We start from the raw sequence: 126,150 nt of genomic DNA, 5'->3' as shown, positions 1-126,150 counted from the left end.
TGAATTCAAACCTTTTCTCCCATGGATGTTTCTTTTTGTGAATTATTGGGAAAACCCATTCCCTTTAGGGATATTTTAGTGCCTGTCCATTCTCTTGTCTGAGATATAACCCTTTAGCTGACTACTTATCACTCTCCTCTCTTGTTATGTTTCTAGCAGTGAAGAATTATCCTATTTTTTCAGGAGATTGTACTTTCTCCTGGCAGGAATATCTCTATTCTTCTGCAAAAGTACAAGCAGGGCTTTTCTGTTACTTATCTCTTTAATAAAGAGGATGGTATCAATAAGAAAGTGAGGTGTTGGCCTCACATTCTAACCTATAGTATAATGATTCTGAGCGTGTGTGTGTCTGCATGTGTAGGAGCATGCATCAAAGTTGATAGTGAACTTCAAATTACACATTCTCTCTGGAATACTTGATATGTCCACCTCTACCCCTTGTTTGCAAATCACTGCTGTGGTGAGCCACACATTTTGAGAAGATGTGACATAGTCTTGACTGGGTACAGAAAGGAAGATTTTGGTTTATGTGTGGATACACTCAGACCTCTCTTATTCTGAGAAGGGAAGAGATTGAAAGCTCTCGTTTTCCCTTGTGTCTTCTGTTTTGAACGTCTTCTTTTCCATTCTCTCTTTTCCTCTTTCCTTCTCTCACATACAGCTGGGATAGTAATACACTTTTACAACTGTGTACCAATCTTGGATATGTTTGCTTTCAGATTTATTCCTCAATATTTGCTTGGTTTTCTGTCTTTGCAGAGGGGTTGACTCCTCTAGGATGTGTTTTTCAGGCTCTTGTGTCAGCTGACTTCCTGGACATGTCTTTTTTATTTTATTTTTCTTTTTGACTTTAGAAAGAGAAAGGGAGGGAGATGGAGAGGGAGAGAAGTATCGATGTGCAAGAGAAACATCAACTGGTTGTCTCCCACATGTGCTGAGCCTGCAGCCTAGGCACAGGCACGTGCTCTGACTGGAACAAACCCGTGACATGTCAGTTTGTGGAATGACACCCACCCAACTGAGCTACACCAGCCATGGCTGAACACATATTATTGTAAAAGTGACGGGATTTTGGAGAGAGAGAAGAAAGGAGAAACCAGAGTATTTCTCTCCCACTTATCTTCTTTGGTGGTATCTCTGGCAGCAGCTGTTCATGTCTCTAGCTCCCACTACACATGCCAGCTAATTTCCACCCAGTTTCCACCAGGTGACTGGCCATTGAGTTAAATCTCCATTTCCTTTCTTTGTCCCTTCAGCCTGGCGGGTAGTAGCAGCTCCTTGTTGTTGCTAATCTTTCTAATCTCTCAACTTTACTGGCATGTATCTACTGGCATGTCTTTTTCAGTTTGTCATCATCACCCAATGGGGCTCCTTGTCTGTATTGATGCCACTCATTTAAGATGTGATCACATTTAATTTTTTTATTCCTGAAATTTTCTATGATCTTTCTCTGGTTGTTTACGTCTCTACTTTGCTTTGCCAATGCAACTCATTCTCGTTTTTTAGACTATCTCCAAACTTTTCTACCTCTGGGTTTCAGCTCAGATTTTTTTCTGGGAAGTTTCCTCTGATTTCTTTCTTCTCTCAATCTGGGTTAAGTACCTTGATTCTGTATTTCCTTAACCACTAATCACACTACATTAAGGTTGGATTTTTAAATTTGTGTCTCCCATTATTCTGTATCAAAATGGCTAAATCAATATTGGAAAAATCTAGCATTATTTGCCCAATGGCTAGCACGAAATGCAATTCAATAGATAACTGTTGGCTATATACTTATTGTTAAACTAACCTCACTTATTATATTCTATTGATTGTACTTGTTTGTGTTCCTGTTTTTCCCACTCAAACACAATCTTCTTGATTGCAGGGAATCTGTTACTTCTCAGGTCTACGGCAACTAGTTCTCTACCTGCATATCGAAACAGGTGCATTTGCACTGCATAATAAACTCTTAAATGATTTTGAACTTAACACCAAACCTTGTTTTTGAAGAGGAGGAAATACAAGTTCATAAAGGTTAAGTAAACTGCCCAATATCATAGAATTAGCATCTAATGGGGGGGTCTAAACTCTAGGTCTCCAGATTCATAGTATATTGCTTCTCTATATTTACCAAGTCCCTTTGATTTCAGTCTTTTATTTTCTACTATAAATATAGTTCAAAATTATGCTCTTTGTAGATCTAAATTATATAAGCCTATATAACAATGGGTTATAAAACTAAATACTTTGTCCTATATTTTTTAAAGGAGGTAAATACCTAGCAATAATTACACTTACAGATAATAACACAAAAGAAATAAAAACATGCATCCATACAAAACCTTTCTTCACTTTAGCTTAAACTAGCAACAACCCAAATGTTCATCAATATAACAATGGATAATCAAATTGTGGCATATTTATAACATGGGACACCGCTTAGCAATGAAAAGGAGTGAACTACTGATACATATAAAAACATGGATCATTGTTTGGTGATTGAAAGAAGCCAGACAGAAAAGAGTACCGTATTTTGCTGTGCATAATTCTCACATTTTTGCCCTAATTTTTGAGGGAAAAATAAGGATGTGCATTGCACATGGATACTAGTAATTCTATATCTCCATAAATGTTTTTAATTCTTTTATATATGCTTATGCTTTTAAAAGGGTAACTAAAAAGCAATAATGATATCTGTATGTTCAAAAATAAATGCTAAAATCTTTTTATAATACAAAAAAAAACTATCCAAATATAAATAAATAAATAATTGAATTTAAAAATTAAAACAAAAGATTTTTTTCCTGAAAGTTTGGTCCAAAAACGTGGGTGTGCTTTATACATGGGAGCACGTTATACAAGGCGAAACACGGTATATACTGTATAATTCAATTTATATGAAGTTCAAGAACAGGCAAAAACTAATCTTAATTGAAATAAAATCAATATGGTGGTTGTCTGTGAGTTAGGGTAGGTATAGACTAAAAAAACAAAAAAGCAAGACAAAGGTTCTATAACTTCTTTTGGATGGTAGAAACAAAGGTGTATATAAATTGCCAAAACTCATCAAGTTGAATGCTTAAGAACTGTGCATTTTATCATCTATAAATTATATATCAATAAAAAGAAGAAGAAATTAAAAGATATTTTTCCATGGGTGACCTTCCATAAATCCTAAAATCATATTATATGTTTCTTACATAACAGGTTAGACCGAGATAATGAGGTACAGAAATGTTGAATATTCCATGCCTAATATGATTACTTCAGAATTTGATCTAATGGAAACCTGGAAAATAATTATTGAAAATAATAGTGGTTAGTGTCAAATTAGCAGTCTCTGATCTAAAAGTAAAGTGAATAGCTAAATGTTAAGTACAGGATGATAAATGAAATCGCAAATGGAAAGGTTTACAGGGAAATTCAATTTTAAGTTGTCAGGTTTTTCAGTTTTAAAATTAGATCTATATTCAGAAATTCTTGTTGGCACATCAAAAGGATATGCATTGGTGAGTGTATGTCCAAATTATTCTTTTTGTTGAAAAATAAGTCATTGATTTATCATTAGTTGTCAGGTTGGATGTTCTTTAGGCAGCGAAGAAAAAAATGGATCATTGATTTATCTAATAGCCTAGAGCTCTCATGTTTTAATCACTCATGTTCTCTGAAAATAGTCAAACATGTTAACACTCAATGCATCCTGTTTTGTGAAATGCTTATTTACTCATATTGACCTTCCTTCCTCCCTTCCTTTCTCCCTTCCTTCCTTCCTCCTTCCCCACCTCCCTCCCCCCTTACCTCTACCTCTCTGTGTATATTGTTTATGTCATCTATCAGAAAGGTAATAATGTTATAATTAATAACAAGAAATTCCAGGAAAACATTTTCCCACTTTTACTGTGTAATTTTACCATATTCTGAGTACACACACAAAAAAAAACCACAAAGAATAATTTTCCTTGGAATCACAAATATTTATATTTCCCATAATGTTCAAAGTGTACATTACTTTAAAGTACACTCACCACCATCTCCCACATAATATTTCGTTGAGTGCCTGTTGCAAGCATTGCTATAGTTAACATCTTTACCATGAGAAAATGGTGATCTATTATGGTCTATAATTAGAAGCAGAAAATATGAAATATTTATAGGGCAGAGATAATACTAATAGATTTTATAATAATAAAGAACAATGCAAAGATATAGTTTTAAAATGCAAAAATAGAAAATTCACCATCTTTTTCAACATGCCATGGGATGCATTTATACACACACACACACACACACACACACACACGTATATATATATATATATATAAAAATCTGTTAACCTGTTACCTATATGGACAGTGTAATGTACATGCTTATCATTGAAAATTCAGGGCAAGGAATCACATGGAGATTACATAAAGCCTCGTTTTTTAGATGATTGGCTTCATTCTCTCTTTGAAGCTAATAATAGAATACATCCTACTTTAATTGCATTTTTCCCTGATTGCCATAGACAAAATAAATAGTTAAGTATTAAATGTTTGATGCTATTGAGTTTGGTAATCTATGTACCAAGATGTGCTCTAAAGATCTGATAAAGGAAAACAACAGAAAAGAAGACACCAGGCTTTGAATTCATGCCTTATTTTAGGATAATAAGAGAAAAGGGTATGACGACAGAGAAGGATGTGTAACCACCCTGGAGTTCAGCTTCTCTGGTGGAATCTTACTGAGTTCATTAGCAATGAATACATATTAATCATGACGAAACCTGAATAATTTGATTAACAAATAGAATAGGCATAATTTGCATGGGGTGTAAGTGGGAGTAGAAGTTCTACTAAAAATAGTACTAGTACCCTGCTCTTAACTACTAGGCCATTTAGAAGAAAGAAAAGGATTGTCCCCTGGAGTTTTCAGTGTTAGCTCATTTAGGTTTGTCAACCACTCCCCTCTCTCTGTGAAAACCAGGAACTCAATGTTTAGAGTTTCCGCCGAAAGCCAGTTTGAAACTGTCATTTTAGTTAGGATTCTTATATGCAGAGACCTTGATAGTCTGTGGAGGTTTAGGAATCCTTAGTGAATAGTTTTCCACATCCACCGGGAATGGGAGTGGTCTTGTAGTAAGAAAATAGATTGCTAGGCGGCCAGAATTCAGTTCCCAGTGTTTTTTCTCTATTGAGAGTTGGGATTGGGGATAAAATCCTTTTCCATGTGAATCAATGAATTTGTCCCAGCTTCCTCCCTTTTGCTGGCTCTAGGCTCTAATCTCATTCTAGGGAATAACAGCTCATCATTTCTCTTCGAGGACTCCAGGGAGCTTTTGGAGTTCCCACTGATACGTTAAGTACTGGCCAACAGATCTAAGGGGTCAGGGACAGTAAACTGCGTTCGTGAGGAGCTGCACGCGGGGGAGGAGGTCAAGTACTTCAGCAAGCACTGCGAGCAGAGCTGGCGATGGCCCCTGGGCTGTGGCTTCTGTTTCCTCTGCTGGTTGGGCCCCTCTGCTCCCAACTTCTAGGAATCTCTGGGGATAGCATGTGGCACTACCGAGACCTTAAGGCAGACAGTGGCAGCTGGGGACTCAAAGGAACGCTGAATATTGGCTCAATGGTGTTTGCTGAGTCACTCCTCTTCTCTCTGGATTACCGGCATGTGGAGGTCCCCTTCGAGTTCACACTGTGGATTATATTACCCTCTATGGCAAAGATAGGTAAGTGAAGAGTTTCTCAAGGGTCTCTTAGGGAGTTACCTAAAAGTAGGGACTGGCAAGGGCTTTTTCAAAGTGTTAAAACAGGCGCTTAATAAAATAAACCAGAGAAGGCAAGCTGGAATTTATTTGCCTCCTTCCGTGTGCTGAAAGTTTTGTTGTTGTTGTTGTTTTTTATAGCTTAAGCCTCCTTGCAGTGATTATGTTCAAATGTTCGTGGTCTACCAGCAAATGGAGGCAGGAATAGATTGAGCACAAGAACTTAGACTACAAAGGGTCACCATTGTTCAAGGATTGAGAAGACAAGGCTTTAAAACTTTAAAAGGGAGAACAAAGAAATCTTACAAGATTGATTATAGATACTAACAGACCTGTGTCTTTAATTGTCAAGTACTGAGAAAGGGGGACAAGTTTATTTTTATTTTTGACAAGATATGCCTTTTTGCTACCACTCAGAATTTAAGGGAAAAAACAAACTAAGAATAAATCCAGCCAAAAAAAAAAAAAGAAGAAGAAGATGATCTGTTGTATTTTCACTATTTTGCCTTTACAGACATGCTGAATTGCTAGTTTTATGGCTCTCCTAAGGAGACTTATTCTGTTATTCATTATATGTTCTTGAATAATTTATTTGCCTTTTGCCTTAATATTATTAAAATTATGAGGATCCTTTAACAGTTCAAAGTGCTTATCATTGAATGACCATTCCTTTGTAGATTCAGAACCATAAACAATGCTCCGAAAACATGGAAGAATTTGTAGAATCTTATCTTAAAATTAATTTATTCTAAAATAAATTATTTTTAGTATTCCAAATTTTAAGTGACTTTATAAAGTTTTACCATTCCTGATATAATATTTAGCAATGACACACATGAAATCCATAAATGTATAGCATGATAGATTGTCAGAGCTGGAAAATCTCTTAGAGACAATTCTCATCCAATCTTCTCACTTTATGAATAAGAAATCTGAGGCCTAGGAAAAGAAGATGCTTTGTAAAGTTCATAAACCAAAACTAGAATGTGGGTCTCATGCCTCTTTGAGGAGAAGTACCTGCTGTTCTGTGTGATTGTCATTAGAACTTGTAGATGGTTGTCTCTTTTAAATTATTTTTGCAGTATTAGAGGGTGTGAATTGGAATAAATAGTCTAATTAAATGTTAACGTCAAGATCATAGGATAGAAAGGGACTTTCCAATAGGCCATCCGTCCCCATTTGTTTAACTTGGGCTTTATTGGGACATCAATGAAAAGTAATTTTTTGCCATAACCTTGGTAAGCAAATGTAAATTTAAAAACAAACAAACAAAACTCCTTTCATGTTAGCATTCATTCAGCAAATATTTTTAAATACATTTTATGGATGGGGTATTATATTGGGCCCATGGGTTTCACAGATGAGTAGGACCCCATCTCTTCTATGAGGAGTTTTTAAATTATTTCTATTAATAGAGGAAAGACATGATCCTGCAGAAGATAAAGAAGGCAGCAGCACGGTGAAGTGGAAAGGGAAGATTATTTTGAGCTATTTAATATTTGTGCAAGTTTAGGAGCTAGTGCCTGGCACACAGGCAATCAATAAGTATGTATTAGATGAATAAAATACTTCTTTGTGTTTCATTTTTATAATTTCTAGAAAGGGAATAACAATGTGCACATTGCTATGTTGGTGTGAAAAGAGACTCTAATAGGAGAGTATTTGAAATTATTGAGAAATAAAGTCTAGCTTAGGAGCCAATTGAATTTCTATTCTGAAAACCTATTTATTATTTATTTGATAAATATCTGTCGAGCTATTCCTCTGTTCCAGCAGTGTGCTAGAGGATAGATGTAATAACTAGCCTTAAAGCTTTGAGAAATTTGTAGTCAAACTAATGAACATGCATATTAGAAAAGATGTCAGCAGTGTATTGGTGAGGACTCAGGTAGAGATGACTTTACGTCCTTTGCGTAGCACAAACAGTTGATGGTAATTACAGTCATGACCTTTAGGCTTCATGGAAGCTGGAGCATGATGATGTGGCATATAATGTCCGGCAGGGGTAAAAGAATACAGGTTAAAACATAGAAGCGCTGCCCATGTGCGCTGCTAGAGGTGGCTGCATTTCCCTTGGGGGCTTAAGAGCTCAGATCATTCTATGAGAAGAAAACAAACTTTATCATTGGGATTGTATTTTGATAATGCAGGGGTATGAATTAATGGAAGCCCAGGTCTGTCAATCAGATCAAGTGGCATTTTGGGGTAATTATAGCAACATAGGCCTGGGTTGTCATCCCATTTCTGTCACATATTTACTGTGTAACCATGGAAAGTCACCTTGCTTCTTAGACTCCAATTGCCTTATAAAGAATTAATTATGATTACTTATCAATGAAGAATTAGTTATGATGACGAAAGCCCCTTTTAGCTCTTATTATTCAAAAGAGACATTTAAATTACAGCTCTCATTTCTATACCTTTTAAAGCTCCTGGTGTCTATCAGTATCTTACTGATCTTGGGAAGAACAGAAGAATATTGCCAACTGATAAATGCATTGTTTGCATTTTAAAATATATGCCGACATTTGAAAATTATTCAGTAGACACATGAATAATCTTATTGTTAACTGCATTTTATTCTAGTATGCTTTTATTCTGGTAGTAAATATTTTCCATTATAAAGAATAATGTCTCCATTATGACACTGCATCTTTATTAAGTCATTATTAGAATGGAAAATGTGAAATGAATGAGAAGCTATTTTCCTGAAATCATGAGGCTTGACAAGAAGATTGACATATAGAGATGATTGATAATGAAGGTGTTATAATACTCTATTTTTTCTCTTTTCCAGGATTTCACCTCTCTAATAAGATGCCCACAGTTGTACCTGAAAGCTGCCTCTTTGTATTTGTAGGTCTCAACATGAGAGGACTAATTTACGGTTTAAATGACAAATCCCCACCAGTCATGGACAGTGATATATTTTTTCTGTATTTACTTTCACCGATAGTCCTTGATGCATAATAATTTATGCCCAGTAAGCCATTTTTCAAAAGCACGGGGACCATTCTGCTGTATGCTGTAGTTGGAACTATTGTGGAATGCATTTGGAATAGGTCTTTCCCTCTACAGCAAATATCAGGTGAAGTACTTCAAGATGTGTCATTGCTCCATAAACTTTGGTTTGGTAGTTTGATTGCTGCCGTAGATCCTGCGGCCATACTCTCTGTACTTGAAGAAATTTATGTGAATGAAAACTTCACATTTTGGTATTTGGAGAATCCTATTTAAGGATGCTGTTACTGTTGTAAGTATCCCAAGTGTGAGCTTTCCAGGCATTGCTTCAAGTTTCCTTATGCTCACCCCTGAAATTTAAATAATAATTGGATTTTGGTTTAAGCCATAAGTGAGCACTTTAGTCCTAGGAGTAAGTTTATGAATTGAGAGAATATGATTTACTGAACATTAATATGCTTTAGAAAATGTCAGTGCTTTCTTGACACTATATTAATCTCATATCGAGTTTATTAAACAAAAACTGAGATAAGCCTTCTGGAGGCCGCATTCCCAGTCATCTGAGATACAAATACCTTAGCCATGAAGGATATCTTCACAGTCAGTTTTCAGACAGAATCATGCGTAGTTTGACATAGATCTGTAGAAATATCTGTTGATATGAGGCAGCTTTCTGGCAACCCATACTGGGAAGAAAATGAGGAGTTGGACTTGAAAGCTGAGAAACCTCAGATTAGAAGAATGCACAGGGCATAATTTGAGGCTTTTTAAAAATTTTTGTTCAGTTACAGTTGTCCCACCGTTTTCCCCATTGCTCTCCCCTGCTCTGTCCCCACCCCCAGCTCCCACAGTCAATCCCTACCATTGTCTGTGCCCATAAGACTTTTCTGATTGATATATTCACTCTAATCTTTTTTTTTTGTATGCAAGTGCTCTATAAGCTGTTTAAGTCTTTCTGTGAAAGGCCAACTATCAAACCAGTGGATACTTTGGCTGGGATAGGACTTTTTTGCTTTGGAGAAGCAGGCATGGTTGTTGCCCTTATCACTTGCTTTGCCAAGACCACCTGGGTCATCGAATTCTCTTTGTATTCTTATATAGTTACCTTTCCTACCTGTCAGCTGTAATGTTCCATCTCCCAGGGATTGTGAGGTCAGTATCTGGACAAGTATTTGGTTTAGAGAGTTTGTTTCAGGAATGAAGTTTTATTTTCCACTAGAAATCCAGGAAATTTTATCCTCTCGATATGGTAGGAGGACCCTTCCTTTATGCTCTTATAGAATTTCTTACTTCTAATAAGAGACATGTAGTCATAGCTCTGCAAGTGTTATTGTGGCCAAGTGTCTGCACTCCCTGTAGAGATTAGATGGCTACATCGCAACTACCTTGCCTATGCTGGGTTTGGGGGTCAATTTGAGCATCTTAATTGCATAACAAAAATGCTGAGAATTAGGCTTGGGGCCACCTAGGGCAGTTCTCTATCTTTGGTGTCCCTGTGGTAATTAATTACATGACACACCATATAAATAAGCTTGGCATTAGCTCTTCATGTATAGATAAAATTTCTGCCATAGCAATAGAATATTTTTATGATTTTTTTCATAAACTACATGGCATATGCTATGCTTTTCTATTATCCATCACTGACATTTAACCAGTGATGACAATGTCTCATGTTTAATGATAAACATATAAGGCAGCTAAATAGTACTAAATCTAGATGCTTTTGTATTGTGAAACATCAAATCACCCAGGTGACTCAGCCCTCTACGGCCCAGATTTGGCACCTTGCAACTTCTGGCTTTTTCCAAAACTAAAATCACCTTTGTAAAAGGAAGAAATTTCAGACTGTGGAAGAGATTCAGGAAAATACAATGGAGCAGCTGATGGTGGTTAGGAGAACTGTGTGAGGTCCCAAGGTACTGACTTGGACGGGGACGGAGGCATCATTGTCCTATGGACAATGTTTCTTGTATCTTGTGTCTTCTTTAATAAATGTCTCTATTTTTCATAGTACATGGCTGGATACTTTCTGAACAGACCTCATATGTTTATATTTTTTTGTATCTCCATAATAGGTTTTTCGTTTGTGGTTACTATGACATTCAAATATAACAACCTATGTCTTTAGCAGTCTATTAAGTTCGTGATTGCTTAAGTTCAAGTGTATTCTACATTTTTAAATTACCTCATATTTATGTTTTTGACATCACATTTTACATCATTTGTGCACATTTATTAACTCATTATTGTATATACACATGATTTCCACACTTTTGCCTTTTAACCTATATACTAGCTTCAAAATTGGCCGATCTATAACTTTTACTAATTTTTTTTTATTATTAAGAGTTTCCCCCTATATTTCTTATTTTTATTTTTGGCTTTTCCTTCTCTGCTTAAAGAAGTTCCTTTATCATTTCTTAACTCCACCATCTTTATCCCACCCCTCAAATTTGATTTTTAAGTTAAGTTCCACAAAACTGATGCCATTTGAGTTTAGGTAACTCTAAATTTTAAAAGAATATACTCTGAATGATAAATGTGACACTACAATAGTCAAAAATAGTCTGTTTTAAATAAAGCGTTCTGGGTTGAAAACAAAAATTTTACCTAGGGTCTGGGTGGTTGTATTTTAATTTGTGCAGAGATTTAGTTTGTGTTTTTTAAAAAAAGATATTATTTATTCTATTTTTAGAGACAGGGAGAGGGAGGGAGGGAGAAAGAGAGGGAGAGAAACATCAATGCGTGAGAGATGTTGCCTCTTACACACCCCCAACTGGGAACCTGGCCCCTACTGAGGCCTGTGCCCTGACTGGGACTCAACCAGCGACCTGTTAGTTCACAGGTTGGCGCTCAACCCACTGAGCCACACCAGCCAGGGCAGTTTCTGCCTTTAATTGTCTTTCACCTTTATTGTCTGTGTTACCTATTATTAAAGACATGTAAAAAAGAAAAAGAAAAACCCAACATTTTTTTCTTTTTTTTCTAAAGCCAACATTTAATTATTCTACCATAAGACATTTTCCAGAGCTTTTAATATAGTATCTTTAAGCGGCTTCCTTCTTTTGAGCACTTTGGACTTATAAATAACTTGTGACGTGGAGATTGTCACCAAGTCTGGGTTCAGCCTTGAAAGAACAAACCATCGAGAAAATAATCTTCTCAAAACTACTTGCATTCTGTAAAAAAAAAATCTCTGGAAGCTTACCTTTCTTGTAAATTAAAGATCTTTTACTTGGGGTTGGAATTACATGTGGTTTTCTTAGAAATGTATTTGATAATCTTGTTTCTCTTGACTTTCAAAGGTAAAAAAAAATTCATTATTCTTGTAAACACCATATTAGGCTAGGGTTTTAGGGGCATCATTTTTAATTAAAAGCCATTTGTGTAAATATCCCTTAAAAACATATGTACCTGCATAAAACTTGTGTTTTGGTGTAGAACTCTGCCTTACCTAAAGTGCAATTATTTTGAATATATTTGAAAAAGAAGAGCACAAGCATTATTTAAAATTTTTGAGAGAATCTTTTAAAAGATGTTTTACTAATTGGAAAATTAATTTGGCTGAAAACATTGAATTAAGAAATGTACATTAATATTTGGGTCACCTAAATGACCAAATTAGATATTCAAAATTTGGAACCTGTAATTAAAATGGATAAAATAATAATTCAACTAATAGTCAATGCATAGATTTTAAATATTAAAAATATTTGAATAATTGAAATTGTATCTTTTGGTGATGGAAATAGAGGACTTCCTACAAAACCTTCTGAGCTTCAGTTTCTTATCTGTTAAATGTACATAATAACACCTACTTCACATAATGATTTTGAGTAATAAAGTAAAATAATGTATTAATGAAACGCCATTTAAATATGAAAAGTGAATTTTAGTCATTATGTAGTTATTCAGTGAATCACTGTGTTAAATAAGCATGAAGCAAAATGATAATCAAAGCCACAATGTTACCTTGGGAAAATTTACTCTTCCTTTCATTTTGCTCCATTGTTCGATATTTGGAAAAATATAGCGCAAAACATGTGCACTCAGTCAAGCATTGATCAAATTTTCAGAAATGTATGAATCAGGTCCTACCAGAAGGATTCCTGGTTCTTAGAATGGTCAATATCATTATTGATTTTTTTGGAGGACAAAATGGGGAAGCAACTTTCTTGTATTAAAAGTCATTAAAACTCTATTAGGAGAATTGTGAGACTGAACACTATTTTTAGCCTAAAAGCATAAGTGATCCAGCCTTAATGATGGGTGCTTTTAACAGTGGTGTATTGCATCCATTATAGAACTCATTTCTGTTCCTTTTCAATAATTCATTATTTCTGAAGTAAATAAGTACACATTTACTGATATTTTAAAGATAGTTATTTTATTATATTGTCTCCTGCTTTAGACAGCTGTTAAAAAAGAGTCCACCCATCAATAGCACCAATTGCTATAATACAAAATATTACATTGATTTTATTATAATGCAAAATAAATTATATGCATATATGCTTTATGATAAGTTAACAAGTCATTAGTGATTCTTTGAGATAAAAGATTCTTTGATTCCACTTCCAAGAATTTATCTGAAAAAACCTGAAACACTAATTTGAAAGAACATAGGCACCCCTACATTCATTATAGTTTTATTTACAATCACCAACATACGGATGCAGCCCAAGTGTCCATCAGTAGATGAGTGGATTAAAGTGTGGTACATTTACTTGGCCATAAAAAAGAAGGAAATCTTACCCTCTGTGACAGCATGGATAGACCTGGAGAACATTATGCTAAGTGAAATAAGTCAATCAGAGAAAGACAAATACCATATCATTTCACTCGTATGTGGAATCTAATAAACAAACTGAACTAACAAGGAAAAGCTCATAGAGAGCAAGCTGATAGCTATGGTGGGAGTTAGGGTGTGGAAGGATGGAGCAAAAAGCAAAAGGACTCATGGACATGGAAAACAGTGCGGTGATTGTGGGGGAAGGGGATATAAGGGAGACCAAATGGTAATAAGAAATTCAATAAAAATAAATGTAAAAGTATGCTTTTTAGTCACCATTGTATTTTGTTACCTTTAAAAAAAAATTGATGTGATGCGATCAGGCTACTACAAAGTTCTGGGGAAGTGAAAGCTCCCGAAGCAACCTGTCATTGTGAAAGCCAAGTTCTTCAGCACCAGGGCTGAGGAGAAGATTTAAGAGTGTTGGTGGGGCCTGTGTGCTGGGAGCTTGAAGACACACAGAGGGGAATCCATTAAATTCTCACAAGTGCTTTTAAAAAAATAAATAAAATAAAATAATTGACATATGAAGTTGCCTCTCTAGTTTCTAATTAGTTTGTATTTTATTCAGAAAACCGTTTGCTATTGTTGCCTACCATAATACATGGGAGAACAATGTTTGTTAATAACTCTGGTTGGGTCAGAGAGCTATGACCGTCTAATATTGCTTTTGAGATTTTCAGAAAATAGTAGGCATTGTTATTAAATTTGAAATTGACAACACATCTTGGCAGAATAAACAGATGAGCAGCCGTTCTTGTCTGGTATTATTTATATATAATATTAATGCAGTGCAGCATTTGCTGGCTCTGCAAATACAATTATGTCAATGTTACAGTGCAGAAAGCAGCAAACCAATTTATTTCTCATCTTCCACCCACATATTATACACATTTTTAGATACAGGGTTGTATTTTCTACAGAAAATTATTTATGCAACTAACATGTTAGTGATTCATATTCAAGAGTTTGAAGAAAATAATTTTACATTCTAATGAAAAGTGAATTTCTAATTATAGTTAAAATACCCAATACTATTTTTACATACCATTTCCCTCCATCATAAAATAACTATGCATTTTGTAAAAAGAAAACAAAATGAGGCATTTATAGAGCATGAGGTTTTGGAAAGGTGTTTTGTATAATGACAAATAGTTTTTTGTAATATCATAAATATATTATAAAGTTACTATTGTGCTTTTAAAGTGACTTACAAAGCTAAGGCATTAGAATTTAAGAACACTCTAGCCTAAGCCTCCAGTTTTATGAGTTTCAACTTTACCAGTTGGTGAATTTCATAATTCATCTATCTTACTATGCAATAATGTTTTATCCAAGAAGGTGATATCAGCAAAAAAATATCCTGTTTTATAAAATTTTTAAAAATATTTTTAAGTGGGGTGGGTGGGGCCAGGGGAAAGTAGTGGTGGGTAGAGGGAGAGAAATGTATTTGAAAAATGATAAAAAAGCAATAAATTTAAAAAATAAAAAATATTTTAAAATATATTTTATTGTATTTTTTATTGCCATTTTTCCCCTTTTTAATTACCTCCCCCCACAAAAATATATATAGTGTTTTATAAATTCCCTTAGCTTTCAAATCTGTTGGTCTCTAGTAGAAGACTCCCCTTTGTTAGCTAAAATGGTAGAACACTATGTGCCTGTAGAATATAGAGCTCATTAACTTCTTGGAAGGAGTTTGTCCTCTATCCCACTGACACGCAGATGACTTTGGCTGGCAACTGTGATTTTCATTATTTGCAGAGTCCAGATAAGGACATTCTATTTACTTTTTATCCTGGTTGACATTTTAAATACTAAATTTAAATTTAAAGTGAAACCCTAACTCACAATATGTACAGATATAAAATCAGAAATTATAGCTATAGTTCATTTAAAAAAAGATTTTAGTTATTCATTTTTTAGAGAGAGGATAAGGGAGGGAAGAAGTGGGGGAGAGAAACATCAATGTGTGGTTGACTCCCAAGCGCCCCCTACTGGGGACCTGGACTGCAACCCAGACACGAGCCCTGACTGGGACTCGAACTGGTGACTTTTTGGTTTGCAGGCCGGCACTTAATCCACTGAGCCACACCATCCAGGGCTCATTTTTTATTTTAATGGTAAACACTCTTCAAGAACATTTCTTAGAGATACCAAGTAAAATTACAGAGTTTCTTTAAAATGTTATTTTCTTTTTATTTCTTTCAAAATTTTTTATCAAGCTTATATATTCTTAGTCATTTGGAATAACTAAAGGAATGTTTGTGTAATTAATCACTGATATTAGAGCAAACACTTAAACAGAACGTAATAAAGATGGCCCCATTGATAAACAACTCTTCTGTTTTAACTCAGATTTTCCTAGAACAGAATAAAATAGGTTCTCACGGATGTGACTTCAGCAAAACTTATCTGGATCACTCAGCTTGCTCAACTTTGAGACTGCTATGCCAATGATGTTCTCAGGAAAAAAAACCCAGTAATTTTTACTGGGAATAATAAGAAAAAAGATCTGTAGTGAGACTTGCATACATGGGGCCTCAGTTTTTAATTTTTGAAAGAATATTCCAAGGAGTGCATGAATGAATGGGAGAATTTTAGATAAGATATCACAAGACCACTTCTGTAAAAAAAAAAGAAGCACTGGTATTTATCATGTTTCTATGACTCACACGCAATTTTCCCTATAGAGAAATGAATTCAGGAAGTGAGTAAATAATTCTTACATATCCTGTGTTTAAAACAATTACTTGAGTATAATTACTTATACTTGAGCATAAGATTACTCAAGAACCTTAGGAGAATGGATAATCTCAGTGAGAACTTAAATGAAGAGATAGTAAGCGTTTGAAAGAACATGGAAACCATAAGAAAGAACCAGCCAGAAATAAAGAATACATATCTGAAATGAAGAATACACAAGAAAAAAACAACAGTAGTTTAGATGAAGCAGAGGATCAAATCAGTGAATTGCAGGACCAAATGAAAGACTCTTCATGAAAGCAACAACAAAAGAATAAAAAAAAGAAAAGAAAAGTCTAAGGGACCTCTGGGACAATATCAAGTGTAACAACATCTGCATCATAGAAGTATCAGAAAGAGGAGAGAGAGAGCAAGGAATCAAGAACCTGTTTGAAGAAATAATGGCTAAAAAGTTCCCTAATCTGAAGAAAGAAACAGACACACAAGTCCAGGAAACACAGAGTCCCAAACAAAATAAATCCAAAGAGGTTCACATCAAGACACATCATAATTAAAATGGCAAAGGTTAAAAATAAAGAGAGAATCTTAAGAGCAGAAAGAGAAAGACAGTTACCTACAAGGGTGCTCCCATAAGGTTGTCTGCTGATTTCTCAACAGAATCACCCAAGCTAGAAGGGACTGGCACAAAATATACAAAGTGATGAAAAGCAAGGACATACTACCAACACTACACTATCCAGCAGGAGCATCATTTAAAATTGAAGGAATCCCTGGCTGGTGTGGCTCAGTGGATTGAGTGCCAGCCTGCAAACCAAGGGGTTGCTGGTTCGATTCCCAGTCAGGGCACATGCCTGGGTTGCAGGCCAGGCCCCCAGCAGGGGACGCATGAGAGGCAACCATACATGGATGTTTCTCTCCCTCTCTTTCTTCTTCCCTTCCCCTCTCTCTAAAATAAATAAATAAAAATATTTTAAAAATTGAAGGGAAAATACAATGAAAATAAACCATTTTTAAAAAATAGAAAAATGAAATTGAAGAAGAAATAAAGAGCTTCCCAGACAAGAAAAAAACTAAAGGAGTTAGTTACCACCAAACACTGTTGTGAGACATGTTAAAAAGGCCTTCTTTAAAAAGAAGGAAAAAAGAAATAGAGAGGAACATAAAGCATAAAATGGAAATAAATAGGTAACATAACAGTGGTCATTTGCCAGTGTAGAGTGGCTTCACTATGCAAAGACTTATAAAGGCCAATACTGTCTCAACCATGGTAGTTTTCATTTCTCTATACACTGAAAAAACATTGGATTTATTATAACTTGTTCTGTTTAGTCAAGTCTTATACTTGACTAAAACATTGTGTGTTTTTTTCTGTGGTTGATTGAATTGTTCATGAATTATCTAAGAATTTTAACTGAAGATGACCACTGACATTTTTTAGGGGGGAGGACATTTGTGTTAATGTTTTGTGGTGATCTCTTTTTCTCCCTCTCAGCTTATGATGTAATATCAAGCTGGTTAAAATTAGGTCTGACTAGTACAAAATAATATATATTTTACACTGACCCAAAAATGAAATCCATTTGTAAAGTAAAACTTCACTGGTGTAACAGCACAAAAATTCCCATTTCCTCATTCTTCTCAGACTTGTGAAATGATTTACACGTAAAGCATTGATTGCTGCATCCATTGTTTTAATGTGTTAAAATAGCAACTATACATTCAGAGCATTATTTAAATTTAGTTATCTATACATAATGACCTGGTACTTGTCCCGTTCCCTTTTCAGAGTGAAATGCACTTCCTATTTTCTCTTCCTTAAAACTAAAAAGCAGAAGCATGGAATTAAAACAAACCTTATAGTTGTACAGAAACTTAAAGATGATTTAATCCAACTCCTTCATTTTTCAGATGAGAAAACTGATGCCAGAAAGATAAAAAGTTGCATGGATAAATAATTACACAGTTCAACAGGAGCATAACAAAGTCATCTCAACAGATCAGAATCTCTTCTACTTTCAGAAAATCCCTGAAGAGAACAATTCTACATGAAGCTCAGCCATTTAGAATTATAAATTGTGGTTAAAGGACACATAACACAAAATTTACTATCTTTACTCTTTTTGTGTACATTTCTATAGTGTTAAATATATTCATATACAGCTATTCTTTCTTGCTTAAATCTATTTTGTTGTCACCTTTTTTTGAGACTAAAAGTCATATTATTTTATAAAAAGGCTCAGTTGTTTTTGTACTCTCGGAGTGACAGCTCTAAGATGTGAAACAATACATAATGGATGATGTCTGGAGATTTTGTAACTGTTAACTAAATATCAAATCCTATTATGTACAAATATGCTACTATACCTATAAGGCAAAAAAGAGACTGTTGGAAGAGTTATAGCCGTATCAGTGAATAAAGTCACCATCTTTGTTTTTATATACTGAAATACGACTAAAGAGAAGCATTCTTTGCACAAGCCACATAAATTATTTTATTTTACTATAAAATACAATTTTTGCATTTATTTCATGCAAAGGAAGATTTAATTTCAGGCTTATAAATTTTAACATTGTGATGAAACCACTATAAAGACATTTTTCCATGATTTTTTATTATAGAAGTCTATGGGGAAAATAATGTTTGGTTTTGGCTGGTTGTTAATATATAGAGAGGTTCTTAGGTATAGCTGATTCAATTAGTATCTGAACTACATACTCACTAGCTTCATTTCTGATTTTAGCCATTCGAAACCTATTGGGGCTGGAGTCTACACATTCTCATTGGGTGGGAGTCTCTGGGGTTAGGATGGATTACAGTTAATCTTTTTTCAATCCTGAATGAGATACACTTTAATTCAAACAAGTATTTATGAGCTCCTACTTCATGCTTAGTGCTGTTCTCATTGTTATGGGAAATAAGAGATAATTTTAAAGCAAAGTCCTTGCTTTCAGAGATTTTGTAATTGACTTAAATGAGGCAAAACATACACATGAAATAATAGGTTGACTACAAGGAAGATAAGAAACACTCAGATGTATGCTTTCAACTGAAAGCCATTCTCTTCTGTCCTGCACAGGCCTTGAGCAGAGTGCCTTGTGGAGGGGGCACAAGGACTGAGAACTAAAAAAAAAAAAAAAAAAAAAAAAAAAAGGCAGAAAGGTGGGGTATGTAGAAAAAGGAGAAGAGTAGTCTGGCTTCATGGCTCTATCAACACTGAGGACCTAGAGGCTGTAAGCATTTTCTGCTTGCTTCATCCTTTTGCCTTTCATAATAACTTCTTGTAATCTTCATTCAATATTGCACAGCTTCTGATTCATATTAACTACTTTAGATGATGAGGGCAATGCGTAACTAGCTTCTCGTTAAATCTTCCAGAAAGTAGCCATAAGACAACTAATTTTTTTATGTTATGCATAGTTGAGCACATTTTATCCATTTCATTCCCCCAGAATTGTGAGTTCCTATAACACAATAACAATTGTGTATTTTTCTGCTTTACTCATTAACTAGGATGACATAGATGCTTTTCAATGAAAAGAACCTGAATCTTTGAAAATTTTAGAAAGATTTTTTATTTAGGGCCTTGCTTGAGCATTTTAGCTATAGAACAGAGCTTTAAGAAGCCTTGAAATAATGCTCTAACTTCAGAAAAGTAGGAGCACTTAGATTGGCAGAGGATTGAGTGAAAAATACATCTGGTACATTAGAAGTTTCAATTATGGGTGTTACTGAACAGCAAGAGAGGTCCTGCTGCCCACCACCACCTTCTAGACAAAATTCTGGAGGCAGAGATGTAGTGATAAAGGAAAGGAGTCTTTATACAAAAGCTACACAATTTTGGAATAACAGCTTGGAATAACAAAATATGCATTTGTCCCTCAAGGTTATCAATTAAGGCTACAATCTTTAACTCTTTGGTTACAGCTTTAATCATGGAAGTTTATCAGTTAAGGCTACACTTGTTACCTCTTTAGCTACAGCTATAATCATTAAGCTCACCAATTAAGGCTAAACTCTTTAACTCCTGAGTCCCCCAATCATTCTCCCTGTTAGTTTTTAATTATCTCATTTCTATAGCTTTAGTTTACAAACTAAAACAATACAAGATACAAAAGCTACACAATTTTGAAAAAATGGCAGACTTCTGCCTCAGAGCCCATCCCCTCCAGAACACCTAAAGAAGAGTAGTCCTGCCAGCCTCTGCCAGGCCAGCCCAATCCTAGGCTGGGCCCAGAGTTTTTTCTGCAATTCAAATATCATCCTTTGGGAAATGCAGGCAGCTGCAGCATGATCATCCAGGCATCCTTGAGGAAGAGAGCCAGAGAGCCAGTCTCTGCTGTCCTTTTACTTTAAATCTTTTGGCCCATAATTTCACGTGCTCTGAAGGTGTTCATCCTTTCAGCCAATCCTGTCTTAGACTGTTTACCATTGTCTTGGGCAACATCCTCCTGTGGCTCCTCCCTTCTCCTCCCCAGTAAGCTGATCAGATCTCTCTGTATTAATTCCCCTCTTTAACACTTCTGGACCTTTGTAATTTCACAAGACAAAAGGGCAAAGGTCTCATTCATTCTTCTGCTGCATTCTACTTCCTGCTGGCCATGGGCATAGTCCTACTTATCCCCTGGTCCAGAGATCCCTACTAGAAAGGGGGTCTGGAATGGAGGGAGTCCTTCACACAAGGGAGAAGGCTCTTGCAAAGTCCAGATCAGTTGGCTGTTCCTTGGCATGCACAATGTCTAAAGGATAGCATTGTTGAACAAGTTGGCATCCTTGTTGTACTCTGGAGGTGACAAATTTTGCAAGAGAATCAGGAGGCACATTCAGAACCATAACAACTAAATGACAAAGGTAAGGACCAATTCTGTGATGTCTCTGATTAAGACAGAGTGGCTTCCTTGGAGGAAGGTGTGCAAAGCATGTCACACCTGTCCAAAGCCCTTTTGCCCACTATATTTAGAGTGAGGGGAAATATCCTAGGATTCCCCTCTTCAACACTTGTGTGCCCCTTCTGAATAAACTATTAGAGCATAAAAGAAAAACAGTTTTAAGCAAAGCTGACAGACTGCCCCATATTTCACCAACTCAACCACACAGTCCAGTTAAACTATTGAGTCTCAGGAAGTGACAATGCAGATAGGCTTCTCAAATGAAGCTTACAGAGTGTAAACAATCTCCTAGGTAAATGATTTCTTAGGGATATGCCCTATGAAAATAGAATGAAGAATATACGGGTTATTTCACACAACAACGCACAAACCATTCTCTTAGTCCACGAAACTGCCTTGTGAGAAGACATTCAGTTTCCAGGCTTTTGCTGGAATGATATTAGACAGCGACAACCTGAAAAATTCTTTTTTGTCTGTAAATCGAACATTTCTGGTGATAACATCAGGTACTGAATTGACATCTGTACACAGACACCAGTTCAACTTCCAAGTGAGAACAAGACTTCAAAGAGAGTTAATTGCATTAGAATGTAATGTGCGCCACTGAGCATTGTGATTTTCCTTTAAACACGATTTTTTCTTCTTAAGATCACCCTCATTTTCACTAAAGGGTCTGCATTAAGTCCAGTTTTATTTTTTTCCATTCATTTGCATAAACACAAGAACATGCAATCTTGCCTGATCACATAGCATATTTAAGTCTGCTTTGGTGGAACTCACCCAAAGAACCTTTAGACTGAGCTTTAGTCAGCCCTTCAGGGTGCAGAAGCCAAGCCACACAACTGCCATCCAGCTTTGCTTGCAGTACCTACATATCTCCTCAAATCCTTGAGTTTCCCATTATGTCTTAAGGTTCCTCCTTGCTATCTTTCAGCAAAGCAACCTGTGTTCCTTCCCTGAAAAGACTGCCATGAACTGCATGACCAGACAAGGTACCAGGCCATTTTTCCAGTGGGATTTTGTTAGCTTTGAAATTCAATCTCAGTTCCTCAAGGCATTCTGGTAACAACCAGAATCCAGGTATGCCTCCTTCAGGCATGGCATTCCAGTCAGTCTTGGTTAACAAAACCACCAACTGCAACTGGTTTTATTCAAGGAAACTTCATGCCATCATTCACTTATTATGAATGCCAAATTCTAGAGGGATCAGATAGGGGGAAAAATACAAAGTGTGAAGGAAAATCATTGTCCTTCCAATAACTACCAAGATGACATTTCCATGCCTTATACCTTCCCATTGTTTTCTTTCCCACTTGATGTGGTTTTAACTCTTCCTGAGAAACTTCACTTTTCATCCAGAATAGAAACAAAGCAAAATTCAAAGCAAAGACAGAGCTCCAAAAGAAGAAGGGGGACTGGAACTAGCCTTAGAGTCTTGTTTCATAGCGACCGGTCACACAGATGACTTTTCTCAGGTCTCAAATGGCCCAAAGCCTCACTGGTAGAGGCACTCTCTCACCTACCAATTTCTCCACTGGTCTCTTGTCAGAGACATGACCTCTCACCCCAGCTGGTACACCAACCAGCATTCCATGGCACAAAGCTCCAATGGTAACGGTACTCTCTTGCCTACCAGTGCGCCCACTGGCTTCCGGGCAGAGACATGACCTTTCACCAACTGGTCTAATGGCAGAGACATTCTCCCCTGCCCTCAGCCTGGCTCTACCTGACACCAGGTGATTTTCCTAGCTCCCAAATGGCAGAGGCATTTTCTCCAACTGGTCTCACAGATGAACTCTACTAGGTCCCAATGGCCAAACAGTAGAGACAGAGGATTCCCGATTAATACGAAACAACAGAGTTCAAACCAGGTCCTCACAGGATCAGAAAGAAAGCAAAGAACAAAGCAAGCAAAGTATAACCACACGCAAATGTTGCGGTTTCCTTTCTTTCGGGTTTGAAACTTTCACAACCTCCTTTAGCCTTTACAACTTTCTACACACCTTCTGCAACTTTCACAAACCTTCTACATATCTTTACTCGTTTAGAAATAACTATAACTCACTTTCAAACCTTGTTATTTTCTCACAACAGGAAGGACGATATTCTAACTCAGTATCTGGCAGCCAAGAGTCCCTAGCTTTGCAAACACAAAGAAAAGTAAAAGGAACATTGTCACTTTGCATTGGGGGTTGCCATGTTTTTCCAAAAGAAATTTCAAATCTTCTTCCAGTGTTCCCTTTCAGTATCAACCACAGCAGCAGGATTATAGTCCAATAATTAACAGTTTTATGTCAAATGGAAGGAATGTATATAAAAGATAAGATTGAGCTGCCATGACCTTGGCTTCAGGAAGTTTTAATTGGGGTCTGGAAATAATTATATTACTTTGAAACTCTTTGAGGTAATTTTTTTATCAGGATGTAGAATTAATAATAACTGTTATTTATCTTTAGTGTTGAAACTGTGTAGGTCATGTATGTGATTATTCCCCATGGTTTGTGCCTTAGTAAGATATTTTAGGAAAGCTCATTTCTCTCTTTGGTTTTCTGATTAAGTCAGAGAAGCTGAAGAACCTTTTCCTTTTTTATGCTCAATATCTATTTATTGAATATATTTTTAAATTAATTATTAATATGACTTCACTTTGTGTGCTCCCTAAATAAAAGAGTGGTAAAATGTTTGGGGGACTGGCAAAATATTGTTATTTATAGGCTTATTGAATGTCTAGTATCTACATACAAAATTTGTATATAGAGATACAACTCTTTTTTAAATATTAGAGCTTGCTGACACTTCAACAATATAGTAATGGTGAGAGTGAATAAATGGTTTAAATTGATAGTCTAATAAATGACCTAAGAAGAAAGCTATTCTCACTTCCTTTAAAATCCTTGTTATGTTATCTTAAAAAAACTGTCTGTTGTTAGAATATGGTTCTTCAGTGGCTTTACTTTATAGAAAAATAATCTTTTTCTACCTTTTTCCCCCCTCTTTTCAGTTTTGTTGAAATAACACTTTGGAATTACATAGTGAAGAGAAAAAGGAATAAAATAGAAAAATGACAACAAAAATTCAGTGTTTCATGATTATATATAGCAAGTGTTAGACAACACCTGATAATGGAGGGGAAAGGAATAAAAGAGGTAGGAACATGAAACCTTAACATGTGAGTGAAAATTATTGCTGAATTACCACATGGGGAGTGCCAAGGTGCAGGAAGACAAATTTAACTTAGGTAGACAGGTTTTATTTGTTTTACATGAAGAGCTACAGGAACCTTATCTGATTATTACTGGTGAAGATTCAATATGGATCTGTATATATATGTGTTCTACATTGTAGATTCTAGTGCTAGCTGTTACCCAGAAAGATGAATAGTTATAACTTAATTTCATAGCAATTTACTATTGTACCATATACAGTTTGCTATGTAAGGTATGAAGAGTATATAAAGTAAAATATATCTGAAATATTTTTAGTATATTATTTCACCATAGGTTTTGTTGTTTTAGATCTTTGGCTTTTACTTAGGAAGTACACACTTGGGATGCTTATAGTAATTTTTTTTTGTATGAGGAAGATATTAAGAATTTTTTTAAATTTAATTTTAATTTATTTTTTCTTTTTTTTAATTAATTTTTTTTAATATGAAAAATAAGTATATCTACAAAGGGTAATTTTTGTCTACTTTAACATGAAGTGGCATAGGGTAATAGGTAGGCTGTAAGTTCCCAAGGTAGTTAGAAGTGGGCTCAAATCTTTACTCTGCAACTTTCTAGTTATTTAATCTTGGGTCCTTTACTTATTTACACTTTGGGTGTTTTAATATTATGAGGATTAAATGGAATCATATGTGATACATAAACACTCAGTATTAATAATTCTAAGTATTTTATTAGAAATGTGCTGTATTCATTAGTTAACACATCAACATTGTAATCCTGATTTATCTCTAAATTTTACACGAGTAACTTTAATTAAACCTGACTCTTACACCTTCATTAACTGTTCTTTCCTTGGCTAAAAGAAATGACCAAATCATATTTCTGATTTTGCATAATTGATATTTCATCTCTATATACCTTACAACTTTTTTTTTGTGCCAGATCTACAAAAGAAATGGAAATGATCTAAGTGTGTACGTGGAGGGGTACCTTAAAACCATAGCTACTATATGCATATTTATCTGGCAATTTTATTTATGAGATGTATGATTGTGCGTCTGCACTTAAAAAACAGAATAGAAAGAAAAGTTACAATAAATCTTTGAAAATAATCACTGGACATGTACACTGTATTTTTGATTGATATTTGTACTGTCAGAGCAATCTCATGTCACCTAAGATTATGAATGAGAATGGGAACCATTTATGGAGGAGTGGCATACAATGCACAGTAGAGTTCAATAAACATTAAACAATGGTTATTGGAAATGGCCTTAGAACAGACATGAGTGTGTGTTCACTGGGTACCAAAAAAAAGGCAGGTTGTATGGAAAGTAACCCCACAGGGTGATCTGACCATGAGTTCCTAACTGGGCAGGGCATGGTGGGTAGTCATGCCTCCCGCATATAATTTTTGAGTAAAATGTTTATGCTTGTCTTAAGCAAGTTCTGTTCATTGTTTCTGTCCATCTAGTTTAACACACCTTTGAAACTGATTCTTTTGACACCCCTCTTTCTAAGACATCACCATTCTTGAGAGAGCAAATAATCTTAAGTATCTTGTTATCCAGTCTCCACCTTGCTTTCTCCCACCTTCATGCAATCTTACTTACATCCTGCCCTTAATTTCAAATGCATAGAAGAAACTGCAAAACTGTTGTTCTTCAGAGCATTTGAGATCTTGTTCCCCAGCATATGGCATCTGTTTGGCTCAAATAAACTCTTCTAGAAATTCTCTACAGGTTTGGACATTTCATCTGTGGACATTATAGTGCGTTCATGATGGTAATAATACATTGTGGGTAATATTTTAATTACCTCCTCTAAAGTTTTAAAAGATGCAAACAAAACACTCTTGACACTGAAAGACACCAGACAACATGGAGTATTTCAGGAATTTCAGCAGATGCTCAATGTGAATCCCACTTCCTGAAGAGTTCATTATTCCATTTCTCCAACAATCACAAAAATAATGTCCAAGAGAATGGACATTTGTGCCTACTAAATTGCTTTAATTTCCTTTTTTTTTTTTTACAAAATAGAAAATGAAAATAAAACTTGCATGTAACAGGTGGGAAAACAAGAAATTTATGATAATTACAGGTCACCAAATGCTATTTATTAGAAGAAATTATTAAACATAGTAAAGATAACAAGGAAGTGAATTCACTTGAGATTAATTAGCACTTAACAATTCACATAAGGCTTTTGATGTCCACATTATTTTTAGATATTTTTAATATGGTTCAGGAACTGACTTAAATAATAAAACAATCCCAGTAGCCAAATAAAACTTACTATTTATGAGACACCCAGACTTATAGTAAGAGTTCAGTTTTCGCTTTCAAAATTTGCGCACAAAACTACAACTGAAAGCAAAGAATCTGTAACAGATGATTGACTATGACATTTTTGAAAGGCTGGTCACTTACTAGTTGATGAAGCCTATCTAGTTAATGTAGCTGAGGCTAAAGTGAAAATGGAGCAATTAAAATCATTTTTAAATTTTTGTCCTGGTGTTACCAGACAGGGACAAGGACCGGAACAGGTCTGCCTTGGGCCAACATGTAGAGTGTGGGTTCTTGAATTCGTGCAGGACAGGTTTCTCAAAATGAGTCCAGGCAACTATGAGAATGAGTACGTTTATTAAACCTGGGGATAGTGAAAAAAGGGGGGTTAGGGCAGAAGAAGCAATAGGGGAAAGGCTAGGCGGGGCTGCTTTTGGTCTCTAGAAACATTATGGCAAAGAGGTGAGCCCAGGTGGGGCTGCTGTTAGCTCCCTGGGGAGTCAGAGGAAAGGGAGCCTCAGGGACAAGTTCAAGGGGTTAGCCTGGGACAAACTGCCACTGCCCTTTGTTCACCTGATTGTAAGTTCCGTGGTGTCCCTTGGAGTTTACCGGGAAGGGAAATGCGCAGGCATGTTCCCAGGCCTTTGTTTTGAAGGTTTTAAAGGCTGAAAGTGTAAGGGTGGTCTTTAGGGTGTATCTCAATAGAATGTTCATCAGCTTTTCCAGGTGTAAACTTTTAGGGTCATGGTCTTTGCTGATTGGCCAGCATCAAGGCAGGGGGTCCTTAGTCATTGTAGCTGGTCCTGGCATCAGCTGCCTGGTTTTGCAGCTTGTTTCGGCCTGGAACTGAAACACAACTGAGACCTAGATTTTATCTCTAGGAAGGAAATGCAGGGGGAGGATCCGAACCACATGACCAGTGATATGAAAGGTCCGAGGATCTAAACAGCATGATCAATCCTATGCTAAGGGAGGAGAGGTCACCCTGGGGGCGAGGTCCTAGTTTTTCCAATGTTGCCCATTCTTACGCACCCATGTCTTTCTGCCCTGGTGCCCTTCTGTACCTGGCCTATCATCCTTGCTCTGCTTATGTCTGTCTAACTGCCTACCACACTTCTAGTTAGAAAGTTTTAATTTCAGACCCTCCTATGTGGTTATTTTAGGTTTCTGAGTTTCTTAGGCCCACGCAATCTTCCCCTGAGCTTGTCAGCTTTAGTATGTGGTGATTTTTTCATTCACCTTTCCAAGAAATGGAAAAGCAAAACATCATGTTGATTGGACATGTTACACTGGAAAAGCATCAGTCATCATTGACACAAGTGAAATACCTTGTGTAGAGGAGAAATATAGATCGACGTTCTTAAGAGCATGGGCTCTGGAGGTAGAGTCGTTAGCTTCAATCCCAGCTCTGCTACTTCCCAGCAAAGTGACCTTGAGAAAGTTATTCAGTGTCTCCAGGCCTCACCTGTAGCATGGAGACAGTAACTGTGTCTGTCTCATCAAAGTCAATCTGAGAACTAACTGAGCTGCAATATAGATAAAACACTTAGAAGATATACGCGTAACAAATTAAGCACTTAAGAAATTCAGTGATATTTATATATAAATGTGTATATGTATGTTTTAGCCTCATCAGCCTGTCAAAAAAGAACAAGGGTTAACCTTGACAAATGGCATTCTAAATCATTAACTATTTTAAATTGGTATGCATTTAACTGATTTCCATGGTTTTAATTGGAATGAGGTAATCCCAGAGGGCCTGCAGGAACTTTAAAGAAAACTGTCAATCAGTTATTATTGATATTAAAGGAAATGAAGGTGAATCAGTTTTTTCAAGGCTTTCTTTGTGATTCTGGGTTTCACCAGGGCTGAACTTTGAATATAGTTCCTTGCTGATCACTGCTTTCCGTACTACGGTTTGGTTTCACGTATGTTAATCCTCTGGTCATTATCAGGGTGGATTTCCAAGGATATTAGTTTAAACTAAGGATTCAAAACCTATGGCTTTTAAACCTGCAGTATCACATTACAAGATTTAGAATTGTTTGTTTAGTCTGGGTTGGTCTTAGGCAAAAGTGAGGATTTAACAAAACTGATCCATATCCTCAGTCTGCAAGTTTCTTACTTTGGCATTCTTACCCTCAGGGCTTTTAATGTGAATCATTTTCTGGGAATTTAGCATTTTTTAAAGGTTATACTAGAAGTGGAAGAACATCTGTTTTTTCTGAAATGAGAGCAGCTAAGTGGGTGGCTAACACCCCTCCCCACTTCTTTAGTAGAGAACAATTTAAAAATCATTTAGCATAGGGGTGTCAACAGATTGTTGCTCATCCTATAGAAACTGTTCTCTGCTTCCCTCACTCCCCCATTTCAACTGTTAGAAAAATATCTAAATATCTGAACTTGAAGTGAATGAGAGTAAGAAAAACATCTCGCAGGCCAGAAATCATTTTGGTGTGTTGAAATGTGCAATGAAATACTCTTGAGGAAAGGTTGGAAAAATTATTAAATAGTAGTATAAAAACACAATTTTGAAAGCATAGTGAATAGAATAAAATGGCAAAAAAACTTCCCTGAGCGTCAAAACTTGTTTTATTAATAACATTATATTGCTTTAGAGGCTATAAGGATGTATTTCTCATTCTTAGCCCCTTTGTCTTCGTGATTTGCTGCCAACTAATGATGAGACTCTGTCAGTGCATCTCTATTTAAGGAGGACACATTAGACAGTATTAAAGATGATAAAGTAAGAAGGTGGTCCTCCGCACACAAAAGGACATGGAAACTGCCATTTGTTTGAAAAACTACGCAATTGATAGCCTAATCCATGTCACTGTAAAGTTTATGAGGAACTGACATGTTTTCCGTACTCTGGAACAGAATAAGGCAACTGAAGTAACAGAAATCTGGATACAGTCTTTAAGAACATTCATGCAATCCCTTTCCATTCAAGTGAAATGCAAATATTCCTCTTAAACATTTCCCTCCTTCTTCAGGATCCCCGCCTGTGCTATGAGTATGAAGCCCTATGTGGGAGCAAACATTTCTCCAAAGTCCCATTCCACTGTCAAGTACTTAGTGAAGATATGACGCTCTCATCTTCATCTTCCTTGGTGTTTCTACCATTGGAGGTTACCATGAGTACAACTGGCCTTACATTTGTTTCACTGTCATTTTTTGGTCATATTGGGTGAGCATCAGGTATGGCAAACGTTTGTTTATCTAAAAGACGTCCACTGAACTTGAGGTGCATTAGAAGCAAGAAATTTAAAAGGACAATAAACCCTACTTGCTTTCCTTCTTATAAGCAGACTGTTTCATAACTCCGTTTACGTAGGGGTGAGTAATAGCTAATAGCGAGGTTAAAAAACACTGACATCAGACGAACTGAATTGAAATCCTAGCTTCGCTACTGGCTTTGAGAAACTTACATAATGTTTAGATTCCTCGGCTGTAAATGGCAGTGGTAATACTATAGAATGCTGCCACTACTGGTGAGAATTATATGACATACTGCAGCCCAAAAGCCCAGCATAGAGCCTGGAGTATCATAAGTTCCCCGTAAGTGTGAGCTTTTACTATTGCTACTAATAATATTCCTGCTGCTACTACTATATGTACTAGTGCCATTATAATATAGTGTAAGATAATAAATATATAGCTGCTCCTAAAAATTACTTAGAGTTCTTAGTAGGATCTACAACAGAGAAATAATACTTAGTACTTTTTGCAATTGCTAGGATGAGAGCTGAGGGTGTTCTCTCTTTGTCTTTCTGAATGTTTCCATCTCCCTACTTTACCCATTATACAAAGAAGGAGAAAAAGTCACCACTGCCTTGTCCTCAAACACTGGCAGAGGCTGAGTGACATCTGGTGCCCCCAAACCACACCTGCCATATGACTTGACTGTTGGCTGCAGCTAAACCATCTTTTCAGTCCAACGTTTACATATATATTTAATTGGTACTAAAGCAAAATACACACGTATAGCATATTTTTTATTCTAAGGGCTTCACAGCTTCATTGAGAGTTAAACTGGTCTGTCTCTTTAATCTTACATTTTATTGTCTGCATAAGAATTCAGTTTAGAGTTTATTATATTTTCTTGACATTTATATCTCTACTTCCCTCCTCCTCCACAAATGAACAGAATCATTGTAGAAATTTCTTTCCAGACTATGCAACTCATTCCAGCAATACTGAGGGGTACATTAGGGGAAATTGCTTAGGGTTTTAAGGATGAATAATAAGCTTGACCAGGGTGTATTTTTTATTCATTAAAATGTGTTTAGCTTGACCAGTTACAGCGAAAACCACCAGCTGAATGTCGTTTAAGTTCATAGAAAACAATTTCTAGTTCATGTTGAGCCCGCTGGAAACTCTCACTAGGCTTGTAAAATGTTCTTTTTAAAATCTAAACATATTTTTAAATAAAATTGGGGAAAAGTCTGCTTTGTGCCCATGTGCTGTGAAAAACAGCTGACAGAAAAGGAAAAAATGCCAAGGATAATTGAGTTTTTTTCTACAAAATACTGAGACCCAGCAAAACTGTATATTAGAGAAGAAGGCCAGGGTTTCTATAGGTTTGTATGTATAGTTTTGTATGGAAATTCAAGAGATGAAACAATCTTGTTTCCAATACTATCTTATTTCCAAAGTACAATGTCTACAAATCACTACCTTTTGTATGAGGAAAGAAGAGGAAGAAATTCTTATCATAGTATAGTCAATGTATACCATCATAAACCTTGCATAACAATTTAGCCTGAGATTGTGCCTCGGTATATAGAGGAGAGATGAGCTGAATACAGGCCATAGGAGGTCATGGTATTTTATTCCCTTTGGACTTTAGCCATATTAAACAATACTTTTCTTTTTGCAATTTTGTTAAATTAAAACATATATAAAAGATACAAGGACAAAGCTCAATGGGGGTAGGATCGAGGGTGGGGGGTAGGGACGGGTGGAAGGCGAATGGTAGGGGGGAAAGTAGAAACAAATGTACTTGAATGACAATTAAAAAAAGAGAAAAAAGAAGGCTTCAGTAGTTGATGCATCAGAATATCTTCATTGTTTTTTTGTTTGGGGACCCACACAGAGTCTATAATAAACAAAACGGAAAAGTCAGCATCCTGGCAATATGTCAATATTGCTGAAGCAGTACTTCAAAGTTGACCAAATGCCGTTTGACTGAAAGTAAGCTGGATGACTTTTGCATTGAGTCAAAATGGTAATTTGGCCCCAAATGAGTATATTGTCATTAGCTTTGAGTCCTGGTCATTTTAATATAGCACAAGCATGATTAGAAATTAGAAATGCTATTATATATGTATAAGCATGCTTGGAACAACTTCTATGTTCAACAGTGGCAAAGTACAATAGTTAAACTATTAGAAAAATAATAATATAAACATAACTATATGTGCCTTTGGAAGGTTTTATTCCAAAGTGATAGCAATAACTTTTTCTGTATGGGTGGAATTATGGATGTTACGTACTTCTTTTGCATATTTGTATTTTTTTCACTAATAGCGTCCTCTGCTTTTGTTAATAGTAAACAGAGAATTAAAAGAGCTAAAGACATGTAAAGAGTTTTGACAAAAATTAAAAATTTCAGTGAACTTAGACTTTCTTTATGTTAAGTTAATTATGCCTCCTCTAATACTTTGACTCTGTTCTTATTTTCTGGAACTATGTAAAATATTGAAATTGAATTAAAATCTTTTCAAAAATAATAAAATAGACCAAAATTTTTAATTGTGTACAGAGATCGCAACACTAGGGCCTTCCAAATGACTATACTACAGTGAATAGGATCTGGGATATTTTTCCAAACAAATCAATTTTGGCTAAATTGTTTGTTGGCCAACTTATTTCAGCTCAAATTTTGGGTAAACATCCCTACTTTCAGCCCACCTGTCAAGAACCCTTGCATTCTCTTTCTTATCTTGAAATAAACTATCTGATAAACTTATTCACAATAAGATGCTCAAAGAATAATCACTATGAGTCAGATCTGTGGGATAAAGGTTTAACCTGAGCCCTTCAAATAGCACTGGCACATAACCAAGCACTTACTTCTCTTATGCTTAAGGCTAGTTTTTGAGACTATAGACGAGTATGATTAATAAATGCCTTGGCTGAGACTGGAGTCTCAGAACTCTAGACCCTGGGTGGCAGGAGAAAAATCACTTTTATTCCAAGCTTTAAACTATCTGGAAGGCTGACTCACTAAAGATTAAAACCTGTACAGGTCACATTACTTAGCTTTTAAGTTCACTGGCTTGGGATAACTCAGTAGTAAGACTCAAGAGAAATGTTATATTCTCTTTCTAGAGACTGCTTTCACAGAATACCCCAGATAATCCATATGCGCCTGAAGATTGGAATTTCACTGCCTTCATCCCAAAAAGACTGATAACAATCAAAAGGAAAATTCAAAACACAGTAGAAACAAAGCTATTTAAAGAAAGCTCTCTCACAGTAATTTTAGGAAATAACCCTTTCACAGTTTAATTAGTTTAGGGTTTTAAATTATTCATCACAAATCTTTAGTATTCCAATCTAGTCTAACACTAATTTATTATAATACATTTGCAATATTTTTCTTTCTATTACTTAATTCCTCAACTACTCTTCTTATTGGAAAATTTAGGAGTTCTTGTGCTGACTTTCTCCGTGAACAAATGTCACGTGAATCCAGTCGCTAGGAAGGACCAATTTAGCATCGTCTACGAGTCCTGAGAGGAGCAATCTGCTTCTCTTTTGTTTTCTGCTCCCAGAGTTTTCCAGAAAGAAGGTCTTCATTGCAGCAACCACAGTTGTGATTTCCTTCACCGTTATGGTACAGGCCAATAAACAATTAAAGTGATGCAATTTGAAATCTTCCACTTAGATGAAAATGAATGGATCAATATCTTCTTTCAGGACCTTGAACTGAAGTAGTTTATTTTCAGGAGAGCTTGAAATAGTTTCTTCCATAACTCAAACAGGACATTTACAAAAGGTGAGGTGGAATTTCTTTTCCAATCAATAGGGGGATGGGAGAATGTATCATTTGTTCAAGCTGCAGTGGCCAACAGCTTTACAACAAATGTTGCATTTTAGCTAATTAAAAAGGTAAGGTTGGGGTTGAGATCAGAAGAGACAATAAATAAAATGCTTTAGGAATTTCATTATAAGGCAACTTTCCTCTTGAATTATCTCTTTGGCTTGTCCCTATCACCATTTCTCTCTAATTGCCAATTCACTGCACTTCAGTTCTACAGAAGAACCTTGGAAAAATGTTTAAAAACCTATTCAGTAACAGAATGAGATAGTATTTCAAATTCTGGCTTACATTTTTAAACTAGGATAACGATGTAACCAGACAGTGTGTGGAAGGTAGGAGTCTGGCAGGCTTTCTCTTAAATCAAATCATTATTTCTCTAAAAGGGGAGAGATGATTTCTTAACTTTTGAATTTTTCTGATCCTGTTTTGTTTTGTAAATGGCTGATTAAGATTCAACCCTTATTTCCTTCTTATTTAAAAATTAACTCTAGTAAATGTACCCAAAGTCAAATTGTGTTTTCATCTAAGCATTAATTCACCTACACTTTAATATGTGTCAGGTAGCAAAATGTTACTACAAAATGCAAAGCCACTTTAAAGAATGAACTTCAAATTCCTCTGTCTTTCAGAATTATTACTTAATGTCTCTGATAATTTATCAGTAACACTCATATTCTTTAATTTTACATTTCCAAATATCAAATGCATCTTACTCCAAGAGACTTCATCATTCGACATTTAAATTTTCCCATTGTTTCAAATAATGTTATAATCCATGTAAGATTTAAAAAAATTGTTTTTCCTATTATTTTTATTGTTCAGATACATTTGTCCCCATTTTCCTGCCACCACTTTCCCCTGCCCCCCACCCCACCTCCCACCCTCAATCCTTCCCCACTTTAGCTTTGTCCGTGAGTCCTTTATATATATTCCTTGACCTGACCTTTCCCCTTCTTTTCCCTGTTTCCCCCCTTCCTCCTCCCCTCTGATCACTGTCTGTTTTTTTTTCAATGTTGGTGGTTCTGTTTTTCTTGCTTGTTTGTTTTGTTGAATAGGTTACACTCTTAGGTGAGATCATATGGTATTTGTGTTTCACCCCCTGACTTATCTCACTTAATATAATGCTCTCCAGTTCCCCCCATGCTGTTGCGAAGGGTAGTAGCTCTTCCTTTCTTTCTGCTGTGTAGTATTCCATTGTGTAAATGGACCACAGTTTTTTAATCCACTCATTTACTGATGGGCACTTAAGTTGCTTCCAGAACTTGGCTACTGAAAATTGTGCTGCTATGAACATTGGGGTGCATAGGTTCTTTTGAATTGGTGCTTTGGGATTCTTAGGGTATAATCTTAAGAACTGCATAGGAATCGCTGGGTCAAAAAGCAGTTCTATTTTTAGCTTTTTGAGGAAATTCCAAACTGTTTTCCACAGTGGCTGCACCAGTCTGCATTCTCACCCACAGTGCACGAGGGTTCCCTCTTCTCCACATCCTCACCAGCATGTGTTGTTTGTTGATCTGTTTACGATGGCCATTCTCATGGGTGTGAAGTGGTATCTCACCATGCTTTTAATCTGCATCTCTCTGATGGCTACTGATGCTGAGCATCCTTTCCTGTGTCTCTGGGCCCTCTCTATGTCCTCCTTGGAGAAGTGTCTGTTCAGGTCCTTTGCCCATTTTTTAATTGGATTGTTTGTCTTCCTGGAGTGGAGTTGTGTGACTTCTTTATATATTTTGGAGATCAAACCCTTGTCCAAGGTATCATTGGCAAAGATATTTTCCCATGTGGTTGGTTCCCTTTTCATTTTGCTGATGTTTTCTTTAGCTGTGCAGAAGCTTCTTGTTTTGATGAAGTCCCATTTGTTTATTCATTCCTTTATTTCCCTTATTATAGGGGACATATTGTTGAAAAAACTGCTGTGTGGGATATCTGAGAGTTTCCTGCCTGTGTTCTCCACTAGGACTTTTACAGTGTCACAACTTATATTTAAGTCTTTTATCCATCTTGAGTTTATTTTTGTGTATGATATAAGTTGGTGGTCAATTTTCTTTTTCTTTTCTTTTTCTTTCTTTCTTTCTTTCTTTTTTCTTTTTTCTTTTTTTTTGCATGTAGCTGTCCAGCTCTCCCAATGTTGGAAAGTTTGAGTGAGGTTTATGTGTTGGAGAGGTGTTGTTGGATGACTGCAATTAAAGAGAGATTGTACAATAGAGACATTTTTAATGTCATTCCACCACCATCTAGTGGTTAAAATATTTGCAGACATTTTCATTTTGTTTAAGGGGGTATAAGGTGACTAAATGGTAGTAGAAAAAATAAAATAAAGATTAAATTTAAAAAACCCATTGGGGGAAAAAACAAATGTACAATGTTATCTTCCATTTATTTGATATTGATAAAGTTGCCATGACGTGCACGAGGTAGATAAGTACCTGGTCTACCATGAGTAGAACATGCCTTATACATTTTTTTCTGTGATATATTAGAGATGCTCTGTATTAATCCAGCTCTTTTTTCCCCTTGGTTCTTCTTGAGGAGGAAGGAGGACTGGAGTTGAAATCAGAAGACCTTGGTACTGATGACAATTTCATGGCTAATGACCTTTTCAATCTCAGACATATTACAGATGTTACCGTTCTCTCTCTCTCTCTCTCTCTATTTATTTATTTATTTATTTAATTTTGAGAAAGAGGATACAGGACTTATCTTTCAGGATTGGTTTGTTATAAATATGAGATAGTAATATAAGCTTAAAAGCACTTTATGTTTATAAGGTATTATTATTCCATATTACTATTATGACTGAGGGCACACAAAAATCTTACCTTCACATGCTGTGTCCATTTGTCAACTTAACTACAACTTGGATTCCGCCCTCACTTCCACCACAACAGTCTCTGTTGGCCTCCATGTTGCAAAGTTAAGACACATTTTTTTGGCCCTAATATTATGAAACTTTTCATCTTTCTTGAAATACTTTCTTATTTGCTTTTTGTGACATCATGCCTTCCTACTGTTTCTGTCTTTCTTGGCATTTCATAATCTTCTTTGCAGGCTGATACTCCTCTGTTGGGCCTTTAAATTTTAGAGTTCTCCAGCATTAGGTCCTTAACTTTCTGTCCTCATAGCCCTTTTTCATTCAGTGGTTATATTCATTCTCATGGCTTCCAATGCATATTAATTCTGATGACTTCCAAATGTTTATTTCTAGTCCAGATATCTACTCTAAAGTCCAGATGTATATTCAACTAGTACTTCTTACTTCCTCACAAGCTAATCACAGCCAATGTGTCCACAAAGGACAATTATGATCCTCTCCTGTTTCTTGTTCTTCCATCTTAGTAAATGTCACTTGTCATCCACCGTTACTAAAGCCAGAAATGCAGGCTGCATCTTTGATTATTTTTTTTCTCCCTTATATCAAACCCTGTAGTTTCTAACTCCAACATATATCTTCGATTCATATATTTGATTTTAAAAATAGTATTTCTAGATACACAGAATTGTATTAATATTATGATTCATGATGCATGAAAATCATTGGCCCATACATGTATGTATATATGTATGTATGCATTTAATACTTTTAACAACTGTGAACCCAAGCTCTCAACCTAAGGAATAGAAAGTTAACAATAACCTATCCAGTGCACTCCTATTCTGCTTCCTTGCTTCTCCCTCTCACAGGTAACTGAGATCCTGAATGTATCATTTACCATTCTCTTGCCTTAAAAAAATAGTTTTGCACTCACAGACGCAAACACATATATAATATATTGATTAGTTTAAACTATTCTTAACTTTATAAAAGTGGGTGTCTGTATATTCGTATGCTTTGAATTTTTTGTCTGTTAACATATTACTAATATTTATTTACATACATATTCAGTTTTTACAGCTCTACAATATTGCATTTTATGATTATATACCAATTTATCCACTGACCTTCCAACTGATATATGCTTTTCCTCTTTTAATTTTATAAATGGTGTTGGCATAAACGTTTCTGCATGTGCCTTCTTGTGAAATCTCTATGCTATTCTCCATTCACGTTGCTATCATTTTAATCGAAGCTACTATCATCTGTATTCTGAGCTTCCTTAAAATTTCCTTGTTTCCCTTTCCTCCTTCAACCCATTATCTCCACAGGACCAGAAGTAATCTTTCCAAAAAAATTATTTTTTTTTAATTTTAGTTGGTATACAATATTAGTTTCAGGTGTACAATATAATTATTCAACAATTATATACCTTACAATGTGATCACTAAACTAAGTCTAGTAATTATCTATCATTGTGCAGGCTTATCACAATATTGACTCTATTCTCCCCTCACCTTTTATATTCATCTCTTTATCCCCCTTTCCTCTGGCAACCATCAGTTTGATCACTGTTTATATGAATGTTTTTGTTTTCTTTTGTTTGTTCATTTGTTTTGTTTTGTTTTAGATTCCACAAGAAAGTGAAAAAAAGCAAATGTCAAAAAGAACCTTTTTAAAACACATTTTATTACTTACCCTCTAAAAATACAGCTGTTACTTTTTTGGGACTTCTAATAGAATCTAGAAAACTTAGTAAGGCTATAAGCTGTGGCAAATATGGCTCATGTCTGTTTGAACAGAATGAGTTCATCTACCTGGCGCTAGCAGAGTCAAACACTAAACACTGAAAATTGCAGTGGAGAAATACTGGCTATTTCATAGAGCCCCAAACCCTGTGAGCATTAGTCAGATCCAGACTACTGCCTTCTTGCTGTCTCACGGCTGCTGGTAACCTGGGGGAAAAGCTAGGTCTCTGAGAGGGAGGGAGATAGAGAATTTCTAGAGGATGTAAAGCTAAATTTAATCAAGTCATAAGGACCCTTAGCTTTATGTCTACCTTTGAAACTTCATGTTTTGGGGCCGTTCTCCAACTTGTTCACTGTGTTGTAACAGCTTCTTTAACTTCTTCAACCATGACAAAATTTTTCTATTCTTGGGACTTGCAAATGTGTTATTTCCTTTCCGTAAAACACCATCTCCTCGTTCTTTGCATGTCTGGCTTCCTACCCTTAAATTCCCATCAAATATAAAATCTCCCCAGAGAAGCCCTTTCAGACCACTGTATGCAAGTCAATTTCTACCCCTTTGATCTCTATCATTTCACCTTGGGATTTTTTCCTTTGTTAAGAAAAAATAAAAATGAATTAATTTTAAAGATCTTATTGGCTTTATTCAATGATTCATGAATTGAGCAGCATCCAATCCAGCAGACATAAAGCAGATGAAATACTTTTATAAGCTGAAGGGAGCAGGAACAAGAAAGTCATACTAAGCAAAAAAGCAGATTAGTTATTGCAAGGATACTTTCCTTTAGGGAATGGCAGGGATCTACCTGGCAGATAACCTAACTAGTGTTGATTAGACCAGGGGTCCCCAACCTGTGGGCTGTGGACAGGTATGGTCCAGGTCTGTTAGGAACTGGGCCGCATAGCAGAAGGTGAGCTTGAATGTAATGTGTTTAAATCATCCCGAAACCATCGCCCCCAACCCGTTTGTGGAAAAATTGTCTTCCATGAAACCGGTCCCTGGTACCAAAAAGATTGGGGACTGCTGGATTAGACTATTCCTGATTGACTAGTTTAAGATTCCATTTCTGGGAGAGCCAAATTATAATTAAGTCAAGTCTCATTTTTGGTGATTTGAGGCTTAACATAAGTGTCTCCATTTTGGGCATATGAGGTCTGTGCAGAAGAAGTCCAGCCATTCTTAATACAGTGAGAATGGGTTGCATGACTTCGAGGTAACCTGGGAACCAAGGAGCTTGGACTGGACTGCATATGTGTGAACAATGACGACTTCACTCTACTACTCAGTGGGGGTGGTAGACACCATTGAGTGAGCATGTGTACTGTGTGGCCATCACATTCAAAATGAGCAAGTAGAGTAATGAATCTGCATCAAATTTTGTGTTAAGCTTGACCATTCCTCCGCAGAAGCTATTTGGATGATTCGGAAGGCTTTCGGGGATGATGCATGGCTGCAGCACAAAAAGTGTGGCACAAATGCTTCAATGATGATCATGAATCTTTTGAAAGTGATCCACATTCTGGAAGGCCTGCTACAAGTAGAACACTTGAGATTGTTGAACTTGCCTGAGTTGCAATCAACAAAGATCGGTGACTGACAGTGTGAGAACTAGAAGCTGATCTGGGGATTCCATAAACTACTGTGTCTAAGATTTTGATGCAGGATCAAGGCATGAAACATGTCATGGCAAAATTCATTCCATGGCTTCTGCTACCAGAGCAGAAGGAACATTGTGCTTCAGTAGCTAATGACTTGATTCTAACTTCTACCAATGAACCAGATCGCCTCAAGAAAGTCATAACCAGAGATGAATTGTGGGTCTATGACCATGATCCAGAAATGAAGGCCCTGTTGTTCTAATGGAAGTTGCCTGGGTCTCCACGCATGGCAAAGTTGCAGCAAGATCAAAACTATGTTAACTGTGTTTTTGGATTGGGAAGATGTTGTCCATCATGAGTATGCCTCTCCAGGTCAAACAATTAATAAGAAGCACTACTTCATTGTTATTCATTGGTTGAAAGACGCAGTACGATGAAAATGGCTGCAGCTGTGGGCAACTGGTAATTGGCAGCTTCATCATGACAATGGACCCACTCCTGCATCACCTCTCATGCAGAGTTTTTTGGCGAAACAAAATCATCCAGGTGAATCAACTTCCCTACAGCTCAGATTTGGTGCCCTGCAACTTCTGGCTTTTCCAAAAACTAAAATCACCTTTGACAGGAAACAGATTTCATCGTCGATGAGTCAGGAAAATATGAAGGAGCAGCAAATGACGAGTCCAACAAAGGATTTTGCAGTGTGTTTTCAACAGTGGAAGAGACCCTGCGAGAACTGTGTGAGGTCCCAAGGTGCCTACTTTGAATGGGACTGAAGTGTCATTGTCCTATTGTATGATGTTTCTTGTATCTTCTTCACTAAATGCCTCTATGTTTCATAGTACGTGGCTGGGTACTTTATGGACAAACTTGTCATTCCTTTTTCTATCATTGCATCTATCATTTGTTTTTTTTCCCCCACTTGTGTGATGTCTGTCTTGTCTGCAGGCTATGGATTCCATGAATACAGGAAATATAGATGGTTATTTCACCACTATATGCTCAGAGTCTAGTACAATGTTGGCTCCAATGAAATGTGCAATAACATTTTTTGAAATAAATGAATATAGATAAATGTTAATTTGCAGTATGGGCATAAGTTAAGAACATGTTTGGTAGATCTTTGAAATAAAAGTCATGTTTTTTTTAAAAAAAAACATTGCCTTTATTTTACTCAACTATTCATTTAAACAGGTATGCTAGTTACTACAGAGAATTGATCATATGGAATACAAATTTGTCTCTCAACTATATTTTACATCTGCAAATGAACAGGATACAATCTACAACACACAAAATGTGCTACATGAAGATATGTCACTGAGTCTGGTTGGAGTGACTTTTCATTTTAGAAGCATTAATTTTGATCTATCTCTGGGAGACTGGGCAAAATTAATTAAGCTAAGTGAAGATCACGAATAGTGTGGATGGGTTTAAAAATGCAAATATGGAGTCAGCCTTTTAAAGCACCAGGTTGTTAGGCAGACCTACTCACACTGGGGAGCTTTTTGCCTGGCATAAGCACTGTTAACAAAGATGTAGCTCTATTCCATGAAAGCACTGTATAATAATTTTTCAAATGTCAGAATGAATTTAGCAGAACCTCACAACTTAAATGTCACCTAAAAAGCGAGAATTACACAAAATTACTTATGGAAACCATGTGAATAGGATGATCCTCTGACTTTGGGCAATTCAAATGCATTTACAAAAATTGCATAGTTCCAAATTGGAAAGAAAGCTCTTCTGGTGACATGCTCTTTTAGTATGTTAAAGAAACCAGGGCCACAGAAAGGTACTTCTGTCATTTGAAAGTGCTGAAGAGGTGATGAAGAGCTAGGGCACCCCCGAGTTTCTAACCTTATCATTAATGGAAATTATTACTTGTTTCTTTCCACATTTCTGAAATAAGTTGAAAATAACAACTTTATGGGGATGAATTTTTAAAGTGCTTTAAAAAATAACTAAGTAGTTTGGAAGCTCATTTATATGCAGCAGATTTTATTGTTTATTTGCAGCCACTTTTTTCCTCACATCCCACCTCATGTTTTTGACTTAGGTTGATAGTTTTCTTTCTTATAACCCCCGATTCACAGGTAAACCCTAGGGCAGATCTCAGCTCCTCTTACTTTTCATTCAACCATACTTTGGTTAAAAAAACAAAAAATAATACTTAATATCTTGGAAAGTTTCTAACTCCGTTTTCTTTCCCCCTCTTACTTTTACTGTCTTAGTCTCACACTTCCTTTTTCCTCTCTGACTATAAAGGTGAACAAAAAAGCATCACTCTATTTTGCTGGTAGATCATTTAATGGTATTGTTAAGTATGCATGCACTCAAAATCTACAAAATTCGTATTCCACTTGCTATATTTCCATGATAAGGCACTGATATGTTAGGCCCAGACAGGTAATATTGTGTATCAAGTGAATTTGGGCTATTTGGTCTGTTACTGTGTTTAATTAAGAATTTAAGTCTAAGTATAAATTAGGACTCTGAAAATGACCTACAAAGGAACATATAATAGCAAATTATATGGTATGTAGAATTCATCACCCCTATCCTTCCTTCTGCTCAAGCCTGAATGAAATCTTAGTGTCATCCTTTCTACATCCATGTCTCTTTGGTCACACAGTCTATTTGTCTGTATTTCCTCTGCCATCATCTTTGAGTCGTAACCATATCTTACTTGGAATTCTAAAATGGTCTTCTAAATGCTCTCCTCATGTTCATTACATCTTATTTTCCACAATCATCTTTACATTTACCTAGAGTGATCTTTTTAAAGCATAAATTGGTCAAGCCATTTCAATCATCAAGTAGTCTTAGGGGAAACAATTATTAAAAAAAAACAACATTTAACATAGCCTAAAAAGCTTTGCACTGTTTAAACCCAGCATGCCCAGCTGATGTGGCTCAGTGGATTGAGTGCCAACCTATAAGCCAAAGGGTTATCAGTTGGATTAAGGCCTGTGCATGTACACACACAAAGCCACACACACAACCAGGGAAATATTCAAGCACTCATTTCATATGAAAGGGATACAGCTTTTTTTCCTAATTTTTGAGGGGATGACCATCTGTCCTCTTGCTGACTTATTGGATATGACAAGAAGAGAGACTTCTCCAACTGTGAGCAAACAAAATCTCATTCAGGTAAGATGCCTGTATATCAACGAAGTGATCTCGTTAACTGAAACTAACCCTTATGTGTTAGGCCCTTACATGCTAAGTCTTTTTATGTTTGAATTGCTCCCTTAATAAAAGGGGATATCATTTTCTGACTTCTGAATAGGTTTTGTTGTACCCATCTGCAACTGGAAAATCAAGAAATCAGTTATTCTGGTAAGGGTTTCTAGCTTTTGTGCTGTTACTACCCAACTTTCCACATTATCTCACAAAAGTATTTTGAGTTCTTTGTGTACTTGGTTTCCTAACCAATAAATTAAAATGGCTGTTTACATCATCCCTGAGGGCTTATTCAGGTTCAATAATCTACAGACTATAAATGATTTTACTTCAAATTATTATTATGTATACTTTTGGTTTCTTTATCATAGCCATTCTTAAAACTAGACTGAATTATCCAGTAACTTAGTTTATTTTTTATTTGATAATGCAATTGCTTATAAGCTGCTGATCTGTATAGCCCATATTCAATTGGAAAACTTTTCTTGGGTTATTTTAGTTTTTGGTAGAGATTTTTTTATGCCACTTACTATTGAGAAAATTAAAGATTATAATTTTTATACCATTCAGTATTGAGAAAGTTAAAGACTGTAATAATCAAATTTGAAAATATACTATAAAATAGGGTTACAAAATTATTCAGAGTTAAGAGAAAAATACTTTATTTCAACATCAGAAGGAGAGAGTCAGAGAAATTTAAAAAAGCCAATTCTGTATCACTTGGTTTTATCTTCTTATAGAAATAGAGTTTGTATTGTGTACCACCCAAAGTCAAGTCTCCTTCCATCACTATACAGATGATGTATTAAATAATTGTATACCTGAAATTTGTATAATTTTATTTAACCAATGTTACCTCAATAAACTTAATAAAAATTGAAAAAAGAAATACAATTTGAATTGTTGCTTATCCCAGGTGAAATGTTATAGAATATAACAATGAAAATATTGAAATACAGAGGATATTAAGAGTGATTTCAAGATACTCTTAGATTTATTAATATTGGGAAAAAACTTGGGAATTTTAATCAAAGAACATTCAGTATCTACCTTGTGTCTAAGAATGTGTACACATAATCAAGACTGATTCAACTCTTTACGTTTTTTTGTTCAAATTTTAATTGATTGCTCAAGCTGTAAAATAATATATTGGAATTTTTATTATAATTGAATGAAATTTTTAGGTTCTTTTTGGGGAAATTCATTTTTCCTACTTTTTTCCTACCATATGAATCCCTTTTAAAGACTGTATAATATAGGGTCTGGCACAAATAATACCTCTTTTTATTTATTACAAGATCTTTTATTACAAAATCATAAGCATGTACTTCTGTAACATAACAATATCACAGTCAAGCACACCATAAGACATTTTAGGTGAAATGTTCAAATTAAAACTATAAAGTATTACACCCATATTATTACCTTACCAACCACACTCAAGCAGGCCTTACTTCTGCTGGACCCTGTATATATTATATTTATAAGAAATGATTTATTTAGCCAATTCATGAGACCAGATCAAACTTTATTTTTTTCATCTTTTTAATTTTAGAAACGTCAACCATACACAATGTCAAAGGTAGTTCAATGATTACATACATACCCCTTACCTGGATTCATTGTTACCTTTGCCACCTACCCCTTTCCCACCATTGACCCAGATATATCCAAACTTCTTTTCCATAAATCTCTTAATAAAAGGCCCTTACTTCCTCCCATACATTTTATTCATGATGTTTCTGTTACATGGAATGATCATTTTTCCCGTATGTACTCTCTTTTCTTCGAGGCTAGCTCACAACACACATTTTGATATAAACCTTCTCTAACTCCATCTTTTCCTACTTCTTTTCTAATTTTGCCTTTCCTTGTTGCATTTATACATAAACATATGCCAAGTTTGAATTATATTATAAAGTACATGCTTTGATCTCTATCCACTTATTAAAGTCTTTCCTCTCCAATATGGTTCTAAGTCCTTCAAGGGCAGGGGTTATACCTTTTACATTTTTTTGTTTTCCTCACTGTATCAAGCTCAGCTCTTTGCTAGATAAATGAACCTGTCATATGATATCAACTGATATGTGCATTTTTTGTTTTAAATAAAGTGTCTCTCATGCTTACACTACAGATACTACAAGGATTCTCACATATAAATAAGAGATGCTCTTTTTTATTTTACTCTGAAAACAGTTCAGAGTTAAGAAATAAGCAAGTCATAAAATCAACAATTTTGAAGATGCCTTTAATGGATCCTTTTACTTGGTAGTAAGTTGACCAGATTCCTTGTATAATGTATATTTGGAAGTATGTTTTGCTTTTTTTCGGTCCTTTGATCATTTGCTGGCTGGCATAGAAGACATATCAGGACACTGGGGACAATATTACTGGAAAGAGAAGTGAGGATTTGCCAAAAGTACATGTGTAGAAAAAAAGAAAATGAGCCCGTTTCTCATTCTGTATGTTTCTTTTGGGAATAGTGGAGCTTTATTCATCTACATGTCATAAAAAAGATGACAGCTAAAAAACAAAGGCAGAAATCTTTTCTTTGCTTTTCCTTACCATGAGAGACATGATTGACATGAAGTCCAGACCCCAAAACTAAACATGATGTCATAAAGTTTTCAGACCAATTTCTTTCTTTTGGGAATATTATGCACAGTTCCAGACAAAGGGATTTTTATCTTAGATCACATTATATCCTAGTTAAAGCTTCTAATATGTTGGCACTTAAAGATATCCAAACATTTATTATTATTATTGTTTTTTTAATCTTCACCTGAGGATATGTTTTTTTAAATTGATTTTAGAGGGAAAGAAAGGGAGAGGGAGAAACAGCAATCGGTTGCCTCCTCTACATGCTCCGGATGGGTACTGAACCTGCAATCTAGGATACTGAACCCACAACATTTTGGTAAAAGGGACAACACTGTAACCAACCAAGCCACTTGGCCCAGGCAAAAATACCCAAATTTATAATCTTGGATTATAAATCTCGCTACTAGTAGCTTTCCTACCTCATCTCATATTATTCTCCCTCCATATACTACACTGTAGCAATACTGTCCTTCTCTATTCAACCCTTTAAGTTCAGCACTTTTCTACCTTGAAGCCTTTGCATAATGTATCTTCTGCCTGGAATGCTTTTCTATCTGATGTTTGCACGCCTAGTACCCTCTTTTCATTTGTCTTAGCTTACATTTCCTTCCCCTGAAAGAGTTCTTCCCTCACTACTCAATCATTCCTTATTATATTAAAGTACTGCAAGTATCTAAAGAACATTAATTTCTGATATTTTAATGTTTTATTTTGCCTATTGTTTGTTATTTTTATTTTAAAATATAACATAGAATATATATCATCATTTTATTCTACGTTTCTCTTCAACTAAAATGTAAGTGGCACGAGGGCAGAGACCTCTGACTTTATTGTTAAATTCTCCAACTGCAGAACTTAGAAGGATTCCTTTATAGGTGCCTAATAAATATTTTTAAATAAATAAATGGATGGCTGAATGAATATAAAAGGGACTTTTAAAATGCTAATATTAAATCTACTTCTAAATTTCAAATCCAACTGTTTGAATTATTTTAAATTAAAATTTACTCCTAAGTGCCCTGGTAGCAATACATATGAAAGTCTGCTACTTCGGCCTGGACGCTTTGCATGAACTGTGATGAAAACCAGATCCAGTTCTAGCAGCAAACACCCGGCACGTGTGCTAGGGTTTATAGTTCATAGACATCGCGCCAGGAGAGGCGTCTTCTAAGGTGAAGTTAAAGTCAGTGGACCAAGAGGAACTATTACGGTGGTCTCCCCCAAAGCAAGTTCATTTTAAACTCTGATAAAGAATAGACTCTTTTCTCCTTATAAATACAAGGGTATAACACAAACAGGTCTTTTCCACATTTTTTTTCCTGTTTTACACTCACATAACATACATTTATTTGTTTGTTTGTTATTTTTTAGCATTGACACTATTACACATGTACCCCGATCTCCCCCCTTGCCCCACTCCACCCAGTTCCCGCCCCCTACCCCAGCCTTTGGATGCTACTATCTTTTAATCATAGAGAAAGAATACATACTATTAATGGGACTATATATTTACACTTACTGCTTTGACTTTTCTGATAAGTCCAAGAGCCAAACGAGTAAATATTTTTATAATAACATGTTTGAACTAATTACCCAGCTTTCGGTTTAGGTATGTTTCATGTGGTTTTATGCACTGACTGTCTATGGAGGACCTACGCAGACTTTGAAAACCTCATGGTTGCACACATTTGGGTCATCTATTTTCCTGCTTCCCCTTGACCTTACATTTTCTATGAAAAACAAACAAACAAACAAAAAACCAAAACACCAAAACCCTTCTCCCCTTCTCCTCTAAAATAACATCTCTACAAGCCCCATAAATTTCTGGATGTTTTCATAGATAATAATTGCTATTAAATATTCTACAGGTTTTTTTGTTGTTGTTTTGGTTTTTTTCTGAGCCTAATACTACCCCCTCTTTTTCTTCCTGAGCAAATTTCAGGTTTACAACTTGGGCTTGGAGTCAAGGCGGCCTTAGACTATTGGAGTATCACAGTCTGCCCTATATTATGCAAACATTTTTTCAGAAGAATAAACCTCAATAAAGTCTTTCAGATTATGGTGCAGATTTTTTAAAATGTGGACTTACTGACCATAAATCTGTATTTTGATGAACCCTTTTTCCTCAGGTGTTGTGAAACAGTAGTTTAACATGATTTGTTTTTCATTTTGTGAGTTTATTATGAAAATTTAAATTTCACTTCTCTAAGAAAATATTTAACAAAGGTGTTGCATTCTTTTTCCCATCCATTGAAATCAACTCCATAAAAAACCCTCTTTTTTCATGGATTTATCTGAAATATAGACCCTGCATGGCCAGTATTTCTGTCTTTAGTGCAAGCTTTTTTTTTTTAAGCAGTCTGTTTCCCTTGGTTTGGTTGATGCTAATGGAATAAAACTAGTTTAATTTCCTCATAAGCACATACTTGAAATTAAATAAGAATCTATACCCTGAATTAATTATTCCACTTAAACAAAGTGCATTTGGAATAGACAGTAGTAAACCAGTTCTGGGACCTTTTGACTAGAATGTAAAAGTACTAAAAATGTCAGTAATTTCTTAGAATTTTTGTTTTATTTGCTTCTTGAACAGATTGGAGTATTTCAGTGGCAGGTATCTGCAGAAGATTTTGCTCAGAGAATATGATCACTCCGAATCAAGTATTGTGCTTCTTTATGAAAAGCTTGAAAGAAAACATACCATTGAGCTGGCAGAAGCAGGCTAGTTAATACACACACCATCTAGTGCATCTTTGCTGTAATGCATGTGTGTATATTATAATACGTTCAGTGAGATGTCACAGAACAATACAGAATTACTCTAAGTTCCTTCTCTTTAAAGCAGAGATTTTTTTTTGTGTGTGTCTCCTCCTAGAAAAAATACTAACATAAAATTAAGAACTTTTTTTTTTTTAGTGCGACAGGCTGTATTGTTTAGTAGTGAACAGAACTTAACGGGATAAATACTGTGGATGAAAGTCTAGCTTCTAAAAGTTTTAAAAGGTCACTTATCTCTCAATAAGTACATTAGTATTTACTTTTCATTTTGAAACTCAGGTAAAATAATTCACCATTAATTTTTGTTGATTAAGGATTGAATTCAATGTTAAAAGGAGTTCTGTTTATACTTGCTGGGGAGAATCAATAGAGAAAAAATATATATAAGTTGGCGTTTTTCTTGCTTTAGGCCTTTAGGAAATTGTAAGGGGAGAGTAGAGAAATCTTTAAAAGGGGGTGTTCTTTTAATTAAATTTTTGTAGGACTTCTTTAATCCTGTAAGAATAATTCATTTTAATTGGTGTGAAGTAATTATAGTTGCATATTTAGTACAGGACAGAAGGTTTAACTAACGTATCATTGGACCTATCTTTCTCAACCTGCCAGTGCCTGTTTTGACAGAAGTACATTTAACCAAAGGATAGGTGTTGGGAAGCGCCCTGTCTGGTTTCAGGAACTGTAACCCTGCCGACAGGCGGGAGGACCCCAAGGCTGGAAATAATCCGGAGGCCTTGGAGAAACAGGCCACTGAGGAGACATAACCTGTCCTCGCTGGCAGAGGCGTAGCTCCTGCCTCTCTGCTTTGCCATGGATGACCCGTTATCAAAGACGGGTAAGTTACCTCGAGCTGAAGTATACAACCTAAGACAGATGCCAATCGAATATTGGCAGCAGACAAAAAATCGGCGGACACGGAGAAAGTGTTACCGAACAAATGGACCTATGGTGGGTATACCCAGATGCTATTACTGAAACAACGACCCCCCGCTTCCCCGGGGTCCCTTGGTTGTACGTCCTTTTACCTGCCACCCTTGGAATTATGGTTCTGAATGACAGAGTTTGGTGAAAAGGAGCTATTTATTCAAAAGTTACACAGGTTTGATGAATGGCTAAATGTCACCCTTAAACCTCAAAGTCCCTTTAAAACAACCACCAGCACACACACTGCCCTGCCTCCCCCCTTTGCCCAGTCAGGCCAGTCAGGGGCACCGTCCTTCAGAAGGAAAAGACCAGACGTCCGGGGCTCGGCTCGGCAGGCCTCTCGCGGGTCTCAGCACCGTCCGCTGCGCAGCCGCGATCTCCAGCTCTTCATCCATAACCATGTGGCCCCTTCTCGGGGCCCACGAGCAAGAGTCCTTTCTCCCCTGTTTCTTCCTACGTGGCCTTCCCACTGTACCCCAGAGTCTGTGTCTCTTTGTCTCTCCTGCAGGCCCCTGTCTCTCCTCTTCCCTCTCTCAGTTAGCATCTGTATTAAGTCTTTTAAACCTTCCCAATTAGCTTTCGTGATATGCAAAATAACCCTTTTTCCATATGAGGAATGAAGTTATCCTGTTATTGACGCGCAAAATGACTCTCAGTGGCCCTGCCCAAGGCTCCCATCCCCCATGGCGGCCCGCCCTGGGGTGGGGAGAATTTATTTTTTCTTGGACATCCCATTTTCTGGACCTGTTACAAATACCCTTTGTTGGGGGCCCTGGCTGCGCCCCGTTACAAAAGGGCAAAAATGCCCACACCCCTCAGCTTGGCTTGGACATGGCCAGAGTCCTCAATCTAGCCAAAAGCAGCCTCCTTGTCTCTCGGTGACTCCTCCCCACCCCCCACCCCCGCCCCCCGCCCCCCGCCCCCCGCCTGGTTCCGGCTTGAAACAATCCAGGAATCAGCCCTAAACCAGATCTGGCGGTTCCCAGGGAAATCAGGCCTAAAAGTAAATTCTTTAAAGTGTGCTTTGTTCTTCCCTGAAAAGCTCTAGCCAGCTCCTGCTGGGAAGGACATTGACATTATTCCCAGACCCTAACCCTATAGCCTTAGGCGCTCTTGTGTTTACTGTGCTCTCGCGTTCAGTTTACTCTCTTGTTTACTCATCTCCTCTCGGACCCATGTAAATCGGGGTGTTCCTGCCATTTGTTTTCTTCTAAACATCACCCATTCTCTGTGAACATTAACATATGGATGTAATGAGATAACCTGGGCATTCCTGTTACCCAGCCCCACTGATAACCTTTTCAATAAAAGCCTTTGAACAAAGGGACTCGGGGCCTTCCCCACTAGGGGGATGTGTCACATCCCCTCTCCTGGCAAACAGGGTACTGTTTGCGACAATTCCTGTTTATTCCCCTCATCCGTGGCAACCCCCGGATGGGCTCTCCAGAGTGCAGAGCCCTGCTCCCACCTCAGCTGGCTGCGAACGGTAACCCTCAGACCCCAGGAGCGCCGCGCTGCTTGCGGGGTGCCCCGTCCCCGGCTACGCTGCAGTTGCTGCCCTACCTGAGGGTAGCGGAGATCCGAGCGGTGCTCCCTCTTGGCAGCGCATCCTGTCCCGCCCCCGCGCAGCGCAACAGATAGATCTTTTCTCTTTTCTACATTCAGAAATCAAGGCCTAAAATACAGCCCTTGTTTAATAGTTAGTAATTGGTTAGAACACTATGCAGCCCTTAAAGTGATACAAATATACACAGTATGTATTGAAGTGGAACTATAACCAGGGCACAATGTTGAGTGGAATAAGAAGCTTGAAAAACAAAGTATAGCATGATCATTTTTTGGTAGAAAATGTAATTTATATACATTTAGACATATATAATTTATATGTATACGTGCATAAAAATTCTGGAAATGCAGACAACAGTTAAATGTAGTTTTCTCTAAATGAGAGATTGATTTTTGTATTACTTTTTATATTTTGATGTATTTTGGTGCATACATATATTAACTTTATAACCAGAAAAACTGTAAAGGCATTTAGAAACAGAAATAGTCATAAGCTAAAGCAAAACAGAATTTAAAGTAAGAATAAAGAAAAAGCATTCCAAAGTCAACAATATCAGATTGGATATCCTTTGGATTCCAAACAATTTACTGAAGTTCAGGGATGCCTTTTCAAGAATAGGTCGGCAAATAAACATTGGAATAACATATCAAACTATATTACAAAATATTTTTAGTTTTAAGACATTATTAATTAAAATAGAATATAATGTTTTCATTGTTGAGTTTTTGACTTGCCTTTTTAAAGTGAACAGTAAGAACTCCTGAGTTCTTTTCTGATATAATTTATCTCAAATGAGCCCTCTGCATTTGGGGTTGGCTACCTAGGGAGAAAGAAACATAGGTGGGTAACAATTTTATACTGTAAGTCTGAATAAATTTGACTTTGGATAGATTTAGGGAGAATATTGTCATTGGTGTTTTTTATCAAACCATATCTATATAATTAAAACACAATGGAGGGCTCAATATGAATTCGCTGTATTTGAGATATATATATAAATATATATATAAACAATTCTGATTAATTCAGGACTGTAAATATGAATTCCATTTTATGTAAATTAGATCAGCTCTAATCACTGTGTAATGATCATAGAAATATTTAAATTTCCCATTGATTTAACAATATAAATATGCCATTAATTTAGGATAAGAAATATACTAAATAATTAGAATTTTATACGCTTTTATCAATGATAATATCTTTCAGAATATGGAGAGTAAATCTTTAATTGCATGATTATCATAAAATATTTTAAGTTTTTATATATAGGAAAAGTCAATTCAATTACCATTAGATGGTAGCATGCTTAAAAAAATATCTCAAAGCCACTTCATACCCATTAGCACAGCTATTATTAAAACCAACAAAGAAAAAAAATGCAAAATAACAAGTGTTGGTCAGAACGTGCTAAAATTGGAATCTTTGTACATAATATTGCTGGGGATGAAAAATGGTGCAACCACTGTCAAAGATGAAGATGATATGGTTATTCCTCAATAATGTTAAACATAAAATTTTACCCTATGATTCAGCAATTTCACTTCTGTGTATATACCAAAAGAAGTGAAAGCAGAGACTCAAAGCAGTATCTGTACACCGTTGTTCATAGCAGTATTATTTGCAGTAGACAAAATGTAGAAGTGACCTATGTGGCCACTGACAGGTGACTGGATAAACAAAATGTGATGTATACACCCAATGGAATATTATTCAGCATTTAAAAAGAAAGAAATTTTAACACATACTACAGTATTATAGAACCTTGAAGATATTGTGCTAAGTGAAATAAGCCAGTCACGAAAAGGCAAATACTGTATGACTCCACTTATATGAAGTACCTAAAATAGGCAAATTCATAGAGACAAAAAATAGAACGGTGATATCCAGGGGCTCAAGGAAGCTCAGAATTGGGAGTATTGTTTAATGTGTACAGTTTCACCTGGACAATATTAAAAAGTTCTGGAGGCAAATGGTGGTAACAATTGCAGAAACTTTAATGTATTTAATACCATAGAACTGTACAGTTTAAAAGGGTTAAAACAGAATAAAATCTCAAATGCCATTTAAAATGCCACTATGAGACAGCATAATTCTGAGGCCTGGTCTCAGTCATCATAGTCGGCTTGATTTGCTGCTGTCCTTAAATAATAAGTAATTTAAGTTAAATTTCAACAGGCTTTTAAAAATTTATATCTTATTAAAGTCATTTTGGGGCACTGTGTATACACTTATTTGTCTATATATAGAATATACAGTGGTATGGATTTGCTATAAATTTTTAGCACTCACAAAGAGAACTTTTAAAAAATATTTTTGCATATATGTCTATTAATCTAGATATACAAGTATATTTTTAAATATTGAGATAAATGGGTTTAAAAGTAGAAATTCTCTGAATGCCTGAATTCGCTGCCCTTAAAGCTCAGATACCTACTTTCCAGTGAGCCTTTTTACATTCTTTACCCTGAATCCCGACCTCAATTAGCCTTTCAGAGTATTTTGTAATGCATCTATTTACTGATATTTTAGCTCCAATGAACGTGTTTACATGCTGAATGACTATTGCAAAATTCATTTACTTTTTTTTTTTGCGACCATAGCCATGAAATAACCAAGTTAACCCCATCCCTGGCACCTCTGGATCAAGACTTCATGCATAATATTCAAGAAATATTGACCACTAACCTTTATAAAATTCAAAGAGTGGTAAGTTTGTTCAGTACATTTTACTATATTAGTCACACAAATGAAATGAATCTATTTACTTTGCTTTATATTGTTCCAAATGAACCTTCCCATCTACATATATCATGTAAATATTGGCGATTTAGATGCAATGACAAGTCAGTCTTTAAGTCACACTCAGACTTGTTACTCATAGGAAAGTGCTTTAACATTTTCTATATAACTGCCAGTACAGTGTATTACATGATGCCCAAGGGCATGAAAGGTGATGACATTGTCTTAAGTATACATTTTTTACAGTAACTCCTGTTCTATTTAGCATATTATAAAACTTGGTTATTTTACATATTAATTTATTTTTGGTTACTAGTGAGTTGCCAAGTTTCAAGTTTTAAAAATTTATACTATGATAAAATATACCTAATACATCTAGATCAAAGACTATACAATATTTCTTTAATAATTCTTAATTCTGGCTCTGGCCAGTGTGGCTCAATTGGTTGGAGTGTCGTCCCATAAATCAAAAAGTCACAGCTCATGCCTAGGTTGCAAGTTTGGTCTCTGGCTGGGGCATTTACAAGAGGCAACTAATCAATGTTTCTCTCTCACATTAATGTTTCTCTCCTGTCTCTCCCTTCCCCTCTCTCAAAAATCAATAAGCATGTCCTTGGGTGAGAATTAAAAAAAAATAATTCTTAATTCTGGAAATTCCTATGAACATTAGAATCCTATTAGAATCTTAATCTTCCCTCATTGAAAAAAAAAAATCTTGTCTTCAAATGAGTAGATGCAAATCTCATTTTGAAATTTAAAAGTTTATTTTTATGTTAGAAACAGCTGAACTACTTGTAGATTTATAAGTCATTGTTGTTAAAACAATTTTTGCCTGTGTGCATTTTATAACCATGTATAAATAAATGCAATGAAAATGACAGTTACCATAAATGTCAAAAACATCCTGTTTGGTAGTGTGCTGAACAGTTACTGTGTGATGGAGAGACTTTGAGAGTAGAAATCAATAGATATAAAAATCACTGTAAGTTCTCGAGAGAAAATCTTGAAAATAATTATAGTAATAAGCATCTAATAATAAATGAATATTACTTTTCTATGCAAATTTACACGATCCAAATTATTTTCTCAAATTGGTACAACAATGTAATATCTTTGTTTCCTAGTTTCTCATTTATAAATACTATTTCTTTCATTAGTGTATGAAGTAATTATAACAATTCAAAGTATTTTGAACACATGTCTACCTTCCCCATTGTCTGGCTCTCTTTTTTAAAGAATTAAGTGTAGTTTTCTGAATTTAAATGATAGTGTAACCAGGCAGCATGGGGTCTGCCCACTGGTTGCCATGTATATGCATAACATGAAGATTTGTGGGGAAGAAAATAAGTTTTTATTAACAGGGTTCCCAATTTAAGGTGGCTTGGGGCATTCCTGTTTTGAGCCCTTCCTTTCCGAAAGACACAAAACCTTCCTTGCTCCCAAAAAGATTGCAACCAAAAGCCACACCCAGAAGTTTCTCATTATTGCTTATCTGTTTTTTGGGAGCTTAAGCCAGCCATGTGAACAGATCTCCTTCCTCTCTGGGTCTGGGGTGCACTGCCAGATCATTCCAGATAATTGTGGAGGGGAAGCTCCATCTGCAAGGAACTTTTCAAGCTCATGCCTCCATGTGCTGCTGGTCCCAGAGCGAGAGCAAGGAAGCAGTCCAGGACGTGTGTGCTGTGCTGCACGGGGTGGTAGCATCCCAAGGGCTGGAGCCAGCGAGGCATGCATCCCAGGGTCGGACCCTGCATCCGGAAGCTGGCTTTTAACAGTGTAGGGCCTAAGCCCCTGCTAGGCCTGGCGTCTGCCGCTCCCACCCACGTGGGGCAAAAGCAACAGCCCAAGAAGTCAAGAAGCCAAGAGAGCAAGAGCATGAGCTTCTTCCCACCTGCTGTTTAAAAGTCCTCTCCTAGAATTCCATGTACTCCAGAAGCCAGTGGGAACGTGCAGCTTTTCAACCAATGAGGGCCAGCGTCATCCATATTTGCCTTTGCCCCTTGTCCAGCCGCCATGTTTAGCAAAGGGTAAAGTGTCCAGTCACACACGCTCTGTACAAGCTCCCTTCTGCTGAGTCACGAGCTGCTCAGCTGCCTTGGGGAGCAATGCAATGCACACTGGCTTGTTTACAGTGATAGTTGCCTTTGTTTACAGTTTGTCTTGAGCAATCTTTCTGCTTGGGGGCCCCTCCCTTTGGAGAAGGCGGGCTGTTTCAATTTGCCACCTCAGCAGGTCTCCCCACTCCCTTCCTTCTCCTGCTGGGAGGGAGAGCAGCCTCTTGTGCTGGATTGGGGTCCTCTGGACTGGGGTCTCCCCCGTTCTCCTTCGATCTCTGGTCCAACCTACCCTATTACAATATCACGCAAAAATAAAAGGCAGAGCCTGGTTGGGAGAGATTTAAAAAACAACAAGAAATTATCTAAGTGAGATAAGCTTTTGGAGCAAGAAAAAGTTTATTGATAGGAGAACTAATTTTCACATCTATCTTTAGAGAGCTTATATATCAAGTGAAGGAAGGATAGGTGAGGTGAGGAAGTGGGTGGGGACTGTAGACAGCCAGGTGCTGAGGAGTCCCACTAAAAGCCCAAAATTTCTAATCCCTTTGTCCCTGGTTGATCCCCACGGATCTGAGTCTGGCTGTGGAGTGAGCACTTTGTATGTATTTTCCCACCCCTTCACTGACAAAGGGGCTGCTCAAGTCACCCGCAGAATTCCTCTGGTTAATTAGCATATCTATAGCAGGAGCTATAAGCCAGCCTGAAGGCCATCAGAAAGAGCAAGATTTCACTCTTATAGGAGTAATAGAGAAAGTGAGCCTTTATTGGACATTTATTATATGTCATGTACTGTGCTAATGCATCTAGAAACTTGTCTATTTCACTTAGGATACCCAATTTAATGAGGTACAATTATTAACAGTATTTTCTCTTAATCTTTTTAAATTCTGTGAAGTTGGTAGTAGCATCAGCAATTCTTTTCTGCTATTAGTTCTCTGCATCTTCTTTTTTCTATGTCAGTCTAGCTAATAACTTGTCAATTTTTTTCATTAAAATTTTGTTTCATTATTTCTATTATTTTTCATTCTCTCATTTATCTCCATTCTAATCTTTATCATTTCTCTTCTCCCAAACCTTTCTATTTAGTTTGCTCCTCTGCTAATTATTCAATGTGTGAAGTTAGGTCTTATGGCATCTTTATAGCCTCTATTTCAGATGAGTAAGTATTTTATGCTGGACGCTCACAGAAAGGCCAAAGGAGGCCTGAAGCTAGTGGCAGTATCCAGGGTCTTGTCTCTGTGCAAGAAAGAATTTGAGATCAAAACAGAAAGATTCAGTAAAAGGCAGAGGTTTTATTAAAGTGAAAGTTCACTCCGGTAAGGAAGTGCAGGCAAACTTGAGAAGTGAAATGCCCTAAAAGGTTTTGGGGGTAGGCTTATGTTTTGGGTTACTGGGGAGGCACCCACAAAGAGATGAATCTGGGCAGAGTGGAGGTGGAGCAGGCCAGGCACCTGTTCCCAATGGGAGGGGCAGTTTTTCTCTTTACTTGGTCCTTTCCAGAGCTGTCATCGCATTTTGGCAAAAGGGATTCTGCTCTATCTGCAATGCTAATGATATTATAATGGAATTAAAGCTGGCTGTAGGTCACCTTTTGGTCAGGGTGCCTGGCCTAGCCAGACAGAACTAGTCCTGGTTTGTCCCTGTGGCTCCCTTGTGATATAGTAGTCAGTTAGACAGACATAAGCAGAATAGGAAAGATAGGCCAAGTCCAGAATGTCTCCAGGACAGAAAGCCCCAGGTGCCTAGCAGTAGGCAAAACTGAGAAAACAGGATTGTATGTAGGGTGGGACCTCGTCCCCAGGGTGACCTTTGGTCAGGTGGTTAAGACCCTCTCCTGACCGTCCCACCCCTGGTGTGTTGCTAGTCATATGGTAGAGCCCCTTAGAGAAGGAACGAGGGGCCAGAGACAAGCCTCGTGTGACTCCCATACAAGGACAGGAGATGATGGGACAGGCCCCGATAGGTCAGCTTAAAGAAGGAAGTAATTGGCTTCTTCACACTAGAAAAAACACCTTTGCCAGCACCCTGAGGCAGCTCTGTCAGCTGCCCCCTTGATTCTTTCTTGTCGAGTGTACTTTGCCTTTGCTTGCTGAATAAACTTTCTCTTATAATTTGAGTGCTTTGGCTCTAGATTCTTTTCTTAGCCAAACTCAAGGAGTGAGGTTTAAATTTGCCAGTAACACTTGTAAGCTTGTTTCTTGTTACAAGACTATTTTCTTACGGAGGGAAGGAATCAGCAAGGAGGGAAGGAATCAGCAAGCGCCGGTACCCATGCTGTACCTCCTCATTGACTAGGAGTGGCTTTAGGTAAGTGTGGTCTTAGAGTTCACGGGGTCAGGAGTGAAACTATGATCTTTGCTTCAGGGTCTTTTGAAAAGATAGGAGTGGCACATCTCCACTCCATGTAACCTCTGATGTTGTGCATTTGTTTGTACACATATGTTCGTGAAGCATCTCCTTCATGGTTCCTGTGGATCTTAATTCCTGTGGCGAAACCTAGAGGAACAAATTAGTAGAACAAACTACTTTTCCCATCACAGTATTTGGTGTCAGTCCACCGCTGGTACTTGTCTCTCACTTAAACTCTTAATTTTAGTTTCTTGGTTATATCAGTAGATCTTGATAGCTTGCTCGGTCATGTGACCCAAAACATTATTCTTAAGGTGGCTGAGCCCTTAATTCCCTTTTAAGCTGGAGTTGCTGAAGGTGGCAAAATATGCATACAAGTACCAACAGGTGATCAAATGCATCACCTAAGTGCCACACGTTTTTCTTTTTGCCACCATTGTGTAAAAGGAGCACAATTCCTTCCTTATTATCAGGGTTAGTAACACTTGCCATCGTATTGAGTCCTTACCAACTGGTGCCTGGACCCAAGGAGCCCAAATGTCCCAGTTGGCAGTTGTATCTTTGGGTTCAGCAGGACCATTTCTACAGTCCATTAAAGACAAGAACATCTAATCATAGATTCCAGAGCTGCAAGGACAGAAATACAAAGGCCACTAGGGGCCACTTTTGACTTGACTCCTTGGTTCAGATCCGTGCTGCATTCCTACTGAGGGCATTCTAACATACAAAGTTCTCTGAGTTAATGCATGCACTTCATCCTAAACTATGAAATCCTATCCGTGTAGATCATTGCCTTCCAACTGTCACTTCACCTGTACCTTAAGTTGGTCATTTCAACATTCTGCAGTACTGGCTGATTCTAGGTTGTGTAGTATGTGTCATCACCAGCATCTCCCATGGTTGCGGTTCCGCTCCCACACCTCACATCAGATAGTCATTAAGCTTCCAAACAGTGTTGCTGTTTGAGGCCCTGTGGGCAGGAAGGGGTAAGGAGATAATTGGCATCTTTCCTTGTGAGGATGAACCGCTGACCCTTCCAGGACAGAAGGGGCCCAAGCGGCTGACTGGTCTCTTGAATAGTGTATTATTAGGGACTCAGCATTGGTTTTGTTGTCAGCTGGTTGACTGTTGAGAGACAGCAGTCACTAGAAGTATCTCAGTAAGACAGAGTCCATGTGGTTCGCGTGTATAGCCTCCATCTCTGACACTTTGCTATTCTATTCATGTGCCCATAGTGTTAGTTCTGGGTAACGCCAACTGACCAGATCAGTTCATCTACACGTTAGGTGCCTCTTCTCTGTGGATACTTTGTGCTGGACATTAACATATGATGCGTGAATCTCTTCAAATTGTGCCTACCCCCATACGACTAGCCACATGCCTCTACTTCAGACTTCCTTGTCTTCAGCCTTTCAGTCCGTTTCATTTCAGGCTCCTGATTAGCTGAGCGGGCCATTGTCCATTGCTTAGAAATATGTATGTTTTCACTGTGGGCTACTTCTACTGTCACATAAATTAGAAGTACCACTTATTTGCATTAAGGTTTTCTGTTGTCTGGTGATGAGTTCGCTCAGTTTTTCTGTCTGAAAATATCGGCATAGTCTAACAAGCAGAAAATGTATACTTTTTTTGAAGATACATGCAATATTTATGCCATCTGTGTGACTTCTTAGGTCATGCTACCTTTAGGCCACCTGTAGTCAACGGTGGAGAATGGCGAGGTACTGACAACAATTCATTCTTGATCAACACAGTGTTCATCTATCAGGCAAATTTAAATTAAGAACTAACTTGATCTGGCTGAAACTTGATTGGACTATTCTGGAGTTTGAGGCTCTTCCAATCCAACCCTTCTATTGAATCTAGGTTGTTATTTTTCACATTCAAATCTTTTATATCTTAGTTAATTTTGGGGTCCACTTTACCTGTTGATTTTATGCAGAGGTATTTGAAAATCTTCCATTGTGGTGATAGATGTGTCAATTTCAGATTTTCATTCTATTGGTTTTATCTTTTCTTTTTATATTTTAAGGATCTATTATTAATTATAAAAATATTGGCTGATTAATTTTTTTTAGATTTTTCTTCAATTTTATAGATTATCTTTCTTCTTACCATTGCTATTTTATCTTAAGTTTGACTTTGTTCTGTTAGCTTTGAAGATTATTTCCTCAACTCTTATGTACTGGATACATCTGCATGTAGGTTTGTCTCTATGTTGCTTAGTATATAAAGTCTATTTTAAGTCCAAGAATTTATATGCAAATAATTTTAACTCTTACCTCTTCAAATATCACTTCATTTATTATTCCTTTATTGTATTCTTCTGGAACTACTATTAAATATATTCTGGCACCCTTCAGTCTTTCCTCTTTTTAAATATCTTAGGATTTTCATATATCTTAGGACTTTTTTTCTCTGTGCTGTACTATGTACTATGGGTGGATTACTTAATACTATCTTCTAATTATTCTCATTCTCTCTTCAAGGCCTAATCAATAGTTTAACCTGCCCATTAATACTTTTATTTTAATTACTAAAATTTTCCTTTTTAAATTTTCTAATAGGTTGGTGTTCATATCCATCTTTATTGGCTCCTGCCTGTTTTTGTTTTGTTATTCTTATAAATTTATTCATGCATTTATGTCTATGAGTATCCTAAACATATGTATTTCAAAGTCTTTTAAGACTTCAATTAGCCCTGGCTGGTGTGGCTCAGTGGATTGAGTACCAGACTGCAAAGGAAAGGGTCGCCGGTTCGATTCCCAGTCAGGGCACATGGTGGGTTGTGGGCGAGGTCCCCTGTAGGGGGCACACAAGAGGCAACCACACATTGATGTTTCTCTCCTCTATTTCTCTCTCTGTAAAAATAAATAAAATCTTTTAAAAAATCCTTCAATTAATATTGTTACTATTGGCCTTTTGAATTAGAGATGCTATCTCTCTCAATTTTTGTCAGCCTTTCCCTTTCTAGCAGTTTTGTACTTACCTCTACACAACCACCTTGTATCTTTAGTCCAAAACCAGTATGTCTTCATTTGCGATACACCAGGATCAGAACCCGAAACAATAACTTTAGTTGAACAGTTTATTTTAGAGTTGATCTAAGGACTCACTCTAAAGGTAATGAAAAAGTGAGGTAGTAAAAGGAAGGTAGCCAAAAGGTGTTTTTTACTAAGAAAAGTATCGCTGTGGATAAATAAAGTCTTAGGGAATTATAGGATCTAGTATAAAATACCCACCTCAGATTTATCCTCCTAAAAGAAAGAGGGAGCTGGAGAATTCACCCACCAACTTTCACTAGACATTGGTTGAGGGCTACTTTGATTCCTGTGCACTTCTGGTGTTACATGAGCTCATTAAATGCCAGAGATAATCTGCAGGCAAGGAAATAAAGTTTTTTGCCATTTGAAAGTCAGATTAGCGTGGGGCACTCACTGCTTCTAGCATATAAGATATATTCATGGTTCAAGATTGCTCACAGTCATGTTGGACATATTTCAGATTCAGTCACTCATCCTACAGGAGCATGACTCAGTTTCTGCTGATTATTCTGTGGTCTCTGTTCTTGAGATGCCCAAGGTATGCCGCTTCACATCTGCTGCCTTAAGCAGAGATTGCTAACATCTTTTCTCAACCTTCTCTCATGAGTGGGAGGGCTTGATCCTCGATCTTGGCTTTAATCGGTAAGCCTGTTCCTAGTTTCCAAAATTATACAAAGCACTTTCATCTCCCAAGACTCTTTGGGAGACTCATTCCTAGATCTCTTGACTGATTTTGAGCTCAGAGAGCAGCAGGTCATGACTTAACTCACTCATTGCTGTATCTTTTTAAAATTGGATTCACAGAGTTTCTTTTTCTGGCTTCCTTGTGCCATTAACTTTCCTCTATTGATATTTTAGCTAACATTATTATGTGTTTGGTGAAGAGGGTGCCTCAAAGGATGAACTTAAAATTTCACGTCGGTTGGAAGCCTAAACCTTTTGCTCTGACTTCACATTCTCCTAATATCAGCTCCTTATTATCTTGAGAAAACGTGTACACCATTTCATTTTTGCCTATCTCTACCTATTGCTCCTCTCTAATACCACCTTTGGATGTCTGATTCCTGTTAGCTCTCAGTTTTGATTCCTGGTGTTTGTCTCAGTCTCCTTTCTCTGGCTTCAGTTTTCAGGCATTGTTATTCTGTATTTTTTAAAAAATCTGATATTACGCTTCTCTTCTCATTCAACCATAGTTTAGCACTGTAACCCAAACCCTGAAAGATCAAACAAACAGGGCCATTTTCTACCTGATCTTTCCAAGAGGTGAAGAGGATCAGACACCACCTTTCTCCTACTACTGACCCATGTGCACATCACTTGATTAGTGTGAACTACACAATACTGAAATATTTGCCTATGAGGCTTCCTTTCTTACTAGACAATGAACTTCTTGAGGGTAGGAAAAATCTATTCAAACATTTATTCTTAAAATTTGATTTTTTTATACTGAGTTTTACTTTTATGGGAAAAACAAAACAAAACACAACTACATAGAACCTATTCTGATTTTCACCACAAGATGGAACCATCAGTATTCAAATAATAAAAAAAGACAACAACAAAAATTACTTAGAGCCCAAACTGTGAGAATTGATACAGTTTTCAATTCTACTTAAACAAATATTGAATAAGAACTTAGGTTTTGCTTGGAACAGAAAATACAACTGAAACGTTCTATATTTTAGACTTATGTTCCCTATCCTAAACTAAGAGCTGAAGTATTTTTTCAGGGAATTTATTTTTAGACAAGATTGAACTGATTTTATATAAAGTTGTTAAAGTAACTATTCATTATGTTTCAAAAACTAGAGCACACTTATTTCCAGTCTCATGAAAGAGATCTTTGTAGTGTCTTTGTTTTTAATTTTACATTTGATTATTCTGACATCTAAAAGAAAAAAGCCGTAAAACTGTCTCACAAAGTAGAATCTTATGAGTTATCACCAAGTTTTTTAGCTTAGGCAAATTCAGAAGACCTAGAAGAGCTGCCTCTTCCAAACATTTGGGAAGTGAAAAACCCTTTTATGACTTTAATAAAGTCAATATTAAGTTGAATGCTCCAAAAGGATTATATTAATTAGTATTTTCTCTTTTTCAACCTCAATAATTGAACAAATATTTGTTGTCTACTTTAACTTATTAAATAAGCTTAATTAGTTCCAAAACTCCTCTTTTATAAAAGAGGGAGAATACTTAAGGTATTCCAGGGGCGCACTGTAATAACCAAAGTCTTTTCTCAATTAAAAAGTCTCTTGAACTTTGGGAAGGCTGTTAAACTTAACTAAAGGTTATAACATAAACTTTTTGTAAAACAACACATCTTTATGGTAATAACTTTAAAAGACATTAATTAAACCAAAAACCAGTTTCCACATCAAATAACTTGTCCAGACCACATGATCCTGTTTAATTTATGTAAGTGTTTACTTTTCTTGGGCCAATAAAATACTGTACCCTAGTTTTTCCATCCAGAGGCAGAAAACATACCACTTGTAATACACAAATGAACACATAAAGACCATACACATAATTTGACCTACTAATTTGGGTAGAGAACGCACAAGATGCTCTCATTTGCTTGTTCTTTTGCTCATGCCTCTCTACACAATCCTCCTGAGACTTTTTAAATCTCTTTTAGTTTGCCCTTTTAACTCATTCAGAAATCAGACAGTCTACTTTTTAACGCTATTCTCCTTCAAAATATAGTGCCATAGTCTACACCTTTTGTTACCAAAAACCATATATTCTTCCTAACTTAAGCATAAGTAATTAGCATTCTTTAGATTGACAAATTCATGAATACATTTCATAAATCTTACCCCGTTTCCTAGACCTTTGGCAAAAATAATTCTAAATAGTTAAAAATGTGACCTAATCGGCTCCTTTGCAAAAAAGAAACAAAAACAAAATCTAAAGCAAAGGCAAAATTTCAAGAAGGGACTAAGGCTAGTCTCGGAATCTCATCTCCTTATTTTCCTTTCTAACTTAAACTCACCCTCCAACTGCCGTACTTTTGCTTTGGCTGCTTCTTCCCTTTCCCCCTTCCAGGCGCCCCCAATACTGGTGCATCACCCCAAGACCCTCCAACTATTCCCAGGACTCCCCCTCGGCCTCTCCCACCTGCCATGTTATCACGTGCCGTCTACTCGACAGGGGTATTTTCCGGCACATCCTGTTTGTGACGCCAGATGTAACGCAGGAGCTCCAAACCGGGGGAGCTGCTTCATTGTCCCTGATATGCCACAAAAAGCCAGCGGGCGCACTAGCAGATGTGGGCATGCCATTTATTGCTCACATTACAGGGGAGCGCACCCACGGTGGCGGGTTGGTGTGAGAGAAACCGCTCGTCCTCCAGTCTGAACCTCGTGGCAAGGGGTCCCAGACAAAGGGGGCATGTGTCCGACATGTGACTCTAAACTACATTACCTCAGTGTACATGTGCAGAAAGAAAAGGTGGAGAAGCAGCCACCGGACAAGAGGTAGCTCCTTAAAGGAGATAAGGAGAGAGTTGCAATCCATTCCCAAAACGACAGACATTTCTTCTGGCCGCTGGCCATCGGACCTGCCCTCGTCATGGGTGATGGAATAGCGAAGTCAGCATCGACTGCACAGTACCTATTTTAAGAAAACAATCCCCAGTAACTTGTCCGACCATTGGCTTTACGGTTCAAGTCAATAAAATGTTGCATTTCCCCTTAACGTAGACTAAGTTGCAGTTTGTTATATTAGTCAGTAAATTGTCTGGTGGAGATTGATTTGATTCTCCAAAACACTCAATTTCTTTTCCTGACAAAAAAACATTTAAATCATTTGCAGAATCCACATTTTAGTGAGAGAGGTAGACACCGTACTTACATATAAATATAAAACATAAATAATAAATACAATTCTGAGTTCACTGAGAGGAGAGTGTTCAGCTACTCCCGGAAAGGCGTGGTAGGAGGAATATGTGGAGGGTATTTGAGCAACAGTGGGCTTGAATAGAAGAATCAGAAGGAAGGAAAGCAGAAGGAGTAGGGGAAGTGGAAATTTATTTAAAAAATGATGTAGAAATGATAGTTTGGAGATGGTTAAAAAATACTAAAATGTAAAGGTGCTTTAAGATTCCAATTTAGCATAGTATTCTTTATTCTTTTCATAGTACTCTCATTAAAAACCTTCAGTAAGATGCCAGAATGAATATTTCATAGGCTTTATCAAGCTTATATGTATGAGTGACCATTCTTAGTTGATGTACAGTTACCTCATCAGAAGGAAGTTAAGCCTCATTTTGGCTTTTAGCCTTATAAAATATGCCAGACTGATAAAATGTGCCTGAGTGTTATTCATATTTATTTGTCACAGAGGGCAATTTGTAGTTAAGGAAGATTTCCAAGGAATACATTTAAATCATTTATGGTCCTTCAAGTTTTAGAAAAAAATAATCACACTATAGCCACTAAATCCTGAATCTGTATCTGTATGACTTCACATTTATAGAGGAAAAGGATAAAGTTTAATTTCCTTTGAACTCATCTTATTAAATTTACATGGGAAGAACAAAGAGACAAGCTGGATCAAAGTTTTACTTCTCACGACGAAATAATTTGATGGTAGGATGACTCAAATTATCACCAAAGGCACTTATTTTGATTTATTTTCCTTTGCCAGTGGTGAGAATTAAGGTGTGTAACAATACCATTACTTGTTAATTCATTTGACTCAGTCAAGCTTGAAGATGCAGTGAAGAATGTGGGAACTGGTATGGGAATAGAATTATCATTTTATTGCTTTGATAATCTTATTTTAAGAACTAGAGAAGTCACTTTTGATTTAGCTTTAAATCCTAGCTGTAGAACTTCTCTTTCGCAGGCCTCCCCCGCCCCCAGCCCTGGGTAGAGACCTGGTCTCGCGCCCCCCCACCCCACCCCGCCACCGCGCCCATCAGCAATCCCTGAGGCAGAAGACTAGCTCCCACATGACCAATCACAGAGTCCAGATTGCTGGCAGGCTACAGATAACATCTTGACCTAAATTGTATTTCAGTTCCTGCGCCCCAGCGTGGAACAATCCCCTGGCTACTTTCCCATGAGACGGGACCACCGAGGGACACCAGAAAAGACCGCAGGGCAGTCCTCAAAACTGGATGAAATGACTCACGACCCGTTCCTCACCTCGGCCCAACCAGCTCCCAGCACGAACTCAAACTCTTAATCCACAGGGTCTTGTGATTTTGCCCTATGTAATTTGTAAACTATATGCCATTGGAGAGTTCGAGCTTTTGAGCATTAGCTTTTCATTCTCCTGGATGGTGCCGTTCATCGATAAAATAGCCAATATTTCTCCACTGCGGTTCTCAGTGTTCAGCGTTCAGCTCTGCTAGTGCTGGGTAGACTAACATTTTTAGTTCTATAACACAGACAAAAAAATTACTACCTGCAATTTGTACCTCAAACCTCACAAAGGATACTAATTTAATTTAGACAATCTTGAAAACTAATTTGATGTGGAACACAGAGACAAAGGGAGAGAAAATCTGAGTTTGAACACAGATTCCAGTCATGACTATTTAAGGGTTTCAACAATGCCAGTGAGAAACATATGACGTTATACACCAGAAGTCCACTCTAGTTATAGTTGTAGATTAGTGGTAATTTTCTGTTTGGCAAATCATCTAGAATTAAATAGTATGGTGTATTTATTGTTCAAAAATTTTTATTGTTGTTCAATGACAGTTGTTCCTATTTTTCCTCCATTACTCTCTCCTGTCCTACCCGCCCCCCCCCCCATTGGCTTTGTCCATGGGTCCTTTATACACGTTCCTTGACTTGACCCCTCCCCTTCTTTCCCACGTTATCTCCTTCCCCCCTCCCCTCTGGTCACTGTCAGTTTGTTCTTTATTTCCCGTCTCTGGTTCTATTTTGCTCGCTTGTTTTTTTGTTGTTGTTGTTGTTGTTGTTGTTGATTATCAAATAACCTTTTGGATGTTTTTATAAATTTAACATTAAATTTGAAAACAAAAATATTGTCTTTGAAATCTTAAATTTTTTCATTATAAGAGAGATTACACAGCAGTTTCTATCAGTAATGATATGAGGGCTTTATTCCTGACATTCAAGATATTCCACACTATCCACTTTATTTTTTCCTATTGAATCTACCTACAGTGATTTCTTGTCTTAATTATATTTTGTTGTTCCTGCTATTACTGTTGGCCCAAATTTTCCCCCTTTGCCCTCCTCCACCTGGCGCCCCCTACCCCCTCAGGCAATCCCCGCACCATTGTCCATGTCCATGGGTCCTGCATGTATGTTCTTTGGCTACTCCATTTCTTATGCTGTACTTTACATCCCCATAACTATTCTGTAACTACCAATTTCTACTTCTTAATCCCTTCACCTTTCTCACCCACTCCCCCAACTGCACTCACATCGGGCAACTGACAAAACGTTCTCTGTATCTATCATTCTGTTTCTGTCCTGCTTGTTTATTTTGTTTTTTAGATTTAATTGTTGAGATATATGTATTCATTGTCATTTTATAATTCACATTTTGATCTTCTTATTCTTAAAGAAGACTTTTTAATATTTCATATGATACTGGTTTGGTGATGATGAACTCCTTCATCTTTCTTGTCTGGAAAGCTCTTCATCTGTCCCTTGATTCTAAATGATAGCTTTGCTGGGTAGAGTCATCTTGGTTGTATATCCTTGCTTTTCATCCCTTTGAATATTTCTTGCCAATCCCTCCTAGCCTGCAAAGTTTCCTTTGAGAAATCAGCGGACAGTCTTATGGGGGATCTCTTGTAGTTAATTAACTGCTTTTCTCTTGCTGCTCTTAAGGTTCTCTTTGTATTTAACTTTTGGCATTTTAATTATATGTCTTGCAGTAGGCCTCTTTGGGTCCATCTTGTTTGGGACTCTCTGTGTTTCCTGCACTTGTATGTCTATTTCCTTCACCAAGTTAAGGAATTTTTCTTCCATTATTTTTTCAAATAGGTTTCCAGTTAATGGCTCTTTCTTTTCTCCTTCTGGAACTGCCATGATGCAAATATTGGAGCGCTTGAAGTTGTCCCAGAGGCTCCTTGTACTATAGTCATTTTTTGGATTCTTTTTTCTTCTTTCTGTTCTAATTGTTGTTGTTTTTTTTTCCTTAAGTTCCAAGTCGCTGATTTGATTCTTGGCTTTATCCATTCTACTGCTGATTCCCTGGAAATTGTTCTTTATTTCAATTAATGTATCCTTCGTTCCTGACTGGAACTTTTGTACGAGATGTTGAGGTCCTCACTAAGTTTTTTAAGCATCCTTATAACCAGTGTTTTGAAATCTGCATCTGAGAGATTGCTTTTCTCCATTTTGTTAAGTTCTTTTTCTGGAGTTTTGTTCTGGTCTTTCACTTGGGCTATGTTTGTCTCCTCATTTCGTCAGCTTGCCTGTGTTTGTTTTTATGTATTAGGTAGAACTACAATGTCTCTCAGGCTTGAAAGTGGTATCATGTAGTAGATACCCTGTAGGGCCCAGTTGCACAGCCTCCCCTATCAGCCAAGCTGGGTATTCGAGGTGCACCTTTCCTGTGGGCTGAGTACACCCTCTTCTCATAGTTGAACCTTGATTGCTGTTGGCACATCCAAGGTCAGCATCTGCCTGTGTTCTGTCCAGGGTCACACAGCATTAGCTACAAAGCAATCTGCAGATGGCTCCTACTTGTGCTGGGCTTGGAGGGGCTCAAGAGAGGCCAAGCTGTGAACAAAGGCTGGCTGCTGCTAGTGCTGGGTCTGGGGCAACATAAGGAAATATACGGGGGCTCACTGAAGACAGGTGCTGCTTGTTTGAGAGAATTTTGGAAAACCTGAAACGTGGGCCATGACAAGTCATTTGTATGAAAAAGCTGCTGGAAACAGGTTGGGTGAGTGAAAGTTGGGTGGGGAAGGACCTCAGGGGATCACCAGGGTGGGGAAAACACTGTGACCCAGGTTGATGGAGATTCACATATGCTCTCTGCCTCCCAGCTCTGTGGGGAGAAGGCTCAGAAAAGAAATGATGTCCTCTGCCAGCACTTCTGCCTGGAAGGAAGCTGCCCCCCAAACTTTTGAGCCAATGCCAGACAATCCAGTTCATCTCCACATGTCTCTGGTGCCTTTCAAGCTGCTGCCCCAGTGCTGGAACTCAGAGCGAGGGAGTCCGAGTAAATCTTTGTGTGGGCCTTTTAATAGGAACTGCCTGGGATTCTAGCAGTTTCTATTTTCCACAGCCTCAATCCCTGCTGGCTTTTATAGCCAGAGATTGTGGGGACTCATCTTTCTGGAACTGGGACCATGGCCTGGGAGGCCTGGTGTGGGGATGGGACTCCTCACTCCCAAGATATCCCTCTAGAATTTTTATCTACCACAGGTCAGTGTGGGCCCAGCCTGTTTCACATCTCTGCCCCTCCAACAAGTCTTGATGCAGTTTCTTCTTTAATTCCGTAATGTTAGGACTTCTTCAGCTCAATTTCTGACAGTTCTGAATAATGGTTGCTCTGTAGTTTAGTTGTAATATCGATGTGGTTGTGTGAGAAGGCAAGCTGTGTTTACCTATGCTACCATCTTGACTAGAAGTTCCTTGTAGTGATTTCAATTAGCTTCCTTCTTTTACTGAAAATTCATTTACTTATTCTTTCACTCATTCCTTTACTTATTCAACTCATGCATAATGAGTGAATACCACATGATAGACACTCTATTGACAAAGAAAATAAACACATTTTATATCATAAAAACATGTAAAAAATGTCTGAAAAAAGGAAGAACCTTGGGTACTTCATATGTATGAAAACAGAAAGACTAGTGTGACTGGAGCATAATGAATGAAGAGTGGAATGAAGGAGTGTTTCACAAAATAGATGTGTGTGTAACTGTCATTCAGTTGAAAACTTAAAATTATTTTCTAGGTTATATTGTGGTTCATGTTTCTCTAAATTGTCTGCGAAAAAATGGCAGTGACTTTTTTTTTGGCAGAGGCAGGGAATGAGGGTGGGCAAAATGGATGAAGGGAATAATAAGTTATAATCATCCAGTTATAAAATATCTAAGTCTTAGAACTACAATGTACAGCATAGTGACTATAGTTAATAGCAAACAACATTGCATATTTTACACTTGCTAATGGATCTTAAAAGTCCTCATCACAATGGAAAAAAACCTTTGTATCTATAAGAAAAACGTAGTGAGGTTGATGATTGTTTTTTTCTTCAGCAGAGTAAACCTGAATCCATCCATTTTTATGTCTGCCATTCACTACCTATGAATTGCTACTTCTGGAACTTACTTATTTTGTACATTGTGTATGCTTCTTTAAAATATGTCCTCACAACACATTTTCTGTATTCTTTAACTTTTTGAATCCTTGATGTTTGGATTACCAAAGGAAAGATCAAGCTACAGGTAATTTTAGAGAATATCATAGCAAAATCTTGTTCAACTAAAAATCTTTCACTTTTATGACTAAAGTATTTTTCAAAGTAAGGTTTTATTGAGTCAAAAATGCTTGCCTAAAAAGAAGACTGTTCTTGGGGAATGGAATTTACACCAGGAACATGGCAAAAGACAGTACGTCCATTGTCCCACAGTTTTGCAAGCTTATTTTTCACATGAGGTAGGGGGGAGGGCGAAGAAGTAACCTGAAAAAATTTACATTAGCTTTATGCAAGGGGTGGGAGAAGGTGAATGGAGCCAGCTCTGGGATAGATGTAGAGCCCGCATAAAGAAATGTCCACTTCCATAGAGTGGTTCTGGGCAGCTGTCCAGAAAACCCACGTAGTAAACAGCAGGGGCTCTCGGGGTTAGATGGTGCTTGGCTATAATCATCTGCGGAAAGAGCCACCTGGAAATTAATCCAAAATTTCAACAAGCCAAACAAGAATGTGAAAAACCTTTTGTTAGCTGCTCAGCAGCCATTAGCAGATTAATAATTCAGTCTCCTTTTCTCATTCACCAGCCCCTGTAATTTTCTTAATTGATTAATTCATTATTAAATTTATTCAGGTGACATTTATTAATAAGATTGTATAGGTTTCCAGTGTACAATTCTATGATACATGATGTGTATATCGCATTGTGTGCTCACCACCCAAGGTCAAATCATCTTCCATCGCCATATATTTGTCCCCCTTTACCATTAGTTGTCAAAAAAAAAAAAAAGAAGAAGAAGGGAATTATGAGACTCTCTGGCCTTATCGTTCCAGTGAGATTAATTTGGGAAATTACTGAGTAATGTTTTGGTTCCTTTATGTTATGTCAATTACAGAGGTATTCAAATATTCCAAGTGATCTATAAGAAGTCGAATAAGCCCAGTGTTATTGGAATAATATTATTACAGTTCTAAAATGGACTCTTCTCACTGAATTCGTATCATTTCTGCTTAGAGTCTGTTTAGACTTTCTCATCATTTCCCTGCCCACAATGTCTGTGTCGATGATGCTTATTAGCATTGAGAGGTTTTTCAAATATGCAGATGACTATAGGATAGCAATGTACAGGTTGGATACTGCAGGCTTAGAATTTTTTGTATGAGAAATGTTCTTTTTCTTTTTCTGCTTTTAGCCTAATCTCTACTCCAAACTCTTCTGATCTTATACTTCTTGCTTCTCTTCTAACTCTTGTGTAACCAATCACCCTGTTTCTCCCAGACCAAAGAGGTTTCAAATGAAATGGGACTTTCAGTGCTAAAACTAGGACAGTCCCAGGCAAACCTACACCTACATTACTGTTATTCTCACCTTATCACTTTATTTGAGTGAATGCTTCTTGCGTAATTTGAAGATTTGGCAGTAAAATTCTTCTATTACTATCCTTAATCTCTTTAGCGTGGCTATCGCTTCATGGGATTTAATCTGCGATGTGAATTTGAAGGACTTCTCCTCTAGGATAGTTTCTGAATCCAGTGAAAAGAAGATGCAGCCTTTAAGGATCAGAGAAAATGATGACTTCATTCAGTCAAAATTCCGTGAAATGCCTCTTCTGTATAAAGGACAGTGCTAGTGGAAACTTACCGAAATTCATGAGTACAGTAAGCTAACAGGCACAGCAAAATCCAAATTTATAATTTAACATATAAATGGAATCAAAAGCCTTGGTGGAGTGATATTAACAGATATTTAATGATAAAAGGACTCATTTGGGATAGGTTAGAATCAGTGATGGCCATACTGAATTATTTGAAAATCTGTACTTCCTATTTGGAAAAAAAGAGCATACACTTGTTTTATGTACTTAAGTTTATGTTCAAATGTATAGGAAGTTAACCTGAATATTAACTGACCTAAAGGCACTCTGCAATGTAGCAAAATGGAACTTGGTCTAAATTTCTGCTGTCAATGTTCACTTATCATCTTCTAAAAACAATTTCTTCTAAGAAATCATTTAACTTGCACAATTCAGGTTTATTAAGAGATCTAGTCCAATGTGGTAATGTAGATAATTACCGAGATCCTAAGCTATTGATAATATGTGTTTATTTTATTTGGTTTTGTTTTCTCTACAAAGACAAATGCAGGTGAAGGTGCTTTGAATAGCAAGTCCCACAGAAATACAAAGTGTTATTTTCCTAGAAAGTACTAAAAGAATCTAGATGACATTAAGTATAAGTTTATTGGCATTGTTTGCGTAATAGTAGAGAAACTCAAGAATACTCTTCTTCCTGTAACATTCCTTCATCCAGTCACTTTATAAAGTTTATAATCCACAAATTCACGTGCCCTTGAAATTCTATATCCCAGGCCTTGGCAAAAACGATCATTTCTCACTTGGTTTGGCCATGTTGTCACTTCTTACCATGCAAATAACAACTGCCAACTCAGATGACTTTAGGTGAAGGCAACGTAAAACAGTTATGTATTATGTGTTTTTGCTCTGTTACAATGATTAGATCAAAAGTATAGCTTTTATATACAGCTATTACCACTTTCAGAGCACAGGCTATGTGTAAAGACTTTGATTATAGTCAGAAGCTATAAAAAAGAGGCAGCGTGACAAAAGTCAATATATATTGGTTCTAGTCTAGAGCACATTTCATTTCTTTCCCCCTAGAAACCACTGGAGGCAAACTTGTTTTTGTAAAAAATTGAGATATAATTAACATATAAAACTATGTGAGTTTAAGGAGTACAATGTGTTGATTTGATATATTAATAATTGCAATACTATTACCACCATAGCAGTAGCTAACACCTCCATATCATAATTATCATTTCTTTATTGTGGTGAAAAAAATTTAAGATATAGTCTTGTAGCAACTTCAAAATGTATCATACCATACATATTGTTAACTACAATCATAATGCTGTGTATGTATCATATCTCCAAAATTTATTTATTTTTTGGTTACAAGTTTTTATCCTTTGACCAACATCTCCCCAACTTATCACTCACCAGTCCCTGGCAACTGCAATTCTATCCTTCACCTCTAGGAGTTCATTTTTGTAGAGTCCACGTAAAATGTTTTCTCTGTGACTTTTCTCAGCATATTGCCTTCAAGGCCCGTCCATGTTTTTCACATGACAAGCTTTACTTCTCTCTCACAGCTAAATAATATTCCCTTCCATTGTGTGTGAATTTCCTTTATTCGTTCGTCCATCGACAGATATTTAGGTGCTTTCCGTATCTTGGCTATTGTGAATAATGCTTCAAAGAACATGGAGGTGCAGATATCTTTTCAATATCTAGATTATTTCCTTTGGATATATACCTAAAATTAAGATTGCTAAATCATATTGTGGTTCTATTCTTCTCCATATCTTTACTAGCATTTGCCATCTCTCTCTTATCTTTTGATAGCCATTCTAACATGCGTGAAATAATGCTATATCGAGGTTTTAACATACATGTTCCTGATGATGCTGGCCACCTTTTCATGTACCTTTTGGCCACCTATATGTCTCGTTTAGGAAGTTTTTCTGTACAATTACTCTGCCTATTTTCATAATCTGTGTGCTTTTTTTGTTATTGAGCTATTTGAATTGTCTATCTACCTACCTACCTACCTATCTATCTAAACATCTTATGCAATATGAGGTTTGCAAGTACTTTTTCCATTCTCTGGGTCGTCTTTTCATTTTGGATTGTTTCTTTCACCATGCTGAAGCTTTTAAGATAGATGTAGTCTCATGTGCTGATTTTTGCTTTTGTTGCTTAAACATTTGATGTCACATCCAAAAAATCATTGCCAAGACCACTGCTGATGAGCTTACTCCCTATGCTTTTTCTAGTTTTAAATTTTGGATTATATGCTTAAGTATTCCATCTATTTTGAGCTAATGTTTGTGAGTGATTTAAGGTTAGTGTCCAAATTTATTTATTTTTCTATATGAGGAAGTCTGTATCTAGGAAGTCACAAACTGTTTCGCAAACATTTTTCAGTGGATGCAGATGAAACGGAGTCCTTATGGCTTTGATTAAATTTAGCTTTGAATTCTAGGTCTAAAAATCACCTGTCTCTTTCAGTCTCTTTCCTTCTCTTCATTTGTGGTCTCACTCTCACAGCATTGTTAATTCTATCATGGATTTAAAAAATTTCTGTGTCTTCACTATTCTCTCACTTACTATTGAACGTTCTTATATTGTACAGTCTAAATTCAGGAATCTGATGCATTTTATATATAAAATTGCCTTAGTTAAGTATCATTTGGTCAATCTTCTTTGGTCAAGTCACATTATGAGCTTCTAGACAGTTTGTTCCCTTGGGTCATGTGACCAATCCTGGTTTTATCTGTTGTCATTTTTGTATAACCAAACACCATACAAGAACACCAGCATAGCATTGCTTCCTTTAACAGAAAATGTGGGTAGGGCAATTTCAGGTAGATGGAATTTGGGGGTATGTCAAATGCTATAACTGACACGTCTTGTACATCATTCCTCTTCAAGCCACTGGTGAGCTTTGCTGCTCTGCCTTTATTAACTTCAGTTACCTCACCTGTAAAGCTCTAAATGAGGTGGGGTTGATAATTATTCCTTTCTACTCAAATATTTTAAGAAGTCCAAATGTACTATTAAAATGGTGGGGAGGTCGGGAAATGAAGACTCTCAAATACTACTCCATTAGGCAGGTACCTGCACATGTAGCTGACCTTACTATTAAAACTTACCCTAAGTTGTAATTCTTTTGTTTCATTTCTTAGAGACATTTGGTATATCCTTAGAGATGATGACACTTGAGGAAACAAGGGAAGAGAAATAAAATTAGCCCTGGCTGCTGTGGCTCAGTGGATTGAGTGCCCACCTGCAAACCAAAGGGTCGCTGGTTCGATTCCCAGTCAGGGCACATGCCTGGGTTGCAGGCCAGGCCACCGGTAGGGAATGCATGAAATGCAACCACACATCAGTATTTCTCTCCCTTTCTTTCTGCCTCCCTTCCCCTCTCTCTAAAAATAAAGAAATAAAATCTTTAAAAAATTATATAAAAAATAAATCTTTTTTTTTGGTGACAATATCCTGTTCTGGCAGAGAAAATTGAAAAAATGTAATTGTTTTCAATGGAAGATAGCCATTTGCATATAGTGGTTACCTCTTAGACTGACCAGTGCCAAAGAGTTCAATCTGATGAATATTCTGTTTATGCAAAATATAAATTTAAATAAATTGATATTGAGAATCAAACATTTTTGTTAAACAAGTGTACCCTCCATATAGAAGTGAGGAATGGTGTTTGGCAATCCGTGTGGACAGGGTCCAATAGGAGAGACTCTGGGGCAATCTCAAGTTTGGGGTTCTATATGTAAGGCTTGCCATTAAATCATTTTGCTCAAGAGACATACAGAACCAGAAGACAGAGTTAAGGATGGAAATAGGGAGGGAATGAACGTGCTAATGAAAGGGAGGGCTAGGCAGGGGCAGACGTAAGAAAATTCTGGAGAGAGGTAACTGATGACTGTCACCATTCATTCAAACAAAATTCATTGTAGAAATATTATCGCTTTGTGATTAAGAAATGGACCTCAACAATGAAGCAGACCTAAAATCTAAACTCTAATTTTGTATTTAGAAGGTGTATTCTTGAACAAGTTAATGAGCTTTTCTGAGTCTCTGTCCTCAACTGTAAGTTTGGGAGGATAATAAGCATCTCAAAGTGTTGACGTATTTATGTTTAATAACACTCACTATAGTGTAATAATATTATACCTGTTTTATATTCATACTATTGGTACTGCTTATTAAACTCTTTTTGTATACAAAAAAATTGCCAAGCTTTAGTGCCGTTAAGAGACCAGAGCAAGTATGAAATGAATGAAGCCGGGGTTGTGGATAAGTCAGATTTGCAGAGACATCCCTTTTAGCGTGCCCTGGGAAATCTTTATAGGCCAGGAAAGAATTTGTAAAGAAGACAAACTGGAGTGAACACCAAAGAGGTCCCCCAAAACCTTTACGGTTTAACCATGGGAGGCACGGTTTGATTATATTATATAGGATCCCGGTAAGTTCCACATTCACAGTGTAATCAAACTCATCATATGTTGCGTAAATTAAATCGGAAGTCTCTAATACTTATGTCATGCTGGAAAATTGAAGGAAAATATTATTGTTTAATGTGACAGCCTGATCATCAAAATATTGTTTTTAAGCAGCATTTTGGCCACCTTTTCTTAGTGGTCGCTGGTGGAAACTAACATGCGGGGCCCATGATAAGAAGCCGCTCTGTAACAGGCCATCGCTGTCACCTAAAAGCAAACCAAAATGGCATAAATAATTGTGCTGCAGAAAGCCTTTCTGTTGCACCTTACCGATCACTGACAATTTACATATCTTAGGAAAACCTTTGTTGGCTTCTGTATTTCTGCACTATTATGTGCTTTTCTGGATAATTACCAGTTAATGTGAAAAAGCAGATGGAAAAAAACCTTGAAATTTCTGATAGAGAATCCTCAAACCTCTCCTCTTATCTGTGCATAGCAGCTTCCTGATTTCAAAAGAAGTTTCAAAACCTTTGTTAAAAATGTCTCTGATTCCCAGTTTGAATGAACCAAATGACATTCAGCTAAAATTATTCTGCTTTTTCCACAATTAAATTCCATTATCATGAACTGTCAAAGTAAAATGGAAGGCCTCTTAACTAATGTGTCATTTGTTTGCTTGGTATGTTTTGCGGTGTGAACTGTATAAAGCTGTGTGAAGTGTTTGTGTGTGTGCGGAGGGGAAACAATAACTGTAATTTTGCAACAATGTGTGGGCTGTATCCATCAGTCTCCTCCCCATTTTTCTCCAATTATCCCTTTACAGAAAGGCTGACTGACCATTTAACTAGACTTCAGAGGTGGCAGACAGCTTCAATACGTAGGACCTCTAAGTGACTTGTTTCCCTGACTTTGTCTATCATTTGTGTTAGACACTAAGCAAACTCTAATATCATACCTCATATTAATAAATCTATGATTACGGCCTAATTTCCTGGAAATGATTACAAGATTATATTCCAAATTCTGTCACAGGCAGAATGTCAGAATGTGTTCATGCCTGAGTTAAGAAACAAATAAATTACTATACACTGGGAGTGATGAAATTCATCTCCTGACATCATTTGCTGTGAACTTGTATTTTGTTCAAATAGCTACACCTCTCCCATGAGCACGTCTTTGAGTATGTGGTATATTTAGTCATTTGAAAGAGGTACAACCCTTTTTTCTTACCTTTTTAAAGGAAATTTGATGTTAATGCTAGAGTAAAGTCGTGAATTCTCTGTTAAATAATCATTAACTTTATGGAACGTCCGTGGATATATTTAGGATCTCATTCCAGCTTTCACTCTCGTTCTCCTTGTACTTTTCCCAGCCTTCTGGGTATTCAAGAATATAAATAGGAAAAAAAATTAAAGAATGCTTTCATTTAAATATTGCCTATACTAGATTTGTGTTCTTTACATATGGATGGCTTCCACAAATCCTGAGACGCCATGGTAAAAGCGTGATTAATAATAACAGTAACAGCCTTGGCTGGTGTGGCTCAGTGGATAGAGTGCCGGCCTGCAAACCAAAGGGTTGCCATATTGAAGCGGTCTGCCGGTTTGATTCCCAGTCAGGGCACAGGTCTGGGTTGTGGGCCAGGTCCCCAGTTGGGGGCATGAGAGGCAACTAACCGATGTCTCTCTCCCTCCTCCTCTCCCTAAACATAAATAAAAACTTAACAACAGTAACCACCACCGCCATCATCATATCATTATTATCATAATTGCTAACACTTGAGAGTTTACTCTGTACCAGGTTCTAAATTATTTACGTTCACTATTTCATTTAATTATCACAACAATCCAGTGTCTTAAGTACTATTATTTTTCAGGTTATAGAGATGAGAAAAATTGGGATTTGAAGTAACTAAATTTCCCCAAGGTTGTTCAACTAAAAAGTGACAAACCAAAAATCCAAATGTAGCCTGTATTATTCCAAAGCACTTGTACTTAAATACTATATTGTCATCCAGGAACTCTCATTCTCTTTTTGTTTTCAGAATTTGTTTTTTAAAATACAAAACTGATATATTGATTGTAGAAAATATTTCAAAAGGTAAAAATTGAAAGAACCCATAATTTCACCTTTCAGAGATGACCACAGTTAACATTCTCATGTATTTCCTTCCGATCTTTTTTTCCATGAACATTAAATACATAGAGTTGTGGGAATTTAAAACTGGCAACAGTAGAGTTTTGTATCTTAATAAAATGTTTTCTATTTGTTGCATTTACAGAATAAATGAAACTGTGACTTACGTTACACAATCTGCTAAGCTGATCTCAGGCATTTTTAAGTTTTATCATTTTTTTTTAGGATTAAAAAGTTTTCACTGGAAAGTTGAGAGGAAGTTAGAGGCACCCATTCTCACTTAATGTTATACTTACTGTTAAATATTGTATCCTAAGGTTTTATTTTTTAACTTATAAATCATGTTTATTCTATTACAGTTGTCTCAATTTTTCCCCCTTTGCCCTCCACCATCCATCCCTCCTCTCCCCCCTACCCCGCCATTCAATTCCCACTCTGTTGTCCATGTCCATGGGTCATTCGTACATGTTCTTTGTCTAGTCCCTTCCCCTCCTTTCCACCATTGTCCTCCTTCCCCATCCCCTCTGGTCACTTTCAGGCTGCTCCATGTTTCCATGTCTGTGGTTTCTTTTGTTGAATAGAGTCCACTTATAGGTGAGATCATATGGTATTTTTCTTTCATCAACTGGCTCATTCCACTTAGTTTGGAAGTGTACTCTAGTCCTCGTTCCCTCTTTTTACTTTGTGGTCTGAACCTGCAACCCTATAATCCACCCCTAAACCTTGGGCATGTTTTCCTATGGCAGGGGAACTCCTGGGAATTAAACCTGAAATACTCTCTTCTCATTTTCTAACATTGTTATTAGCTTATTTTATACTAATGCAAGCCTCTCTGCCCCATACATTTACTGTATGTGTCTACTTGAAGAATCCTTATTTTTACCTCTCAGCTTATGCCGCTACTCCTTGGTATAAAATGCCAAGAATGAATAACTACGTATGAATATAGATTTTGTTTTGGAAATGTAGATTAACCATGCTTAATTCATGGAGTAGAATGAGGATGCATCTTTCTACTCTAAGAAACATAGGTTAAACCTAGATTCTGCCACAAGTAAATTCTCCGCGATCAGCAAAATTTCTACATTGCTTTGGTAATCACTTCCCTTTCCTGTCAAATAAAGTTAATGGCATCTCTCTTTTAAAAATTGTCATGTTTATTAAATGAAACTATGGGTGCAAAGTGCCTAGGAATATGGTGATGCATGGTAGTCGCTCCATAAGTAGTAGTTGTTATTATTCTTATTTTTTTTTTACAGATTATATATTAAAAAGGAGAGGGAGTGGAAAAAGGAGTGTGCTCTTTCCCAAGTACAAGTTGTGAGAGCAAAACAAGTATTATGAAGCAGGGACAGACAATTGCCTGGTATCGCTGAGTGGACCTCTTCAGACAATTGAACATAAAATATAAACATAAAACATAAAACTCAATGCACTTAATTTAGTAAATGTGTAACATATGCGTTGGATGTATCTATACAGTATAAGTATATGTAAATTCATATAAGTATTCTTGAGTAAATAAAAGGTAAATTAACATTTATTAATAATCTACAATGCACTATAGGAATTGTACTGAGAATATTCACTAAAGGATATTATTTAATCTATATATTATTCCTACTCCTTAGTGTAAGAAAACCAAGGTGAAGAAGGGTGGAAGAACTTGAAGAACTTGCTAGCTATCACTCAAAAAGTTCTACGACTTAAATTCAAGGCCAGCTTCATCTGATTACAAAAATTACTGAACAATGGTACCTTTGAGCTAAGCAAGTAAAAGACTCCTACAGATTCTACTAGGCAATTCAACAAATACTGAGTGGCTTTCATGCTGTACAGCATTGTTATAAGTGCAATCAAAAAGTAGGATATGATAAAGCATGATTTCTGCTTTCAGATGTAATCATATTTATAATACAAGACAAGACATTGCTAAATACCATATAACTGGCGTAAATAAAAATATTTTGAGATTTGCCTTAAAGATAAAGGTGTGGTGGTTAAATTTTCAAGTGCTTTAATTCCACCACATGTGCGTAAAAAGAAGCGTCTGTGGGTTAGCTTAGGGAATGGAATGCCGTCATACAGTGTGTATAGTACGATGTATTGTGAGTCCTAGTACAATGAGCCTACAAATGAAGGGTTGAAATAGAATTACCTGTCAACATAGAAGGGGCTGGGGCTGGAGGGGAGATGTCTGTCTGGTTCTGTCGCTCTTAGGTGCATGGCCTTCAGTGAGTGAATCACCTAAACTTTCTGAGCTGCAGTTTCCACAGCGGAACAGCGCGGTGATCACATTTGGCCGTTGAATGGACAGAAAGTGTGGTGGAGGACGAGGAGGGTCATACGATGTAAGGAATATGAAAATACTTTGTAAAGAACATAAATGTGGCACATATGCCACGCAATAGTCATTCATTTTACCGGAGACATATATAGTTTTTGCATGCTTTCAAATGCATTAATATTTATTCAGTGTTAGGCAGGCAGCCAGTTCTTTCATGCTATTAACCGGGGCAAACCACTTCAAGGAGGCTTTTCTCTCCTACTTGGCTAAATACAACAATTATCTTTATTGAGTGGCCTCAAGAAATAAAGGATAGTGATTGAGATACATCCTTCTAGTCGGTGCCAGCATTACCACTTCTCTAGTTTTGGGGGCAGGATAAAAAAGAGAAATGATTTCTCAGGATAATGTTTTTATTCTTCTTTACAGATGCCTTAATTTCACTTGTTCTTGAAGCGACCCAACATTGTGCAACGTGCCTACTTTGTCCCACTTTACAGCAATAATTTTGGTTACTGAAATAAACGTTTATCACTTTTCAAAATGATAAACCTCTGGAGAGTCTATGTAGTACATGTTGTTTTCCAAGACAATATTTCCAAAGCTGGATCATGATGTATAAAAAAAAAACCCTAAAACTTGGGAATGTAATGACACAATATCAGAGTACAAAGAGGCATCTAGAAAAAGTTTAATCTTTGATTTTTTCAGAGAAGGATATTTTGGCACAAAAACAGGAAATGATTTGCCCGCATGAATCACCTATGGAATATGCTGACTATGCTCATATGGAATATAAGAATAGTTGTTCAGGTTGCCACCTGTGGAATCAAGGAGAGCATGCATTTGAGGTCCAGCTCTGCAATGTTCTATGTGTGTGGCCTTGAACAACTTAATTTTTCAAGGTTTTTTATCTATAAAATTGGCTCTATGAGGACAGTACTTACTTCATTAGGGAAGTCTGAAAATTAAATGATTTAATACATGGAGAGCACCAAGCACAGTGCCTCGTAGATAAAAAGTGCTTGATGATTGTTTCCAAGACAAGGAAGGAAGAGGAGGAGGAAGGAAGAAAGGAGGATGAGGAGGAGGAGGAGGAAGTAGAAGGGGGAGGGGGAGGGCGGAGGAGGAGGAAGAGGAAGATGAAGGAGGGGGAGGAGGAGGAGGACAGTTCTGACAGTGAACACAAGGAAGGCCACAGCTCCAGAACCGAAGTTTTCTGATTATCAGTTTAGTTTTTATGCGCTCAATTCATACACTGGGGTCACTGATAAATAATAGGGTAGAATTTCACACCATATATTTACTACTTTGCTCCAGTCTCATTTAGATCTATATTCTTTGTTTAGAGTGTATATTTTTATTTTTTAAATTTTTTGAAAAAGATTTTATTTATTTATTTTTCGAGAGGGGGAGGGAAGGAGAGAGGGAGGGAAATATCAATATGTGGTTGCCTCTCATACCACCCCTACTGGGGACCTGGCCCGCAACCCAGGCATGTGCACTGACTGGGAATCGAACCAGCGACCCTTTGGTTCACAGGCCTGCGCTCAATCCATTGAGCCACACCAGCCAGGGCTATAGTGTATATTTTTAAAAGTTTTTTATTAAATTGTTCTTTACAGTACCTTTTGTTTCAAATTCCAGGGATACAGTGAAAAATAAGATTGCAATCTAGGCTCTACTCAATAGAACAAAGATACGGGCCTTAGACAATCAGCAGACAGCCTTTAGACAGACTTGTCAGATGACGAGCTAGTACAGTGCTACAAGAAATGTGCTAAATGATTTACCAGAGTGTCCACAAACTGTTTATTACTGCCTGCAACTGAGTAAGAATCTTTTGCCAGCATGTAGCTCAACTATACCATAAGTACATTATTTAGTTGGGCTGACATTTTATTTTTTTGCAAGACTCTCTCAAAGAGTACCTGAGTTTGCAATCTGGTATAAGCTCCATATTTTATCACAGACCTTCACTTCGAGCATCACTGATCAAGTATTACATTGAAAGAACATACACTTCTTTTGTTCAGTTTATTTCAAACTTTGTGTGTAACTTTTCTGAACTGGAGAAATCGTATCCTAGTCCATTTCTTCAGATTTACATCTAAATTCTGGAATTGGATGACAGGCAGGGATTACATAAAGCAACCCATTACTGGCTGTGGCTCTCCTTTCAGCCTCTGCAACAGCCGACAGCTGAGTGTTGTGCCATCCTGATATTGTTGTGCTGGGCAATAGCTAAATGTCTGAATCTTGTCTAAGACCCTTTTTGCCTAGAGATAACATAGAGCCTAGACATGTTGCCTAGATATAACATAAGGATCTGAAAACTGCATGGGGCTCCACATTGGTCCTTCTCTCCTTTTAGATTTCCTAAACCTATCCAATCCATCTGCTATTACACCACCAGCACCATCTCTAACAGGGTTTGTCTGGGGCATGTCGTGGGGCATCACTCAGGAAGCCCCTTTCATGGACTTTCAATATCTACACACTTTTCTTTCTTTCTTTTGACTCTTTCCTTCAATAGAAACCTTTTAACTAGCTTGGAAATAGAAATCTGGGGTGTTATTCATCAATATGCAGTCTCAAATTTTAGCATTTATGGATTCAAAGTCTGAATTCTTTTGGTTTTCCCATTGAGGATAAAAATAAAAAGCCAAAAAACTGTGTGTGTGTATGTGTGTGTGTGTGTGTGTATGTATTGTGTTCTTTGGCAATTAAAACAGATTCAAGCTAAATGAAGAAAGAAGCAAAGTGTACAAGATTACGTGACGGGGAAAATAGTTTCCATTTCAAACTATTCTGCTAGATTTCTAATTATTAATATGCACACACTGCCATTAACATGATTCTTAAATTTTTTGGTCAGGTTTCAATAAAATAATTCTTACTCTATGATCTGCTTCATATTATGTTATGCAATGAGATAATATCAACAGTGTTAATAGAAAAAAATGCACTTAAATGGGGTCAATAGTTGATGACTGTTGTTATTTACATTTATCAACATGAGTTTAAACTGCATGGATCCTCTTATACATGGATTTGTTTTTTACAATTGACCCATGCAGTTCAAACCTGCATTGTTCAAGACTCAACTAGCAGTTAGGAATCTACATCTGCAAACGAATGACTTAATTTATACATACATTTTCATATATATGGAGTACATATACACTTTTAATTGATTCATTCATGGATGAATACTTAAGCTTGTTTCCATGTCTTGTCTATGTGAATAAATGTAGGAATATAGATGCCAATTTGAGATAGTTATTTTACTTTCTTCTATGCACACTGCAGTGGGATTGCTAGATTATATAATTCTTTTCTAAATTTTTTGATAAATTTTCATATTGTTTTTCATAATAACAGCAGCATCATTCGACATTCCCTCCAAAAATGAACAATTTTTCCAAGTTATCGTCACCTTTATCAACATTTGTTATTATTCATTTTTTAAATCATAGCCATCCCAATGGTTGTGAAGTGATATCTCATCATGGTTTTGATATGCAATTCTCTGATTACTGATGTTGAACATATTTTCATGTAACTGTTGACCATTTGTATGTCTTCTCTGGAAAAATTATCTGTTCAAGTCTTCTGCCCATTTTTTAAATTGATTTGGATTTTTTGTTATTGAGCTGTATGAGTTCCTTATATACCTTGAATATTGACTCCTTATCAGATACACAGTCTAGAAATATTTTCTCTCATGCCCTAGGTTGCCTTTTCATTTTGTTGATAAATTAATTTTAGTGCAAAAGGGTTTTACTTTGATTTCACATTTATTTATCTTTGTTTTTGTTGCCTGGACTACTGGTATCATATAAAAAATGTTGCCAATACCAATGTCAAGGAATGTTTTTTCTTTTTTTCTCTAGGAGTTATATAGTTTTGGGTCTTAGACTTAAGTCATCAATTTTTAATGAGTAATGTCTGTCTGCGGTTATTCAGTTTTCCCAATATCATTTACTAAAGAGACTACCTTTCCACATTAAATATTCTTGGCCCCTTTGTCAAATACGATGACCATCTATGCTTATGTAACTTCTAAACTCTATTTTGTTGCCTTGTTCTATGACTCTATTTTGATGGCATTACCATACTTTTTTGATTATTATAGTTTTGTATTGTACTTTGATATTAGGTAATGTGATACACCTCCAGTTTTATTCATATTTCTCAAGGTTAGTCGGAATTTTTTTCCCTATATCTGTGAAAATGCCATTATAATTTTCATTGAGATTGCAGTGAATCTATAGACGGCTTTGGGTAGTATGAGCATTTTAACAATATTAATTTATACAATCCAGAAGCATTAGATAGTTTCCATTTATTACAGTTACTTTTAATTACTTTAATCAAAGTCTTGCAGTTTTTTACATTGTATGGATCACCCACTTCCTTGGTTAAATTTACTATGAAGGGTTATATCATTTTTGACGGTATTATAGATTGTTTCCTTTTCGCTTTTACATATGGTTTGCTATCTGATTATAGAAATGCAACTGATTTTTGTTTATTGACTTTGTATTCTGCACCTTTTTTCTGTCTGCATTATTTTCTTTGTTTAATCCGTTTAACTTTTTCATCCAGCCCTGCACCACTCCTCCCCTCTGACAGCCGTCTGCATCTATGAGTCTGTTTCTAATTTGTTTGTATATTTTGTTCATTTGATTATATATATATATATATATATATGTGTGTGTGTGTGTGTGTGTGTGTGTGTGTGAAATCATACGGTACTTTTCTTTCTTTATCTGGCTTATTTCATTTAACATAATACTCTCCAGGTCCATCTATGCTATAAAAAAGATTTCCTTCTTTTTTACTTCTGAGTAATATTCCATCGTGTAAATGTACTACTGATTTTTTTTTTATCCCCTCATCTACTGATGGGCACTTAGATTGTTCCAGATCTTGACTACTATATATAATGCTGCAATGAACATAGGGGTGCATGTATTCTTTCAAATTAGTGTTTTGGGTTTCTGTGGATATAGTCCCAGAAGTGGAATCACTAGGTCATGTAGTAATTCTATTCTTAATTTTTGAGGAAACTCCACACTGCTTTCCACAGTGGCTGCGCCAGTCGGCATTCCCACCAGCAGTGCACAAGGGTTCCCCTTTCTCTGCATCCTCGCCAGCACTTGCTGTTTGTTGATTTATTGATGACAATCATTTTGATAGGTGTGAGGTGATATCTCATTGTGGTTTTAATTTGCATCTCTCTGATGGCTAGCGATGTTGAGCATCTTTTCATATATCTATTGGCTGCCTGTATGTCCTCTTTGGAGAAGTGTCTATTCGGGTCTTTTGCCCATTTTTTAATTGGGTTGTTTTTCTGGTGTTGAGTTTTGTAAGTTCTTTATAAATTTTGGATATTAAACCCTTATCAGATGAATTGGTGAGTATGTTTTCCTATTCAGTGGCTTGTCTTTTCATTTTGTTGATGGTTTCTTTTGCTGTGCAACAGCTTTTTAGTTTGATGTAGTTCTATTTATTTTTTACTATTTATTATTATATTATTTTTATTTTTAAATTATTTTTCCTTTATCTGAGAAGATATATCAAAAAATATTGCTATGAGAAATGTTTGAGATTTTACTATGTATGTTTTTTTTCTAAGATTTTTATGGTTTCAAGTCTTACATTTAAGTTTTTAAACCATTTTGAGTTTAGTTTTGTGCATCGTGTAATAAGGTGGTCTAGTTTAGTTTTTTTGCACATATCTGTCCAATTTCCCCAACACCATTCATTTACCCCAGTTGCACGCTGCGGCTAATCTATAACAGAGGTGGTAACACAGAGGTGAGGCAGCTGAGGCCTGGCAGTCGCTGTCACTGGAAGGAGAACAAAGCCACAAGCGCAACAGCCAACCACTCCCGGCTCACCGCGCACTCACCATCGCAGCTGAACTCGGCAAGGGCACGTGGGACAGACCCTGCAATGCAGCACTGGCAGCAGGGTCTAGGTGCAGGCGACCTAGTCACAGAGGAGACGCACACCTCTCCCGAGAATCCTGGGCATTTCTTTATGGCTTCGCAGAGACCCTAGAAGCCAGAACAGTTGCAACAGAAACTAAAAACTTGCACTTCAGCACCACCTACTGGAAATGAAAGGAGACTTCTTATCTACTTACTAAATAGAGAAGCATCACTCTTAAAAGAAAGGGGAGGTTTTATTCTCATAGATGCCTAGGTACAGAAATGATCCACCCCATACCGTGAAAAACCAAGGTAAAAAGGCATCTCAGGAAAACGATGTAAAAATCTCCAAATGATAAATTTAAATACATGGGAATACGAGATTTAAATGACACAGAATGCACGATGGCAGTAAACTTACAAGTAAAATCAATGAACAAAAAGTGTATTTTATAAATGCAATTATAACTTTAAAAAAGAGCCAAAGAGAAACTCTGGAAACAGAGAACCCAATAAAAGAGATGAAAAGTGAACTAGAAAATAGGAAATAGAACTGAACAACAGATGGAGGAAACAATTGGTGATATCAAAGATAAAAATCTGGAAAAGATGCAGGGCAGAGAAAAAACAGATTTGAGAGTAAAAAATATAGAAAAGAACTCAATGAGAACTATCTGACTTCATCAGAAAGAGCAATATAAGAATAATGTGAATGGAGAGCCTATTCAAACAAATAGCTGATGAGATCTTCCCAAACCTATGAAGAGAGTTGAATCCTCAAATCCAAGAAGCAAACAGAACACCTAATTATTTTACTACAAAAAAAAACCTTCTCCAAGGCACATTATATTAAAACTATTAAACATTAATGACAAAGAAATCTCAAGTCAGCCAAGGAAAAGGAGACAGTAACCTTTAGGAAATCTGATTATATTATTATTGGATTTTTCAGCAGAAACTCTATAATCTAGGAGTGCAGAATCAAATATTCAACTATTGAAAGAGAAATAACCAGCCAAGATTAGTATATCCAGCAAAGTTATTCCTTAGATATTAAAAAATAAAGGCTTTTCTGGACATACAGATGCTGAGGGAATTACTCACAGCAAGACTGCCATTACAGAAAATACTAGGGGAAGTTATTCTCCCTGAAACAGAAAAGCAGAAGGATTCAAAACTGAGTAGGATGACTAGCAGATGGACAGAAGCAGGAAATTGCAACCCTTTTTTCAGAATATAAAATTATACACTAAAATATAACACAAAGGTTAAAGGAGGTAAAAACATTAAAAAGAAAGAAAAACTACAATAGCCACTGCAATTCAGAAATGAACCCATAACATAGAGAAAATTAGTGACAACAAAAACATGAAAAAAAAGAGGGATAAAAATCTGAATTTGCAAAGGTAAATGAGGATACTATTAACGCAGAAGAAAAAAGGCTAATGTATATATAAAAGTTTATTTTCCATCAACTGAATGGTCACCACACACACACAAAATATTCAGAACTGAGGCACATAGCAGGAAAAAACGTTAACAGACGGAGACAATCAGAGGCTACCACTAAACTGAAACACAAAGGAAAAGAACCAAAGGAGGCACGAAGCCACGAGAAAAGAAAAGATAAAATGGTTCTAGGAAATCTCCTGCATCAATAATCCCCCTAATGGACCGAACTCACCAACAGAAAGTCAAAGCGTTGCAGACCGAATCCCAAAACAAACCCAACCATATGCTGCCTTCAGAAGTCACATCTCAGCTGTAAGCACAAACACAGACTCCAAGAGATTTAGATTTGGGATGTGGTTTTAATGTGGGAAATTGTTGTGGTCATCATTTGAAGTTCAAGCCAACCGTTATGTAATAACTAGGGCGCTTAGAGACATAAAATACTCTCAGATACAGTAGAGCAGTAATTCTTTATAGAAATAGTAAATCTCTAAGATGGGTAAAATTCTGACAGATAAAAAAGAAAAATACCTTTAATTTCCCATGGTATGGATATGGTGGCCACTGTATATTAACAATAGGTATCCATTAGTTATACTATAAATTATGGTACTTGTTTATTTATCGTTTACCAAGCCTCTTTTTCTCCAGCACCTTCTACATTACAGTCTACTACCAGAAGTAACAATACATTTGCATAAGCAATGGAAACCATCAATCATATTTAAACTTCAAATGCTTGTTTTCCAGGCTACAATTGCACACTGACTTTAATAATTGAAAATAAGCACCAGCTATTTAAGCGTTTGCCTTAGGGACTGTGGAACTGGGTTAGCGTATCAGAGGTCACCTTTACAAGCTGTCTTCCCGTCAGCGCTACATCTCCCAAAAATGCCTTCAAACTTACAGAGTTGGGCTGTTGAAGTAAAAAGGTAGTGTAGTCCACTGCCACAGAAAACCTTGGGAATGGGAAGTGTCAGTGAACTGCAGCTGACAAGTTTGAAGATTTTATCAGGGAGAAGCTGTGTGGGATAGTAAGAAGCAAAATATTGAACAGATTAAGATTCAAGATTAAGATTCAAGAACCTTGGTTCTATCTTGGGCTCTGCTGATTATTAGTTGTGTGACTTGGGATACTTTCCTCTCCTTCTGACTCAGTTTACTCACCGGTAAAAGGGAGTGTTGGACTAAATGGTTTCTGAATTATATTCCAGCTCAGAATATAAAACATTTAAAAATATTTTCTCATTTTCTACAAAAGACTTGAAGCAGCAATAAATTATGATTCTCGGTGCCACTTCCAAAAGAATCAGAGAGGAAATTGGGGAAGAAAAATATTGTCTTGCCTTCCTTCAAACACTATGATATGCCTGATGCCTATCAAAATGTTGAAATTTCAAGGAGTATACTGACATCCCCATTTTCTTCCCTCTCTCTGTCCCTGTCTCATTTTTTAAGCTGTAGGTACTCTTGAACTTCTGAAAATGAGCAAGACCTGCCTGTGGGGAAAATTGTAATTGAGATAAAATATTTATCTTTGCTCCCTACATCTCCCCCTTGTGGGCCTATTTTATTGTATCTAACGGTCTTTTTATTTTCTAGTGCTTCAACCCTTCCCAAAACTGCTCCCAGGATAGGCTCTAAGTTTAGTTTCCCATCAATGTTTAAGTCACTGTTCTTGACATTCTACGCCTGTATTTTCATCATGAAATGGAAGGCCCTAATGCAAGCAAGAGTCACAAATGATATTCAACTCATACACTTTAGTACAGATATATTTATTGTTAAAGCAATTTAAAATACTTTTCTACTAGTTGATAAATACCCAGTTCCATGAGTCACCCAGTTGCTGTCCAGATAGACTGAGACCTTCACCTGGGTCGCTGGAACTTCCCAACATACAGCAACAAGAGGAAGAATGCAGGACAGGCTGGCATTATTCCACAATCTAGTCCCAGCTCTATAGTGTATGTCAGAATCTTCCTTTTTGGTAAATTTCCTCTTCTTACTTATGATAAACATTTTTAATATCACTGTAGCCTTGGCTGGTGTTGCTCAGTGGATGGAGCACTGGCCTGTGGACCAAAGGGTCACCGGTTCGACTCCCAGTCAGGACACATGCCTGGGTTGTGGGCCAGGCCGCCAGCAGGGGGCATGCAAGAGGCAACCAGTTCTCTCTTGCACATGGATGTTTCTCTCCCTCTCTTTCTCCCTCCCTTCTCCTCTCTCTAAAAATAAATAAATGAAATTTAAAAAATATATATTTTTAATATCACTCTGGGAATAGACATAGGACGTGATACAGGAGGTAGAATTTCTTAGCAATTAATTTTCAAATCTCTAAATTACACTATGTATAATGATTACACCTCACCCAGTGTATATGTTAGGCCTTATGTAAAAGGCAGACTAAGGATATATTGCTGCTGATTCTCATTTATATAGGAACAAGAGAAAAGCCTGCTTAATCTCATCTTCTCTGAGTACATTAGTAACTGATATCTAGGTCACATTCAACAATATAAAAACTGATGGATGTTTATTGACTACAGTAACTCCAGGAACTTTTTCGGTACATCCATCCTCCTATCCTTCCATCCATCCATCTATTTACCCACCCATCTATTGATCGATTAAGACTGCTAAATCTGTAATAAGAAAAAAATTGAATCCTCTATTTTGCAGGCTCTTAGGTAAGTTATTTAATATCTACACTTCTAATTTTCTTCTCTATTTAGCTGGGATAAAATAGTATCTGCCTCATTTGGATTTTGTAAGAATTAAATGACTTGCATAGCATTTAGGACATAGAAGCCTCAATAAGTGGTTAATAATAATAAGTTATTATTATTATTATTCATAGTAGTATTTACAGGGCTTTACAATTTATTTAAAAAGTCACATAAGTCTTTTCTCATCTTAAGTGATACCACTGTCAAATTATTCAAAAACATGGTTTTTCAGAAGAGATAAAACAATCAACAGAGCATTTTCTGAGCCTGTAACTAAACCAAGACAACAAACATGTTCCTATTTTTAGAAGTAAAGGTCCTAGATTAAAACAATTTCAACATGCTGAGCAGGTATTATTGTTTTGAAATAGCTTCTGACAGCATGTCAAGGTTCCAACACCAAGAGAAAATTTGATCTTGAGAAAGCCATTCAACCTTTTTAGGTCTTCTTTTTTAATCTGGAAAATAAATGCTAAGTAACATGATGCATTAGGTCTATTCCAGCACTGAAATCACTTTAAGCACATAATAGGGTGGCATCTGCCTATTACAGAGTGAAAACTGAAAGTCCTGTTTTCTCCTGAATGTATGCTGTACCAAACACAGAATTATCTGCATAGTGTTCTGGAGCATAGGTCAGATTTTTGATGCTATGAGGTGCTAGATGCTTTGGATCTGATGTAATATCCTCATTCCCATTCTTTTAGGTTTATAGATAATATTTCATAACTGGAATTTTGGTAATGGAACTAGTCACTCCCAGAGCTGGTTTCTGAGTGTCAAGAAAAATTAAATTGCCTCTTTGGAGGATATGCTTAAAAAATGAATAAAAAAGTAGAAACAGGTTAATGACAATAACTTGATCACACAGTAGTATTTGTTTACAAAAATAGTTTTATATACAGGGTTTGGTACAAACAGCGCTTTTTTATTGTACAATCATAAGCATGTAATTCTGCAACATAACAGTATCACATGCAAGCATACCATATGACATTTTAGGTGAAACATTCAAATTAAAACTAGAAATTATTACACCCGTATTATTACCCTACCGACCACACGCAAGCAGGCGTTAACTTCTGCCGGATGTTGTATATTATTTCATTTTTACAAGAATTCAACAAGGGTAATCTTTTAAAAACACTTCTATCGAATTTCTTGAGGTGACTTAATCTTATGATTACCATTACACAGGAGAAAATTAATTTTCATGTGGTAAAAGAAACATGCCAAAGATTACCCAGCTGTGAGGCAGTGAAACAGATTAAAAATAAATTTTTTACTTTCTTTTAATTTTGTTTGTGTTTGTGTTTAGTGATTATGATGGGACTTTGAGGCAATCAAGAAAGGCTTCCTGAGGCCAGGCAATCCTGACACATGACATTTCTTACATTTTGTGACCGGAGCTTCTATACTTTGAAGTTCCTTGCAGTTTTCTTTAAAAATGTTGTTTTTTGGAGAATAGCAGCTGGTGAATGAATTATGTTATTTCTAAGCACTGTGTAGAATCTAAAAGAAGGCCCATTTGAAGGCTCCATTTTCCAATGCAAAGAAGATTAGAGTAAAGGCATTGAGTAAGACCTTAACTGAGCTCAATTTTTCTCCCTTTTTATGTCCTCAATTAGTTTTGTAGGATTAATAACACCTTTAAAATAAGATACAAGTGGGCAATTTTACCCACAAAGCCCCTAGCAGATGCTGTTAACCACTTTTGAGCGCAATTAGTCCTATACACCAATAATTACAGCCATAGACATGACATGCTTAAAAAAAATTTCCCTGGTCAAAATTTTAAAGTGAAATGGACTTCTTTATGACTAAATTAGAGCAAACTGTAGATTGACAAGAATAATAAGTGGCATTTACACAGAACTTACCACTTTACAGAATGCTTTTAAAGACATTGAATTTATTTCATTTTTATAAAAATTTGTGAGGTAGGTTGGTTTATCGCCACCATGTTTAAAATGAGGAAACAGAAGATTATTGATTTGATACAATTTTCTCAACTAACACAGATAGAAATTAATATGAAATGCAAAACCTTAGTGTCTTGTTCCAAATCTGACTTTTTACTATCAAATGTTGCTTCTCTAAGTTTTCTTTTAAAACATCTGTTAAGCATTTGAAATTATATTCATTCATTTGTTCATTTCTTTACTTACTCAAGACATTTATTAAATTTAAAACCTAGATAAAGTTTTAAAGTGAAAATAGAGACTTTGGGATTCATCAGCATATAAATGGTATTTGAAATCATTATATTGAAGGATATTGCCCAAGGAGAACATGAATGGTAAGAGCTAGTAAAGAGAGGCAACATTGGAGAATAATTCCTCTTTATTCATTTTTTTTTACATCTTATACAGCTATGATACATTTATCAAAACTAAGAAATCAACATTGGTTCAATACTAGTAACAAAACTACAAACTTGATTTGAATTTCACTTATTTATTTATTTTTTTTTGTTTCAGGGGTACGATATTAGATATTTCTCGCGTTGATTTTACTTTTATATCTACTTAGTCTTCTTTAATCTGTGATAGTTTCTGTCCTTCCTTTATCATAACTTTGACAATTCTGAAAATGATTTTATAGAATATTCCTCAGTTTCCCTTTGCTTATTGTTTTCTCGTGATTATATTTGGGTTATGGAATTCATGTAGTATCATGAATTACATGATATTAACTTGAGTTATAACCATTGGTGTCAACATTGATCATTATAAAGTGATGATGTCTGTCAACTTTTCCCACTGTAAAATTACTATTTTCCCTTCATATATTTTATTCTTCGGAAACAAGTTAACTAAGTTCTTCCTGCACACAAGGGGAAGTGAATTAATCTCTACCTCCTAGATGGAAGAGAAGTGAATAATTTTCAGACATACATCAAAACCTTCCGGTAATTAGTAAGTATTTTGAGCTAGATACTGTGAGGCTATGAAATTATCCTGTTTCTTCTTAAAGTTTTACCTTCACGTTTTAACATCCATCAACGAATCTTGCCTACAGTAACAATTATTGCGGTATGTTAATGGAATTTTTTGAATTCATCAATTTTACATTTATTATTTAGAATTTTTCTGTAAGAAATATTTACTCCATTTATTTATTTAATCACTTATTTACACTTTACATTTGAAAATATTTATTGTATTCATTGGATAAAGTCCAATAGTGTTGCTATTTGTTTTGTAGCTCAAATTGTTCCATCTTTGGCCACTGGGAGCTGGTTTGACTTTTGTGTCCCTTTGAGAAACAATTTTATTTAAAGTATAGTATTTTTGAAGTCTTGCCTTTGAAAGTGTCTGAGAAGGAGTTTTCAGAAATAATTGGAGATGCTGGAGAATGTGATGTCATGAAATAAAAGAGAGTTTCAACAGTCAGTGCTTGACTGACAGAGCCAAATGCAGAAAAACATACAGAAAGATAACGTGTAAAAACTAATTATTTGGTGTGACAAGGACTCACTGGTGACTTTGGTGAATGCAGTGATGGGAATGGAAACAAATTAGAATTAATTATGATGATGGGGATGTAGAAACAACAATAATAGAGCAGGTTAAGATGAGAAAAAAAGAGTAGCTAAACATGGTCTTTAGAAGTACTTACCAGATTTTGCACAGCAAAAGAAACCATCAACAAAATGAAAAGGGAAGCCACCGAATGGGAGAACATATTTGCCAAAGATACATCTGACAGGGGGTTAATTTCCAAAATGTATAAAGAGCACACACAACTCACCTTTAACCAGGCTCATCAAGAAAGAAAAGACACAGGACCCAAATAAATAAAATCAGAAATGAAAGAGGATAAATAACAATCGATGCTAAAGAAATCCAAATGACTGTAAGAAAATATTATGAACAAATATATGCCAACGAACTGGACAATCTGGAGAAATGGAACGATTCCTAGAAACATACAATCTTCCAAAACTAAATAAGGAAAAATCAGAGAATCTGAATAGACAGATTACACATACTGAAAATGAAGAAGAAATGAAAAAACTCCCAACAAACAAAAGCCCTGGACCAGGTGGCTTCACAGGCGAATTTTACCAAACATTCTGAGAACTAACATCTCTCCTTCTCACACTATTTCAAAAAATTCAAGAGGAGAAAAGGCTCCCAAACTCACTTTATGAGGCGAGCATTACCCTAATTCTAAAACCAGATAAAGACACTTAAAAAAAAAAAAGAATTATAGGCCAATATCCCTGATGAACATAGATGCTAAAACCTTCAACAAAATACAAGGAAACTGAATACAGCAATGAATCAAAAAGGTAATATACTATGATCAAGAAGGATTTGTTTTTTTTCTGGGGATACAAGGTTGGTCCAATATCTGCAAAATAATAAATATGATATGGCATTTATTTATTATTTATTTATTTCATGTAAAAAAACTACATGATCTTATCAGTAGACACAGAAAAAGCATTTCATAAAATTGGGCACTCATTTATGATAAAAACTCTCAGCAATGTGAGAATAAAGGAAGAACTGTATACCTCTACATAATAAAGGCCATATATGACATACCCACAGCCAGCATCATACTCAATGGGCAAAAACTGCAAGCATTCCCCTTGATACTGGGAACAAGACAGAGATGTCCGCTTTCATCTCTCTTATTCAACACAGTACTGGAAGTCCTAGCCACAATGATCAGACAAGAAGAAGAAATAAAAAGCATCCAAATAGGAAAGAAAGAAATAAAACTGTCTTTATTTACAGATGACATGGTCCTGTGCATAGACAACCCCAAGGATTCCATTAAGAAACTATAAGAACCGGTAAATGAATCCAGCAAAGTAGCAGGATACAAAATTAATATCCAGAAGTCAGTTGCATTTTTATATGCCTAATGAACTAACAGAAATGGAAATTAAGAAAACAGTCCTGTTCACAATTGCTTCAAAAAGAATAAAATACCTAGGAATAAACCGAACCAAGGATGTAAAACACCTGTACTCAGAAAATTATAAGATACTTGTAGAAGGGTGAGTGGAGGCAGTCTGGCTTCCTCAGCCAGATGCGTGGGTAACTAGGGGGAGCGGCTCCTCACAACCTGGAAGGAGTCTGATGAAGCAGTGTTCTCAGGGCCTTGAGCCCCGGTGCGATAAACTGCCCTGTAGCCTTGAGTAGGCCCGCAAGCGCAGCTCATGCTAGTGCTTCACTTTCTGGCCTGCAGCCGGCTTTGTTTGTGCTGGTACTTAAGGGGTAGGAGCTTTCGATGAGAGAGAGGAGAGAGAGGAGAGAGAGGAGAGAGGGGGGAGAGGGGGGAGAGGGGGAGAGGGGGAGAGAGGGAGAGAGAGAGAGAGAGAGAGAGAGAGAGAGAGAGAGAAGAGGGAGAGTGAGAGTTGCAGCGCCGACATAGAAATGGGCTTGTGGCCTGTGTGACTCCTGAATAAAGGCACGTCAAGCATCCCCACGGCTCCACACATCTTCTTCCATCTACCTGAGTCTCGAGTGGACCTGCCCAGCCTGGGGAGGCTGCAACACAACAATGAAGGAAGAAATTGAAGAAACAAGTAAGTGGAAGCACATACTATGTTCATGGATAGGAAGAATTAACATCATGAAAATGTCCATACTATCCCAAAGCAATCTATAGATTCAACCCAATTCCTATCAAGATTCCAATATCATATTTCACAGAACTAGGACAAATATTTCAACAATTTATATGGAACCACAACAGGCCCCGTATAGCAACAGCTATCCTGAGAAAGAACAAAGTTGGAGGAAACACACCACTTAATATCAAACTGTACTACAAGGCCAAAGTAATCAAAATAGCATGGTTCTGACATAAGAAAAGACTCATAGATACATGGAACAGAATAGAGAGCCCAGAAATAAACCTACAACTTCATAGTCAATAATATTCAACAGAGGAAGCAAGCACATACAATGGGCTAAAGACAGTTTATTCAAAAAATGGTGTTGGGAAAATTGGACAGGTACATGCAGAAAAATTAAACTAGACCACCTTCTTACACCACGCACAAGAATAAATTGAAAATAGATTAAAGACTTAAATGTTAGACCTGACGCCAAAAATATTCTAGAAGAAAACATAGGCAACAAAATCTTGGATATTGTTCACAGCAATATTTTATCAGATATATCTTCCCAGACAAGGGAAACCAAATAAAAAATAAACAAATGGGGCTACATTAAACTAAAAATTTTGGCACAGCAAAGAAAAATAACAACAAAATAAAAAGACAACCCACTGAGTGGGAGAACATCTGATAAGGGGTTAATATCCAAAATTTAGACAGAACTTACAAAACTCAACACCAAAAGAATGAACAACCCGATTAAAAAATGGGCAAAGGACCTGAACAGACACTTCTCCAGGGAGGACATACACAGGGCCCAGAGACATATGAAAGGATGCTCATCATCACTAGCCATCAGAGAGATGCAAATTAAAACCACGATGAGATACCATTTCACACCAGTCAGAATGGCCGTCATAAACAAATCAACAAACAATGGGTGCTGGTGAGGTTGTGGAGAAAAGGGAACCTTAGTGCACTGGTGGTGGGAATGCAGGCTGGTACAGCCACTGTGGAAAGCAGTATAGCAATAAATGCATATCTATCAATAATTACTTTAAATATCAATAGAATAAATTTTCCAATTAAGATATAAAGTCACTGAATGGATAAAAAATGACCCATTTATATGCTACCCACAAGAAACTCACTTCAGATGCAAGAACACACAACAAGACTGAAGGCGGATGGATGGACAAAAGAAGGATTCCGTGCAAATGAAAACCAAAGGAAAGGTTGGGTAGCTACATTTATATCAGACAAATCTACTTTAAAACAAGGACTGTAAAAAATACAAAAAAATGGCATTACATAGTGATAAAAGTGTCAATTCAACAAGAGGACATAACATTTGTAAATATTTATGCACCCAACATTGAATCACTTAAATATATGAAGAAAATAACAATAGGCAATAGATCTAAAATAAGAAATACGGAGCGGTGCAATAATGGTAGGAACTTCAATACTTTCATTTCATCAATGTATAGAGTATTCATACAGAAAATCAATGTAAAAACATGAGCCGGAAACATGTGAGACCAGATAAACTTAACACATAAATACAGAGCATTTCATCCAAAAGAAAGAATACACATTTTCCACAAAGGCAACTGGAAAATTCCCCAGGACAGATTTTATATAACACAACATAACGAGTCATTAACTTTAAGAAGAATGCAATTACATCAACCATCTTTTCTAACCACAGTTGCATCAAACTAGAAATCAGTTACAAGAATAGAGCTGAAAAATTCACAAATATTTTGAGGTACAACAACATGCTACTCTACCAACAAGTGGGTAAATGAAGAGATCAAGAGAGAAATCAAAGAACACCTTGAGACAAAAAAAAAAAAAACACATAAGAATAGAGTATATGGAAAGTTAGGGGGTGCAGGAAAAGCAGTTCTAAGAAGAGTGTTCATTGTGCAAATGCCTACATATCAAGTAATGTTCAAAATGGCAAATACAAAAGCTAAATGTACACCATAAGGAGCTAGGGAAAAAAGAAAAGCCAAAGTTAGCAAAGAAAAAAAGAGAGAGAGAGAGAGAGAGAGAGAGAGAGAAAACCAAAGGAAAAAACAAAGAGCAGAAATAAATGATATAGAGAATACACACATGACAGAAGATTAATTAAATTGAGCTGAGTCTTTTTTAAAGGTTTTATTTATTTATTTGTAGAGAGGGGGAACGGAGGGAGAGAGGAAGAGAAACATCAATGTGTGGTTGCCTCTTGCCTGCCCCCTGCTGGGGACCTGGCCTGCAACCCAGGCATGTGCGCTGGGTAGGAATCGAACCAGTAACCCCCTGCTTTGCAGTCCAGCGCTCAATCCACTGAGTCACACCAGCCAGGGCTGAAAAGACTTTTTCTCTATTACATATTCTTGTCTCTCTTGTCGAAAATTAGTTGCCCATATATGTATGGGTTTATATCTGTGCTCTCGATTTTGTTCTTTTGTTCTTTGCATTTTTCTGACACTATCATACTGTCTTTGTTTTTTTGGCTTTGTGATATATATAGTTTGAATTTGGGGCATGTAATACTGCCAGCTTTGTACTTTTTGTTCAGGATTGCTTTGGCTATTTGGTGTCTTTTCCAGTTCCATGCAAATGCTAGTACTTTTTGTTCTATTTCCATGAAAAATGTCAGATATTTTGATAGGAATTGCATTGACTCAGTAGATCTCTTTAGGTAACATGGGCATTTTAACAATGTTAACTCTTCCATTCCATGAACACAGAATATCTATTTCCTTGTGTCTTCAATTTCTTCCAAAATTGCCTTGTAGTTTTCAGTATACAGGTACTTTACCTCCTGTTAAGTTAATTATTTGATTTTTTAATTATTTGTGTTCCTAGTGTAAGCGGTATTGTATTTTTTCCTGGTATTTTGTTGTTAATATATAGAAATTTGACCTATTTTTGTACATTGATTTTATAACTTTACTGTAATCACTTATTGTCTCTAATAGGATTTTGCTTGAGTGTTTAGGGTTATCATTACAAAAAAATTCTGCCATCTGCAAGTAGTGGCAGTTTTAATTCTTCCTTTCTAGTTTAAATGCCTTTTATTTATTTTCCTTACCTAATTGCTCTGACTAGCATTCCAGTACTTTGCATAAGGATGCAAAAGTAGGCATCCTTGTCCTGTTTCTGATCTTAAAGAAAAATCTTTCAGTTTTTCACTGCTGAGTATGGTGTTAGCATAGAATTTGTCATATATGACATTTATTATGTTAAGGTGCATTTCTTCTACACTCATTTTATTGTTTTTTTAATCATAAATGGATATATCGTGTCAAATTATTTTCTTGCTACTACTGAGGCCAGATTTTTATTTTTTATTTGTTGAGGTGGCATATCATCTGGATTGACTTATGGTTGTTGAACCATCCCTAAAATTAATCTCACTTGATTATGGTGTATGATATTTGTAATGCATTGCTGTATTCAGTTTACTAGTATTTTTGTTTAGAATCTTTGAATCTATGTTCATTGGAACTATTGGTCTCTAATTTTATTTTTCCACGAAGTATTGCTTGGTTTTGATTTCTAGTTTCATACCATTGTTGTCAGAAAATATGTTTGTTATGATTTCAGTCTTTTAAAATGTATTGAGTCTAGTTTTGTGTCCTAAGACATGGTCTGTCCTGGAGAATGTTTCATGTATACTTGAGAACAATACGTGTTCTGTAATTTGGGAGAAAGTTCTAGAAATATCAAGTAAGTCGATTTGCTCCAATATGTCATTTAAGGCTAAAAATTCCTTATTGATATTCTGTCAGGATAATCTGTCAATTGCTGTTATTTAAGTCCCCTACTATAATTGTATTTTGGTCAGTTTCTCCTTTTAGGTCTCTTAGTAATTGTTTTATATTTTTTGGTGTTCCCAGGTTGCATGCATATATACTAATAAATGTTTTATGTTCTTGACGAATTGTTCCCTTTATCATTATTAAACACACATCTTTATCTCTGGTTATCCTTTTTGTCTGGTATAAGAAAAACTACACCTAGTTTTCTCTGGATGCCATTTTCTTGGAGTATCATCTTCCATACCTTCACTTTGAAGCAACGTTTGACTTTGGAGCTGAGATGGGTCTCCTAAACGCAACCTGTAGTTGGGTCTTGTTTTTTATTCCATCTTGCTACTGTGCACCTTGTGATTCGTGAGTTGCCTCCAATTAAATTCGTGGTGATTAACGCTCTGGCTGATGTGGCTCAGTGGACTGAGAGCCAGCCAGCGAATGGAAGGGTCATTGGTTAGACTCCCAGTCAGGGCACAGGCCTGGGTTCCTAATAGGGGGCGCAAGAGAGGTAACCACACATTGATGTTTCCCTCTCTCCCTTCACTTCTCTAAACATAAATAAATAAAATCTTTTTTTAAAAGTTTTTATTTATTTATTTCCAGAGAGAGGGGGAGAGCAAAAGTGAGGGAAAGAAACATCCACGTGCAAGAGATACAGCGATTGATCTGTTGCCTCTTGCACATCTCCAGCTGGGGACCTGGCACACGACCCAGGCATGTGCCCCGACTGGGAGCCGAACCAGCGACCCTTTGGTTCACAGGCCAGCACCCAATCCACTGAAGCCATACCAGCCAAGCCTAAATAAAATCTTTTTTAAAAATAAGTACATTCCTGGTGATTACTAATATATGAGGACTTATGGCAGCCACTTGATCTGTTTTCTGGTTGCTCCCTATCTCTATTGTTCATTTTCCCTTGTTTCTATCTGCTCTTTTAGTTTGGTAGTTTTTTTTTCTTTTAAATTTTTTTTCTTCTTGCCGACACCATTACAGAGGTCCCCATTTCCCACTTTTTACTCCTTCCACCGAGCTCTGCCTCTGCAGCCTTCACCAAATTGTTGTCTGTGTCCATATTTTCCTGTGTCCTCTTTGGCTGGAGTACTTTGAGGACTGCCAACAAATTTGTTAAGCCATCTTTCTCCCGATTCTTTGGCTGGGAGAAATAAAGAGGTTTTTCTTGGAACTCTTTTGGTTTGTGTCTGATTGCTGGTGCTTCCGGGCTGGCGGCTTCTGCAGCACGTTGATTGTGATACGTGAGAGTCAATAAGAAATCTCAGGAATCTCACAACCGTGCCATATTTCAACTTCTCTAATCCTTAGGAAGCCCACTTCATTTTTATGTTCCATGCTCTGTTGTTGTTTTTATTAGGTGGGAAGAAGACCTGTGAATTTCGAGATTGATGACGTATAAAATTATAATTTTGAAGTCATTATGTCAACATTATTGGTATGACTATTACAATGAAAGGTGTTTAAAAAATTAATGTGGTCCCTGGCTGGTGTGGCTCAGTGGATTGAGTGCCTGCCTGTGAACTAAAGGGTCACGGGTTGGATTCCTGGTCAGGGCACAGGCCTGGGTTGTGGGCCAGGTCCCCAGTTGGGGGCGCGTGAAAGGCAATCATACATTGCTGTTTTTCTCCCTCTTTCTCTCTCCCATCCCTTCTTTCTAAAAAGAAATAGAATCTTAAAAAAATATTAATGTGGTACGATGCAATTGAAACATTCCTGGTTCAACCGAGAGACACACTGAAAGAGGAGTTAAAGGATCAGTCCATTCTTGTGTGTTTATTTCTCACTACTCAATATTATGGTACCTGTCACCCAGTGTCCCTTCCTCTCCCAACCCCTAACTGTAGTTACATGTTATAGAAACAATCCCTCCCTGATGCTGAAACTTAGTGATCACATTGAGCATCAGTCATGGGATTGTACTGTGCATGGAAAAAATAACCTTGCACAAAAAAAACACCAAACATTTTCCAAGCATATTTTCATACCTTATAATATTCTCTCTCACACATTTTTCTCCATTTGGGCACGCAGAAAGTGACATGAACATTTTAATGTAAAAATCTTTTTTTTAATATCTTGCATGTAAACAAATTTGCAATGACGGAATATATTTTTGCCATCTTTGAAAATACATAACTCATATGTGTGTCTGGGACTTGTCGCTAATAGTATTGCTTTTCACACAGAAGTAGTGCATTTCATAAAAGTTATATTTCCTACCATTATTCATCTAAATGAGATTAGTATTTGAGAAGATGCCATAAAAATATTTGATTATTCTCTTTTGCCTGCTCTTTAACTAAATAGATGGCGCTTATCTTCTTTCTGACCAAAAGAGGGCACTAGTGTTTCTTAAGTCAGGAGCGCTAGGGTTGAGAGCAGAGGAGAATTTAGAGAGGTAGGGTTTCTTTTTTCTTTTTTTTTTTCTTTTTTTTTTCATTTCCAGCACTCTGGCTACTTTTATGTGAAACTTTTATTATACATATGAATAGCTTAACAAGAGAACTTGGCAGGAGCTAGGAATCCATGAACAAATACTTTTGTGTGTCAGTTATAAGGAAAACCTTTGCCTGACTCATTAAGAGCTCAGTCATCCACACATTGGCTAGAGTGGAATCAGTTTAGATCTCAGAGGCTCCCTGAGGTTGGGCCCTGTTTTGGAGGGACTAAGAAAAGTGGCTGGGAAAACTTTCCGTAGCCGGATAAAATGGCAAGAAGCATTAGAATGCTTTTGAATGAAAATAAGTTATAAGTGCCTTAAGTATTATACAGGCTCGGAGAATTTAACTACGGTGATTTGAAAAAAAAAATTTTTTTTGGTACAAGATTATTTGGAATTATTGGTTTGGGTTCAGATAATCACTTTTTAGACTCTGCAGGACACTTATTGGGTAAGAAAGAGCTGGGACTTTCTTTTAAAAAGCAACCCTTCTGTGTTTCAGACGGTCCATTTACTGTTCAGCACCACATTTCTAAAAGGATGCCAAAATCAGAGTGTGCTTTATTTGACCACCATTATTTTAAAAAGTGGGAAGACTTCCATCTCAGCCAATACAGAATTATTAAGCCTGACACGGGGCTTAGGCATAGTAGGCAAATAGCCACATGCTGGAATTCATGGGGCCAAAAATGCCTCCAAGGCATTTCTAACAATGAGGAGAAACCTAAATTTATCCCTATTGCTAGAATTGCCCCTTTAGGAAACTCTTTTTTCCAAAAACTTCAGGTATTTTATTGTATTTTTTTCTATTACATTTAACCCCTTAACCACCCCGCCTCAGCAATCACCACACTAGGATAAAGAACTTACAAAACTGAACACCAATAACCCAATGAAAAGATGAGCAAAACCCAATTAAAAGATGGGCAAAAGACCTGAAAGACACTTCTCCAAGGAGGACATACAGGGGGCTCATAGACATATGAAAAGATGCTGAACGTCACTAATCATCAGAGAGATGCAAATTAAAACCACAATGAGATGTCATAGCACACCTGTCAGAATGGCCATCATCAATAAATCAACAAACACCAGGTGCTGGCGAGGCTGTGGAGAAAGGGGAACTGCCATGCACTGCTGGTGGGAATGTGGATTGGTGCAGCCACTGTGGAAAGCAGTGTGGACATACCTCAAAAAGTTAAAGAAGGATCTGCCTATTGACCCGTTGATTCCACTTCTGAGAACATATCCAAAGGAACTCAAAACACTAACTCAAAAGAACATAAGCACCCCTGTGTTCATTGCAGCACCTCTGGAACTTGTCACTAATGTTCATTGTTATTTACAATCCTGAAGACATGGAAGGTGCCCTAGTGTCCATCAGTACATGTGTGGATAAAACAACTATGGGACATGTACACAATGGAATACTACTTGGGCGTAAAAAAGAAAGTGTTACCCTCTGTGACACTTTCACACATCCATCCAGTATGGATGGGCCTAGAGAACATTATGTTCAGTGAAATGAGCCAGTCAGAGAAAGACAAGTACCATATGATTTCACTCATACTGGGATCTAATGAACACACTGAACTAACAAAGAAAATTGATGGAGAGCAGGATGACAGCTAAGGAGCAGGGAGAGACGAGGGACGAAGGGACTGAGCATAACGCAAAAAGGGCTCATGGACAAGGAAACCCTTTATCCCAAATAGTTGTGTGAAAACGCCAGTGTTTGACTCAGCAGAAATGCATTAACACCTTAGTTAACCCCATGGCCTGACATTTTGCAGAAGGAGTGATGTATCACACAGGCAAGTTTTTATATGGGGAAAGCAGAAGAGAATGAGTTTAAAGCACAGAACACTTCAATGGACTCATAAGGTCCTGAAGGCTAAGCAGACTCATCGCTGCCTGATGGAACGGAACACTAGTCTTGGCCTTTCTTCCAACAACCACCTGTGCAGTGCCACCTCTTGGGTATTATATAATGCCACTTTCATCTGTCACATTTACTCTCTTTTCATTGTGATATAAGTTTGCAATTGGATTTAATTTTGACACTTGTACCACATTTTAAGTGTTGCTTGCCTAAGTGGCATTTGTCTCAAATATCCTATCAATAAGAGTTTCTCATTGAGGTTAATTTGTGACGTGAATAGGAAAAAAAAAGAAGCTTCCATTTCTTTTGCTTATTCTAACTTGTTTAAACTTATTTATGTATCCTATAGTACTTTACAGGTATTTGATGGGATAAGTCCAATGACAGATGTTTAAATAGGAGTAAAGATACTGAACTCAAACATAAATGACTGCTTTCAACATTTAAAACTTTAAGTTATGCTGAGCCTTTTAGACAAAGCAATTTGAGCACTTTAAGAATTGTTAAAGAAGCTTACCGACTCACAAATCTTAACACTTCTTTCAGTGTCGCTCCTACATCTCACTAAACTGTAGTTTTCATGGAAATGAGCTGATCAGCACTGATTACAATTATGGTGCTTTTCTGTAGAAATGATTTTAACCTCAACGGGTCCATTCTGAGTTTAACACAACCTTTAAATTTCTTGAAATGTGAATAAACACCAAGCAAACAATATTATGTAATAATGATAGTGACCATAACAACCAGAACACTATATACTTTGCTATATTATTAATTGTGCTATTACCATTTGTTGTAATCTACAATGCCTGCTATGCCTACTTTGATAAGATGTCAGGGGGTCACATGAAAGAATGGATATGAATGTGCTGGCAAATAAAAGGCATTGTACCATGTAAAAGCACTGTACCATGTTGTTTCTGTTCAGGCCTGAAATAGCCTGTCCATGAGCCAAGGATCGCAAATTGTAGCCAATCTTAAAGGCAAAAATTACATACAGACCATTTACATTTGGAGCCACAATTGTGTGATAGGCACCTGTGAGACTATATAGTTAGTAAGAACATAGCTTGGGATGAGTAGGCTCATCCCAAATACCCTTTTTGCTAGATTTGGTTCTACAACATAGAAAACTATTGCTATAGCAACAAAACAATTTTTCAGGACATGTATAACAAAGAAAGGACCACAGGAATGGGAAAGCACAAAGCTTTATACACTTCAACAGGACCCATGTCTCTCTTTGTGAGAACTAACAAACATAAAGAAACAACCGTATGTCCGTTTTAAGACTGTGCTTTCAAATTAGCTTCATCACTAGTCTTTGGAAGTTTTCAGTCATTGAGAAATATTATACACATTCTGGTGCAATAGAAGAGGCGCTGTAATTAACCAATTCCAATGCATACCTTCCTGATTGATAACCTGAGGTTGCATGAGTTTGTGTTGACAATTTACAAAAAGCTCTGTTAATACCTATGTGCAATAGCTGTAGATGCACAGCCATTAATCACAGCCATCAGCAGGCCTCCTAGAGTGGTTTACAGCAAGCAGCTTTTAATGTATGTTTTGCTAATTGGAAGTTACAGTGGTTCTATGCATTCCCAGATGAATAACTACTTTGGTACCGGCTGCCTGAGGAGGAAAAGCCCTCTGAATATTCCTCTGGAAAGTCAGTTAAAAATTATGAGAACTATTTTACTGTTTGCTTCTTAACCCTCCAAAATTTAAAAGAAATCTTCTGTCTTTTCATGCAAAATGAGATGACCCAGGATGGTGTCAAATTATATTTTTATTTATATTTCCCTCAATCCGTATTTAAAATGGTCTCCTTTCCTCCACTGAGAGCTGTTGTTTTATGCATTTTTGTGTGTGTAGTTCCTTGACAGAGACCATTTTTCTTGCCTCTCAGGTGGCTCGTGTAGAGAGATTTATGTCCATTATGCAAAATCCTTTGTAGTATAACAGAGGCATAATCAGCAGAAAGTCGGAGAAATCACCCACCATAACCCAAGAATCAAATCTTGGACTTGGCCCAACTTCGTTAAGTTTCAGGAATCTTGCTTTCATTGAAATGCTTTTTTGGCCCTGATTCCCAAACCTACAAGGACAAATGATATTTTCAGAATGAAATCATTAAGAAATAGCACCTAGTCAAAAGGCAATATTCTCAGACTATTAACACCAGAATACTGATCATATTAATTCAGACCTTGTGAAGAATGCATAAAGAATCACTTATGTTAAAATCAGACGTTGGCAGTAAGTTGAATCAAAAAATAACAATCTGTGTTTTATACATAGTAAATGGTAATACTGTTATGGGGATTTGGACAATTGAGCCATCCTTTAAGGGGAGATTTACCAAAGGCCAATAATGTGCAGCCATCCCAAAGTACTTGTGTTTCAGACTGTTATAAATTACTACCACTTTAGCAGACTTAGCGTACCCAATAATTAATATATAAAAACACAATTTATGTTAGTCTCGTACCAATACATTGTGATGTGTTAATTTCAAAGATATAATGAATAGATTATGATCTCACCTATAAGTGGTAGCTAATCAAGAAAACAAACAAGCAAGGAAAATATAACCAGCAACATTGAAAGAAAGAAGAAACCAACAGTAACGAGAGCGAAGGAGGGAGGCGGGTAACAGGGAAAAGTAAGGGGAAGGGTCAAATCGAAGACCAGGTGGGAAGGAACCATGGATGAAGCCCAAGTGGGGAAGGACTGAGGGTGGGGGGTGGGGGGTGGGGCGTGGGGCAGGGGAAAGTGGTGGGGGGAAAATGGAGACAAATGTATTTGAACGATAAAAAAAGTTGGAATATTACATACATGATCATTTTAGACATATTTAAGCAAACTGACTTATTTACTACGAGTGACTGAATCAGTTTACCAGGAACGAGTATCTTTCCTACCATTTTACATCCTGTTTATTTTTCATTCTCTATACAGGACCCTCAGAATTTCACGCAAAACATCCAGTTTGGTTAAGACCCTGGTGAAAAATACTTGCTAAAGTTATCATTTAATTACCTCCCTGAAAAATGATTGTGGTCCACAACTGATGTTGTTAAGTTTTTCACAAATATTAAAAACATGCATCACCTATATGTGTTTTACTGGTTTCGCTGCTGTTCAAGGTGGTACAAGTGATGTTCCGTGACTTGTGAGTGAATGTAATATCTAATAAAATAACACAGAAAAATAAAACTTGCTTTGGAAATGGGAATAATGTGTTTCTAAGCTCCATAGTTGAAGATGACTAATTAAACATCCGTAAAACTGTCAAGCTATATTCCTGAGTTCCCTCCAGTGTGTGTGTGTCTCTTTTCTACCTCTTGCCTCTCCCTCTCCTTATCCACTTGTATTGTCAGTTCCCTCAAGATGTCCTCTGATTACCCATGTTATTCCCTGTAGGCAGCGAAATCTAAGTATCTGTCTCAAAATTATTTAGGTTCCCAAATTGTCTCTACTCCCCACATCAAAAGTCTCTGGTTTTACCAAAATTAAGTCCTTGTAGCATTAATGAGTACAGAATTCCCATGTGGTAGGTATGATTGGAAGACTGCAGGAAGAAGAAAAAAGGCTAGTTTTCTCTCCTTTCCCTCCTGAATCTCTCTGGAGTAGCAATTTTAAACCAGTGTGCCGCAAGAATTTTTAAAACATGCAATACCTGACTATATTCAGGGGCACTGACCTCTTTTCCCTTAGATTGTCAAATTAAAAATGACAACAGCCAACGCAACAACAGCTGTCTGGTGTGAGTGAATCAAAATTATACCTATTTTTTTCAAACTGGCAATGTGGATGAACCTAGCAGGTACTGTGTTAAGGAAGTAAGCCAGACAGAGAAAGAAAAATATAGTTTCACTTACATGGGGTATCTGAAAAACAAAACAAAATAACACAAAAACAGTCTCACAGAAACAGAGTACATAGGGATGGTTATCAGAGAGAAGGGAGTGGAACATTAATGAAAAAGGTGAAGGGGGATATAGTCAATAATACTGTTATAGTGACACAGTGACAAATGATTACTAAGATCAGTGGGTAATTACACTGTAAGGTATAAAAATGTTGAATGGGCCCTGGCTGGTGTGGCTCAGTGGATTGAGTGTTGACCTGTGAACCAAAGGGTGGCTGGTTCGATTCCCAGCCAGGGCACAGGCTGGTGCGAGAGAGGTGACCACAGGAAAAAATAGCCCTGGGAAAGCTCTAGACTACAGTGAAAACACAGCAGAAATACTGTGTAGCACAAAACTGAGAATGGCTACATAGAAAAGCATCGGAAGCATTTTACCTGTATCACCCATCCCCCAATCGGGCACCTTCGATGCCAAAAGGGGTCCCCTTAGAAGGATTCCCCCTTATGAAGGAAAGGAAATCAAGAGGAACCCAGTCCTTGCCACAGCCATGGACATTTGCAGCCTTTGCTACTGAGGACCCTCCCACTGCCTTCACTGGCATTGAACCCAGATGATGGAGCTACCTGTACCCCCTGCCACGGCATCTCCTCTCTGGAGCTGGAGATGTCACTGTAGTTATATATGGCCTCATTGAGCCAAATTACTACTGCACCCAGCTCTCCTGAATCAGGGTGACAAGGAACCTAACTTTCTGAGGAAATGAAGCTGTTTCTCTGAAGCTGTCACAGCTCGGACCTACCATCATGGGATGTCAGATGCTGGGTTGTGACTCAGAGATTCCACGTACCACCACCAGAAAAGCACTGCTTCTGCCTTGTACCCCACCACTTGCGAATTATGTCGTAGCTGTGATCATGTTGCTGCTGCTCTGTCCTTAATCTAAGTTGGGATCCACCATTCCCAAGGCCACGCTGGCACTGCGCCTTGCCACCTGGGTTTGGGCAACCAGTGTACCTTTTTGTCCTTGGGACCAAGCTGCAGGCGAATCTCTCCCAGGGGCCCACGTTATTACAGCAAGTCCAGAGACCTGCATCCTGGTTTCATGGGCAGTTTACACATGCCTGCACCTCAGACACTGTAGGCAACTCTACGGCAATTTTAACTGTGCCCCAAGAGCCATAATAGTAACTTGTGTCTCTGAGTTCAATATCTGTTTTGCTGTCGCTCTAGGTATCAGTGAAACAAGTCAACATTGAAGGTACCTCCTCAGATGGATCTGTCTCCCATGGGCATAAAGCAGAACAAGACCACAGCAGCCTTTTCTACTGAGGACCTCAAACACCCTTGTTGCCACTGCCATAAAAGACATTCAGACTTGGTCACTGAGGGCCACCTCCAGTCTTTGAATTGTTGACTGGAACTGACAGTTGCATGGAGACTATGCCACTGTGCTCTCTCAAGAAAAGGAGATGCTGTACTTCAATCAGTCTGCAGCTATATAATCACCTGCAGGTGGAAGTCTCTCTTCAATACAGTTAGTCTAAAAAGGCTGACAGAGATGGTTGTTCAGTCACATTTGCAGACACAAATACAAAGCCACAACACAAAAAAGTGGGGGGGGGCTCATAAACACATCTGAGAAGTCTGCTCATTGAAACATCTGAAAGTGGGTGACTGGGAGCGAGCCGGGCAGGAGGGAAGGGATAAAATCAGAGCCCAGACTTCACTGCTAGTCTTGGGAGAGGGGAGGAATAAGGTTGCCACCTGCCTCCTCTGAGCCCAGAAGAGCAGAAATACAGTGAGGACTTCTGCCGGATTGGTCCGTAAGCATTGCAGCTGAGCCCAGTGACCAAGGTACAGTCCGAGTGTAGATGTGCAACTGCAGTTGTCTGGGGACTGCCACTGCCAGGCAGAAAAAGAAGCCATGGAGCCTGCACACCTCCCCTCGTGCTCCCAGAACTACTGGTGAGCCCAAGAAGAGATTGTAGCAGTGAATGTTGGGTTACAGAACACATAAATTATCCTCAACCCTTACAACTGGAGGTACAAAAGGAACTTTGCATTGGGTGGGCAGGGGCATGCTGTGGCTAGTCCCAGTGACAGGGGTATACAGATAGGAAGCAGCTGAGATCTGGCAGCCGCCATTACTGGAGAGAGATAAAGCCACAAGAACAGCAGCCAGACTTCCCCAGTTTACCACACCCCCATCCACCGTGGCTGCACTGTCAACAGCATCTGCTTACAGGGGACTGGGCTGGGATTTCACAGGGTTGGAACCCCATTGTCCAACACACTGCCCGACAGGAGTGGTTCCCTGAGACGGAGATGACCTAGTCAGACAGGACAACCACACTTCCCCCGGAAATAAAGTGCATTTTCCACCACCCTGCATAGATCAAGAAGCCAGAGAAGTAAAAACTTGTGCATCAGCGCCACTAACTGAAAAACAAAAGTAAGACCTCTTCTTACCAACCTACTAAGAGAGAAGTGTCACTCTTAAAAAATATTCCCATTCCCATAGATGTCTAAATAAAGTAGAAATCCACTGAATACTACGAATGACTATGGTAACGAGGCAGCAAGGAGAAAAATTAAATCTCAAGAAAATAAACATAAAGACATGGAAACATGTGAATTAAATAACAGAGAATTCAAGTCTGCAGCCCTGGAAAAACTCAATGAGACACATGCAGACACAGGTAGTTTAATAAACTCAGAAATAAAATCAATGAACAAAAGTAGGAGTTTAGCAAAAAGTTTAAAACTTTAAAAAAGAACCGAATGATATTTTGGAAATGAAAAACTCAATACAGATTAAGAAATGAACCTGTGAGCTTAGGAAATGGAGCTGACCAGATACAGGAAAAAATTACCCCCCACAAAGATATTGTAACACCTGTGTAAAATGGTTAATATTGTAACAAAATGTTAATGAAATAAAAGGGTTCAAAAATTTAGAGATTTAATTGCACATAGAGTAAAAAACCTCTCTCATTACCAGCCCACATTTCATATGCATAGAAATATGACAACCAGCAATTTTTTTCATTAAGTTAATATGCAAAGCTAATAATTTGCTTAGACACCATACATTGCTAAAATTAAGCCAAAGTGCTGTTAATTCAAGTCTACTTGTACTTTCAGAAAACACTGTACCTGATGAGGCTTTTCATTAATCCAATGTTTTTCATATTTCTGTACTTAAGAGTTGTACATGTTGAATGCTTAGTGTATGTTCATAATGAACTTCTAATTTTACATACTTTGGTCTGAGTTTTTGAACCCATTGGGCCTAACAACATATTTCACCCAATTGTTCCCTTAATAATAAAAGAAGTTGAATTAAAGGTACTTAACGTTTGAGAATATAATGATCTAATCATAGCCCCTCACATTCTACTATCGTCTGTCTCCCCTCCCACTTATTGTTACTGTCAAATCACAAGGATGAAAGCATTTCATGGCTTCAAGTGTATGAAACAGTAATAAAGTTGGAAGAAAAACCAGTGAATCCAGATTTTTAGATTTAAGCACTTTGGGTCATTTAGCTGTTTCACAAGTAATCCCGTATCATTTCACAAATAATCTTAGTGTGTTTTATTTAAAAACCTTTACGCAAATACATGTTGTTCTACTGTTTTAAGTTTACCTGGGGGGAATAAACCATTTTCTTGTTATTATTGTTGTTGTGGGACATGTAGGGAGAAAATTCAAGGACTACTTTTTTTTTAATCCTCACCCAATGGTATCTTTAGTGATTTCAGAGAGAGAAAAGGAGAGAAGAGGGGAGGGGATAGAGAGATAGAGAGATAGAGAGAGAGAGAGAGAGAGAGAGAAAGAGAGAGACAGAGAGAGGAACATCCATGTGAGGAACATCGATTTGTTGCTTCCCATAGGCACCCCACCGAAGATGGAATCAAACCCACAACCTTTTGGAATATGGGACCATGTTCCAACCAATTGAGCCACCTGGGAAGGGCTCCAGGACTATTTATTTATATTAGACTTACTTGGTGACTTTAGTGGAACTTATCTCTTCTTTATTTGGAAAATTCTCTTCTATACCTTTCCATTTTATAAGTTTATATTTTCTTGATATGCGTAGATAGATGACCAATTGATATACAGATAGATCTACATAGCAAAATAATTTAATACCATTCACATAAAGAAATATTATGGTCTGGAAATTCTGGAGATAATTTTAATAAATGAAGTTAGAAAAAAAGATAAATTTTCAAACTTTGTTCAGTGGAGAGTCCAATACATTTTGTTCTTTTTATGGAACAAATAAAGGTTCATTTCCACAGAACTCATTATTAGAAACAGCAAGACTTTCAGAATAAATATGAGACTTTCAATTCAAGAGATAAAGCATATTTGGCAGAGGAAAAAAAAAAAGAAAGCTGCCTGAAAATAAGTTTAAACCATTAAGAAACCATCAACAAAATGAAAAGGGAAACCACTGTATGGGAGAACATATTTACCAATGATACATCTGATAAAGGATTAATTTCCAAAATACATAAAGAATTTATAGCCTTGACTGGTGTGGCTCAATTGGTTGAAGAAAATGGTTGCCAGTGCAGTCCCTGGCCATGGCATGTAAGAGAGGCAACTGATTGATACTTCCCTCCCACATCAATGTTTATCTCCCTCTCCTCCTCCTTTCCTCTCTCTCTAAAAATAAATAAATAAAACCTTTTAAAGAGGAGTTTATAAACACAACACCAGGAAGAAGTGAAATAAGGCAGTTCCATTTTTTAAATTTTGAGGTAACTTCATAATGCTTCCCACAGAGACTACACCAAGTCTGCAGTCCCACCAACACTACATGAGGGTTCCCTTTCTCCACATCCTCTCTGGGACTTGTTTGATCTATTGCTGATCACCATTCTGGCAGGTATGAGGTGGTATCTTATTGTGGTTTTAATTTGCATCCCTCTGGTGATTAGAGATGTTGAGCATCCTTTCATGTATCTATTGGCCTTTTGTATGCCTTCTTCGGGTAAATGTCTATTCAGGTCCTTTGGCCACTTTTTAACTGGTTTGTTTTCCTGGTGTTGAGTTATGTAAGTTCTTCATAAATTTATGGAAATCAAACCTTTATCAGATGTATCATTGGCAAATATGTTCTCCCATTCAGTAGGCTCCATTTTCGTTTTGTTGATGGTTTATTTTGCTTTATGCAAAAGGTTTTTAGTTTGATGTAGCTCCATTTGTTTTATTTTTGTTTGTTACCCTTGCCCAAGGAGATACATCAGCAAAAATATTGCTACAAGATGACTGAAAGTTTACTATCTATGTTTTCTTCTAGGAATTTTCTGGATTTGTGTCTTACATTTACATTTTTTATCCATTTTGAGTTTGTTTTTGAGGATGGTAAGTTGGTGGTCTAGTTTCATTTTTTTTTTGCATGAAACTGTCCAATTTTCCCAACACTATTGAAGAGACTGCCTTTGTTCCATTGTATGCTCGTCACTTCTTTGTCAAATGTTAACTGACCATAAAGACGTGGGTTTATTTCTGGGCTCTCTATTCTGTCCCACTGATACCTATATCTGTTCTTATGCCAGTACCAGGCTGCTTTGATTACAGTGGCCTTGTAATATTATTTGATATGAGGTATCATAATACCTCCAACTCTGTTCTTTCTCAAGATTGCTGAGGCTATTCAGGATATTTTTTGGTTCCATATACATTTCTGCAATATTTCTTTTAGGTCTGTGAAATATGTCATTGGTATTTTAGTGGGAACTGCATTGAATCTATAGATGGCTTGGGTAGCACGGACTTTTTAATGATGTTAATTCTTCCAATCTATGAACACGGCATATGCTTTCATTTATTTGTGTCTTCCTCATTTTTTCTCCAGCGTTCTGTAGTTTTCTAAGTACAGCTCTTTCACCTCCTTGGTTAAATTTACTCTTAGGTACCTTGTTTCTCGTTGCAATAGTAAATGGTATAGTTTTCTTAATGTTTCTTAAAGAAATTAGGAAAATTATTGGTTCATTATTGGTGTATAAGATTGTCACCAATTTCTGAATATTAATTTTGTATCCTGCTACTTCGTCGAATTTGTTTATTAGATTTAGGAGACTTTGGTGGAGTCTTTAGGGTTTTCTATGTAAAATGTCATTCTATCTGTGAATAATGAGCATTACTTCATTCTGATTTGGACACCTTTTATTTCTTCTCCTTGTCTGATTGCCGTGGCCAGGTCTTTTAGTACTATGTTGGATGAGTGGTGAAAGTGGACATCCCTGTCTTGTTTCTGATCTTAAGGAAAACACTTTTCATTTTGCCGATTGAGTTTTTTTATATATGGCTTTTATTATACTGAAGTATGATCCATCTAATCCCACTTTGGAATTGGTCCCATAAATGGGTGCTGGTTTTTGTGTAATGCTTTTTCTGTACTATTGATACAATCATGTGATTTTTATCTTTTTTTTTATGTAATGTACCACACTTATTGATTTGCAAAGGTTGTACCAAATTTGAATTACTGGAATAAATCCCACTTGACCATTTTGTATGGTTTCTTTAATGTATGTCTGGATCCTGTTTGCTAGTATTTTGTTGAGGAATTTAGAATCTATGTTCATCAGTGACATTGGCCTATATTTTTCTTTCCTTTTGTGTCTTCATTTGATTTTGGGATTAGGATAATGCTGGCCTTGTAAGAAGAGTTTAGAAAGCCCTCCTTTCCCTTGAACTTTTTGGAATAGTTTGAGAAGGACAGGTGCTAGTTCTCCTTTGAATGTTTGGTAAAATTTGTCTGTGAAGCCATCCAGTTGAGGACTTTGTTTGCTGGTAGTTTTTTTATTACTGCTTCAATTTCATTAGTTGTAATGGGTCTATTCAGGCCTTCTGATTCTTCCTGATTCAGTTTTGGAAGATTGTATGTTTCCTGAATTAATCCATTCAATTATACTTTACATTCAATATTATTTTGTATTAATTTCAGGTATACAACAAAATGGTTACATCTTTTAAATTTTAATTATTATAATAAGCATGTAGCTGTATAATGTTATAGATTCAATTTGCATTTCTTTAATAACTGGTGAGTTTGAATCTTTTTTATATTATGACTTGCCGTTCATGTATTTTCTTTGATGAATTATCTGAACACATTTTTTTTTACCATTTTTAAATTGGATTTTCTTATTTTTGAGATTTGAGATTTTTTTACATGCTACATAAAAGGCTTTTAAGAGATATGTAATTTGCAAATATTTTCTCCATGTCTGTAATCTGCCTTTTTATTTCTTTACAGAGAAGGAAATTTGAGCAGAAGTTTTAATTCTTTTGAAGTCAAACATTAATTTTTAATATATTTTTCATCATGGTGAAATTCACATAACTTTAACTATTTTAAAGAGAGCAATGCACTGTTAGTACATTTATGATGTTGTACAACTATCAACTCTACCAAGTTTCAAAACATTTTTATCAGTACAAAAAGACCCATTAACTAGTCAGTCTCTACTACCTTCAGACCCTGGAAATCACTAAATTGTCTTCTGTCTGTATGTACTTATCTATGCTGGATATATCATGTACGTGAGAACTATGATATATGACTTTTACATATTGATTCCGCTTAGCATTTATTTTTGAGGTTTATCCATGTCGCCACATGTTAGTATTTCATTTGTTTTTAAAACTGATTAATATTTTATTGTACAGATGTGCAATATTTTTTAATTAATTCACTCATTGATGGACTTTCAGGTTGTTTCCACCTTTAAGCTACTGTGAACAATGCTACAATTTACACTCATGTACAAGTATTTGTTTAAATACATGTTTTCAGCTTTGGAGAGTATATAATTAGGAATTGAATTGCTTGATCATATGGTAATTCTGCTTAATATTTTGAAGGGCTAAAAAATTATTTTCCGTAGCACTGCATTATTTTAATATTCACAAACACAATGTACAAAAACTCCAAATTGTCCACATTGCCACCAACTGTTTTTGACAACATACATTCTAATTGGTGTGGAGTATCTCATTGTAGATTTGATATACATTTCCTTAATTACTAATGATGATGAGCCTCACTTCATATGGTTATTGACCATTTGTATATCTTCTTTAGAAAAAAGTCCATTCAAACCCCTTGCCAATTTTTAATTGGGTGGTTTATGTATTCGTTGATGATTTATAGGAGTTCTTAATATATTCTGTATACTATACCCTTGTCCACCAACACCTTCTCCCCTGATCTTACTCTGATGCTAGCTAGCTTGTTTGCTTATTTATTTATTTTTAAGAGACATGGGAAGGGAGAAAGAGGAGAGGAAATATCGATGTGAGAGAGAAACATCGATCAGCTACCTTTTGCACACACCCTAACTGGGGACAGAACCCACAAGCCAGACATATGTCTTGATCGGGAATTGAACTGGCAACCTTTCGCTTTGCACTATGACACCCAAACCAACTGAGCCACGCTGGTCAGGGCAAAGGTTAATTTATACAAAACTAAATTTATCTATTTTTTTATGCCCTGGCCGGTGTGGCTCAGTGGACTGAGTGCCAGCCTATGAACCAGGGGGTTGCTGGTTCAATTCCCAGTCAGTGCACATGCCTGGGTTGCTGGCCAAGTCCCCAGTAGGGGGCGCATGAGAGGCAACCACACATTTATGTTTCTCTCCCTCCCTTCCCTTCTCTCTAAAAGTAAATAAGTAGAATATTTTTAAAAAAGAAATTGAATTTATCTTTTTTTTGTTCATGTTTTAAGTGTTTTAAGAATCTACTGCAAAATTCGGCATCATCAAGACTTTCCCAGTGTTATTTTTTTCTCAGAGCTTTATAGTCTTAGCTTTTGCATTTAAGTCTTTGATCTTTTTGTGCTAATTTTTGTATATGCTGTAAAGTAGGAATTTCAACTTCATTTTATTGCATGTGGATATCTAAATGAGCACATTTTGTTGAGGAAAATATTCTTGTATCATTGTCAAAAATAACTGAACATAGATGTAAGACTTTATTTATGGATATTTAATTTTTTAAAAGATTTTATGTATTTACTGTTAGAGGGGAAGGGACGGAAAAAGAGAGGGAAACATCCATGTGTGGTTGCTTCTCGCGCGCCCCCTACTGGGGACGTGGCCTGCCACCCAGGCATGTGCCCCGACTGGGAATTGACCGGCGACCCTTTGGTTCACAGGCCAGCACTCAATCCACTCACTGAGCCACCCCAGCCAGAGCTCTAGACATTTAATTCTATTCCACTAATCTATATGGCTATCCATAGGCATTATGACACTTTTGTTTACCAGTGCTTTGTATTGTTTTGTGAGAAGTATGAGTCCTCCACTTTTCTCCCTTTTTTCCAGACTGTTGTGGCTATTGCCGGCTCCCTTGCATTCAATATGAACTTTAAGATTACCTTTTTTAATTATGCAAAAATACTGTCAGAGCTTGGACAGGTATTACACTGTATCTATAGATCACTTTGCATTGTACTGTTATTTTAACAATTTTATGTGTTCTGATCAATAAACATCGGATATCATTCCACTTATTTGAGTCTTCTGTATTTCAGCAATGTTTTGTAGTTTTTAGTGTACAGATTGTATGCATCCTTGATTAAATGTATTCCCACAGTATGTATTTATTGATGCTATTTGAAATGGAAATTTTTTCTTACGTTTTATTTTTCGGTTATTCATTGTTGTTCTATAGAAATGAAATTGATTTTTGTGTGTTAATCTTGTATCCTGAAATTTTGCTGAATTTGTTCAATGCTTTAATAGTTTTTCTGGTTGACTGAAGTTTTCCCTATGTAATTTCATCTGTAAATAGAGATAATTTTAATCTTTCTTTTTAGAAACTTACTTCCTTTTCTTGCTTAATTACTGTAAATACATTGAACATTTAGCAAAATAGTTGAATAGAAGTGGCTAAAGTGGACAACCCATGCTTCTTCCTGATCTTAGATAGAAAGATTTCAGACTTTCTCCATTGTACATAATTTTAGCTGTGGGTTTTCCATGAATTCCTTTTATTCCTATTTTGTTTAGTGTTTTTATAATCAAAGTGTAGGATTCTATCGAATGTTTTTATTGCACTGATATGTCAATGCACTTTTCATTATTTTTATTCTATGGAAGTGTTTATTTCATTGATTGATTTTCATATCCTGTGCCATCTTTGCATTCCTGGAATAATCCCACCTTGTAGTAGTATGTAATGACTCAATTTGCTACTGCACCTATTTTGTTAGTATTTTGTGTATGAGTTTTATATCTGATCTCACATTGGTCTATAGTTTATTTTTTTTTGTAATCTGTCTCTTGTATTAAGCTAATGCTGGCATTATAGAATGAGTTAGGCAATATTTAGTCCCCTTCAATACTTTAGAAAAGTTTGAGGTTTGGTGTTACTTTCCTTAAAACAAATTCTTTATTGCAGAATTTCTGAATTAAAATTTATGCACATTTTAATTTCTGATATGTAATTTAATATTTATTTCCAGAAACGTTTCATGAATGCACTCTTCCACATGTTAAATTATGGTGTTAACTGAACTTACCAAATTATGTTATTTAACTATGTACAAGTTAAATATTTTTCTCATTATGGGATGCAAATCTTTTTATCCACTGACAAAAACGAGTTGAAGCATAACAAAAACTATTTTAGAAAAGGTGTCTTGAACATGCCTTTGGGTTTGAACATACCTAGAGTCAAACCTTGGTTCTGCTGTTTGCTAGCTATGATTTTGAGGAAGTTGAAGAGTTTCTTCAACCTACAATGTCCTCATCCAGTTTTTAATGCATTTTCACATGTCATCAATGAGTACTAAATCAAGATAATTGTCTGTAAGCTTATTAGAGTTGTATATTGAAAATATTAAGCTCTAAATCCATTAGATATTGTTGTTGCATTCAGTAGTCTAATAGCATATCAGTAGCAGGTCCTCTAGTCTGGTTCTTTAAAAAATTGATATTGATGTTCAAGTATCCAGTTACATTGAATTTTATTATTTTTTAATCCTCATGCCAGGACATGCTTATTAATTTTAGAGAGAGGAGGAGGGAGAAAGAGAGGAAGAGAAACATCATATGAGAAACACTGATCGGTTGCCCTTCGTATGCACCCTGATCGAGGACCAAACACGCAACCCAGGCAAGTGCCCTGACTGGGCATCGAACCCATGATCTTTAGGGTTATGGGAAAAAATTCAACCAACCAAGCCATACCTGCCAGGGCTGTAATTATATTTAATGAAAACAGTAAATTCTAACATGTTACAATACTAACATTATTAAGGTAAGTTTATCCTTCATGATTTAGATACTTACATTTACCAACTAAATGGCTAACAGTTTTATTATATGACAGATGTAGAAAATCTCAGATAGGGGAAGTTCTGTATATAAGGAATGTATTGCTTTATAAATATAGAGCTTAACTTTTCAAATTTAAATTCTGAAGTATCCTCTATTGGGGGTTCATAAGATAATCATAGTTCATAAAAATAACACCAATAGCTGCAATATTTTCAGAAGAGATTAATAAATATGTAGCCAACTTTGTCTTAACAATGTCAAAATAACTTTCAGACCCATAAATAGCAAGTGAAAAGTTTTTACTCAAATATTTGGCTTAATCCTTGCATTAAGAACTATTTCTAGACACCCTAATAGAGAACAATTCCGTTCAAATCTACTAATGATGGTTGTCCTGACATTATCTACAGGTTTCTGAATGATTGTTTCACTTTCAAAAGAACAAATATATAGTGAGTTGATGTAAAATAAGTTATAAAATAATTTCAATGAGACCTGGCTGGTGTGGCTCAGTAGGATGAATGCCTGCTTAGGAATCAGAGGGTCGCCAGTTCGATTCCCAGTCAGGGCGCATGCCTGGGTTGCAGGCCAGGTCCCCAGTAGGGGGTGCTCTAGAGGCAACCGCACGTAGATGTTTCTCTCCCTCCCTTCTCCGCTCTCTAAAAATAAATTAATTAATTAAACAATTTCAATGATAGGTCTCAATGTTGTCACCTTAAAACTTTAATAAATATTTATACTAATTATAACTTTGGGATCATTTATTTTACATTTAGCAGCAATTAAGTAAAGCTTTATTGAAGACTTGCTACATGCTCAGAATTATGCTAGGTATTTAGGAGGATATAAAAGAAAAACATAAACAGTTATTGTCCTTAAGAAACTTACAGTTTACTTGGGAAGACAAGACTGATAGAAAGGAAATGGAGAAGTAAGGGCTGAATTCCAATAGCTTTTGCTGTGTGGTAAGAAACTTATGTGTAATGGGAGCTTATAAATTTGATAAGTATAGTTCAGACTACAGTAATTCTGGAAAGCTTTTCTAAAAATGTTTCCTTTTCTTAAAAAAATTTTTATTTATTTTTAGAGGGGGGAAGGGAGGAAGAGAGGGAAAGAAACATCGATGTCTGGTTGCACCTCACACACCCCCTGCTGGGGACCTGGCCTGCAACCCAGGCATGTGCCCTGACTGGGAATTGAACGGGCAACCCTTTGGTTTGCAGGCTGGAGCTCAATCCACTGAGCCACATCAGCCAGGGCTAATTCTGGAAAGATTTTGTAGACAGAATGAGAACTCAGCTGGACCTTAAAATATGAATATATTTTTAAATAGTGGGAGTTAGGAGAAGGTATTCAATCTGGAACACAAGATAAAGGCACAGAGGTAGTAATGTGCATGGAATGCATGAGAAACTGTACCTGACTAGATAGAATTTATTTGCTAGACTAGATAAATGCTTTTGAGGTGTTACAGTTACGTAGAAATGACAGAATAAGAATAAAGTTGGCCTTAAAAGATGAACAAAAAATTTGAATTTTATATTGAATATAATCGAGATTTGTTAAAGTTCTTGAGCAGAAAAATGACCTAAAGACAGCATTTATGGGCTGAATATTTTTATCCCCTCAAAATTCACATCTTGAGACCTACTCTCCCATATGGTGGTGTTTGTAGGTAGGACTTTTGAGAGGTAGTTAAGTCGTAAGGGAAAACCTTCGGAAATAAGGTTAGTGCCCTAATAAAAGAAGCCACACAAAGATGCTTTATCCCTCCTGCCTTGTGATGAGGCAGTGAAAGGACAGCCATTTATGAACAAGAATGTGGGCTTTCAACAGACAGTGAATCTGCCAACACCTGATTCTTGGACTTCCTGGTCTCTAAAACTGTAAGAAATAAATTATGTTGTTTCCAAGTTATCCAGTCTATGGTATTTTTGATGTGTAAGCTGAATGGACTAAGACCGAGTTTCGTTTTTAGGAAAATTATTTGGACAATTAAGATTAGAAAATAGAGAGCCATGTCTTATACCAGATTCAATACTATAATATTTGATGTTTTAATAACTCTTTGAATATTAATGATCTATGTTACTTTGACACAGTTGGTAACTGAATTTGATGTTATATAATTCAAATATCTTGAGGAGATTGTGAGTAAAAACATTAGGTGTTATCTGAGTCTTTATTATTTCTACTTCATACTTGACATATTGGGCTAGAGATTTTTATTCAATATTCTCTTGTAAAATAAGTGAAATGAGTCACACATTTTCATTTTAATAACATCTGAAAGACCACCTTTTCTATCCCTGTAAGATGATGTCAATTATGGAAATACCCAAAATACATTTTAATGACATCAATGATCCATCGAAATATTATACTTATTGTGACCATCTGAAAAGTGAAATCCAAGATGTGGCAGAAAAATAACTCCTCAAAACATCGTTGTAAACAGGAGGTCTAAACTCATTGAATCTTTATTATATGCATGAACAGTCCCTGGAACAATAGAAAAATATGCAGGCAAATACCACTATGTAAGGCAGATGTTGGCTTTCTTACCACCCACTGTAAATGAAAAGCAAGTTCAGGTTCTTGTGTACAGATAACTTAAGAATTCTCCTGTGCAGAGGAAAAAATAGTGAAGAAGTAAGTAATCACCAGGCAGGTCTTGCAGTACTTTGGTTACTGGTGGTATTTTTTGTAACGTAACATGCAAACTGAGCATGAAAGAAATAAGTCAGTTGCAGGAATACTGGGTGTGGGATAAGTTAAATTATAGATGTTTAAACATAATCAAATAAATAAAATGTTCAACGAGGGAAATTGTGCATCACTAACATTGCCAGAACTACATTCTAAGGGCAAAGCCAGGAACCATGGCACTAGTAGGAACTAGATTTCTTCATTCCTAGAGAGTTGGCTCAGAATTCACTTCATTCTCCTCTTTTGCTTTCTTTCTAAATTGGCCAACAACAAATTTGGCCCATGAGGGCAGGAGGTCTAAATCACAATCTGTATCACTCGATGGCCGAGTTCCAAATGGCTTAGGCACATGGCAGCAAAGGTGGTGACAAGAACTCTCATTCCTGGGAAGCTGGGTGCCACTCCCGTGCAGGAGAATGTAGTGCACTACATGTGGGAACAATCAGTGGCAGACAAACCAGCCACAGACCCCAAGGGGGAGTAGCAGTAAGAATTAGGTCAAATTGGAAGTCTTTGCCAAGGACTTGATTTTTTGAAAACGGTACTGTTGAAAATTATTCCTCCAAAGCAATAAGCAGGGGGTTGGGAAAATAGGTGGACCAGCTCCAGTTTCTGGTGCAGAAAATCATGATGGAGTACCTGGAAATAATTACAAGTCCATTTTTTGTTCCAGGGAGCAGACTGAGGAGATTATTTCAGCCTCTTTTCACATCGTGTTAAGTATCTTGTAAACATATGCTATTGCATGCTCAGAGGATGTAGGAATAATTAATTTATTGACTTGTTCAACATTTTTTAGTGGTTTTGCGTGTCAGTCAGCAATTAACAAAATATTAAGAGCCTATTCTGAACACTGCACTGTGCCAGAGGATGAGGGAGTTTTCAAGTGGTATGTGATACCATTCTTGCATTCAAGAACTGACCTGGTAATTAAAGGCACAAAGCAAATATGTTTGCACTGAGCGGCTGCTGATTCTAAGTGCCACAAAAAAATATAGACAGTAAGGGGTACAGAATTTCCTAATGGGATTAAAGTGATCAGAGAGGTTTCCAAAAAGGATGAGATCACAAGGGATCAAAAACGATAGGTGGTTTATGTATGAGAAGATATGCCAGATCAAGAGCAATATAAAAAAGAGACAGGGAAGAAGTTGATGATGGTGTTTAGACCAGAGAAAGAAAATAATTCAACTGAATAAAATGGTAAGTTTAAACATTTTGTCATATAACTGGCGCTGGCTGGTGTGACTCAGTGTATTGAGCACCAGTCTGCGAACTGGAAGGTCACCAGTTTGAGTCTCAGTCAGGGCACATGCCTGGGGTGTGGGTGGGGACGTGCAAGAGGCAACAGATCAACGTTATCTCTCATTCATTGATGTTTCTCTTCCTCTTTCTCCCTTCTTTCCCCCTCTCTAAAAATAAATAAATAAATAAATAAATAAATAAATAAATATGGCACTATAAGGCATGATATAAGCCAGTGCAATGGGATAAGAGTTAGAAAAGGAACAAATACGAGATGTATTGGATAGGGAAGCATCTTATTTTGCCAAAGAACACTGAATTTAGAGTCAATTACTTGTATTTTAATCCAAATTTATTGCTACTTATAGAAACTTGGTGACATCTTCATCACCAAGGCATTTTTTTCCCCTCATTTGAAAAATAAATGTTAATACAACCATCTCTAAAACTTTTCTTTGTTGCTCAAAAATTCCATGATTCTAGGAGAACGTGGTACTGGGATTGAGGCAGCTGAGGAAAAAAAGAAAAAAAGATGTAACTATAAAATGACTGTGAAATGTTGAGGCTGAGAAATTCGTAGATTCGATATACCATTAGGCAAGATAAGGATTCAGAGGTAGTAATCAGTTTTATAGGAATGTGGTGAGTTAATCTGTACATGAGCCATGCAAAATGCCATAAAGACAGCCAGATGATTATATCCAATAAGTAGCAGGAGTTAACAGGTTTTGAGTTTGAATGAGCTGGAATAAAAATCCACAGAGGCGATACTTGCTTTGCATAGCATTGAAGACCATAAAGAGAACCATGCAAACTAAAGCCACGTACAGCAGTCATAATAATCAATGAAGAAAATGTGATTGTTCTGTGACCTTTATTTTTCTTACTGAAATGGATGGATGTCAGCAAAATGATGAATTAGGAAACTTCAGGCCTTTGTTTTTCCAAGGAAACATCAAGTAAATAAGAACAAAAGGATTAAAAGAGTTTTGTGGAAGCTCTAGAAATCAGTCAAGGATCTACAAGAAATCAGTCAAAAACAAAGCCAATCCTGAATCAATGAAAGGTCAAGCTCAAAAATCGGATTTTTTTTTTCTATCTTGACCCACCCCTTCCATGTGGTGCAGCAGGAGGAAGCTGCAGCAATTCCTGATTTCTTCTTCCACATGGAAAGAAATGAGTGGAACATCTTTGCAACCTTTTAGACTCTCTGGGAGCTCCTGTGTCTATGAAATGTGAAATGACACAGAAACAGTACTGGGTCTTGTACCATGTGAAAGCTACAGGGAGAATAAAGAGAAGCAGAAGCTTGGACATAAGAAATTCCAAGAGGTGGAATAAAATAAAATGCCTAAGAGTCAAAAGAGAAAAACAGAAAAGGGACACTTTGTGAAATTAAGACATTTAAAAACAGTTGTGTATATGTGGAAATTGGAGGAAACATATACACACACAGGACCAGGAAAACGCATGCTTCCTAAAGACCTGAGAAAGTTTGCATGCCAGCTTAATTAGTGAAGTTCTTCTGTAGAACTTCTGGAAGTTCTACAGTCGGCAAAGACTAGAAGAAATGGTTCTTTTCATACAAAGAAGAGTACACATGGATCATTTAAAGAAAAGAAATATTCAGAACCTTACCCTAAAGAAACACAGGCTTCTGAGTTACTAGACAATGACTTTAAAACAATAGTTTCTCCATGCCCCACAAGCTAAAGGAAAACACAGACAAATAAAATCAGGAAAATGACATATGAAACCAATGAAAACATTAACAAAGTCAGGAAAGTTATTTTTAAAATTAAGAAGAAATTGTAGAACTAAAAAATACAGTTGCGAACTTAAAATTTACTAGAGATTTTTAAAAAGCAGACTAAAGCAGGAATAGAAATAGTCAGTGAATGTAAAGACAGATTATTTGAAATTACTAAATCTCAAGAATAAAAAAAGGGGAGCAAAAAGAGCAAAAAAAATGAAGAAAAATGAACAGAGTCTAAGAAACTGATGGGACACCATAGAGAGGTGAGAGCCCAGGAAGGAGAAGAAAGAAAAGGGCAAAGAACTTATTTGAAGAAATAATAGCCCCAAACTTCCTAATTTTAGAAATGACATAGATCTACAGATAAAATAAGTTTAATAATCCAGGACGGATGACTCCAAAGAGACCCACATTAAGTCAAGTTACAGTCAAACTGTATAAAGCCAAAGACAGCAAATGCCGAAAGAAAAAAAAAGCAAGTAATTATATTCAAGGAATAGTCAATACAATTAGCAATTGATGTTTCAGGAGAAACTGTGTGTGACAGAGAAGTTAATAAAGAAAAACTGTCA

At 36.7% G+C, this 126,150-nt stretch overlaps 1 pseudogene; it reads left to right on the top strand.

The window, feature by feature from the left end:
- Positions 1-5,360: 5,360 nt before the first annotated feature.
- Positions 5,361-50,872, top strand: LOC129065366 (sodium/hydrogen exchanger 2-like; annotated as a pseudogene).
- The last annotated feature ends 75,278 nt before the right edge of the window (positions 50,873-126,150 follow it).

Source organism: Pteronotus mesoamericanus, unplaced genomic scaffold (assembly GCF_021234165.1).
Source record: "Pteronotus mesoamericanus isolate MK-2021 breed Mesoamerican mustached bat unplaced genomic scaffold, CSHL_Meso_final contig_177, whole genome shotgun sequence".
Classification (NCBI taxonomy): Eukaryota; Metazoa; Chordata; class Mammalia; order Chiroptera; family Mormoopidae; genus Pteronotus; species Pteronotus mesoamericanus.
This window is presented reverse-complemented; position numbering and strand designations above follow the sequence as displayed.